The sequence below is a fragment of the Amblyomma mixtum genome, chromosome 6 (assembly GCF_055824585.1).
Source record: "Amblyomma mixtum isolate Tamu chromosome 6, ASM5582458v1, whole genome shotgun sequence".
Lineage (NCBI taxonomy): Eukaryota > Metazoa > Arthropoda > Arachnida > Ixodida > Ixodidae > Amblyomma > Amblyomma mixtum.
In genome coordinates, this window is record NC_143017.1 from 7,857,738 (window position 1) to 7,979,633 (window position 121,896).

The 121,896-nt window shown below is 48.2% G+C and overlaps 2 long non-coding RNA genes across 4 annotated transcripts; one reads left to right on the plus strand and one right to left on the minus strand.

The window, feature by feature from the left end:
- Positions 1–43,456: 43,456 nt before the first annotated feature.
- On the minus strand, positions 43,457–106,316 carry LOC149338152 (uncharacterized). 3 transcript variants are annotated; one of them, XR_016283390.1, is made up of 5 exons: positions 106,015–106,316; positions 90,426–90,570; positions 89,484–89,519; positions 54,771–54,844; positions 43,457–43,667 (listed from the first exon to the last, which is right to left on the minus strand). It is a non-coding gene; the product is annotated as an uncharacterized LOC149338152 (long non-coding RNA). The 3 variants fall into 3 exon arrangements; XR_016283389.1 differs by lacking the exon at positions 89,484–89,519 and having other exon boundaries at positions 106,015–106,302; XR_016283388.1 differs by lacking the exons at positions 54,771–54,844; positions 89,484–89,519 and having other exon boundaries at positions 106,015–106,277.
- A 1,721-nt stretch (positions 106,317–108,037) lies between these two features.
- On the plus strand, positions 108,038–119,013 carry LOC149338153 (uncharacterized). The gene is made up of 4 exons (XR_016283405.1): positions 108,038–108,353; positions 108,798–108,852; positions 109,831–109,886; positions 116,316–119,013. It is a non-coding gene; the product is annotated as an uncharacterized LOC149338153 (long non-coding RNA).
- Positions 119,014–121,896: the final 2,883 nt, after the last annotated feature.

Below are 121,896 nucleotides of genomic sequence, written 5' to 3' on the forward strand. Positions count from 1 at the left end.
CTTTCTGCCACTGCGGCGTAACTGCCACCCCGTTTTCCCGACTTAACGGGTTTTCCTTAAGCAGCACCCAACGCAGCAGTAATGACCCTGTGACCATGTATCTATAGGGTTATTCGTTTTCGGGTTTTATATTTTCTGAAATTGGGGGCGTAAAAATCAGGCGTTATTTTTCGGCTTGATAATAGGGGAGAAATCGGGTTTTTTATGGAATATCTCCGAAATTCGGGTTTGATCGGGTTAAATTTGCAACCTAATAATTTCTTCCATTTGCTCTAACCGGCGGGTAACAATTAGGGCTATATTTTGGGCTCCTTTCAAAAAAGTATTGCAAAATTTGGCGTTTCTTTGGTAATTAATTATAAGTCACAGTGAGAGGCAACGGTCAGTTTTGAGAAAATAAGCATTTTATTCACGAGGGCTGGTCATCGACGTTCTACACGTCCTTATTAACATACATAATCATCTGCATCCGCAACATATCGGTTTCCATCCGAGACCTGTCTGGTCTCTGCAGGTACCTTAGCTGAGAGAACGTTCGCTCAACGTCACAGCTGTCATTAGCTAGGCACAACAATGACAACGCTGCATTTGCTAGCCTTGGGTAAGGCACAGTTGCGTCGTTCCAATAGTCCATCACTTCAACACCTTCATTTGTGGGGCTTGCTTCCAGCAAGTACTGGTTAAACTCCTCGCGATGCGAGCCTACATCGTCCATCACGGAAATAAAGAGGTCGGTAGTCATCAAACTCAGACTCAGCAGCCGCTTCTGGAACGGATCGAGTACGGCTCCCAGTTTCCACAATGTCAACTGGTTTTCTTCTTTGTCTGAGACTGGAGGCACAGCAATTCCGTGGGCACAATTCTTTCAGAAATCGGGAAAAATCGGGTTTTACCTGATATTTTAGGAACACGTTCGGGGCGCAAAAATCGGGTAAAATCGGGTTTTACCCGAAAACGAACAACCCTATGTATGTACCACCGCCAGGGAGACCTGAGTCAAACTCAGCCACCTCGCACGGAGGCGAGAGGCTGTCAATCATCCGCGCTTCGCTCTTTCTTGACGGCGCCGGTGGCACCGCTGCAAGTGTTCGCTTTTGGGCGTCTCGTTGGACAAAAAAATGGTATCCCCCTGGCCGGCTTCCTGAAGTGTCATCAGCTGACAGCTGCGTTTGATTTACTGCGCGTCCAGTTGTGGGTGAGGAGGTGGCCTGAGGAAAGGACACTTTCGGGAGATTTATCCCACTGACCCAGCTGAGGAAGACGATGGAGAGGAGAGCGCCGTTAATGATTACCCGACTCTCCGCAAGCTAGTAAAGCCAGCCTATTGAGTGTAGTTGGCTTCATCCAAAGGCGGTGGCCAAGACGGAGTCCCTGTGATTGGACGAAAAGGTCGGGAAGACAACGGGAGGGACTGTTTAAAGCGTCCGACATGTTCATCGCTGAGCGATTCCCTGAGACTCTTCTCAGTTTTTACTCTGTTTGTTGATGTTTGTAACTCATGTTGTAAAAATGTTTCTAACTTATCTTTTAAATACGTGAATACAATTTTTCCCCTCATTTCTCCTACTCACCGTCTCCGGCCGACGTTCATTTCTCCATCGCACAGCGGCGGTGTTCCTGGACCCGATGCCTGGTGAAACACGCTACTAGCACGGCAAAACGTAACACCCGCGTTATCTCCAGATAATCCGATGTTTGAGCTGGAGCATCCCATCCTGCCTATAAAGTTTTGGTTAGAATCCAAGAATGGTGTGGGAGTGTAGCTCTTTCTCTTGCATACACTAGTTGAGGCGGGTCTGTAGGAGGCCATAATGAGAAAATGCGTGAAGCAGGCAGCTGGACTACGCATCCACACAAGAACTGAGAAAGTGTTAGGCCTCAGTCTTCATGACGCCCTAAGCGAGATTCCAGAAGGGGTCTCCAACACGCAGTATGAGCGCATATCGGCTACGCAAACTTGCAGACACTAGCTTGAACATACGAGCGACGAGGCGGATCAACAACTGTCCTTCCCAAACATTTACGAGAACTTCTGCTCATACCACCGATTTCTCGGAACATGCACCCAGACTTCCACCGAGAACATCGTGCTGATGGAGCAAACTCGTTAGCCAAACGTTTTCTTAATATCTCTGTAGTATATTAGGAATCTTCAGCTGATTCCTCTGCTGACAAGATGCTAGTGGTGGTCACCACAGAAAATGGTACACACATAACTGTGTCTACTATACGCACTCATCGCACACAGCTTGGAGCACAAACAACCGCTGCTCTAGCCATTGCGGCATCCTCGCAAGAAACCGTTATCAATGCCTGAAAATTGGTGGCACGCAACAACACGTTTGGAAGAGTCTCCACGCAAGCAGCATGCAAAATTCTCGGCCCACACTGCGCTTACGTCTAATCGGGACGACTGCTCATGCCTCCCTTGGTTGTATCGAGCATCGTAACCTAACCCGAGAACTGTCTCGCCGAGCTACTTCGTGCCCACCCGCCTTATAGTCCGGCAAGGACGAGTGGTTTCCTTACACAGAAATCTTGCAGCACCAAGGGCTTGCAAGAATCAGATTCCTCCCGTCAGATAACACGTTTTCCAACGATAGGTAAAAGCGAGCTTAATCAAACCAACACCTATCCTAATTCTCACCTGTGAAGCTTCTATTAGGTAGAGCTCTACTCAGACAAATGCACAAATTGTGAGTGCAAAGCCGATCTAAATAATTTGATCTCAAACTCGTCGCAGTCCTTACCCACGAGTAACATCATTACAGACTTTCATCATCTGGAGGCTGTAAAGGTCAGCCACGACTCGGGGACAAATAACAAGTTCCTCCATTTGGCTGAAGACGCTGCCGCTGTACGAGGAATAGCCGCCGTCGTTTAAGCCAGGGCGGCTTCGGGTCGCTCCTCTGTATACGCTGGTAATAATGTTTTGCCGCTACCATCTGCAGCAGGCATGCATGATGAATACAAACAGCGTATCACACTGCAGGAAGTAAATACTGTTTTATCCTGCGGTGAAAAGGCAGCACCACGCTCAGACAATGCGCATTACGCAATCCTTGCCCACCTTTGTAAAGGGGGATTAGAAGCACTGTTCAATTTCTGTAATAATATACAGGTAACTGGAGATGTACTTGGTGAGGGCAAGACGATGTCATGGCGGCTTTTCTGAAACACGGACAACCACAATCAAGTCCTAGAAGTTATGGACAGATAGCTGTCATCAGCTGTACATCAAAATCATTACAAAGTGTTGTGAGCTTAATACTGACCGTTGTACATAAATCCAGGAGTCGTTTAGACATGCATCAATGCAGACTGAAAAAGACCTGTTCAAAGAGTGACAACCTAAAAACACCATCGTGGAGGCGTTCATCCACAAGCTGAGGTATACTGGGTCTTTTTTGACCTGTAGAAGGGCTATGATACCTCGCGGAAGTTCGGTATCCAACGTTACCTCGCAGACCTAGGTGGTATCCGCGGCAGGATGCTGAATTGTTTGAACGAGTTTTCGCCTAAAAGCACATTCTTAGTGCGCCTAGCAGCAACTCGTTACCATCACTTTCCCCCAAGAGAAAGGCGTACCCCACAAGTGCATTCTAAGCCCGACACTAAATTGTGAAAATGAATTCCTTAGCTAAAATAGCCCCCAGTTTCATAATCTCTTTGGTTCATGCAGATGTAATGCAAATGGCATGCACTTCCTCCAGCATGTCTACATATGAGAGACAATTGCATAGGACATTAAATAAACTGACTGCTGGGGCAGGAAGAAAAGGTTTCAATCTTTCTCCACAGAAAACAATAGCTGCTTTTTCACCGATCTACAAATCGGTCGTTCTCTATAACTGAAACAAACCTCACTACTAAATAAACAAGATAACAAATTTTTAGCCGCAACTTTCTTGCCAAAGAACTCCCTTTCAACAGACAAAAGCAGCTGTAAAAATAAAACTTCTCAAGCCCTCAATGTCCTTAAAGTGTCATCACAAACATGGTGGGTTACTAATAGACCATGACTTTTAAAATTGTATAGCTCTCTAGTGGGCTCTAAGCTAGACACGGGTGCGTATATGTGCTTCTTAGAGATTGTCCTACTTGATAGCATTAGAGTCTGTCCATAATATTTGTCTACACCTATTACCTGGAGCACAAAAACATTCCCGGAAGCCAGCCTTTACCATAAAGCTGATCAACCGTCTCCAGAGAATCGAAGGGTTGCACTTAAGTACATATACAGTCTAAAAATATGATACCTACAGAAACATCTGTGCGATCACATTTTCACCTAGCGTACGTCGAAAAGATTATTCAAGAACAAACCACATTTCAGCAGGCTTCTAGGGCTGCGCTTTGAAGAATAATGAGGACAGTTAGCATGACTAGATGCCCTACTAACTGCACAACGATATGAATATTCGCCACCATCGTACAGCCTCCGTTCAGTATGTGCCTTCAGACTGACTTAATTACACAAAAAGCAAAGCGGCGCATTAGCACATACTACAAGACTCCTTTTCACTGCAGAAAAATAGCACACCTACACTGCATTTACTACTGATACTTCAAAAACAAACGTGTTCGAAGCTCAGTAGTTAATGCGAAATTGATTTACTGATACGAATGCCAAATTTTCATCAATTTTTGCTGCTAGGAATGTGCAGTCGTCTTGGCCGCAGAACAAATAGAGACAAGATCAAACGGCATGATCTGCACGTATTCTCCGAGTATGTTCACAACAATAAATTTCAGAAATCAGCATACAAAAACATGATAAATTCTGCTGAGTCTCTAGCAATCTCGAAATTGTGAGTAATGATAAAGTAGATGGAGGAGCTGCACAAGCCCGAATTCATCATTTAAAACGAGGTAACGTACAGCGCAGAAATCGCTTGAAGTTACTGGTCAGTAATGCCGGCAAGGTCAACGTGCATGGAATGACCTGCTAAACAATAAATGTCATTCTGTAAAGCCCCGTTTAGATTATTGAAATCACGTAAACATGAAAAAAGTTTTACAGGCGGTATTTCTTAACTTCCACGCATTGCACACACACACACCTGACACAAATCTTTTCATCGAGAAAAATAGGCAAACGTCATTTTTGGTGTGATGGTGAACTGGCATTTAATCACATTTTAATTTCGTGTATAAAACATGAAGAACCACAAAAATTACCACAGTCTGGAATGAATACATCCCATTAGGCACCATCTTGTGTTTACGTGGCCATTTACTTTTTGATTTTTCAAGTATTTGGGTTTCTTAAGCGTGTATCTGAAAAACCTTAAAAAGCTAATAGCAAGGCACTGGCTTTTTTAGAGAAATTCAAACTGCAGAAGCTGTCAAAACATGGTGTTTTGAAATGATTTGAACATCCTGGGCATCTTCTTCACGACAAAGACGCATAAAGATATGTCTCCATTTAGAGCTATTGTTACAGAAAGATGAAGCTGGCAGGCCCAAGTCAGCAAGTTCCTTAAAACTAATTTGAGACATTTGAGCCTGAGGATACTTTAAAGATCGCTGGGTCTGACTTCTTGATGACCGCGTTGAATTATGGTGTGTCAGGTGCGAATTGTGCGTTGTCTGCCGATGTAGAAGAGCTGTTTTACTCGTTCCCTAAGAAGAACATTTCTGCACAGTAAGAGAATTGGTTGACGTTGACCGCGTGGTAGGTTTCCAGAACACTTGTGGTGGGTTGCCTGAATCATTATGGAGCTGGTGTGTATTTATCTTGATTCTACCTTTGTTTTCTTTGGCGAGAAATTGCATGTATATAACAGAGATTAGGGCAGCGGTAGGACTCTACAGAATCCGTTGCGAGCATTTTTTCCACGTTTGGTTCAGTGCGCAAAGTCACTATGGACAGCCTGTAGAGGCTAAAAAACTATTTCAAGGCAAAACATGTTTCTCTCTATAACCTCTCCACGCAATGTTCTTACAATGCTCGCGGTCGCGCGCATGTTTGTCGGGACCAGAAGCATTGGGTTACAATTCCATTGTTTTGTTGTAAACAGCCTTTTCTTTCGGGCGGTCATGAACCCAGTTTTCGAGCGAGTTAGATTATCAATGTAGAAAGTAAAACTAATTTATCTCTTCGTTCATGACAGTAGACCGTTATCGTTTACGTAACTTCGTTTATTGCAAGAAACAAGAAACAATCACACTGTTCATTAGGAGAGGGGCAAGAGCTCGAGAAGTTACATGCTCATCGTAGGGGCTCCCCGATCGTTCTGCCCTTTTCCAATGCCCCTCTAGACGGAACAGCTCTCCGCCCGTCTCAACCTTTGGCCCCTCTCCCCTCGGGTTCCCAGGGTCCCGCCGCCCGAGGGGAGCCGCCGCCGGCCATAAACAAGCGAGAGGTGTCTGGTTTTCGTCTCGGGAGGCGGGCTGAAGAGAATTACATACAAAAGACACACAGGGTAAACATGAAAAGAAAACGTAGTTTCAACACTGCCCCGCCGAATGAGCTTGCTCATTCTACGTTTCCGAAAACTCTAATAGGTACAGTAACTGAACAGGGCGTCGCAAAGTCCTCCCCTGCGGCATCCTGACCTCACAAGAACGAACCCTGCCATCTCGCCCAGGAAGCACGGCAGCGATGACTCCAGTTTTCCAGAGCAGTCGCGGTTGATTCTCTCGAACCAAAACAACCTCTCCGACTCGGGGAGTCACAGCTCTGGGTCGTTTAGGTGCAAAGGCCGAGCGTAGTTGCCCCAAGTATTCTCGCTGCCATGTCTGCCAGAAAAGATTTAGCATTCGCCCTCTCTTCTTCCAGAGCACCCGGAGAGAAGAGGCGGACGCTTCGATAGCTCGTGTTTCAGGCGAAGGAAGAGCAGTCAAGCGTCTTCCCGTCAGGAAACTGGATGGCTTGAGCGGAGCACCGTCTTTAGGGTCCTCATATGTGTACGTGAGGGGCCTAGAATTTATAACTGCTTCCACCTCAGCCTGGATTGTTGACAGCTCAATGGGGTCTAGGCACTGGCCTCCGATCGTTTTTCTCAGCGCGTTTTTCACGCTACGGGCCAGCCTATCCTAGAATCCGCCCCACCACGGTGTGCGCTCCGCTATAAATATCCATTCTATACCAGAATTCGCAAAATGGTTCTGAGTTTAAGGGTGCCGCAGGAGCTTCCACAAAATGCCCATGTCTTTTGACGCTCGTTTAAACGAAAGAGCGTTGTCGGAGTAAATAGTTCGGCACAAGCCTCGGCGAGAATCAAAACGACGGAAAGCTCGTTGGAATCATTCTGTGCTGATGTCTGCAACAAGTTCAAAATGCACGGCCCGCGTCACAGCCCACGTAAAGAGCACGATGTACGACTTTACGGTCCGACTTGTCTCCTTCACCATGAGGGGACCGGAAAAGTCGAGGCCGACGACCTGTAACGGTTCCGCTTAGGACGTCCGGTCAGGGGGAAGCAGCCCTGTTGCTGCGTCGAATTGCGAGACACTGTGCCGCTTACACACCACACACGATCTCGCAACACTTTTCACAAGTTGACGCCCCCGCACAGTCCAGTACTTGTCTCGTAGCTCCACAAGTGTGTCTCTTGCGCCTGCGTGAAGCATCTGTCGATGGCCTTGGTGCACCAGCAGCATTGTGTAGCGATGATGCTTGGGGAACACAATCGGGTGTCGCTTTTCGAGTGTCGTCTCTGTGGAGCAGATTCGACCTTCAATCCTCAGTAGGCCGTTTTCGTCTGTCCACAGCGCGAATTCTTTAAAGGTTGAGTCGTTTTGGATGCGGCTGCCTTTCTTTGTGCCTTCCAGTCCCGCAGAAAATGCTGACTGCTGAACTCTTCTGAGCTAAAAATTTTCTGCATGCCCGATTTCTTCTGCAGTCAAAGGGCCCGAGTTCCTGTCAGCAGATCGCAGATTTCTCACGAACCGGAAAATCCAACCTGTTACTCGATTCACTCTAGATACAGAGCTGAATTCTTTCAGATCCAGCAGCTCTTCTTCTTTATCGCAGGTGGAGTTTAAGACATCGACCTCCTTTTTCTGCTCAAATTCTTCAACAGTGAAGTCGCCTTGTTGGGGTTCAACCGGCCATGCCTCAGCTGACCCTCTTATCCACTGCGGCCCGTTACACCATAGCTCAGTTCCGCAGAAAATGCTGACTCCTGAACTCTTCTCAGCCAAAATTTTTCCGCAGTTGAGTGCTTGTCAATCCCCTAGTCATGAGGTCAGCCGGATTCGATTTCCCGGGGCAAAATCGCCACGTCGCTGTCTCGGTGTTTTGTTGGATTTCCGTGACGCGGTTCCCCAAGAATTTCTTCCACCGTGCTGCGTTTCCTCTAATCCAGCTCAGCGTGATCACCGAGTCGGTCCAGAGGAAAACCTCGTCAACTTCATATCAAGATTGGACCTTACGAACTGGTAGAGTCTCGACGCGAGTAAGGCTGCTAAGAGTTCTAGCGTTGCTAGGGGGACGATTTCAAAGGGGCCGACACGGCATTTGGACAGCACGAAGACAGAAGTTGTGTCTTCTTTGGAATTCTCGGTGCAGAGGTAGACCACGGCGCCGTAAGCCTTCGGGCTAACATCTGCGAACACGTGCAGGGTTCGACTCTGTGGGTGCCCTTCGGCGTTGGCGTCCTACCTTCTTGGGATGGTGACCTCGTGCAGCAGACGTAATTGTTCGCACCACTTGATCCACTGCCCCAGGAGATGGTCTGGAAGTGGCTGATCCCACGCGATATTTTCCTTCCAAATCTCCTGAAACAGCCTTTTCGCTCTCACTGTATACCGCGATAGAACTCCCAGTGGGTCGTAGAGCCGCGCGGTCGTCTGTAGGACGAATCGCTTGGTATTCTTTTTCGCCTTTGAAAATTCAATGACCGAGTCTGGAGAAAATGTCAGTTGGTCTTCCCTTGGTTTCAAATTAAAACCTAGCACTTTCAGCAAATTGGCCGGTTGTCCAAAGGGCATTTCATCGGGGACCTCCTGACAAAACAGTTCATTCATCTTTGTGCTGTTCGAACTCCATTTGTGCAGGCGCATTGAAGCAGACCGAAAGATACGACTTGCTTCATCGTATATCTTCGCTCCTTCCTCATCGTACTGTGCGCCGCAAAGTGGGGCGTCTACATAAATGCAGCTTTTTAATACCTCTGTCGTTACTGGGAATTCATCTTTCATTGTTTCAAGGTGGTGCTGAAGCGTTGCAGCGAGCAGAAACGGGCTCGATGTGGTTCCGAAGGGTATTCTGGTCATTCTGAAGCCTCCGACCTCTGGCAATGGTCTGCCTTCCACGGGACTCTCGGCGAACCACAAGAACCTCAGCGCATCGCGGTCCTCTGGCGTTACACTTATTTGAAGGAAGGCCTTCTCGACATCAGCGACGAGCGCGACTTAATGTCGACGAAAGTTTAGCAGCAACCGAAAGAGGTCAGGGTTTAAATTCGGCCCACACTCGAGGTTGTCGTTGAGGGATTTTGCCTGCGCACTGTGGGATGAGGCATCAAAAACTATCCTCAGTTTGGTAGTCGTGCTACTTTGCCGCAATACAGATTGATGGGGCATGTAGTACACTCTCTGAGAGTCGTCGCAGTGTGTGTCTGTTTCCCTCTCTGCTATGCCTTCGTCAATTAGACGCCGCATTTCGGAGTCGTAATCTGTCATGAGACTCGGGGTCTTGCTTAAACCGCCTCGTTAAATGCCGAAGGCGATTCTCTGCTACGCCGCGGTTGTCAGACATTTCCACATCGTCTTTCCAAGGAATCTTTACTTCATAGCGATCGTTGATCTTCTTGATACTTTTAGTAAAATCTTCCAGGGATTGGGAGCCTGAATTTGTGGTCGATGCGTCTGACACACCGGTGTTTTCCAACTCCCAGAACATCTTGAGAATCGGAGGGGTTTCTCGATCAGCCACGTTCGTTCTCATGACAATAGCATGTGCGCAAACTGTCTCTTGACATTTGGACAGTACTTGGCCCTGAACTGCTCACCCAAATACCGTCTCGACAGAAGTCAGTCTGTTGGGCAGCTTTCTCACCTTCGCAGCCAATCAGCACATCAATTGGTGTGCCGTCGTTAAGAGTTGAATCATCACCAAAGGAAGCATCAGATCTTGAAGTTTTTCTCTGATCAATTCGTCGGGGCAGGGGATAACCTGTTCACACATGGAAGGTGTTTCCGGGGTTGGATTTTATACTGCGCTTTTGGGTCGTTTCGTCGGAGAAGGCACACTTCAACTCGCCTCAATGTGCGTCTGGTCTGTCCTCCTCGAAATACTCCCACCGACAGTAACTGTGTCCCGAGCAATTTGCACCCGAGTTTTCTGGAGCAGTCTTCTGTTATGAAGGTTCTCTGACTGACGCTATCAAGGAGAACTCGAGACACCTTTCTTGCTTTAGTCCCCTTGTTCAAGGCTGCAACGATAGGCATTAGGACTGTGCGGTGAGTGAGGTCCTGTCCTGCTCCTGAGGCATGCAGACTCACTGGCTGTACCCCTTCGTTGGCCGACCGTGCGTTCTCGGCATCGTTCACAGCAGGGTCGCACATCGCTGTAGCATGTATGCGTTTGCATCTCTTGCAATTGACCTTAACCATGCATTGCCTTGAACGATGTCCATGCTTCGTGCAACTAAAGCGTCCGCCTTTCGCTCTGAGAATTGTCTTCCTCTCGTTTACTGTCACCTTCGACTCGCACTCTTGACTTTCATGTCTTTTTGAGTCGGAAAACACGCATTGCATGCACTTGGCTGCACCATGCAGGGCTGAAGCCGAAGTAGGGTGAGCGTTCCCTCGATGCGTTCGTGTCTTGCGCCCATCAAAATGAGACGCAGGCTTACCATGTGCGTCACCGGGCCTGTCTTCCAGCGTCATTTCGCGGCTCTCAAGCTCGAATCCGAAGAATCTGAGCAGGGAATGAAGCGGCGTCAACTGTGAGGTGTCCGACGACGACGTCGTTGACCCCGAATCGTCCACCACCGCAGACGACGCTTCCTCTTGGGTCTCAGAGTGTGAACGATGGTAGCCCAAGATCAATTCCTTCGGGAGAGGGCGGAGAAGGACCGGATACAGCATCCCCTGGTAGCCATCTTCCTCAATACCCAGCGTCTTCAGCCCCCGCATGTGAACCTGTATCTTAACGTAAAGCCCTCTCAAAGCTCGCACAGTCCTTGCAGAGAACACAGGTTTTACATCGATTAGGCACTGCATATGATCCTGAATCAACGCTTCCGGATTTCCAAATCGTTGTCGCAAGATGTCGACCGCGTCGCTGTAGCAACCACCTGATGCCTGCAGTCCGCCAATTGCTGTCAAGGCCTCTCCGGTCAGCAGCGTCTTAGAGTAATCCAAGTGGTCGATGTTAGAGAGTTCCGTGTTTTTGAGGACTACCACTTCAAATTGTTCCCAAATAGCTGCCAGTTTTCTCGTTTGCCGTCGAATTTCACTAGTTCCAGCTTCGGTAATTTAATCCTTTGAGCCACGGAAGCACTACCAACGGTAGCCTGAATCCGGGTTTCCTGATTTCTGCTTCCTTGTTCGGTTTGCTCTTTCTTGAGTTTCAGTCGGCAAATGCAGGTAGCCATTTTGTCACTGTACTCGATGGCCTGCTCGAATTCAGCCTCCGCTTCATCTTCTGTGATGTTTGGCTCGAGTGCTGCGTCTACATCGTAAAGCTGTTGTTTGACCAAATGTAGGCGTTCAAGAAGCACGCTCACCTTTTCGATGGTGGGTCTTCCTTGGCAGCCGAGATGTCGTCCGTTTCTTTGGTCAGTCGGGTCGCTTGGCTTCTGACGGCCTTCCTCTTTCTTTTTTAGAACATCCATGTTGCTGTCGTTAGTACGCTGAGTCGTTGGGTCCGCTCGATGCTCCTGAGTAATCCGTTCCCCAAGTTTCGGCACCGAAAATTCTTGTAGAAACAAACTGATTTAGCTCTTCGTAGATGGCAGTAGACCGTTATCGTTTATGTAACTTCGTTTATTGCAAGAAACAACTGTTCGTTAGGAGGTGGGCAAGAGCTCGAGAAATTACATGCTCATCGTAGGGGCTCCCCGATCGCTCTGCCCTTTTCCAGTGCCCCTCTAGACGGAACAGCTCTCCGCCCGTCTCAACCTTTGGCCCTTCTCCCGTCGGGTTCCCAGAGTCCCGCCACCCGAGGGGAGCCGCCGCCGGCCATAAACGAGCGAGAGGTGTCTGGTTTTCGTCTCGGGAGGCGGGCTTAAGAGAATGACATACAAAAGACACACAGGGTAAACATGAAAAGAAAACGTACTTTCAACAATCAAACCGGCAATTTGAGGACCGCTTCAAGGGCAGGCGATTCCGGAGAGACGGGACTCCTAGTCTTGAGTGCCCCTTCTCTAACCTGCAAGTGATGAAGCACCAAGAGAGATAAGATTGAGATTAAGACAGCGGCAAAACTCTACAGAATCCGTCGCGAGCATTTTTTTCACGTTTGGTTCCATGGGCACAGTGATTATGGATGGTCTGTACAAGTACGAAATCATTTCAGGGCAAAACATGGTTGTCTCTATAGCCCCTCCACGCCATGTTCTTCCCATGCTCGGGGTCGCGCCCATGTTGCTCGGGACCAGTATCATTCGGGCGAACAATGCCAGTTTGTCGATAAAGGCCCTCGATTTCGGGCGGCCATTGGCCCAGTTTTCGAGCGGGTGAGATTTCCCGACAGGTATTACGAGGGGCGCTTCAAGGACAACCGATTCCGGTGAGACGGGATACCTAGCCTCGAGTGTCCCTTGTCTAAGCTGTAAGTGATGAAGCACCAAGAGAGATATAACTGAGATTAAGAGAGCGGCGAAACTCTACAGAATCCGTCGCGAGGATTTTTTGCACGTTTGGTTCTGTGGGCACAGTGATTATGGACGGTGTGTATAGGATACGAAATTGTTTCAGGGCAATACGTGATTGTGTCTATGACTTCTCCACGCAATGTTCTTCCCATGCTCGGGGTCACACGCATGTTGGCTGGGACCAGAACGATTGGGTTACAATTCCACTGTTTTGTTCTGTATAGCCCTTACTTTCGGGCGGTCATGGGCCCAGTTTTGGAGCGAGTTAGATTCCCCAACCGGCAATTTGACGACCGCTTCAAGGGCAGCCGATTCTGGAGAGCCGGGTCTCCTAGCCTTGAGTGCCCTTTCTCTAACCTGCAAGTGATGAAGCACCACGAGAGATATAACTGTGATTAAGACAGCGGCCGATCTCTACAGAATCCGTTGCGATCGTTTTTCCACGTTTGGTTCCATGGGCACAGTGATTATGGACGGTCTGTATAAGGTCCGAAATTATTTCGGGGAAAAACATGGTTGTCTCTATAACCCCTCCAGGCCATGTTCTTCCATGCTCGGGGTCGCGCGCATGTTTGTCGGGACAAGAACCATTGGGGTGAACAATTCCATTGTTTTGTCCTAAAAAGTCCTTTATTTGGGGCGGTCATGGTCCCAGTTTTCGAGCGAGTTATATTCCCCGGCAGGTATTTTGAGGAGCGCATCAAGGGCATCCGATTCCGGAGAGACAGGATTCCAAGCCTCGAGTTTCCCTTCGCTAACCTGCAAGTGAAAAAGGGCCAAGATATATATACAAAGATTAGGACAGCGGCGAAACTCTACAGAATCCACCGCGAGCATTTTTTTCACAGTGTCCGCCTTCTTAAGGAAATGTACGTTGATGAGAGAAGCCGTGCGTACTTTGTGCTTCTGGAACCGATTCTTCCTGATTTGAGAAGTGTAAACAAGCTGTTTCAAGGGCCTCGAGGACGTTGATTCACTAGGAATCTTTGAAGAGCTGCATAGACTCTTCAAGCGGCTTCTGTTCATGATCCTGAAACCGTGTGTGCTACAAGAGTGTAACGACTGTAGACTTTATGATCTCGACTAACAAACCTCCAATCCTTTTACTTTGGCCTGGACGACTCTGAATTGGCGAGCAGTTTTTAGACCACGTCCGTGGAATTAACCTCAACGCCGAGGAACAGCAGTCCTTGAAACGGGGAAGCCTTGCTTTCATTAAAGCTTGCTCGTCCGACTTGCAGAAGCGCCTCGCGAACTCTTCGTCGCTGCTGCGAAAACTTAGAGCTATCAGTCCTCAGTCAGTTCTAGGCCCGTATGCCATGCAGGTATTGAAACTTTTTCCGCGCGATCTATTCTCTTGCCCCGAACACCGCATTGAGGAGCAAGTCAGGTACCTGCGTCAGGTTGAGAGTGTCAATGCAGACTTGCCTGCCATACAGTTCTGGAGTACAGTTCACAAGTATCGGGACTAATCGGGTCAGAATCCCTTGAGAGACATCGCACAAGGTGTTACGATGCTGCTCGTCCCCACCCTGTCGAACGCAGAGGTAGAACACGTGTTTTCTGTTGCGACACTGACAAACCTTGACCTGTTATCACGAAGTTTCTTTGCCGCTTCAAATTGAGCGATGCCGCGTTCGGCGGGCATTCGTAGTTCAACGATTGACAAGCACGTTTGTTGCTCACGCCGCCGTCGATTGAATCAGTTCTTATGCGGGCGCAAGTCAGCACAAATAAAGAGGTTCGTTTGAAAATTTTGTTGCTTCCTTCCTGACCGCTGGACCGCCGTCACTACAACGTGGCATCTGGTGGAGGTGCTGGGTACTGATCCCAGTACTTCTCCGGTAGCTCTGACGTCATCCGGGGCGAAGTTCAACAGGCCTTGGGTGTGCCGCCGACCACCAACGCAGCCTCTAGAACCCCCAGCCATGATTTATGCCGCAGCAGTGCGCCGTCCTGCACCTCGACGACGGGGCCCAAGCCCCTATCGCCCTTAGCCAGCTGTGCTGGACCGCCACCCTCTCCCCTCAGCCCGCCCGTCCTACGAGCGTCTCACACGGCCGAGGAAATGGGACGAGTGGAGAACTCCCGACCAGCGCCGACCACTACGCTTCCACTGCGGCGAAGCCGGCCACATTCTCCGGCACTGCCCATACAGGAGAATGGGCATCCGAGGGTTCTCTTACGACGCCCCATGACCTCGACCTGGCCAGAGACCAGCCGAAATCGAGTTTTTCATTGAGAAGAATACTCATCGCCGAGCCGCCTATCAAGTTCCCCGTCGCCATCGTCACCACGCTTAGTATCTCCTAGCCGAGGCTACGCCATGCGTGGACGCTCCCCCAGCCCACGAAGGATAAACTGAATAAAGCAGCCCCTGGAGGTGAGGTTCCTCCTGAGCGCAAGAACAAAGATGCTCCAAAGACGAAAACGCAAGACCATGCCTCAAATATGATGACAACACCGACGACGACGCGGCCAGACTTGAAGCTTTTACCACCGCCCATAGAAGTAACGTCGGAGTACGCCCACCGCAGCCTTACTACTCGACGAAGCCGAGATCGTACACCGAAGACGTGCAATACGAAGACGCGAACAAGTGACCTTGAAGTAACGGTCGACGGTCACGACGTTACTGCCTTTGGTCGACACAGGAGCAGACTACTGCGTCATGAGCGGGCCACTCGCTGTCCTACTCACGAAAGTGACAGCAACTTGGAATGGCGCGCTGATTCGCACGGCAGGCGGTAACCTTATTACGCCGTCAGGACGCTGCACCGCGAGAGTTACAGTAAATGGGCGAACCTATGCTACAACCATCTTCATCCTACAGAAATGCTCGCGAGACGATTTTGAGAATGGAATTCCTGAATGAACATCGGGAGATAATCGACCTTCGATCTAAGTCGATCAAGCTTTCCACGGACAAAGCCATATCTGCTGCCTCGAGAGCGACTCATCACATTGCCTGAAACATCCTCGATGAAGCATTGAGCGTGCCGCCCCGATCAAGTGTCGTCGCCTGCATAAAGCATAGGTAATGGAGACATCGAAACTGCCGAATACGTCGTCCAGGGGAACACCCAGTTACTCCTGGATCGAGGACTGGGCATCCCAAGGGGAGTCGCCAAAATCTGGAATGGCCAAGCCCCGGTGCTGCTAACTGACTTCACCGAAGACTACCGGCATCTGAACAAAGGCACGGCAATTGCTTTTCTCGACGAGCTGGCAGACATCAGACATATTTGCCCTCCCTGACCAACCCGTAGAATCATCTCACCAAGGCCAGCAACCCGCATTTGATATCAACCCAGCTTTACCCCGGAGCAGACAAGAACAAACACGCAGTCTTCTTCAAGGGTACTGCGATTGTTTCTCATCAGCATCGAATTTGCGACGAACCCGGCTTGCCAAGCACCGCATTGTAAAAAACGAACACGCCCGACCACTGCGGCAGTGCCCCTACCGCGTATCGCCGCTAGAACGCCAAGCTATCCGCAAGAAGGTAGAGGAAATTCTGCGTGACGACGTCATCCAGCCATCGAGGAGACCCTGGGCAGCACCAGTCGTCCTAGTGATAAAGAGGGACGGCACCCTTCGCTTCTGCGTCAATTAGAGCCGCCTGAACCCCAGGTGGTCGAAATTTCCGGAGTCCTTCACTACGGCGTCCCTCATAGCCTGAGTTGCTTCGGGACGTTAAACCCCAACAAACCAAACCAACAAATCAAAACCAGCATTACCAAGAAGGATGTCTACCCCCTTCCCCGCATCGATTACACATTGGATAGGCTGTGCAATGCTAAGTACTTCTCATCGATGGACCTGAAGAGCGGCTACTGGCAAACTGAAGTCGACGAAAGAGATCGCGAAAAGACTACGTTCATCGCACCAGACGGACTCTTCGAGTTCAAGGTGATGCCATTCGGCCTCTGCTCTGCCCCAGCGACGTTACAGCGAGTAATGAATACGGTGCTCGCAGGTTTGAAGTGGCAAATTTTTATAGTCTACTTAGATGAGGTAGTTGTCTGCTCCTCAAGCTTTGAAGACCACCTCACAAGGCTTCAGATAGTGCTGGAAACAATCAAGTCTTAAGCGCTAGCACTGAAACCAAAGAAATATCACTTCGCCTACGAGGAGCTGCTGTTCCATGGTCACGTCTTAAGCAAGGATGGAGTTCGCCCAGACCCCCGAAGACGGCTGCGATCGCAGAGCTTCCACAGCTTAATGACAAGAAAGCTATACACAGACTCCTTGGATTGTGCGCTTATTACTGGCGATTCGTCAAAAAGTTTTCGCGCATCGCTGAACCTTTGACCCAACTTACCAAGGCTGACGTGCCTTTTAATTGGGAAACGCCGCAAGTGGAAGCTTTCAAAGAGCTGAAGCGCCCCTCACAGTGCCCTCCTGTGCTCGGACATTTTGATGAAAACGCCAAAACTGAAATAATACAGATGCAAGCAGTGTGGGCTTAGGGGCGGTCCTCGTTCAAAAAAAGAGGGTAAACAGGAGAAAGTTATCGCGTATGCTAGCCGTTCACTGTCGAAAGTCGAAGCCAACTATTCGACGGCCGAAAAAAAATGCCTCCTGGTTATTTGGGCCACGTCGAAATTTCGACCCTACTTGTACGGACGACCATTAAAGGTTTTGAGCGATCACCATGCTCTGTGCTGGCTAGCCGCCTTGAAAGATCCCTCCGGCTGCCTTGCCCGTTGGAGCAAACAGGTGCGAGCGGCACCGAGAACACAGTCAGAACTTTGTTGTCGTCTTTGTCTCCTCCCACTCGTTCCATCCCTCTTCGTCGACTAGCTTCAGGACCCTCGGCTGCTGAAACACCATCTCGGCGTTAGGGTGACGACGTTTAGCGTTGTGTTAAGGTTTAAGGTGGAAGAGGTAGACGATGTCGGTGGTGGGGCCATAGAAGGATGGCTAGGACGCAAGGCGAGCAATTTAATAGTTCACGTCGGTGACACGGCGCACCACACAGTACGCCATCACGCGAGCTTTGCCTACCAGCTGCGCTAATGATGTCGCCGATTTTCTTCTACAAGACGCCACTCTTACCGTGGCGCTCGTCGTCAACTGCTCACCGACCACAGTCGTTATTTTCTGTCCAGAGTAGTTCATTACATTCTTGGTTCGTGTGCCACGCAGCACCAGCTGGTGACATCTAACCATCCACAAACCAACGGGCTTACGGAAAGGTTCAACCGCACGCTCACCGACATGTGAGCCTTGTACGTCTCGCGAGACCACGGAGATTAGGACGCAGCCTTGCCTTATGTGACGTTTGCGTATAACATGACAGAACAGGCTATTCCCCTTTCTACCTTTTGTTTGGTAGGCACCCCACTTTGCCTTTGGACGCACTCATACGGATTTCTTCAGTCCCCACCACTGCTTACGCTCGGGACGCCTTCGCCCAGGCCGCGCTGGCCTCTGAAGCAAGTCCGCCTACGGCCGCCGTCACCGGGCAGTCGAATATAACTCAAGATCACTCGTCCTTCTCTGGACGCCGTCTCGCAGTGTCGGTCTCTCTGAGAAGCTTCTTTCTCACTACCATGGGCCCCACCGTGTGGTGCGCCCTGTCACCGACGTGAACTATGAACTTGCTCCCCTTGCGGCCTCGCCATCGTCCTCTCGCCCCACCACCGACATCGTCCACGTCTGCCGCCTCGAACCTTATCACGACGCTCATACGACGCCACACTGATGCTGAGACGCCGGTTCAGCAGCCGCGGTTCCTGAAGCGGGTAGACGACGAAGACAATGAGCGATGCAACAAGTGGGAGGAGACGAAGACGACAAACAAGTTCTGGCTGTGTTCTCGGTGCCGCTCGCAGCTGTTCCCTTCTATCTGTAAATATCTGTAAATACATTCTTCCCCGCAAAAATATTTTTCTTGGTGGCTTTGGCAGGCGTACTGCTCAAACAAACTAGAACAATCTTTTCCGCCAAAGTAAACCAGCTCACTTAACAGTTTATTCCTCAAAGCACCATCATGAACTACAGTAGTGCTCCTTGGTAAAGCCATCATATTAAGCGCTTGTCTAATGAAAAGAAGAGACATTATGGCGTTGCTAAGCTTTCCCTCACTAGACAACGTTGGGCTTCGTACTCGATTGCATCCAAGGCATATGTGCAGGCAATTTAAGAGGCAAGGAAGCACTTTCATCCACAGATTCTTCCGTCTATGCTCACAACAAATATCAAATTTCTGGCGCGTTAATTATCCCCCGAGGCAAAATATCTTCTTAACAGACACCTGCGCAGACCCTATTCCTTCAGACCTTGTTTTTTTCAATTATTAACAATTCTTTTTATTTTTATTTTTATTTACAAAATACTGCAGACCCTATAGATGGGTCCAAGCAGGAGGGGCAAAAGCACAAAAAAAAAGAGACGCGGCAGATTACATAGCACAAAACACACATAACAGTAATGGAACATAGTAAAGAACACGAAAAAAAAACACAAAAAAGTCAGCAATTATCCATAAGTAATTTTCTTAATGGCATCTATGCTGTTTACAACCTCAGGCGGGAGTTCATTCCATTGAGTTATTGTGTGAGGAAAAAATGAGTATTTAAAAGCATTGATTCTAGCGCTGTAAGGTGTTATTGATTCCGTGTGACGATGTCGTGTTAGTCGCGTTGTGATCGGTTTAAGAAATAAATCTGGGCTCATGGAGAGTTTGTTATTTTTGAGTAGGAAAATAAATTTCAATCGTTGAATTTTTCTTCGTGTTTGCAATGTCTGTATGTTGTTTTGTGCCATAAGAGTGGTTGGAGAGTCAGTAGAACAATATTTATTAAAGATGAATCTAAGACACTTTCGCTGGATCATTTCCAGTGCCTCAATGTTATGTTTTGTGTAAGGGTCCCAGACGGTGCATGCGTACTCAAGTTTCGGTCTGATGATGGATGTGTAGGCTAGAAGCTTTGCACTAGAAGGGGCACCTTTTAATCTATGCCTAAGAAAGCAATGTTTCCGAAAGGATGACGTACATATGTTGGTTACATGTTTGTTCCAGCTAAGTTTATTGGTTATAGTAACACCTAAGTATTTGTATTCGTTAACTTCCTCAAGCGGATGATTTGGAAGGGCATACGGAAATCATAGGCTACTTTGTTTATTTGTCACTTTCACAAAGACTGTTTTGTCATTGTTGAGCTCCATATCCCATCGACTGCACCATGAGTGAATGTTGTGAAGGTTAGAATTAAGGATGACCTGGTCTTCGTAGGATCTGACTTCATGAAATAAAACACAATCATCGGCAAAAAGCCTGATCTGCACTGGTTCACTAATTACATCCACAATGTCACTGATGTAGACCAAAAACAGTAATGGTCCAAGCACACTTCCTTTGCCTAGAAATACTCTGTTATATTTATGCGCGCATACCTACAACTCAAAATCACCCGTATGCAATTATGTCGCAAGTATTACTCCATACCTTTGGTGTCATTAAACGTATTAATAACCTCAGTCTCCATTCCGCTCCACGTTGTGAACGTATTCATGCTAAGTTTATGAAAAACACTTCAGCCTATGTTTCCATTATGCTGACTATAATTTTTCAACATCATATCAGCCGTGTTTCGCACCGAAAAAGTGGAAAATTGAGAAGGTGACACCAGTCTACAAGTCGGGTAGCAGAACATCTCCCCTCAACTATCGTGCAATCTCCCTGACTTGCACGTGTTTCAAAATGTTCGAACATATCATTTTACAAAACGTGTTAGTTTTCTTGAATCAAACGCCTTATTCTCATCGGCACAACATGGTTTTCGGAAATTACATTCGTGCGAGACTGAAATAGTATGCTTTACACATGCATTACGCCATATTCTTGAGCAATCACCTGTAGCTGAGTGCATATTCCAAGATTTTTGTAAACCTTTCGACAAAGTATGGAAGAGATACCTATTATTAAAACTAAATAACCTTAATATTGACCCTAATCTACTGAAATGTACTGAATGCTTTCTCCTTAATCGCTCACAGTTTGTTACAGCTGATGGTTTTAATTCCTGCTTTAGGGTAGTGCATTCAGGCATTCAAAGAGGCAAAGGGCCTCTTTTTTTTTTAATCTACATCAATGATCTTCTGCCTGTTGCTAACTCTCATATCTTCCTTTTCGCGAATAATTGTGTTTATTTTCGAGAATAACCGATAATAACAACTGGTGTCTACTTCAGTCTGAGCTCACCACTGCCGTTAACTGGTGAGAGAGTTGTTTAATGCAACAAAATATTAACAAATGCAAGATTATGTGTGCTTCAAAAATCTACTTCTCTGATTTCGTATTACATTTATTACATTTCTTTAGAGTCTAAGACCAAATAAATATCTTGCGGTTTTTATCATTGCTAGCCTAAGCTGGTCGCTTCGTAACAAGCACGTAATCCACAACGCTTATCGAATGCTTCGATTCTTACATCAAAATCTTTCCAACGTTCCTTCTTTGAAACTTTTGCTGTATAAAATACTAATTCTCTTTAAACTGCAGTACGCAAGTTCAGTCTGGGATCCTACTTATGAGAGTCATAATACTGCTGTTCAGAAGTTCTAAATAAGTTTGCATGTTTCAGCCACACCAAATAAAACCACTCTGCTAGCATACCTGCCACGAAATCTGTTGTTTTTCTTCCATTGCTGTCGCTTCGCCGAAAGGTGCCTCCTATCGCACTGTTTCACAAGTTGCATCATCATCTTGTACTGCGCGGTCGCCTTATCCCACAGCCACTTTGTGTATCCCATCGTAATGACCATCCGCATCAAGTCGGTTTAGATTCTTGTTGCGCCAAATATTTTTCTCGGTCTTTCTTGCCGTGTACCTCGCGCGAGTAGAGGCACCTTCCCGTAGATATTGCCGGCATCAATAATCAGGAGATGTTCCGCGAAGCTACAGCTAGCAATGTATATTGAGCTTTTAGTTAAATTTGTATCTCTGCTGTATTTTTATCATCTTACTGTTGTGTTTTTGCTACTCCTCCTCTGTAATGCCTCTGGGCCGGAGAGGTAAGATAAATATATTCAACACGTCACCATACCGAACAGAGATTGCTTGATTGTTTGAACTGTAAGAGGGGGTTGTGGCTCAGCAGTACCTTGATCGACTTCCAACGTCCAGCAAATGTCCAGGCAAACGTTCGGGCTGCGAGCGAGCTTCACGCCTCTGAATCGTCGTCGTCTTTCACTCACACAGCTCCCCACAGTGAGCGAGCGCGGCTGCTACACTACAATTACCTCCCGACGAAAAAGGAGGCATCCTGCCGACTTAGGCAGCACACACGGTAGGCGGATCGTAGTAAGGCTTGAGACGGTCGATGTGCACTGTTTCACGGCCGCGACGGCGCGCATCTTGGGGCGGCGAAAGCGGTTCAGTCATGTAGTTAACAGGAGAGGTCTGGCAGACGACATGGTACGGGCCTTGGTACTTTGAAATCAGTTTCGTGGAGAGACCGGGACTGGTTGAAGGAACCCAAAGCCACACGAGCGAGTCTGGGGTATAAGATGGAGGCGGACTGGTAGGGGCGCGAAGGTGCTTCTGGCGGTTCTGATCCTGCGTTGTAAGAGATCGGGCAAGCTGGCGGCATTCCTCAGCATAGGTCGCCGCTTGAGAAAGGGTAAGAGACTCGGAAGCATCAGGGCGATACGGAAGCACAGTATCCATGGTACAGGTAGGTTCGCGGCCGTAAAGGAGAAAGAAGGGAGAGAAGCCAGTTGTGCTCTGTGTAGCAGTGTTGTAAGCATATGTCACGAATGGGAGAATGCGGTCCCAATTTGAGTGGTCAGAGGCAACATACATGGCGATCATGTCGCTCAATGTGCGATTGAAATGTTCAGTAATGCCATTTGTTTGAGGGTGGTAGGCAGTAGTAGAGCGGTGAACAATGCGGCATTGGCGAAGCAGGGCTTCGACTGTGTCTGAGAGGAAAACAAGGCCGCGGTCGCTCAGAAGTTCCTTAGGGGAACCATGGCGTAGAACGAGGTGATGCAAGATGAACGACGTAACGTCGTCTGCAGACGCGGATGGTAAGGATGAGGTTTCGACGTAACGGGTAAGGTGATCGACTGCCACTATGACCCAGCGGTGTCCAGCCGGAGTGGTGGGAAGGGGCCCGTAGAGATCGATGCCAACGCGGTCGAATGGGCGCGTGGGGCAAGGCAAAGGCTGCATCGGAGCAATGGAACGGCGAGAAGGGACTTTACGACGCTGGCATTCCGGGCAGGAGCGAACATACTGTCGGACAAAACGGTACATTCCCCGCCAGTAGAAGCGGAGTCGAAGGCGCGTGTAGGTCTTCACCACACCGGCGTGAGCACACTGGGGGTCGCCGTGGAAAAAGGCGCATATGTCGGAACGGAGGTGCCGAGAAATGACAAGGAGCCATTTGCGCCCGTCCGAAAGGTAGTTGCGGCGGTAAAGTAGGCCGTCCCGTACGGCAAAGTGGCGGACTTGTCGACGGAGAGTGCGGGTCGCAGGTCGCTGAGATGGTGAAGACAGGAGAGCGACGAGGGAAGCGACCCAGGGGTCCTGATGTTGTTCAAATGGCATGTCGGCAATATCAAGAGAAGAGGCATCAGTGGTGGCGAAAGATGTGGAGTCTAAGTCACAAGGTAGCGGGGAGCGCGATAGTGCGTCGGCATCAGAGTGCTTACGGCCAGATCGATAGATTACTTCAATGTCGTACTCTTGTAAGCGCAACGCCCAACGAGCAAGACGTCTTGAGGGGTCTTTGAGGGACGAGAGCCAGCAGAGGGCATGGTGGTCGGTAACAACAGAGAATGGGCGACCGTAAAGGTAAGGTCGGAACTTTCCAATAGCCCAAATTATTGCCAAGCATTCCTTTTCTGTTACGGAATAATTCCGCTCAGCCTTTGTCAACGTGCGGCTGGCATACGCAACAACATGGTCGGCGAAGCCGGGCTTCCGCTGTGCCAGAACGGCTTCGAGGCCCACGCCGCTGGCGTCAGTGTGAATTGTAGTGGGCAGGCTGGGGTCGAAATGGCGGAGGATCGGCGGGGACACAAGGAGGGGGCGAAGCGTGGTGAACGTCGCATCACAGTCTGATGTCCAAGACGAGAGGTTGGCGTCGCCGGCAAGCAGATCGGTCAGAGGAGAGAGGATGGAAGCGAAATTGCGCACGAAGCGGCGAAAATAAGAACACAGCCCGATGAAGCTACGCAGCTCTTTCAGGGATGTGGGTCGAGGGAACTCGGCGACTGCGCGCAGCTTTGCAGGATTATTTATTTATTTATTTATAAATAAATAAATAATCGTCTCCAAAGAAGGACGCCTTCTTTGGAGACGACGTGGCCCAAGATGGTAAGCCGCCGGGCTCCGAAGCAGCACTTCTTCAAATTCAGTTGCAAGCCGGCGTCGGTCAAACATTGCAGGACACGCTCGAGGCGGACCAGGTGGGACGAAAAGTCTGGAGAAAAGACTACGATATCGTCCAGGTAACAGAGGCACGTGTGCCACTTGAGTCCGCTGAGAACTGTGTCCATCATGCGCTCGAATGTGGCCGGCGCATTGCACAAGCCGAACGGCATGACGTTAAATTCGTAGAGGCCATCGGGCGTAACAAAGGCCGTCTTTGGCCGGTCAGCAGCATCCATGGGTACCTGCCAGTATCCGGAGCGGAGGTCCAGTGAAGAAAAGAATTCCGCGCCTTGCAGACAGCCGAGGGCATCATCAATACGGGGAAGTGGATACACATCCTTTCGCGTAATCTTGTTGAGGCGACGGTAATCAACGCAAAAGCGGATGGATCCGTCCTTCTTCCTCACGAGAACAACGGGGGAGGCCCAGGGGCTTTGAGAAGGCTGGATGACACCGCGCTGAAGCATGTCGTTCACTTCTTTGGTAATGACGGTGCGCTCAGGGGCCGACACGCGATATGGGCGCTGTGCAAAGGGGCATGCGTGCCGGTGTCGATGCTGTGTGTGACGACGGATGTGCGGCCAAGAGAGGTGTGTGGGAAGTCGAAGGACGGGCGGAAACGTTCAATTAACTCGACGAGCTTTGCACGTTGGTGTGGCGAAAGGCTGGCATCGATAGATCGGGAAAAAACAGAAACGGTGTCTTGGTTTGGCGCAGCAGGATGCGAATCAATGGCATCTATTTGGACAGGGGCAGGTTCTTCGGAGACGGAGTATGGGAGAGCATGGTCGACTGATTCGACATGTCCCAGGCATTCGCCACGGAGAAGCGTTGACGGGCAAGAAAAGGGGTTCGTAACGTAAATTGCGCTTTGGCCATCGCAGATAGTGAGAAGAGCGAACGGAAGGAGGAAACAGTGGCGACGGGCAGCAGCAACAGTCGGAGTAAAGAGAACAGTTGAATCGGGAACGCAGAAGCAAGAGAGGGGAACCAGGGCGGCAGAGAAGGCAGGGATGTCAGTGTCTTTTGCGACCAGCATTTTACTAGGTCGGGGAGAGGTGTCACACGGCTGGGTGGCACAGAGCGGAGACAGTTCAATGCTGGCACGGGCACAGTCGATGATCGCATGATGAAAGGTTAGAAAGTCATAGCCCAGAATGACATCGTGAGAACAGCGGGACAGCACGAAAAACTCGGCGATATACACAACATCCCGGATAATAACGCGAGCTGTGCATGACGCTAGAGGTTGAATGCGGTGTGAGCTTGCAGTGCGGAGGCAAAAGTTCGAAACAGGCGTCGTCACTTTACGGAGTCTTCGGCAAAGGGCGGCGCTAATAACGGATACAGCAGCGCCCGTGTCTACAAGGGCGAGAACGGCGACACCATCAATAAACACTTAAATAACATTTGCGGGAGACGACGAAGGACTTGGAGAGTTCGATAGAATCCTAGTTCTTGCCTCCGGAACTGCGGCTGTTAGTTTTCCTCTGGACGGGAAGGTGAGCGTCGGCGCATGGGAGAGAGAGATCGGCGACGCGGAGAGGGCGACCGGCGTGAAGAGTAGGAAGAGCGGTCAACAGGGAACGAGTCCGCAGGGGTGCCGGAGGAAACGGGTGGTGAAGGAGGCATAGGGTAGTAGCGGTATGGGCCTGCCCCGTCTCGGAAACTCGGATCGTGTTGGCGACAAAGCCGTGCGACGTGGCCCGGCAAGCCACAGGCATAACATATGGGGCGGTTGTCGTGTGTGCGCCATGGGTTCATGACGGCGCGGCGTGGTGGCAGACGACGACGAATAGGGGCCAGCGGAGGTGGCAGCGGCGCGACAGGTGGATGGGAAACATAGGCGTCGTGGTCGGGTGGCAACCTCGGCATATGTGAGAGGGGCAGACACAGGTGGGAGCCGAGGGCTGGAGGGCAAAGCGTCGGCGACCTGCTCTTGGATGACGCGTCGAAATGTGGGATCAAGGGATGGCGCAGAGTCGCCAGACACAGGTAGGAGGGACAGTTGGCGGGCCGCCTCTTCCCGTATAGAGCCCTTGATCTCGGGAAGCAGCGAGGCCGGGTCAGAATCTAAACTGCAGACAGCCGGCGCAGGAAGTGACGCGTCGTGCACGCCGGAACGACGAGTAGAAGTTCTCTGCTTCCTGAGGACGTCATAGCTCTGGCATAGCTGTATGACATCCACCACTGTTTGTGGATTCCTTGCCAGCAACATCTGGAACGCGTCGTCGGAGATACCCTTCATGATGTTATTAATTTTGTCGGACTCCGGCATGGATGGGTTGACGCGCTTTCACAGGTCGAGGACGTCTTCTATATAACTTGTGAAGGTTTCGGTGGTGGACTGAGCGCGGGAGTGGAGGCGTTGCTCGGCGCGCAATTTGCGCACAGCCGGGCGGCCAAATACCTCCGAGAAACTGGTCTTGAAGGACGACCAGGTCGGCAAGTCGGCCTCATGATTTCTGAACGACAAGTTGGCTACGTCGGTGAGATAGAACAGGACATTACCAAGTTTGGTGGCATCGTCTCACTTGTTGTGGGCGCTGACGCGCTCGTAGGACGACAGCCAGTCGTCGACATCCTGGTCGTCGGCACCGCTGAAGACGCTGGGATCGCGCTACCGGAGCCCGCCAGAACAGAAGATGGTAGGCGAAGGGATGGGGGTTGTCTGGCTGGTGACTTCGGGCATAACGGACGGCGAAGGTAAGGTGCGGCTACGGAGCTCCAGGATGTGAGGGGGAACGTACAGCAGCCTCCACCAAATGTAAGAGGGGGTTGTGGCTCAGCAGTACCTTGGTCGACTTCCAACGTCCAGCAAATGTCCAGGTAAACGTTCGGGCTGCGAGCGAGCTTCACGCCTCTGAATCGTCGTCGTCTTTCACTCACACAGCTCCCCACAGTGAGCGAGCGCGGCTGCTACACTACAGAACTAACATATGAGTGGCAGGCTGCATGGGAAGATCAGGTAAACAACAAGCTGTGTTCTGTAAAGACATTTTAAGAGAATGGATATGACGTAGCCATCAACAACCTTTTGCACAAGTTATTTTGTGTCGCGTACGCGTATGTAGTGGACGCGTGTTTTACTAATTACAGTTTACTAATTATACAAGATAAATGTGTGAAAGATAGGGTGGTGAACTCACAATAAGGCACATTTTATTCCCGTGTATAAAGCATGAACGAAGAAAAAACATTCGAAAACATTTTGCAACAAATACATCCGATTACAGCCAGTGTTGCTTGTAGCTGTTCAAGCAATCTACGGCTTTTCATGCATTTTTATATTTCTCCCGGTAGTCGGAGTTTAAAGAAACTATAGGCATCACAAGCTTCACCTTCAATGCAAGACACTCTAACCAAGTGTTTGGCTCATCATGGCATTGTGGTTTAGCACAACTAAGCCGAATATAATCTTCGAATGTGTGGGCCGATAGTCATCGTGCATGCAGAATAACTAGTACAGCTGGCTGAGTGAATCTGTTTTCTGCAGTGGCAGGTACAAAGGCATCATCGCTACACAGTAGAAGCTGAACTTAATTTTTATTGATATGCGCTGGCAGAGTATTTCAGCTGATTAGAGGAAATCTTGTAGGCATATTTTCTGACACTGACTTTTTTACAGTTTGCAGACAACACCCATACTCTGGGCGATTAAACAATCGTATATCAAAAGCAGGGCGTCGCTTAAGTAGATTTCCTTTCATTTCCAGCTTAATTTTATTCACAGTTTTTCTACCGAAGGATTACGCTTGAGCAGTACTTTTCGCCTCCCAGGTACATCTCATGAACACATTTTAGAAGCATATATGGGCTTTAACTGAGCAAGACGATCGTAATGCTCAAACAATAAATGGTACTCTCACAGACTATCGTTGCGGACTGCGCTGTAGAAGTAGGCGGTAGGATGATTCAACAGGATACTGGCAAGGAAACTCAGGAGGAGAAATATCTGATCAGGAGACGCCAATGGATCAAAGGGTCTAACCCTATAGATAGAATAGAACTGGAAGAGCAATCAAAGTTAATAACTAGGCGCAAGGTAGCCGATAAAAGCCAGTTTAACATGGAAACACTCGAGCATATATCAAAAAGTATGTAGCCTAAAAGCGCTGAAGGGGAAACTAAGCACGGAATAAACCAGATGCAGGTGTTAAGAGATGACGAGGGCAAAGTGATTAGAAATATGGGTAAGATAGTGAAGAAAGCCGAATAGTTCTTCGCAACTATGTATAGCAGCAGAAATAATCAGGCCGCCGCGGTGGCTCAGTGGCTATGGTGCTCGGCTGCTGGCCCAAAAGACGCGGGTTCGATCCCGGCCGCGGCGGCTGGAATTTCTTTGGAGGAGAAATTCTAGAGGCCCGTGTACTGTGCGATGTCAGTGCACGTTAAAGAACCCCAGGTGGTCGAAATTTCCGGAGCCCTTCACTACGGCGTCTCTCATAGCCTTAGTCGCTTTGGGACGTTAAACACCATAAACCAAACCAAACCAGAAATAATCAGGACGTTAATGAGAGGCAGTAAGCCACTTGAATAGGACATCCTGCCTGTACGGAACGAAATAGTAGAAAAACTTTAGGGGCTGTTGGAAAGACGAAACCCGCAGATAAGGTTCAAGAAAACAAACACGAAGGAGAGATTGTGCTAGAAAAGCTGCCTTCTTATGTACGCAACGCCTTATGAACTGGCGCGTACAAGAAGCTTTCAAGAGCGCTCAAATCGTATCAATTAATCGAAAGGAGACGTTAAGCACATGAAAAATTACATACTGATCATATTACCGTTCATTGCCTACAAGACAATTACTAAGGTACTCGATAATAAAGTCGGTACAGGCATTCAGACAACCAAAAGATGTTTGTAGACTGGTTTTGTTGTAGATAAGCTACGCATTTTCGGGCACACCATGTGCATCTCACCGGTCTAATTATTTTAGAAGTGTTCCCGTTCAGGGTTAAAGGGACCCTGAAAAGCTGTTTGCCAAGGTTAGCAAAAGCCCACGAGAGATCGGTTTTCCATCACTTGTCGCCGCACCGCAAAAATTGTTAAGCGAACTCCATCAACACCGAAGATATCACCGATTAAAAATGATGTTCCTCCTCTCCCCCACATACTACCCTCAACTCATACACGCGGGGCTCGCTCCGAAAAAGAAAAGACGGGCCGATGCTCCGCCCATGCATACGTCAAGCAATGGCGCTCTGCTTGTTTACTTCCGGTGGTCGCAGACACATGTGCGAAAAGTGAGTGCGATTCACTGCGGTGCGCTGTTGCGAACGGCGTCGCAACGTCCGATCGCAGCTCGTCGCCTGCGTGCAACTTGCTAGATGTCAACGACGAGCCGCGCGCGGCAGACGCAATGACGGGAAGCGGGAGCCAAATCGAGCGCGGAGAGCGGCAGCGTCGTGATGACGTGCAGCGCGCTCCTCAGGGCGCTCGGGGCCGAGCCACGCCGGGCCGGCCTGTCAGCCTTGATGCCGGCCGCCGGCGAGTGAAAAACGCACTAGTATTGTTTGTTCACGTTTATTCCGCCGTGCGAAAGGGTCTTGTAATACAGGAGCTTGGAACAAGTATTACGATGCCGAAAAAACATTCGATTCCTTGGCAAAAGAAAGAAAACGATCTTTTTATTCCTGCCTTCAATGCTACGTAATAACCCCAAAAAATTCTGGAAACTTATTAACCCCACTTATTCCAAGCCCTTGTCTCTGCTCGGCCATGATGGAACCACTGTACCAGACCAGGACGCTGCCCGAGTTTTGAATTCAACATTCTGCTCTGTGTTTACGCGTGAACCCGATACCACCTTACCAGTTTTTCCGTGTTTTGATCACCCTTTAATGCCTGACTTAATATTTGAACCTCGCGGAATCCTGAAACTAATTGAATCACTCAAACTTACTTCTTCTGCTGGTGTGGATGGAATTAATGCCAAAATATTAGTTAATACCAAGCACATCTCAAGTATCACTCTAGCTCATATCTTCCAACAGTCCTTTCTTCAAGCACTGTTCCACAGGATTGGAAGGTAGGCAAGGTCATTCCAGTCCCGAAAAAAGGCCCTTCACAGTCACCCAGTAATTATCGTCCTATATCTCTCACTTGCGTTTGTTCTAAACTAATGGAACATGTAATTCACTCGCATGTCGTAAACTTCCTATTATCTAATAATTTCTTTCATCCCAACCAACATGGGTTTCGTAAGGGTCGCTCTTGTGACACTCAGCTAGCATTATTCATTGATGATCTTAGTTCTAGCCTCAATAATAACATTCCCGTTGATGCCATATTTTTAGACTTTGAAAAGGCTTTTGACAAGGTTCCCCACAAACGGCTATTTTTAAAACTTTCGTGTCTTAACCTTGATATGCGCATATATGAATGGATATGTGATTTCTTAACTAACCGCCAGCAGTTTGTGTATGCTAACAATACCGCCTCTTCCAGGTCTCCCGTACTTTCAGGTGTGCCTCAGGGTACTGTCCTTGGTCCTCTACTCTTTCTAATATATATAAATGACATTGCTTCAAACATCTCATCTTCCATTCGCCTATTTGCCGACGATTGCATTATTCACCGTCCTATTAACCATCAAGCCGATGCTTATGCTCTCCAAACTGACCTTTCACACATAGAAACTTGGTGCAAAACATGGTTAATGTCCTTGAATGTGAAAAAAACTTCGTTAATTTCTTTTCATCGGCGACGCACTTACCCAACTCCTTGCTACGTCTTTTGCGGTTCCGTTATTTCTCCGACATCAACATGTAAGTACCTGGGAATTAACATATCGCATGATCTTTCTTGGTCCACCCATATCACTGCCATTACTAATGAAGCTAATCGTGTCCTGTCTTACTAAGACGTAATTTGTCAGTAGCTTCTTCGTCTATTAAAACTCTCGCCTACATAACGTTGGTTCGTCCCAAGCTGGAATATCCATGCGCAGTTTAGGACCCTCACATTTCTTATCAAACTAAAGCACTTGAATCAGTGCAAAACCGTGCAGCTAGATTCATCCATTCAGACTACTCTTATCATTCTAGTGTGACTGCCATGAAGTCAAGAGCTAACCTGCCTGACCTCGAGCTGCGACGCAAAATCTGCCGACTAATCCTTTTCCACAAGTTTTATCATTCATCCCTTGCAGATCTAAAACCAGCTCATCACGTGTCTCCTCGCACCAGTCACAGCAAAGCCGTTTATCCCCCCCGCGCACGCTCCACTGCGCACCTTCATTCCTTCTTTTCCCAGACTGCAGTAGACTGGAATGGCCTGCCTGCCGATGCCGCACTGCACACCAGCCCCGTCCATTTTAAAAAAGCCATTGAAAATGTTCTGTTTTAAACCCCATGTCATTCATTTCAGATTCATTTTTTGTATTGTTTCCCCTCATGTAATACCCCTATTCAGGGGCATTTGAGGTGTACAAGAAATAAATAAATAAATAGCAAGCCCTGGGATAGATGCATGTCAAAAATGCATCACTTCTGACGGTCGTTGGCCAATACCGAGCTGATCGTAAAAGTGATGAATGCGATACTAGCAAATTTCATCCCATAGCTGCTTTGGTGCTGCTGCGGCGCTTCGCCTGCCGCCTGCTAGCTCCGTTGCTAAAGGCGTCGTGGAAATCGAATATATATTCTATTATGGGACGAGTTCGCAGTAAAGCGATGTGAAGAGTAGGCCTTTTGATATAGCGCAAGCGACTTCCGAAGCGCCGTCAACCGCGGCTTCGATGCGAAACCATTAGGTCTAGCGACGACTAGGGCAGCCTGGGACCAGCGCACAGTTCATCGCCCGGCGTTGCCGCAGTCGGTGCCGTTGCCGAAAGTTCCACTTTTGAACAGACATGTTGTCGTTGCTGGAATCTAGGAAGAATCATCTCTGGTAGAACTGCTGTTTTGTATTTCCTTGTGCGAACGTCAAGTACGCCGAAGATGCCGGCCGGCCAATCGGCCTGGATCACGTCTGCCGGCGTCATAAAAAATAAGCTAAGGAGTGTTCTTGACGTAAATAATAAGCCCTAGGCCAAGAAATGTGAAAAATGTGCAATTTTTGAGGATCGCTGACCAATACTCAGCTGCTCGGAGCAGCGTGACGATGGTCTTGCGCGAATTTTGACCGAAAATTGTTTCGATTCGCGTATGATACGAGGTGAAAATTTTTACATGCTAAAATTTGTAAAAAGAACTCATATTATACGCGGGTTTTTACGGTACTTTGTTAGGAACTGCAGCCACAGACAATAGGCGAGCTGCAGCAGAGCACCAAGAGAGAAACCTCATTTCAGACATTCGGACTGGTGCCCAAGGAAAGCCTCTGATGCCCCTTATGCGCATGCTCGATTGGGAGAGGCAGTAAGAGGTGCTGAAGCTGCTGTGTTACAGGGCAGGCTTGTTCAACCAAAGAGTAATGTGAACGCTTTAGGGCATCATACATCAGCCGTCTTGTGTGCGAATACTTTTAGATGCTGTGCACGTTGAACAGGTAGCCCCTGTGGAGGCAGGAATGCGGCATACTGCACTTTACACAAAATGAGAACATTTCCAACACGGCCTTTTTATGTAGTAGTTATTAAGAAATGTTAGGGTAAGTAACAAATGTTTTATTCTGAGCACGTACACAAAATCATGACTGCCGTTCCAAGCAATCAGGATGGTACATGCTCCCATGATCAAGCATATGTCACTGCCTGTATCATGTAGGTAAGCCGAGCGCGACGCATGCCGGCGTTCTAGGTAAGCAGACGCGTGGTCGCGTTCTCTGTCTGCGGCGCACATGCTCGGAAGTGCTGTGCCCTATCCTCTTGCGGGTATAAAATGAGCAAGAACAAAGGCCACACTGACATTCTTGTGCAGAACTGGTCCCACGTGTTAATCTGCCGGCACAACTAAAGATACACTGCCCAGTTCCGCACACTGCTAGCTCCGACACAACAGCCCCCTGTAGTTGGATGAGTGCTCTTCCCACAGGTCTATTCTCCTGGGGGTCGATGAACCCGGGTAGCATGGCCGGAGACCGGTGATGGGACGAGGAGGATGGGAGACTGGGTTTAAAGGTAACGAAAATCTTTATACACTTATTTACATTATTTACATAGAGCGACTGAGAAAGACTCTCAGTGGAAGGGGAACGTCTTCGTCAACCGTAGTCGACTGGAGCTAGCAGGCTTCTCTCGGCCACACTCACAGCCGAGTTAAATATGGTTCGGATTCCCCAGACCCCTGGCTGGGGAATAATGTTCGAAGAGCACTGTCCAGTCAGATGGACCGAAGTAGAGGCTGGTGTTACCACCCACGGCCGGGCAGGTGCGGGTTTTTCCACTCTCTCGCAGCTGGGTCGATGGGAAGGGGGAGGTGCTGACTCATCCAGCCCGGCTGGAAAGGAATCTCCCGCAGTCTTCCAGCAGGTGAATGAACTTGCCTCCCCGCCTGTTGTCCAGAACCCGAGTCGGGAACACAGAAGTCTTCAATTAACCGCCAGCGTGACTGGCGCCGCCACGTCGCCTCCGCATCCGCTGTGGTTGCTCGGACAGTACCCCCTGGGCATCTCCTGCCTTCGTCGCCGCTGCCACAGTCACCTGCACTCCGCTAGGAATTTCGCTCGGAGGGCGGCATTCCAAGCACCCACTTCACCACCGCCGTCACGAGGTTGTCGGCCTCGTCGACTGTTCACGGTAGCTGCTTGATCGGGCCCACGTGGTCAGAAGTACGGTCACGACAGCTCGTCCGCCGCCAGGTAGAGGCCTCGAAAGGGGTTACAGCTCCTCACTGTCCTCTGAAGAGGCCGCATCAGCCAGGCAGGTCCTCTGTTTCCTGGGTGATCCAAGGGTCGGTGTCTGCAGGCCAAGGGTCTCAGGTAGAGCATTAGTGGTCAAATCTGCACAATGCCCCCACCCCGGCAAGGCAAGAGCACCACCCTTCTCCCGAGTCGTGCCAGGCAAAACAAAGAACAAGGCCTCAAGCTGTGCTGCTCAATTAACTCCCCTTTTAGAGCGCAGCTCTTTGGCGTCCGTTCCTGGGTTTCGCGTCGTCGTCGGCGTCGGCCTCGTAACCAGCTCCGCCCCCAATGTCACGCTTTTCAATTGGTCGAAATGCTCGTGACGTCACAGTGCGCGAATTTCAAATGGGGCCAATTGTACTTTGGCTAGTAACCATGCAACCAATCAAAGGGATCGTATAGTGATGCTGCAACTAAGTTGGACTGAGTTTAGTTAATTGCTTAATTAATCAATTAGCCTAATTAATATAGAGGAGAATGAAGAGGTCAGAAGAAAAGAAAAGAAAGACGCGCGCCGCAGCGACAACAGCGTCCGCGGAAGGAGACGCTGCTGAAAAAAACAGATAAGTACGAAGCCGCGTTCCCTCCACCACCTCCCCACTCCTTCCCCACTCAGTAAGACGTTGCTCGTTTCATATACGTTGTGTCGAACATCCTAGACAGTTCCAACAATTGACAGGTTAATGACAGAACACGATGGATAGAAATACAATAATATAAATATGAAATAGCCTAATTAACCTTTCTAGTTAGACCGCATAAATCAATAAAACCGAGAACGAAATTGGTCGAGTTGGGGAATCGAACCAGGATCTCCGGAGTGCGATACAAGCACGCTAGCCACTCCGTAATGCCAGCTGAATGGTTTGGAATGAACAAAGGCGCGTCTATAGCTAATACGGCGTCTTCGTTCACTCCCATCTTCCCCCTTTCCCTTACGGCGAGGTGCAGGTGTCCACCCAGATATGCGAGAGAGATACATTTCCTTTCCTCAAAAAATAAATTTACCGTCCAGCAAGGCGTACAGCCGAATTGGCGATGGCGTTCTGTGGACTCCCTGGCAGCGTTGCAAGACGCTGTCGCGTTCCACTCTTACAGGCGAAGCTTAACATGTTAACCACACATCAGTAACACACGCAGACAGCCAATGGACGCGTCATTCGCTGGCAGCACTTGATTCATCATTCACAACCACATTCTTAACGTACGCTCCCTTGCCGCACATGCCAAGGACGTACACCACGATCACATTCTGCGCCATTCCTCTGTACTTTGCTTTGCTGAAACCTGGATGGATCCCGAAGAGCCTCTCGAAATCATAGATTTCCTATACTGCTGTGGTGCTCGCAGAGACCACAACAGAGCGGCGGGAGTCGCTATCTACTTGCGCACAGGTCTCTCTGCAATACCAGTCGAAATGTTTGCCACGTCACATGAAGTTGGCGAACTGTGCGCCGCAAAGTTGCCCAACGGCTTGCTGGTAGTAGCTGCCTACTTCGCCCCTACCGCACTCACGAAAGACGTCGGGCACTTCCTGCAACTCGCATTAACCGTCCATCGATCCACACCGATGTTAGTAGTGGGGGACTTTAATGTTGACATAAAGACAAGCAGCAATTTCCTAACACTTATGCGGGAGAACATCCCGTTCCTCTCGCTCGTAACGCGTCCCACGGCTGTGACAACCTCGCGAGGCACTTGTATAGATCTCGTCTTTGAGAATCAAGCATTGCTGTACCAAGTCGAACATATATCAGTCTATTTCTTTGCCTCAATCTATCGAAAAGGTGAAACAGCTTATTTGCTGCGCTCAAATTTCGCATTAGGAACTAACGTAATCGTCGGTAATTTTTGGCTCCCCCCCCCCCCCCCTCAGGCGGTCCGGTTGGGTGAGCTGCGGACGTGACCTATGCGGGCGATTTAATGCCACCGCATTTTTTCAATTTTGAATCAGGTTTTTGTGCTGGAAGAAATTACAGCTGCCGTTGCCATCCACAGACCGACGGCCTCGATAGATCAGACGAGAAGACAGTAGAGCTCACTACTGCTCACGTAATCTCAAGCGCTAATCTATACATAACACACAACATACATAACCTGCACACTGCAACTCTCCATTACAAAACCTCCAATGCTGTCATATCAAAAAAACCTCTTTTACGCAGAGAATTAACAAGCTTCTTTAAGCTACATCATTACGGCCAGAAAACACGAAGTACAAAATCCTACACAGGCATAAAAGCTCAAACTTCGTTTGCGTCTTTCTACCGTACACGAATAAAAAAAAAACAGTAACTTCAAGAAAGAAGTATTCCAAGAATACACCTACTTCAGTCGCGCCCGGCGAGGTCGGGCTGCTGTTCTACCAGCTACGGTTTACAAAAAGCTGCGGGGCTGATTAGTTCCGTCCCTTTGCGACTGGCATGCAAAGCCCGGGCAGCGCTGAAAAAGCTTTACACGAGAGGGGCGCTTCCCCCTGTCCCGGTTCCCTGCATGTCTCGTCTCTGTCTGACCCGCGCGCGCTCTACGGCGTCCTTTTGTCTGGCGGCCGCGCGCTTCTTTCTTCAGCCAGCAGCAGGTGTCACATGTCTCATGACAACCCTTGCTGCGGTCCAACAATGGAGCAAGTGGTTTACATCCAGACTGCGCACGCCTAGTTACCTTGGCTTTAATGCGACGCATATGAACTCTTGAGCGCCGCGGTTGCAATTTTGCAGTTACAAGGTTGGCCGGTCCTCAAACTCGCGGGCTTTATGACCCGTACCTTTTTCATTTCAGCGCAACCGTTCACCTTAGTTTTCCTTGCGCGCCGACGCTTTCTCGAGGCCACCCTAGCGCATCTGTGTCGGGCGTTTCCGGTTATCGCGGCGCCGTCGCGTGTTAAGCTGCCGGCACTCGCCGCAGCATCAATTCTCAAAGGCTCATTGTTTCCGCCATTTTTCTCGCGCAGCAAAGCCACTTGCGCTTTGCTCAGAGTGTCAGGCGACGGCTCATCCGAACAACCGCTCGCTCCCGTGATATCCGCTGAACACGATGGTTCGCTCTCCTGCGGTATGCACCTAGCCGCTGCGATATCGCTTACACTGAGCTGCTCTTTGTCGGGTGTTCGGTCGCGTGCGGAATTTTCCTCGCGTAGGGAAACTACCTGAGCCCTAGTGTCAGTGCTAGGTAACGACCTCTCTGAAAATTCGCACGCCTCACTGATTTTGTCTGAGCTCGGTGCTTCACTGTCTGGCGTTCTGTCGCTGGCCGCTGCGATTCTGTCGTCATCTACCTTCAAAGGACCTTTCTCTGGTGTCTCACCAGCTGTATTCGGATGACATTTTTCGCAGCCTATCTGACCCTGAGCTGGCTTTGCTTCGTCCTTCCCTTTCAAATCGGCATGGCTCTGAGGGTCCGATATTGCCCTGTGGCACATTTCTTTGTCTCCAGCGAGCTCAAACAAATCCTCGCTAGTGCCTTTGTTATGAGTTTCGGTGCTGCAATCCTTTTCCTCTGCCTTTAAATCGACAGATCCTGCCGCTGTTTCTGCTGAACTCTCCGCGCTTGAACCTGCCCTGTCTTCTGAGCAACTATTTTGTGCGCAGCTGACCAAGCGGGGCTCGTTGGCTGGTCGCTGGCGCACTGATGGGAGCGCTGCCATCACTTCAGCCTTCAGACTCGGTCTCTACACGAATTCCCAAGTATCGGAAGAGGGCACTTTTCGCTTTGTCGTAGTTGTCGGCATCCTCATCGGACAGCCGCGCTAATACGGCGGCGACATCACAAGGGAGGATAGCCAGCAACATCATTGACCATTCGCCCTGATCTAGCTCCTCTTCCATACATATCTGTTCAAAACTCGCGAGGAAAGTTCTGAAGCTCTCGCCTCTTCGAAAAGTCCTCAACCGATCTCGGGCCCTTCACCATATGAGAAGTCTTCGCTTTTCTCGCTCCGCTTTTGCTGCTCCTGCCTGAACTTCAGCTAGCTTCACCTCTAGTTGCTTCATTTCTCGCGCCACTTCATCTTTCCTCTTTCGTTCCGCTAATTCCAATTCCTCTTTTCTTCTTTGTTTCTGCAATTCCTCTAACTCCTCTTTTCGTTTTCGTTCTTGCAATTCCAGTTCCTCTTTTCTCTTTCGTTCCGCGAGATGCTCTTTTCTTTTCTGTTCCTCCAACTCTTCTTTTCGTTTTCGTTCCTCTAATTCCAGTTCCTCCCAGTGCTCCACTATCTCCTCATCCTCAAAACCGTGGGCCTCTATCGCACTGACAACCTGAAATTTCTTCATATTTTCCCCACAATGGATCCCTAATTCCCCACATAATGAGATCAGGTCCATCTTACGCAGCTTTCGCCAGTCCATGACCGCCCTTAAATGCTCGGTAACAATGTGATTGCAAGTCTCTCAAGGATGTTGGTGCAGCGCAAGGTTCAAATCCGAACAGGCTACTGCAACCAACTTACACTACCAGGAAGAGCAGCACAAATGCTAAGCCTGGCAATACTCAAGGAGAGAAGGCAGTACACTCACCAAAACCGGAGCACGAACACCACGCAGACGATTCCACCGCTGCCAACCAGTTGTTGCGACCCGGGTAGCATGGCCGGAGACCGGTGATGGGACGAGGAGGATGGGAGACTGGGTTTAAAGGTAACGAAAATCTTTATACACTTATTTACATTATTTACATAGAGCGACTGAGAAAGACTCTCAGTGGAAGGGGAACGTCTTCGTCAACCGTAGTCGACTGGAGCTAGCAGGCTTCTCTCGGCCACACTCACAGCCGAGTTAAATATGGTTCGGATTCCCCAGACCCCTGGCTGGGGAATAATGTTCGAAGAGCACTGTCCAGTCAGATGGACCGAAGTAGAGGCTGGTGTTACCACCCACGGCCGGGCAGGTGCGGGTTTTTCCACTCTCTCGCAGCTGGGTCGATGGGAAGGGGGAGGTGCTGACTCATCCAGCCCGGCTGGAATCTCCCGCAGTCTTCCAGCAGGTGAATGAACTTGCCTCCCCGCCTGTTGTCCAGAACCCGAGTCGGAAACACAGAAGTCTTCAATTAACCGCCAGCGTGACTGGCGCCGCCACGTCGCCTCCGCATCCGCTGTGGTTGCTCGGACAGTACCCCCTGGGCATCTCCTGCCTTCGTCGCCGCTGCCACAGTCACCTGCACTCCGCTAGGAATTTCGCTCGGAGGGCGGCATTCCAAGCACCCACTTCACCACCGCCGTCGCGAGGTTGTCGGCCTCGTCGACTGTTCACGGTAGCTGCTTGATCGGGCCCACGTGGTCAGAAGTACGGTGACGACAGGGTCGATGAGCCCGGTATATTCGCTCCCTGGTTAACAGCTTTGATTGTCTCGGTGAAGTTGCTGCTGCAGGTTCTAGTTACCATCCTGGCAACAGGCACCGGCATGGGTTTAACTTCAATCCTCGTCACCAGGTTTCTAACTTTTCGAATATTATCTTCCTTGCAAACAGTTTATTAATCTTGAATAGTTAGTTATAAACCGTAAGCTGCCATGATTATACCACGACGAAAATAGTGACGATGGGAGCTACCAATACTCTGTGTTTTGCTCAGAAAAAAGGAAGTACACAAGCTGCAGCAACTGTATGCAAACATTCTGCTGAACCCTTGTATGAATTCAGCGACCCACCTAAAACCTTTACGCCATGCTTATGACCAGCAGAAATCCACCCGTGAGGCGGGATTGTGACTGGTGAGAAGAGTAGACGAAGCTGTTGATCAAGTGCAGTGATAAAACCGGTAGCTGTCAGCTAGAGTTCTCACAGCCGTGGATGAACCTAGTAGGAAACAAGTGGTAGCCTTCAACATCTGCTACCGTGAAAAAGAACAAAAAACACAAGGCTGCCGGCTAACAGGTGTTCACACACTTTAATAGGAATTAAATGTTACAATAACAACTATGACAAAATTCAGCTAATACTGACAGCGATGCATGCAGTCGCAGGAAATACAAAATAGCATGTGCTAACTGGTTCCTTTCATAATTAGCGCCACTAACAGACCCGTTTCTCTTCGGGTAACGTCCCACCGAAATTTAAGTTTTTGTTCTCACTTTAGAACAATGCAGTCCATATCCGAAGAAAGTGCAATTGGTCAACTTCGGATATCTATACAAACACGCAATCGCAGAACGAGCGTGCTATGCGTGTTTATGGACGGAAACGCCATTAACAACCGAGATGTTTTCATCCTTACGCAACCGTTCCGCTGCCCTGCTCGTGTTCAATTTGCACGCGATAGTACGCACTACTTTTCGGCATCGAACAGAGCCACTCTTTTTTTCCTTCAAGAGTTGTCAGTTTTGATCGGTTTAGATCTCGTGTGTAGTGCTGTACTGCTGACCAGTCCTCCAGATAGCCTCCCATCATGTCGAGCCAGAAAAGAATCTTCGGGTCATCCGGTTCACCACGCTTCTCTGAGCAGTTCGACAGCACATGGCAGCGGTTTCTTGAAGCCCAGAAATTCCTCCAGTGTCTTCAGCGCGGCGACCTCCTGATCAGACATCGCGTCGATGGACGTCCGAGACAAACTTGCATGGACAAGAATGACACTGTGTCATTCTTGTCCATGGTAAAGGTAACAACTGTGATACGAGCAAATTTCTGGCCACAACCGCGCCTTGCAGCTGCCGCTGGCCCTACGTTGGGGTCCGGCTCGCCTGGCGCCCGCTCGCTTCGCTGCTGAAGGCGCCGCGGAAAGTGACCATACTATTACTTTATTGTGAGATGATGCTGTTGACTGCAAAGCGATGTGTAGAGTGAGCCTTTTATTATAGCTCAGGCGACTTCTGAAGCGCCGGCCGCTGTGGCTTCGACGCGAAACGAGCTGTAGGCCTAGCGACGACCACGGCAGCCAGGCAGCAGCAGAGCTCGTCGCTCGGAGAGCCCACGAGCGATGCCGTTGCCGAAAGCTCCCAACATAAGCAGGCATGCTTTGTCGCTGCTCGAGTATAGCTAGCAGTCTTTCTAACGACGATCGGTGCGGCGCGCCGGCGAAGTTTTCGCACATATGTGTCTCCTGCTCGCTGCTCGAACGGCGTGGATCCGGACCTCGAAGCGCGGCTGCGTGCAGCCACCGCTGAGATGGGCTTCGAGCCTTTCAGTACACGCCATACCGAGACCCACAGGGCGACGACAGCAGCGATATATGGAATACTAGTACACTATAGCAGCGACTCGTCGGCGCAGCTGGGAAGCTCGCAAAGGCGGGCGCCAAGATTTAACAAGAACATGTGCTTTTGTGAGCAGACGGATTTCCTTCTTTACCGGAAGTACCACATTAATTTCAAGAAATCTGCTGGATTCTTACCTCTGTATACGTGTGTTTTAAAAATAATAAGCAATCAATAAAATAGTATTTCAAGGAGCATCAGTGCTGTTTCAAATGAAATATTGCAAAAATTACGCGTGACGTCATTTAGCAGAGCCAATGATAAGGGTCGCCCAGTCCATGGCCAAGGCTGCCCAGTGTACGTCGTGGTAGGGGCGGGTAAAAACGAGCGGTGAGGTGTCGCGTTAATCGGCTGTGAGCGGCAAGTTTGAAAAATTGTTTGTAAATTATTGGTTCCAAGCACAGCTTTCTGAATCAGACTAGAATACTCGCAGAGACCACCTCTACAGAGTTGTTATAATAAAATATGATTGAAGAAACCATTTCAGGGTCCCTTTAACACGAGTGCGCGTTTTCCGTTAATAAACAGACGCCAGGCTGTCGTCTCAAGTCTGCTAAATAAGGTAAATGTTGTGGCAAAAATGTGGGCCAGCGTGTTATGAGAGTGCCATTCTCTCGGAAGCGGGAAACTTACCTCCTTTCCAATGGCCATGCCACCTGACTTCTGTCGTTTGAGCAGCGGTGCCCTCCGTTTCTAGCCCCATAGTATACGGTAGCGCGTGCATGGAGGATGCAAGACCCTAATTCCAGAGATATTAACCCATATCAAGTGGTTTTTGTTCACATATTGCTGGTATTCGATAAGCTGAGACATTTTAAATAATAAGGAAAAATTTTGCTGGTTTCATCATCCGACTACCAACGTTTCTGCAGGGTTCGATTCAGAGCATCATTGGGTACCGGTCGGTTTTTTCATCGAAGCATATTTTCGGTGGCCTTGCTCTTGGTGCTTCAAACGATGGCTATTTGCCATTACATTTGGCGCGACCCCACACTCAAGAAATAAGCCTCTTTGCCATTTGCGTAATAGAATACACCGCCTTCCTTGCAAACCGGTGAAAAAGGCTCCAGTTTGTCTTATTATGTAAAAGCAGTCGAATATATCTGACACCCTCTTAACCAAGAAGTTTCATGCTTACCTCAGGGCGAGAAAACGTACTCCGGAGTTCGATATTTAGAGGATGGAGCAAGCAGTTTCGAGAGGGAAATGACGGTTATGGTGGAAGAAAGTGGGGATGAGTAAGTACCCGCAAGCGTGCTTAGTTTGCAGCATATAATTTGACACTGCAGGAAAAACGCCTGTTCTCCGGAAGCTAAATAGTACTGCATCGATAACGATCCCAACCCATTTTTGCTCGCCATAGACTGAACACAACTGCCAAGGCGGGTTCAATGACACTGTAAATAGCAATAAAAAATACGAAGGTTCTCGATTACATCAAAAACAAACTTTTCCCCACGTTCCCTAACCTTACTGCAGGTGAGAGGCTCCAAACGAAAAATTCAGAGCAGCAAAAAATGCTACGTTATAGAGGACGGACGCAGTATCTGTTTCAAGCACTTATGAAACGTTTTTTGTTCCGAATCGTTTTTTGTTCTTGTTTTTGTCTGAACTAAGAATTGAATTACTCGAATTATGCTTGCAATAGTTCTTATCTCCTGATTAATTTGCTGAAGGGGAAATTTTCCCCGGTCAGAAAGCGAGATCAGCAACCAGAATTTATTAGCATTTCGCCTGCAATTCACTGCACTACCGCGGCAAGAATTCTATACCGTAACTTTCTTCTCAGCAGGCGAGTGTTGCAAACACCAACTGTCAGGCCTGTTCTCCAGTTAAGCCATAACATTTTCCTTGGACTCTACCACAGCAATTGCCAGCCACACTTGACCGCCATGCTGAGGGACAGTCGCCAATCTGAGTGCCACTGTAACCGAGCCGGCAAGGCCACCATTTTCTGGTCACATGACTTAGTTCTTTGGAAGCCCTTGCATTGCGATGCAGGCCCTATAAAACAGATCATATCACGTCTCTAATATTACCACAACCAAATATGAAAAACTTTCGGCACGGTACCCTAAGTGTTGTGATGAATATTTCGGTAAAATTACTTGCCTCCTCTGGAGTTGAGAAGAACTGGACTAGAAAGATATACTTTTTTTATCTCATTCGCCAGCAAAATGGCAGAAAAACTTACTTGATCGAATAGTTTTCAGCGAGAAGTTCGTTCTCCTGGCCACCTTGCTCACCAGTCGGATTTCTTGTAAGCAATTCATGTAGGTGAATAACCCAGCCATGAATGCAACAGTGTACATGCGTGTGATAGGCTGCACTCGAAAACCTTTATTTGTCGGGGACCAGTACAACTGGTGTGATCAATTCCGTTTTTTTGTCTTTAAAGCAGTTTATTTTCGGCGCTCATGGGCCCAGCTTTCGACGGCGTCTGGTTCTCCGGCCGGCAGCCTGGGAAGGGCTTCAATGGGAGGCGAGTCGGGAAGGATGCGACGTTAAGCCTCGAGTGCCCCTTCTACAACCTGCAAGTGAAAATGCGCCATGATAGACATAACAGAGATTCGGGCAGCGGCGAAACTACAAAATCCGTAGCGCACATTTTTTCTGCGTATCGTTCCGTGGGCATAGGAACTGTGGACGGCCTGTATAGGCTACGAACGTATTCAGGGCAAAACATGGTTGTGCCTATGACCACTCGACGCGATGTTCTTTCCATTCTCGGGGTCGCGCGCAAACTGAACCGTGTCTGAAAATTATGCCAGCTAACACCAAGCTATGTTGACCCATCATCATGCGCTCTTTAAATTTTCAAATATACATGGAAATTACCACAGCAAACGCGTAGGTATTTTATTGTCGTGGCATGCCGTCCTCTGTGCCACCGTGTTGTCAGTACCGGAAGCCCGTTCACGAGACGCTGCTTCATCTACATTACGGCCGCCATTTAAATATGTCGTGCCTGAATCTTCGGGGCCATGGCACACAGGCAACGAAAGCAGAGGAAGGGCAGATGCGATTGACAGAAAAAAAAGGTGCTTCCTGCGGATGCGCGTCCTCTAAAAGGTTACGCATTTAATAGTGAACAGTACTCGTTCTATTCTGCTACTGATATTGCCATGCAATACGGCTGAAAGCGATAGCAGAGCAATATAGTTGAAAAATCTCAATCGCACCGCCTTCACTCTGCTTTTCTTTTCGGTTAATGCGCAATGTCGATGCCATATATAATGCTAGGACGGAAATATTAACCTCAATCAAAACGTTTAGCTTTCCTTCAGGTTTATTAAGTGTCGGTTTTGTTTATGGGAACCTCAAAGCGACTGAGGATCGCAGGGACGCTCTATTAAAATACTTCGCCAGACGCACAAAAGCTCCTGGGTGGAGTGGGCACGAACTGTACCTATTACACCGAGTAGCTGTTTTTTTCTAATTCAGGTGCAAAAGATCGACTTTCTTTCATGTACCCCTAGTAGCACGCTTTGTTGCCTCAGTGTGGCCACAACGTTACCTTCTAACATTGCCTTAACGTGGCTAGCGTCCTCTTTTTGCCACGTTAACGCAACATACATAAGACAACGTTGAGACAATATTGCTCCAATGTTACACCAACTTTCAGTCAATGTTAAAGCAACTTCTGGAGACAATATTAATGCAACATTGCTACAACATTTTCTTAATGTTGATACAACTTTTTATTCGCACACATGCAACATTCCCACGACAATGTTACTACAATATTGCTGCAATGCTGTCATAATGTTTCAGAAACATTTAGACAGCATTCTAAATTACTGAAATATTTCAGCGACCAATAATGGCTGCTGCTCCATAAAGTGATCTCTTGAAAGACTAAACTGTGTACAATGGCATCATCATACCAGAATGGTTACAGCAGCTTAAGGTTACAAGAATGAGCAATTGAGCATTACTCCTTGCTACACAGTAATGCGGTGCTTGCTATAGAATACAAATACAAGACTGCACTGCACAACACATTGTATTTCCATACTTTCCAGACCGCTTGCTCTAAATAAATCCTTAAATGTTACATTCATTAGCTCTCTACCAGTGCTCCTATCGTTTAGATGCAACAAGATTCCATGACATGGTTATTCCGACAATTAGACTGATTTATTTAAATAGACAGAAATATAATTTCGAAAAAGGAAGCAGACTTATAATACACTCAACAATACAGCTTGAAAAATGCAACACGAGGGCTTACATTTTCACGGATATGATTTATTTATTTACTTCATAAAGAATTTTGCAACAAATCTAAAAAAACATGTGAGCTACTCGGGAACAAGAACCAGAGCTAATGTTTTAAACAGTTACTAGGCACATTACCATAGCATGAAAACGTGCACACACCTCTCAACTGGCATGTTATAAATACAAAACACTTGAGTAAACTATTTACACAACAATAGCACACCTTGAAAACATGCACCACCTGGACTTTGTATTTCCCAAATATAACACATTCATTTTGTGCACAAAATTGCAACAAATAAACAAAGTAGCAGTTCAACCTAGTTGGCCATTCAGAAACAAGGAGCAGAGGTATTATGAACAGCAGAGTTAGTTGTTGGGCTGTTTAACATCACTGATTTAAGTGCATAGTTTTCCAACCCTACGGAACACACACACACAGATACATGAGCCGCCGCGGTGGTTCAGTGGTTATGGTGCTCGCTGCTGGCCTGTTAAGACACGGGTTCTATCCTGGCCGCGGTGGTTGCATTTCGATGGAGGCAAAATGCTAGAGGCCCATAAATGCAATCTGCATGCAAGAGATCTAAAGAATGAAGACAGGTTCCAAACTTGTCAAGCACTGCAGTGATTGTACAGAGATTTTCAAGTGCGAAGATCCTTAGCAGAAGCAGACCACAAACCACATGTGAAGCGACAGAGACGCATCATATTAAAAAAGCTGGTTCACAATGTGCGAGCAATACTTCAATTGTATCATATAATGCAGATATGAAGTTTCTTTCATAGTTTTTATGATAAAGGCTGGTCTGAGGGCATTTAAGCAGTGTCTGTGCCGTTAAATAACCAGTTGTCAGTGAGCGCTGTGTTTTATCCTTCTTCCCAACTTCAGTAAAACGGCAAGTTGGTACATACTTGAAGAAAACAGCGCAGCAACAAGCACAAGAGAGAAGATGGGACAGGTCCTGACCAGCAACTGAAGGTTTATTGAAAAGGAACGCATAAAATATACTCACTTTACAACCAAGAGCGCACATGAGCTGCGCAAACAACACCGATAAGCTATCAACTTCAGTCATGGTGGTCAAGATTCAACAGTTCACAGTCATGAACGACTGTCCGTCCTTGTTCATGATTGTGAACTATTGTATCCTGACCACCATGACTGAAGTTGACAGGTTATCAGTGTTATTCGCGCAGTTTATGCGCACTCTTGGTTGTGAAGAGAGTATGTTTTATGCGTTCCTTTTCAATAAACCTTCACTTGCTAGTCAGCACCTGTCTCATCTTCTCTCTTGTCCCTGTTGCTGCGTTGTTTTCTTCAAGTATCCTTCTTCCCTTCTTTGGTCATGCACCGTTGCACTGGAAAACTACAAATTTAAAGTACTGTCAACATTTGCCTGAACAATTTAGCACGTCTAAAATATGCTTGTCTTCTGGTAGCCTCCAGCTGCTCACGATGATGGTCTCTTCTAATTCATGATGTCACAAGCGAAGCTGCATCCCTGCAAAAAAAAGAACAAAAAATTTCTTAATATAAGCATACACGTCTAATAACAAATCTTCTACACTCCTCAAGGAACACAGACATTGGACAGCTCTGTTTAAAGAACTTATGTCCAGTCACTTGGCTCAAACCAAAATAGTGAAAAAAAAAATGCCCTTCCCTGGCACCGCGAGCATATTTTAACAGCCTGAGCAACAAATTGTTCTGAAAGTGGCTAAAAAATGCATTCATTACATAAAGGAGATCGACTATTCATGCCACCTAAAATTCCTCCAAAGCAAGCAAATAATTTATAAACAAAAATTCCCATTCCCGCACCTCACAGCGATTGCCAGTGCTGCTGTCTCGCTTGAATCTTGCCTTACAAGCGGACATACTGATGTCATCCATGGGGACGACCATTCAATTGCTTAAAACCACAAGGGCGTTTGTAGATGAAGGCGTAGCCGGCTGGAGGTGGTTGCACATCACTCCCTTTGTCTTCCCTCAATTGTGCCATGGCGGGTGGCCAACAAAGTAAACCAAGCGAAGAGGGCAGGCCCAGCCTATAGTCTTTTTCAGTCTCACTGCTGTGCACAATTTGAAAGGCAAAGTTGCTAACGGCCGATTCTTCCTGGGCTACATAAGCTAGATCACAAACTGATGATGGGTGCAGGGGTCAAGTGGATGCAGCTAGCACAGGAAAGGACTAATTTGGGGAATATGGGAGAGGCTGTTGCCCTGCAGTGGGTATAGTCTGGCTGACGATGATGAAGGATGATTGAACACCAATGAATATTTCACTTTTCTTACCTTTGGCGCAAATCGCTGCACAGTCCCATAAATGTTGGTTATAAGGGTATACATCTGATTGGGAATGAGAGGGCAAAGACTAGTATAATGCAGCAGCGTCAGTTTCGAGTGAAAGAACAAATTCTGGTTCCTTGCTTAAAATGCCGCTGGATTTATACTATCTTCCAGTAGAATGCATGAGAACTGGTGTAATGCCCTCGCACAAAGTGCAGACGTTAAGGAACATGCACATGTTCTTCCAGAGAACGAAACATTCCAAAGTAGTGGTAATGACCATCGGTCATCACTGCTGGATCAGTATGCCTCTGCGTCTTTAGTAATTTTCTAGCATCCGTGGGTAACTCTGGATGGTATGGCTTCAGCACTTTAAGCAGGGAATGCAGGTGAGAAGCAGGCTATTAATTGCCCACTCGCGCAAGTCGTGCTCTAGACATTGAGTAGCGGCACCAGACTCAAGTGTCATCCTATCTTCATAAACCACCAACTCCTTATTGTCAGAAATCCGCGACAACTCCTATGTTGCCCTTTCTATGTCAGAGATGCTGCTAGCGGTGCTAAAATCCGACAAGTGAACTGCGGCTTTCAACTGCGTCCTCGCCTGGCGCTGATAAAGAGGATAAAATAATATTATGCGATCAAAAGGCATCTTGATACTGTTCCGCTCATGTTGCGTACAATCTGCTGCCATGACCATTATCAAGCCTAACAACAGAAAAACAGTTTTCTAGTTCGTCGTGAACAACCTCTGCTGTTCTTCGGCGTCGTTGCTGAATGGACACTTCGCTTACCGAACACTTCATTCTCTTCATGATACAACGAATGTAACACTTTATCAAACTATCACGAAGAACCAACACAACTCACAGCACAACAATGGAAGTCTAGAAATCACTCACCATTGAGGTCATCCTCTGGGCAAGCCTTTGTTGTTTCAGCTGAATTCCAGTGAAACCACAACGAAACACAGCAGCGCGGGCACGGCGACCGCAAGAAAAACTGTACTAGAAGAACAAAAAACGTGAATATCTTGCCACGACTGCCGCTGACACGCAACGCAGGTTCTCCGATGAGCGCGCATCGCAGGATTGGCTCTCGGCGCGGCCGCGGTTTGGATTTGGATTTGTGATAGTGATCTCCATGGCCATTAGACTGCGGGGCGTCAGTGAAACCAGAACTAAATTTCTTCGGCAGTTTTAATTTTTTCTGCATGTTTAATTGAAAAACAAAGTACTTCCAGCTCATTAAAATATTTTAGATAGAAATATATCTTTCTACATTAGTGTCACAGAGTGCAAGTACACTTGGACTGCTCACCATTTGCACATGCAAACAAACTTGCCCTCGAAGTAAAAATTAATAAATAAATAAATTAATACTGTCATGGTGAGTAGAAGTGATCTGGTACCGGCTTTTCTATTTGGGCTTCAGAAATAGCCCGAGAGGGCAGAGAATTAACCTATAGCATGAATGTTATATCAATGTCATCGTATGTGATTCAACATTTATTCATCATTTGACAATATTGCTGCAATGTAAAAAGACCACTTTAGGGCAACGTTATCAGCATGTTGCTTAGTAACATTGCAGCAACATTATCTAATGTTGAAGAATGTTAGCACAACATAGTACAACATTGGCAATGTTGTTGCAACATTGCAGTAACATACTGTGCTACTAGGGGTACCACCTGTATATTCCTTAGATGGGCCGTTCTGAAAACTAGCTTCACCGTCTGTACAGTTCATCGCGCGTGTGCGCACGTGTGGCGTTAACGGAAAGTGTGAACAGATAGTGTTGACAGAAAGTTTGGACAGAAAGTGCGGGCACTTACCCGAGCTCACGCGAGTTACTCGTAAGCTCGGGTAAGTCCGGAGCAGCGTCGCGCCAGCTCCGCAAGAGGTTGCGCGGTTTCATGACCAACGCGTACTAAGCTACACAACCGCACAAACGGCCAATGGACTAGCGCAAACAGGAGTACACAATGCTTTCGCATTCGGAGTACGTCAGGAGACGCAAGTGCCGTCGGAGACGTTTTTGCAACGACGGCTGCTCTATGACACGGCTGTGCGCTGGCGTGCTCTTGATGTGCAGCAGGGTTTTTCTCGCGAATTTTTTCGGAGCTTCAGCAAGGATGTCGAATACGGCCCAGTGAACTTTTTCCGCTCCGCCGGATTGAAGCAATCAGCATGACGACACGCAAACCAAGATATTCGCATTTTCGCTTTTCGTGCTTAGCAGGGGGCGCACAGCTGGCACGCCGCGCCGGGCTCTCTCGAAGCTTCGCGAATACCGCACACTGCAGTTCGTTTCCTCCATGTAGTAGCGGGCTAGAGTGTTTCCGTGGTCCTGCAGATAGTGGGCATAATTTCGGCGGTAACGCTTCAAATCAAGTCGGTTTCATTCAACTGGCTTTGCCTTCCCATGTTTCAGTGTAGCCGTGCCAATAGGGAATGCGGTAAAAAGTGACCTCACTGGTGGAAATTGTGAATTTTCGGGAGCCTCTCAAATCAGGCCGCCGTCACGTATCGATGCAACATTTCTATCAGTGTGCAATCTACCGAATGGTCTGGGTTGATGCGAAGTGCGGCAGCGATCTGATTGAGGCTTCCACCTCGCCTGGACACATCGACAATCATTGCTCAGTCTCCCACGGACTCTGGTCTGTAGTTCCCTCTCGAGACAATTTTCTAGGCCGACCTCGCTTCATGACGTGTTCCATCTCAGTCGATTGTAGAGTATTCTGTTTTACCGTTGTCCGAACGGTCCAAAGCTAGAAGTTTCTGAAGGAAACCGCAACAATGGGCCCGACGTTGTGCACTGATTTCTGCACATCGGTTTCCCTGGAAATGCATGTAATAAATTTGTACGCCCCTTCATTTGCGCTAATTTTCAGGTGATAGCTTCGAGTACAATCTTGTTTCAATACGCTATCTCTCTCATCGTGTTTCTGCATAACCAGAAAGCTGTTGTTGCTTGACTCCCGACGTGTGCAAGTGAGCGAAAAGGAATGAAGACAAAAGAACCCGAAGTAGTTAGCAGAACGGAAGCTTTGGCAAGTTTTTAGTCCATTGAACACTAGAGGGTGGTTTGAAATAGGAATGAAGGATGACAAATGAGGACGACCAGCTACTTCTGTCCCTGCTCTGAATCGCGCTCTACTCCGGAGTAGTTAGAAGACGGCCGTAATATCGTCTGCTCACAATTCTTAGAATACTGTTTATGGAAAACACTGGCTAGTGTGCTCACCGACAGCGTCGGAGGGCTACAGGCTTCAATCACTGCCGCGGATCGACGGCCGCGGCGCAAGCGGCAGCGCTCGTCGTCGCCGCAGTGTCCCCCTGCTAGCCAACCCCACGCTCTAAGGGACACCAAGAGCTTCGTGCCCATAGACGCGTCGCAGCCGCCGGCGTCGCCGCACCTACTCCAGCCACATTTCCCGCTTACCTGCAGCCCGGCATCCGCGTCGCAGACTGCTTCTCAAGCTGACGACTCAGACATCGATCTTACAGCATCCCCGGTAGGCGACACTCCATCCCCGGAAATCGGCTGGAGCACCATCGGTGCCAGCCGTAAGCCTGCTTCTGCCACCCAATCCCGCCCCAAGCTCATCACAGTGGGCATCCAACTTCCCCGTGGTACCCTCACTCAAAAGCTGCCTCTCTGCGACGTGCTCGCCGCAGTCATCTCCGCTGCACCACGCTCCTCGAAGACCAGTGCAGACATCACACTTCAGGCTAAGTCAGCCCAAAGCCTTGTGTTTTTAAAAACTCATTCTACTCATTGCCCACCTACTACTTTCTATCACGCATCTTCAGCTTCACGGTAAGCCTATCAGCGTCACAACATATGCCCCCCCATCCTCCCATCTCATGCCTCAGTGTCATCCATAACGTCGGTGGCCACTACACCCCTGATGACCTCATGCATGACCTCGAATCTTTCAAAGCAGATACGCTAGCTGCTCGCATCATGGGCACCACTCAATCGGCGCTCATAACTTTTGCTGCTACCTTCATCCCCCACTTTGTATATTTTAAACGCGTTGCCTTCCGGTGCCGTCCTCATAAGCTCAAGCCTCCCACCTGCACCCGTTGTCTCACTCTAGGACACCGCGCCCACCAATGCCCCCAGCACAGTGTTCCGGCCAAGTGCCGTCGCTGTGCTGCTCCTCTACCCGCCGACCTTTCCGCTAATGTAGGTAGCCAGCCCTGGTGCGCTCATTGCCAGGTAAACACCAACCCCTCCCTCGACCCCACTTGCCCCTTCCTCCTCGTTAAACAAAGCGAGTGTGCCACAGCTGCATACCTCTGAAGGGTAGCTTTGCGCCGGGCCACTCAACCTACCACCCCCACGTCCTCTAATAATGTCTCCTCCTCTAATCATGAACCTCCATGAGCTCCGGTCTTGTCACCACCAGGCTCCTATGCCGCCAAAGTTCAAGGATTCTCGGTGCCAGCGTCCCTCTGTTCCACTACACCACCCTCTTCATCCTTGACTGACGAGAGCCGCTCATTCGACCTCTGGCTCGCAATGCTGGAACGCCAGCAGCGAGAGCAGCAGCGCATTTCCCACGATCTAAAACAGCAGATCCATGCCTTGACTCAAATTCTCCAGGCAACCACCTCCTCTCTTACCTTCCAGCTTACCAAGGTAAATGAGCACATTGCCAAGTTCACCACTCCCTCCTCCACCACCCTGGTCGCTCCTTTGGCTGATCTTGTCGAAACAACCACACAGGCGCACCACACTCGCTTGGTTCAGCTAGAGACTTCGGTTCTCCAGATTCTCACCACCCTCGCAAGCACAATCCAAGCAATCGGAATCCTTCACTTCTATGCTCCACTCCGGGCATGAGTCAACCCGGCCTAAAAGAAGGAACGCGTCCCCTCACGAGCATCTACCTCTGCATTAGCATAATGGCGTTTGGCGAGGACCTCGACATTGTGCAATGGAACTGTCCAAATCTTGCCATAATAAGACCCCCCTCCACCAGTGTCTTCTCATCGTCCCCTCCCTGCCCCATTTTCTCCTTCTCCAGGAGACTCGTACAGCCCATAGTGTCCCAGGCTACCGCGCCTACCATGCCACTACGGCCACACCACTTGCGTCTATTTATGCATACAGCGATCTGCTCGTCGAGCCGCTTGACATCCCATCCACCCTCCTTAAATATTTAGTTGGTGCGGTCTATTACCGACCTCCTTCAAGCATCTCACTTCCACTTTTGTCTTTCTACAACCCCCCTGTCACTTCTTTATTCTCTGCTCTGGGCAAGTTCCTCCACTCTCGTCCTTCTACCTCCCATCTCCTTTTTGGTGGTGACTTTAATGCCCGTCACCCACTCTGGGGCTACCCCCAAACCATAACACCAGGCCGCTTCCTCCATTGTCTGGCCCAGGAACGCCACCTCACCCTTCTTAATACTCCTGGCTCCCCCACTTGAGCGGGCACTGCCTCACAGCACCCCAGACACCTGACCTCACTTTTTCACTGTCACTTTCCTTTCACTTGCAGGTGACAGCCGCAACTCTTCTCAGTGACCAATTTCTCATCCATATTACCACCACTCTTTCCCACATCCCTCGATGTCACCCGGTTATTCACACTGACTGGCGCACCTTTGGCACTAATCTCGCCTCCGACTCCTTTCAATCCTACGACAACTTGACGTCGCGCATCTCTGCAGCGCTCACGTCCAGTAGCCGTCGCGTTCGCTCTCGTCACCCAATCCCAGATCCTTACCTTCTCCGTTTATGGCGTCGCCGTAAACGTCTTCAACGCTCCTTTCACTCCCAACCCCACAATGCCCAACTTTCCTCCCGGATCGAATGTGTCCGGGACGAGATCGTTGCCCATTGCGCATCCCTCGAGCACTCTATTTCGAGAACTCTTTGTGATGGCCTTGACTCTGCATTGCACTCGCGATGCACATGGTTTCTCTTTAAATCCCTCCTTGGGACTAAGCCTGCCCTTGCTCCCACTCTAGCTAAAGCCCTCACTCCGAAGACTCATTCCGATGTTTTTGATCAGCTCGCCTCTCTGCCGCCCCCTCTGACACCCAGCTATCCGGTGTACTCGCGCGGAACCCAACTCCGATCTGGACCCCCCCTTTACTCTCTGGGAGCTCGAATCGGCTCTGTCTGCTAATGCTACACGCTCGGCATCCGGTGAGGAAGCCAATACATACACCACACTTCGTAACATTCCTGACTGCGCCAAAGAAATCCTTCTTCAAACCCACAATGACGCTTGGGACAGCGGCTGCCTGCCGAGCTCCTGGACCTCGTCCCTCATTTCTATGACTCCAAAGCCGGGCAAACCTCCCTCACCTCCGCCCAATCTCCCTGATGTTGTGTGTTGGTAAGACCCTTGAGCGAGAGGCTCTGACTCGCTTCTCTAATTTTCTTGACTCGAAGGCATTCTTCCCCCATTCTCTCATCGGCTTCCGACGCCACGTCTGTGCACAGGACATGTTTCTGATTCTCAAGCACACCTTCCTGTCACCTACTCCTACTCAAGTTCACGCACTCGTGACCGTCGATGTTCTAAAGGCCTTCGACGTTGTTTACCACGACTACATCCTTTCTCAACTCGCCTCCTTGGGCTGAGGCTCCCGCATATCCATTCATTCTTCTCTAAATGTGTGGCTCGCTTTCGAGTAGACACCCATCTGTCTGACCCATACCACCTCACCCGTGGCACTCCTAAAGGTGCTGTTCTCTCTCCTACCCTTTTAAATCTCGCTATGGCCCCTCTCACCTCACAGCTGGCTGAAATTCCCGGCCTCCGTCATACATTATACGCCGATGACATAACTCTCTGGTGTACGTCTGGCTCTCCCGGTCACGTACAAGACACCCTGCAACGTGGCCTAGATTTCATCGACTCCTTTCTCACCACCGCTCGCCTTTCTCCTGCTCCTGAGAAATCCCAGCTCCTTCTCAACCATTCCTCCTACCAGCGCTCACACAACCACTTCGTCTCTCTCCATCTTTCTGGCTCTCCCATTCCTGTCCTCACGCACTGCAAAGTTATTGGCTTCCCTTAGCATACGGCCAAGAATGTGCAAGCCCTCCACCGCGCTGTCACAACCTGCCACTCGGGAACTCACCTCCTGCGGCGCGTGGTCACTCGACGCTCAGGTCTCCACGAGGCTCATGCGTACCAAGTTGACCAGCGCTGGCCCTGAAAAAGATCTTGTACTTTGCATCCTACGCTTCCTTCATTCAGACTCAACTTAACGCTCTCGAGACTGCCCTTGTGGGCCTCTACAAGGCAGCTCTCAACCTCCCTATCACTAACTTTACCGCTAAGCTCTTTGCAACAGGCCTCTTCCATCCTCTCCGTTCTCTTCTTACTCTCCATCGTGACTCACAGCTTGCCCAGCTTTCCCTTACCCGTCAGGGTCAGTGGTTATTGGCTCAAGCGGTTATCTCGCCCATTCTAATCTCTTTATTCACATTTAGTAAAGCTGAGATCTCCATTCACCTCTCCTATTCCCACCCCGGCTCCCAATCTTCGTGTTCTCCCCCTCCCGACCAACATGTCCCCCGTCCTGGACGCCGGCTGTCGTCATGCGGCCTACACGGATGCCTCCTTCGTGGCTGCTCGAGGTTCCTGCGGCTATGCCCTGTGCCATCCCCACCTCCCCGCCCCTGGAACCCACACCAGCGGGCCGTATCTGCGCCCTCCGGACGCATTGTGCTCCAGGTCCTCGCCATTGCGCATGCCTTCCATGCATTTGCCCTCCTTCCCTCTCTTCAAGAGTACACAGTCTATACAGACTCACAAGCTGCTTACACTACATACAGAAACGCACCCTAACCCCTTCTCTTCAACAGGAGGTCGAACGAGTGGTTTTCGCACTTCAGCCTTCCATCGTTTTCCTCCGTTGGGTCCCCGGACATTTAGGGATTGACGACAATGAGCTTGCCCATCAGCTTGCCCGCGACACACTTTTCCGGGCGCCGTTGATCCCCTGGCCCAAGCCCCGGAGGACGGTGGAAGACTCCCCCTTCGCCGCACTATAAAAGAGGTCTACCTCGAGCTCCGCCTCGACAAACGCCTTTACCCTCCCTCTCATCCATCACTGACGGTAGCGGAGGCTCGCCTTCTTCGGCACATCCAAATGAATGCAGTCATTGCCCCATCCCGCCTCTTTCTCTATCGCTATCGATCGCACTCTTCCTGTGCCAACTGCCCCTGTATCTATGAGGATCTGGCCCATTGCCTCTTCTATTGCCCGGCTGCTCGGCAGTCGGGTTCCTACTCCCCACCTTCTCCATCTATCACCACCTGGCTCAACTGACTTGGCGCTGAAGGGGAGGAAGAACAGCGACTTTTGGTCGCCCAGGCGGTCGACATGCTCGGCCTGTAAATTATGGTCGAAGAAAGGTCTTCTACTACTACTACTACTACTACTATTTTTACTTTATTAAGAGTCATAGTTCACAGTAAAACGTACAGTGAAAAGAGTAGCACCTCATAGCTAGCCAGTTTCGAAGAGCTCCCAGCTCCCGCATCGAAGTGAAACCTGCTAGGCTTAGCGACGAATAGGGCAGCCAGGGAGAGAGCGAAGTTCGTCGCCAGGCGTGCTCGCGGGCAGCACCATTGCTGAAAGCTCGGCTGTCTAACAGATTGGCTCAGCAGCTTGCGACTTGCACTCACAAGGCTGGCAAATCGAGCACTTAGCGGCGGGCCTACAACTCAGCGCACGTTTGCAGTACAGGTGAACTTTTATCCCACATATGCTTGGGATACCGGCTGTGCTGCAGCCACGTTAAAACTCGTCCTCGACGCCATCGTCACCGTTCGTGGCGTACTGGCTGAGAACTTCAGTTCGAGTACGCGCTAAGGTAAGCTGCTCGTTTTTCCCGGAACAATTTGAACTCAAAAACACAGCTGCTTCTATCGGTTCCCGTGTGGGCTCTTGCTCGCGAAAGTACAATAGAACAGGATGCGGCGAGTGCGAGCTGCTGCTGCATATGGGCTAAAATGTGACGCAAATATAAAGGTAGTTTCGTAGCGCAGTTGATATCAAAGTAATCCGCTGGTACGGGTCACAACTGGTTTCATGTAGATCTCCATCGAGCATGCCAGTGTCGCGCAAATTATGGCATCGCAGCTGCTTTCCGTCCTACTGCTCGCATCCAACATATCAGCGATATGCACCAGCTTGAGATACGGCGCATTTCTTCGCCTTATTTGTCGCAATTCTTTTAGCTGGCATCAAACGAAATTGCCTTCCGTCAACAGCGCCATCTGCGTCGTCATCTGCTAGGACATTCGCGGCACCCTAAGTGTGGGTGATGGGATCACAGTTTCTACAAACGACAGGCCAGCAAAAGTATCTAAAACGCTTTTGTATTCGCAGTTAATAATAACATAAACTTAAAAGCGCCATGACAGTTCAATTGACGCATCACTATTTACATTATTTCGCATTTCGTGGCATTGTTTGAGTGCTCGTGCGGCGGACATGTATGAAGAACAGAAGTGTGTTTTGGAAGCCAACGACGAGAATTACGCCCTGTCAACATCGGTGAGTTTGAACGGGCAAAGCCGTGAAGAGAGGCAGCGCTACGACATCTTGTCATCTGGAGAGGCAACAAAGAATACTGCACGGTTTCGTGAAGCCTGGATAAGCCGCATGACCGGCGAGTGCCGTCTACGCTTCGCCACTCCTGATCACTATTCACACGCGTTATTAGTATGCGGCTATAGAGGAATGGCAGTGAAAGCAATCTGCGCCTCGGCCATAATGCGTTGGCAGAAAAGAATTCGGGTGTATAGCCTGCGGGACAAGTGTTTTTCCATAGTCTCTGCCTGTCTTTAGTACTCAGGTTCCTTGGCAAATAAAAATGCCACCAGATATCACAACAGAATTATGCGGTCGCTTGCTAGGGCTGCGAAAATCTACAGACGGTGTCTACTATATTCAAATGGCATGGATTTGTACTACGTACGAGACAACGATGAGCGAGCTGTGCAGCGGTACAGAGCGCTCTCGCTAGACCAGCTGCGAACAGACAAGGGAACTGAGAACAGTCGATTTTGCTCGCGGCTGGAACCCATCGGATGGATTTGTGTTATCTGGAAGGTGACGATGAGCGGCAGTGCTGCACGACGAAGCACTCGCGCTAGGCCAGCGGCGAACAGACAACGGTCGATTTTGCTCCGTGTTGGTACTCATCAGACTAGTGCTTGCACCTAATTATTCGTAATAAAATTTTTTTCGTGAACAATGATCACATGTGAAAGGCTGGTGCATATTACTTGCCTAGTGATTTGTAAACTTTTTATCTGTGTTGCCCCAGTAGAACAAAATTTCAGACAGTAGGCGTCGATGCTACCAGTCCTTCAGAGAACTGAGTATTGATGGGCATGCAACTGCACACTTATTTGGGATTTTAAGCTTTTTTTGCTGTATGCCTCGATTGTACGGCCCGCTTTCAAGTCGTTCGCCATTGGTGACGGTTTGTTATTAATTTTCACTTTCTCTTATCTATTGTTGTCTAACTGCCATCAGCTGTGCTGCCGGCGATTCTCCGCCCTGGGAACTATTCCCAGGCACGGGACCCTACCCACACACCATCCTGATTCACACTCACCAGTGTTATTCGGTATTTTTGTCCCTTGCCCCTACTTGCATTGCCACAGACAAATTGTTCACACTTTTTGTTTGTGGGCACCTTTGTTAAATGCACTACCAATTTTCGTGCCATGCTAAGCTGTGACGCGAGATATGGGGCTTTTTGCTGATGAATGCAGGCCTTTTCCGTTCTCTCCTCTCATTTATGCGAAGCAGACTGTTCTCTACGTTCAATTCAAGAATACCTTCGATGCTGGTGCAGGGCACCCTAATAGTAATTAGCTGAATCCTGTGCACGCTGCATCCGAATCGTTCTCTTCTTTTCATCATGCATAAAAATATTGGTATTCCAGCCAGCTCATCTTTCAATGTGGTTATGGCAGTCATGTAAATGTACTCAAAGAATGTATATGGGTGCATCACACACAATCTGTTAATTTCTTTTGTCATGGACCATCTCATTGCTTTTTTGTTTCTATATTAATACCTTATTTTAGTTTCTGAAGCAGTAGACAATTTCTGCTCTTGTCATTCATCACACTGTTGCGGCCACTGACAACAGTTGCCCTGGACATATGTATTTGCTCTCATGCATATATGCCCTCTATGCCGTCTCTCATAGCCTCAGTCGCTTTGGGACGTTAAACCCCAATACACCAAGGGCCAAAATATTTGTTTATTTCTCTAAAAACATTGTGTTCTACCCCGCTGCTTTAATCTTATTTCTGGTGCATAGACCAAAATGTCACTGAGTATTGTAGCATGAAGAGGAAACTGGGTCTGTCCAATGTTTTAGGGGTCCTAAAACATTGGAGCAACACAGCTCTCACTTCTAGTTATTGATGACTTTACTCTCGCCCTACCATAAGCTTGCCGTCCAGGTTAGTTAGTTATATGGGGTTTTTTGGCACATAAGCAACTATGGCTATCATGCGCCAAACACAAGGTTACATGATGTTATGTTAAGTGTATAGAAGTTACATTATATTAAATTTAAAACATTGGCTTTCTTTAGAAACTTACAAACAAGTGAAAACTTGACGAGTGTTTGCTCGCCTAAAAGTAATGCGGGATGAAACGGAATGTGTTCATTGTAAAATACCGTAAAAATTTTCTTTCGAAGTTCTTCGAGATGCGAACAAGAGATTAAAATGTGATTCACTGTGAGCTCCTCACCACACATTTCACACTCAGGTTTGTCTTTTTTTGTTAATAAGAAGTTATGGGTGATGTGTGTGTGGCCTATGCGTAAACGACATAAAATTACTTCGATAAAACGTTCTTTATGACGGCATGATCTCCATTCTTTCAAAATAGGCTTTACAGTATGCAGCTTGTTGTTTCTTTCATTTTCCCAAGAAGCTTGCCATTTGGCTCTTAGTTTGCTATGCACTAACTTCATATAATCCCTCGGAGGCAAACCCACATGTTTCACCTCCATGGCTCTGGCTTGTGCAGCACACGTGTCGGCTCTCTCATTATCCCTAATGCCAACGTGACTAGGAACCCAGCAGAATTTTATAACATGTTTTCGTGTTGTGACCTTTACTATATTGTGTATGATGCTTCCAATCAGTGGCTCTGTGGCATTTTTGGAGTTTAATGCTGTAAGGATGCTCAGTGAATCTGTATAAATGATGCTCTTTTTGATGTTTTCATTTGTTATTTTCTGTACCGCAACACTAATAGCATAACACTCCGCGGTGAAAACTGTAGCACATGAGGGCAGTCGTACTGCATTTTCATTTTTTCCTTTTATTACTGCACTTCCTACATGAGCATGAGTTTTTGACCCGTCAGTATAAAATGCAGTGTAATTTCTGTATTTTTCTTGTAGTGCTAGATATTCTTGTATTATATGGTCGTGTGGCGTACAGGTTTTACTGAAGCGTGTTAGTGTGACGTCACACACTGTGGGGAGAGTGTACCACGGTGGTAGCGCTTCGTGTCTTGGGGCAATATTTTTGATTTCATTTAGTATGTTCAGGGTTTGACATTTTTCTTCGAAGCGCAAGAGCAACGGCTTAATTGCATGGGGCTTGTTGTTGAAGAGCATTCGGGATGGGCATTTCGTGACAATTGGGTAACAGAGATGTTTGGGCTGTGAAAGGATTTTGAGGATGTATGTACAAGTTAGTGCAGTTCTTCGATCTTCTAAGGAAGGTTCATTCGTTTCCACATACAGACTTGCTATTGGTGAAGTTCTGTAAGCACCTGAAGACAACCTTAAACCAATATTGTGGATAGGATCCAGTCGTTTTATGTAGGATGGTCTTGCTGAGCCATATACGATGGACCCATAGTCTAACTTAGAGCGAACCAGAGAACGGTATATATGTAACAGGCATGCCCTATCAGACCCCCAGCGTTTTCTTGACAGTAGTTTCAGTACATTGAGGGCCTGGGAAACTTTTTTCTTTAGGCTGTTTATATGTGGCAAGAAACTGAGCTTTTTATCGAAAGTTACCCCTAGAAATTTATGCTCTTGTTTGACAGGTAATCGGGTCTGGTTTAGATATAGTGTGGGGTCGGCCTGTAGGCCTCGTCTCAAAGAGAACAGAACCGCTACTGTTTTCTGAGGAGAAAATCTAAATCCGTTTCTATCTGCCCAGGTGGCCAGTTTATTTAGTGTTATTTGTATCTGTCGCTCACAGGTAGGTATGCTGGAAGACGTGCATGCTATTTGGAGGTCATCTACGTAAACTGAGTACATTATGGATTTTGGGATTACTTTTCCTACGGAGTTCATTTTGATGATGAATAAGGTCGTGCTGAGGATGCACCCCTGGGGTACGCCAGTTTCTTGTATAAAAGTGTTGGAGAAGGTTGCGCCTAGGCGGCTCGGAACGTGCGGTTGGTTAGGAAGTCGTTCAAACAGCTCAGCATCCTGCCGCGGATACCTAGGTCCGCTAGGTCACGGAGGATACCGAACCTCCACGTGGTATCGTAAGCCTTCTCCAGGTCGAAGAAGACCCCGATACAGTGTTGCTTGTGGATGAACGCTTCCCGGACTGTGTTCTCAAAGCGAACAAGGTGATCAGTTGTGGAACATGCCTTTTTAAACCCGCATTGGTGTATATCTAAAAGTTGCCGGGACTGAAGTGTGAAGGTTAGTCTGATGTTTAGAATGCTTTCGAATGATTTTGCTATACAGCTAGTGAGTGCTATTGGCCTGTAACTGGTGGGACTAGTTGGTGGTTTGCCAGGTTTTAGAAAAGGTACTATGATTGCTTCTCTCCATGCTTGGGGGATTTCTCCACTCATCCATATTTTATTGAAAAATTTTAGGAGAGCCTCTATGGCAGTCTCAGAGAGGTGAGCAAGCATGGCATAATGTATATTGTCTGGGCCTGGTGCTGTCTTTTTACCGGATGTTAGTACTGTGTTTAGTTCCTGCATTGTAATAAGCTGATTGTAGTCTTCATGTATGCATGTTCTGAAGGGAAGTTTTTGTTTTTCTACTATTGTTTTGTGCTTTTGAAAGGAGTGTGTGTAGTTGGCTGAGCTTGATACTGTAGCAAAATGCGCACCCAATATGTTGGCCTGCTCTTCTAATGTTGTTTGAGTACCGGGTGTTGTTAGCATTGGAAATGTGAAAGGAGTAAAATTTTCAGTGAATTTCCGCACCTGCTCCCACATTTTTTTGGATGTTAATGAGCTGTTTATCGAGGATGTGTACTGTTGCCATGATGCCCTTTCTGCGTTGCGTCTGATGTATCGTGCTTTTGCTCTTGCTTTTTAAAGTTTATGAGATGATCATGCGTTGGATATCTCCGAAAAATGCCCCAGGATTTGTTTTGTTTCTTTTTTGCATCTTTACATTCTTTTGTGTGCCAGTATTTGTGATTTTGTTTTACTATTCCAGAGGATTGAGGAATAGCTAAATGTGCGGCAGCTGAGATACAATTCGTGAATTTTTCATTTATCTCATTGATGTCAACATTTTCTAAAACTATTTTCTCTAATGTAGCTTGTGCTGTAAAAAGTTGCCAGTCAGCTAAATTTAGCTTCCAACACCGTGGTTTTGTGGGAATAACTGTTAGCCAGGATGAAAGACTTATTACGACAGGGAGATGATCACTTCCATATGGATTGTCTAAAACACTCCAGTTAAAATCGTTAAAAACAGACGGTGAACTAAAAGACAAATCTAAAACACTCATTTTCCCCGAGGTTGGGGAGCAGTATGTAGGCTTATTAGAGTTGAGTAAACAGACGTCATTGCATAAAATAAAATCCTCTACGAGATGGCCTCTAGCGTCAGTTTTTTCACTTCCCCAAAAATGTGAATGTGCATTAAAATCTCCAACTACCAGGTATGGCTCTGGTAGCTGCTCTAAAAGATCCTCTAAGTCATGTAGTGTTAAATTAAAGTGCGGATCGATATATAGTGAGCACACTGTGATGGTTTTATGGGCAACCAGAGTGGCTGCGACAGCTTCAAGTCTTGTTTTTAGTTTAAGCTCTCGAGCCGGGACGCCGTTTTTAACTATGATGGCTACGCCTCCGAATAGTCGGCTCGCCTGTTCCCGATCGCGGCGGAAAACAGTGTAATTCTTTAGAAAGTTATTTTTTTGGGGACCTAAATTTGTTTCTTGTAGACATAAGGCGACAGGAGCATGTGCTCCTAGTATGTATTTTATGTCACTGTAATTGTGTAAAAGTCCTCTACAATTCCATTGTATTATGAAAGCCATCTTATTTTTGTGTTTGTATCGGGTGAAAAACTAGATCAAGTTTTTGATGGCCCCGTGACTCGGGGCCTGTCTTTTTTTGATCGATCCAGAGAGCTCCGCCGACCGTCCGACGTGGACGGCGCGGGGCTGCCCGGGGTCGTGTCCATCGCCTCTGCGGAGGCGCTGGATGACCGTGCAGAAGGCACGTTCACGTTAGAGTTTGACCTCGACCTGTGGGAAGAGGTCTTGAGGCCCGCCGACCCGGGGGTCTGCGCAGCCTGACTTGGAGTTGGCAGAGTAGCGTGAGCTACTCCACCAGACGGCGCGGATGGCCCCGCCCCAGGCTCACTACGTGTGACCGGGACAGGTGCCGAAGCCTGGTGTGGTGCGCCGCGCCCACGCACCACATCGGCGAAGTTTTGTTTTGTTGTGAAGGAGAATGAGTTGGTGAGTGCAAAACGCCTTCTCGCTTCTTTAAATGAAATGTTTTCCTTTGTCTTTATGGTGATTATCTCCTTTTCTTTTTTCCAGGACGGACACGCCCTGGAGTATGCTGCATGGTCACCTTCACAGTTTGCGCAGTGCGGGGCTGCGTCACATTGATCAGAATGATCCTTCGAGGCGCATTTCGCGCACGTTTTCCGGCCGCGGCAACTTTGTGAGCCGTGACCGAACCGTTGGCAGTTGAAACATCGGCGAGGGTTGGGAATGTATGGTCTTACGTTAACTTTCAGATAACCTACTTCGACTGTGTCGGGCAGTGTGCTGGTGTTGAACGTCAGGATCATGTGTTTTGTGTCTATTTCCTTATTATCCTTCCGGATCTTGATTCTGTGAACATCTATCACGTCTTGGTCACTCAGACCTTCGAGCATCTCTTTTTCAGTGATGTGGACAAAGTCATTTTCGGATATAACGCCTCGGACGGTGTTCAGAGACGGTGTGACGTCACGGAGACAGGAATATCCCCAACAGATACAATGTTTACGAGTTTTGAGTGTTGGACGTTGTCACGCAGTTCGAGCGGTAAGTCACCGCTAGCCATTTTAGATACCTTGTAGCCAATGCCCAAGGCTTCTGTCAAACACTTTGACACTAGGAAGGGGGACAGGATTCTAGCTTGCTTATCTTGTACTTCACTATGGATCACATGGTACTTAGGAAAACTGACTTTTCTTTTTTGAAAAAACTCTTCTGCTTCGTTCCGCCCTCTTTTGAGAGGGCGATCTAGTTTGGAAAAAGGGGGAGCCATAAAAATTCTAGTTTTTCGGTCATGGTGCCAGCCACCCACCATGGAGCCCAACAAGGGGACGGGACAGGAACTTGCGAGCAAGTCCTGCCCACGCCAGCTGTACACCTTAACTATAACCTAATATGACTCAACTCAGGGTAGTTGGTCACACACGGTTAACCCTCGCCGCCAGGAAAAAGAGGGAAAAACAAAGAAAAGAGGAGGAGACAGGAGAGTTGTAAGAAAGGGATAGGAAAGTGAAAGATAGAGGGGAGGATAGGAAAAGGCGACTGCCGATTTCCCCCGGTCGGGTCAAGCCGGAGGTGCCGTCTACAGGAAGCTGGGGCCAAAGTGGTGTGTTGCCTCCGCCGAGGGGCCTTAAGGGTCCAAACGCTCGGCATCGGCTCAACCACCAGGATCCCCTTTTCCCCGGACACGGCGATGCCACGCACGGCTAAGCGCGGATGCTCGGGTCCGTGGTGACGCATTGTTCACCATCATCCCCCTGTGGGGATGTCCCTGCGGATGCTCGGGTTAACCCCGTGGTGTCGCCACTCACCAACGTCTGCATGCTGCAGACGCCTCCCTGCGGGGACCGTCCAGGTTAGATCAATGGGTAGAGTGATTGCTCCGGTGAAGCGGTCCGCCCCCTTCAGGTAAACATAGCTGGCAGTTAACACATTGGATGCAATAGAAATGTGGCCTTGAGGCCTCACAATGACCGTCATGCCAATAAAACAGAAAGTGGTAGTGTTCCCGTGTTTGAGAGCTTTGCTCTTTAAAAGTGCAGCAGACTGCCACTCAAAGTTGTGAAAAATTGTGCCTCCTGTTCCGCATGCGCAGTCCACGGCACTGGTGCCATTTTCCCTGGCCACTGGCATTCAGTCACACGATGTGCACCCCACTCCTCGAGTCGATTTTGCTAGTCGTGTGGATCTGCCATTAAAATCGGTGAAGGAAAATGCTGCCCCAGTTGATCTGCAGTTAACCCTGTGCTTTGCGAGCTGCTATCACCCTTTCTCCACAGATGTCCTGATTTCATTTAGCCATCTGACTGCCAACCATTGATGCATTCACTTCCTTTTGGAATCCACCCAGTTTTTAGTGTGGTATTGTTTATCTCTTCTCTGCATCTATTGTTTATTACTTCTCTGTTCATCTCTTCTCAGCCTAACCAGCTGTGATCTTGCTGTTGTTTAAAGGGGTAGAGGCACAAAACTTGACCACTAGCAATTTTAATTTCTTTACTTCCCATAAGCAGATACATTCTAGCAAGTTTCAGTGACCGGTGCTGAGTGGAACATATGATTCTAAATCAGCCCTTCTGGATTGGAGCATCATCGAAATCACCTGTCAACACCCAGTGCGTGCTGACGATGTAGGCGGGAACTGGTGGGATAGTTGGCAGAACCTGTTAGCATTGCACCCCTCTGTCACGCTCGGACATCCTCTGTGGTCAGTCTAGACCGACTAAAGCAGCACTAAAGATGGCCAGGTGTTCAGTGGTGTGAAAGGCTTTCTGCCGAGTGACACTGACGAGATATTGGGCAGCTGCCCAGCCAGGCCTTGGCAGACAGCTGGCATGCGAAAACCTGCCACCGATGAGACAACAAACTGAGTAGCCTCTCTCTGCTTGATCCGTATATCGACACTCATGAGGGATAAACACCACATCCTTAAAGTGTAGTCGTTGCCAGTCTCCTTCTGTGACGTGAAGGCTTATTGGGTGTGTTTTGTGATGATGATTGCAGAAAGTGAATTCTTATATCCTAGCGTATGAATCTAGTCACAAGGGCAGTTTTGGCAGCAGTGGCCTGAAGTCAAGGATTGGTTACTTTGCAGAACGCACCTACAGTGAATGGGAGGTGACGATGCTGGATGAGGAGACCCTCTCTGCCTGGCAGTGGGTTGATTTGGGAAACGCAGACTTGTGAAGCTTAGTAAATTTGATTTTGTGTTAATGATTGCCATAGTTTGAGCGGTGAGGAATTGCAATTCACGACTGAGGACGTAAACACTTGGTGTAGAAGTGAAGAGAGCTAAAGGAATATCCAACAATCTGAAAAGGCAGTGATAGGCAGTGAGGTACTGGAAGGGATAACGTAGTACATCTGAGCCAGGTCATGCACAGGTGTAGAGCATTTGAGAGAAGTGGTTGGGAGAATATGAATGGGGGTTACACCCTAGGCCGGCATGCAGAAGTCACGAACAGCACCTTGCAGTATGGTGAAAAAGAAACCCTTTCATTTTCTTTGCCTCTGCAAAGCTGTCAGGCAAAGTGTTGTACACTACAAAAGGCTTAAAAGTGAGAACAGTGTAGTGAACCACTGACAGAAAAATCGTGGGGTTAATGCTAAGAGGTGGGGAGAGCCGCGTGGGTTGGTAAAAAATGCGAATTAAAATCTCAGCTTAAATCATGAATGGACATGGGCCGGGCATGCTTTTCTAAAAGCCGAGTGCCCTTTCGGGTAGTGGAGTGGGCACTGAAAGGAGGCCCTTCTTGCCTACTTTAGTGGACATATTGCTTTCTTCTAGGTCCCTTAGCCTGCCATAAGCAGCATATGCTGTTAAGGAATTTTATGTCTGATTAGATGGCATTGAGAGACTAGAAAAAACCCTTCTCATCAATGCGCACTCTCTCTGAAGTGAACTTTGTCAGCCCCGTTAGCCACCCCTTTGATGCATGTCACCCCAAATGGGAGCCGTCGCGGTGGCTGAGTGGTTACGGTGCTCGGCTGCTGATCCCAAAGACGCAGGTTCGATTCTAGCCATGACAGTCGCATTACGATAGAGCCAAAATGCTAGAGACCCAGGTAATGTGCGATGGCAGCACACTTAAAGAACGTCGGAGTCGAATTATCCAGAGTCCTTCAGTACGGCGTCCCGCGTACCCTGCGCTGCTTCGCGATGTTAAGCCCCACAAAACCAAGCAAAATTGATGGCTACATCACTTCTGAAAATATGTTTCGATGTATAATTATTTTCTAAACCTTATTTTTTTTGTGCCTCTTCCCTTTATTCGACAAAAGCATTTGTTGGGCAAGTTGGTGTTTTTGATGATCCATAACTACAGCGCAAACGACAGGACAGAGATGAAGAAGGGACACCACACAGCGCTGACTCACAACTAAAGTTTATTGGATGCCAGAAGGTATAAATACCTCCCTGGCGGCCAGAAAGAATGCAGTCCACACTTACATGCGTGACTGACATAATAGTGTACCAGTCATATGCCGCCAAGCAAATCACATGCGCGAGAATACAATATAAGCAGTGACAGAATACAATATAATCAGTGAGCAAGCACTTGTCAATATTCGCAATCAAGGTATCTTCTTTCTTTTTCTGACAACGCGACAGATGAAGCACTGATGCATTCTTCCGAGAGCCTACCTATTAAGTGAGCTTCAATGATCTCCCTTGCTAACGAGTCACGGTTCTTTTCTAACACTGCACTTTCCTGATAGTTTGGCGCACAGACGTAGGTGTCATCGTCATCTTCATTGCCTTTGCAGTGCCTGCAATGTTTCGCCACGTGGCCAGAGATAGCGACACGGGAGACATTATACTCATGCTCTCCGAGTCTTTCGTTTAAACATCGGCCGGTTTGGCCGATGTATCGCTTACCACAAGACAGTGGCAGCGAATATATCACCCCTTCCTGGCAAGGCACAAACTGTTTTGCGTGCTTTATCGGGCACTTGCGCGATTCTTTAATCTCTGAATTGACATTCTTAATCAGGCTGGACAGTCGTTTGGGCGCCGAAAAGACGACATCAACGCCTGCATGTTTTCCGATTCTTTTCAGATTGTGCGACACTTTGTGAAGATATGGCAGCACAACAATCTTCCTTTTCTTCGTCTCTTTCGTACATTTACTATTTCCTTTTGATTTTAACTTTTCCAGTAGTTTTCCTGCCACGGAAACTAATAATTCAGACGGGTAGCCTGCCTTTGCCAGGCGGTCTACTTGGTTGCTGAAGCTATGCTTCAACCTGTGTTCACAGGATTTGTTGACTGTGTTGCTAAAAACGGTATGTACAATTGCTCTCTTCACCAGCTTGGAGTGAGCTGATGAAAACGGCAAGATGGGCTTAACAGCACGGGGCTCATAAGCCCAACAAACATGAGATGGAGTGAAATGAAGCGAAAGATCTAAAAACCTAATAAAATCATTCAATGGTACTTCGTGTGTTAAAACCAATGGTGTGAGGCATTCTGAGAACACCGAAAGGACGTCAGGGAATTGCTGCTCGAAACCGAGGTTGTCACAATCTAAAAACACAAGGTAGTCATCAACAAATCTAAAAATGCTACAAACTCTGGAACCTTCAAAGCGCTCTTTCATGCTTCTGTCTCGTGCTGCTAGGAACACGTCACTAAGGAAAGGCGCTAGACATGAACCAATACAGATCCCCTCTTTCTGAATAAAAACTTCGCCATTCCATTCCGCAAAAGTTGAGCCAAGATACAGTGACAACAATTCAAGGAACCCAGTAGTGGAAATTCCGCTCTCATTCTGAAATACAACAGCACCATAATCATCAATCAGATCGTTAACAGAAGACAAAATTTCTGCTTGAGGAATGGTGTAATAAAGGTCCTTTACATCGATGGAAAAACCACAAAGCTTCTTACTGCAGTTACTTTCTAGGAACGCGATAACATCTTTCGAACTTTTTACTCTAAAAGGGTCGTCAATTGATAAAAAAGTCGTCAATTGATAAAAAGTGCAGTGTTAGAAAAGAACCGTGACTCGTTAGCAAGGGAGATCATTGAAGCTCACTTAATAGGTAGGCTCTCGGAAGAATGCATCAGTGCTTCATCTGTCGCGTTGTCAGAAAAAGAAAGAAGATACCTTGATTGCGAATATTGACAAGTGCTTGCTCACTGATTATATTGTATTCTGTCACTGCTTATATTGTATTCTCGCGCATGTGATTTGCTTGGCGGCATATGACTGGTACACTGTTATGTCAGTCACGCATGTAAGTGTGGACTGCATTCTTTCTGGCCGCCAGGGAGGTATTTATACCTTCTGGCATCCAATAAACTTTAGTTGTGAGTCAGCGCTGTGTGGTGTCCCTTCTTCATCTCTGTCCTGTCGTTTGCGCTGTAGTTATGGATCATCAAAAACACCAACTCGCCCAACAAATGCTTTTGTCGAACTTCATTTCTCGTACAAAGGGCCTTTCTGTATGTGATATTGACCCTCTTCGCTGTGTACTAGTCGTTGCTGCCGCATCCTGCATCGCAAGAACGCTCGGTTTTTGTATTCGCAAGAAAGTGCTGCCGCCCGAAGTCTTGGGTCTACTGGGTGGCGTCCAGCCCTCTGCCGGTCATGGAAGAAGATTTTGCAAACTACTCAGAGCGGAATGGCAGCAACGGGTGCGAATGTACAAGGAACATCTCAAGCTTCGGGTGCAGTTCTTGGAGGAACCTGCCCACTCAAAGAACCAATGGCGTCAGCTGTCACGGAGCATAGACCTTACCACCGAGTTCCTATGGCAGCAAACGCTTCCCGGCCTTCGTGCGCTGCTGCCGAAGAAGAGTGTATCAACAAGACAACAGATCCACACCATTGAAAGCATCCCCTTTCCTGGGTACGTCAGGCAAGTCCTGGGGCTGGGACCGAAGTTTGCTGTGGAGCCCAAGAAATCAAGACCGGAACTTTTAGCCATGGTAAAGCAAGTTTCCAAGCAGGCCGACAGAGCTGAGGTGAACCGTTGCATTTCGGAAGGTGTGGACATGTTAACGAGGTACAGGGCATCGGGGACGAAGCTACCTCTGCATAAGACGGTTAGTTGGCTGAAAGAGAACTCGTTCTCTCTGCTACTTTCTGATAAGGACGGAGGTTTTGTTGTCTTGGACAGGAACGTTTATTTGTCGAAAGCATCGGAAGCTGTTCTTGCGATGTTTGAAAAACGCAGTGATGTGTCCGCCTCAAAAGTTAAGAGCAAGGCGAAGAAACTTGCTAATAGGCTGGAATTAACTAGGCTATCAAGTAAGATCGACCGCAGCTCAGGAAAGTGGTTGCAAATGTTTTTCACTGCGAAAACACATAAACTAGAGTGGCCGTTTCGTGTAATTGTCTCGGAAATTGGAACATGGCAGCAGCATGTAGCTAAGTTCCTGCAGAAAAAACTGAATCTTTTATCAATTGACGACCCTTTTAGAGTAAAAAGTTCGAAAGATGTTATCGCGTTCCTAGAAAGTAACTGCAGTAAGAAGCTTTGTGGTTTTTCCGTCGATGTAAAGGACCTTTATTACACCATTCCTCAAGCAGAAATTTTGTCTTCTGTTAACGATCTGATTGATGAATATGGTGCTGTTGTATTTCAGAATGAGAGCGGAATTTCCACTACTGGGTTCCTTGAATTGTTGTCACTGTATCGGCTCAACTTTTGCGGAATGGAATGGCGAAGTTTTTATTCAGAAAGAGGGGATCTGTATTGGTTCATGTCTAGCGCCTTTCCTTAGTGACGTGTTCCTAGCAGCACGAGACAGAAGCATGAAAGAGCGCTTTGAAGGTTCCAGAGTTTGTAGCATTTTTAGATTTGTTGATGACTACCTTGTGTTTTTAGATTGTGACAACCTCGGTTTCGAGCAGCAATTCCCTGACGTCCTTTCGGTGTTCTCAGAATGCCTCACACCATTGGTTTTAACACACGAAGTACCATTGAATGATTTTATTAGGTTTTTAGATCTTTCGCTTCATTTCACTCCATCTCATGTTTGTTGGGCTTATGAGCCCCGTGCTGTTAAGCCCATCTTGCCGTTTTCATCAGCTCACTCCAAGCTGGTGAAGAGAGCAATTGTACATACCGTTTTTAGCAACACAGTCAACAAATCCTGTGAACACAGGTTGAAGCATAGCTTCAGCAACCAAGTAGACCGCCTGGCAAAGGCAGGCTACCCGTCTGAATTATTAGTTTCCGTGGCAGGAAAACTACTGGAAAAGTTAAAATCAAAAGGAAATAGTAAATGTACGAAAGAAACGAAGAAAAGGAAGATTGTTGTGCTGCCATATCTTCACAAAGTGTCGCACAATCTGAAAAGAATCGGAAAACATGCAGGCGTTGATGTCGTCTTTTCGGCGCCCAAACGACTGTCCAGCCTGATTAAGAATGTCAATTCAGAGATTAAAGAATCGCGCAAGTGCCCGATAAAGCACGCAAAACAGTTCGTGCCTTGCCAGGAAGGGGTGATATATTCGCTGCCACTGTCTTGTGGTAAGCGATACATCGGCCAAACCGGCCGATGTTTAAACGAAAGACTCGGAGAGCATGAGTATAATGTCTCCCGTGTCGCTATCTCTGGCCACGTGGCGAAACATTGCAGGCACTGCAAAGGCAATGAAGATGACGATGACACCTACGTCTGTGCGCCAAACTATCAGGAAAGTGCAGTGTTAGAAAAGAACCGTGACTCGTTAGCAAGGGAGATCATTGAAGCTCACTTAATAGGTAGGCTCTCGGAAGAATGCATCAGTGCTTCATCTGTCGCGTTGTCAGAAAAAGAAAGGAGATACCTTGATTGCGAATATTGACAAGTGCTTGCTCACTGATTATATTGTATTCTGTCACTGCTTATATTGTATTCTCGCGCATGTGATTTGCTTGGCGGCATATGACTGGTACACTATTATGTCAGTCACGCATGTAAGTGTGGACTGCATTCTTTCTGGCCGCCAGGGAGGTATTTATACCTTCTGGCATCCAATAAACTTTAGTTGTGAGTCAGCGCTGTGTGGTGTCCCTTCTTCATCTCTGTCCTGTCGTTTGCGCTGTAGTTATGGATCCCTTTATTCTTTCTCTCGTATGTCCTTGCCCAAGCTGAGTAGCCGGTAGTGTTTTTAAAAGCCAGCAAAATATTGTTTTTCATTTCATTACAGAACTTTCTGTCTCTCTCTATTGCTTTGCTAGTTGCACCTGTGTATAGTATTATGCACAAATATTTGAAGCTATGAGAGCTATGACCTGGCTAGTAAGTTCTGTATTGAACTACTCTGACATTACTTATTGCCCTATCTATGCAGACTCCTTTTGTAATCTGCTACCTGGCGTAGAAGTACTGTAACCTGCAGTGGTAAATATCATTTCAAGGCAAAATTCTGTTATGTGCATAGATTGGGAGAGTTCATGTACATATGAAGCTCATAAGCTTGCATTTGTTTCCACAACCTTCACTATGAGGCACTGATTAACTGGAATTTTCTGCAAATCTTCACTGCAATTACTTTTCCCTAATGTCCCCCTTATGCAATGTCCCAGACGGGATCTTTAGGGGTAAAATAAATGATGATGATGATGATATTCAGGTATTGGTTTACATAAGTTGGGCTTAAGCGAAAATCTACTGCGCTCAAATGAGTTTATGACAGCTTGTCTTTATCAACCAAAGTATTTGCAGATATCTGGATATTTTTAGCTGGCAAAGATAAAGCAAGGATGGCAGGGTTTTGTAATGCCCATGGGGCATTCATGCAGAGTTCAGTGTGCTTGCAACTTCTTTCTTTTCATGCAACATAAAGAGTCTTCCCTTAGCACTCATGTTTGAAACAAAATGCTGAGCATTTCACCAGTTTAAAAATGAATGCCATTTTGCTGCTGCACAAAATGATAGCTGGCTGCAGCTGTCGTTGTGGCATCGAAAATTCACTAGGCCATATCTACACCCCTGCGTCACGCTACAAGCCACTTCCATGCCACACAAACCTCTTGAAAGTACAAAATCCAGCCGTTTCGCCCTGGAGGGTATTGTACTAAAGCGAAAATAATACAAGCAACAGCTGATGATCTGCTAGGGCAACAGGATTTCAAGAGTTCGAGAAGGGCAGTGGGAGTCCAAGCCTGGTGGAGTAGTGAAATTTGACTAGTAGCGGGCAGGGATCCTGCAGTTTGTGGAGGACACGGGCAAAATGGTGGACTTATAGAAGAATTTTTTAACAGCCAAAGAAGACGCATACACAAGAGATAACTGCACAGGACTAGGGCTTTTAACAGCCCCTGTCCTGTGTGATTCTCTCTTGTATATGCGTCTTCTTTGGCTGGTAAAAAAATTCTTCCATAAGTCTCGGATTTGCCTGTGTCCCCCCCCAAACTGCAGGATCCCTGTGAACCCAGAGAACCACAAAGGACAAGGGCTTTTACCAGCGCTTATCCTGTGTGGTTCTCCTGTGTAGTTCTCGGTGAACTCAATGCCAAGCATAAACTGTGGGGCCCCGCACCCTCCGAATCGTGGGGCTTCAAACACGTCCACTTTGCACTGGGTCACCACCTGACCGTTTTAAATGATCCTACTTCCACACCCCCCCCTATAACCATTACGCAGAGTCGTGGATTGATGTCACGCTTGTTTCCCTGTCCCTGCTCAGCTCCGAATACACATGGACTATCTCGGACGCCAAATCTCTGTCCGAGCACTCTTATATTGAGGTGGCGATTGGTCATCCTTACCCGAAGCAGCACTGCCTCACGGTTGCATCGCGCGCTCACCTGCAGCAGTGTTCTCGCAAGGGACACATGGTTTCCCCACGTTGCTGGCGCAGACCTGCGCTCCTCCGACGCACTGGAGACCGTGGTCAACCGGTTCCACGACAAAACTACCAGGCTGATTGAGCGCAAGCACACGGTCGTGAGTGCTCCGGCACCGAAGCCATGGCGGTCCCCTGAGCTCGTCGTCGAGGGGCGCCTCGTTCGAGCCTTGCGCTTCCAGCGTTGCTCAGACCCATTCAGACCCATCTTGGGAACGCTGGCTCCATGCCGCCGGAGCAGACGTGTTCACATTGGCTCTGTCACTGCTAACCAATTACGCAGTGCTAATTGCCTCGAAACAAAGTTTTCCTTGCACCAATGTGTCCGTGAAGGCGAGCGGCATCGACCGATACTAGCTGACCCTAGAGGTGCGTTTTTCTTTGCCAAATTTTGTGACTTTTTCTACCGCTGCCGTGTGATAGAGTGCTAGGCCTAAGCTTGTCCCGCGGACGCTAGGCCCAGCACCGTCGCACCGATCGCCGCCTGCCGCACTCCTCGGCGGCGGCCGAGATGGAGGCGTCCGTTACGACGAGGGAGGCGTCCGCTACGTCTACAATGATCGTGGACAACCAAATGTGCGTTCAAGTTCAACCGTACTCATCGGCGGCGTCCGAGATGGAGGCGTCCGTTACGACGAGGGAGGCGTCCGCTACGTCTACAATGATCGTGGACAACCAAATGTGCGTTCAAGTTCAAGGCAAAGAGATATCACCAGAGGAATACCACAACGACGCCGGATGGACGCTCGCGGGGGAACGCATGTCGAGGCTGCGCCAGCGTACCCCCGACGGCGGCAAGCCTGACGGACCCGGCGGGAGTCAAACAAGCCCGAAATCGAAATTCCACAAGAACGTCAGAGCCTCGGCCATCAAGGCAGCACGCATGCCAGCCATGCCACTGGAAGAGAGCAAGATAGTCGTTAGACCCAGAGGGGGACTGGACATCGCCAAGACCGGCACCACCACCGTCGCTGCGGCCATACTCGCCGCGGCCAAGATCACGAGCGAGGAAAGCGCCGCGGACACCATCTGCCCCAACACGCAACAGAACATCATGGTCGTCAGTACACCGAACGAAGACAACGCGGCTAGGCACGCTAAAATACAGGAAATCTATATTCAAGACAACTCCTACGAAGTCAGCGCATATCGCACGGCTCCTCACGACACCGTAAAGGGCGTCATCAGAGGCATCCCCATCGATGCGAGCGCCGACGAGATAGATAGGAACATCGTCAACGAGAGAAACCCGCTAGCAGTGGGCGCAAAGAGGATCGGCAGCACGGCCACCGCGATCGTGGTGTTCCAGGGACCCAAGGTACCGAACTTCGTCCGATACGGAGTCACCCTGATACCGTGCCGCCTCTACAGGAAACAGATCGACGTTTGCAAGCAGTGCGGCCGAGTGGGACACCGAAAGGACGTGTGCCCGACCCCCAATATCAAGACGTGCCTGGCCTGCGGACTCGCCAACCCCAAAGAAGACCATCGCTGTACCCCTAAATGTAAGCTGTGCGGGGACGAACACCCGACCGGAGACCGAACATGCAAGGCGAAATACAAGATCCCCTACGCAGTGCGCAAGCGACAATGGGAGCGCCGACAGGCCGAACGCCAGCTGCTGTCGGAGAGCGATTTCCCGCCACTCGACAAGCCGCCAGCTGCGGGAAAGTCAAGGACTCCATCAGAGAACCGCGCGCCAAATTCCAGAGACAGCAGCTGCAAGAGAAGCCTCAGTAGGAAAAGGTCACCATCACGTGAGCGAGTCAGCTGGGCTGACGCAGCTAAAGGGAACAATATAAGGAACGCGCATAAAATCACCGAAGCCACGAAGAAAGACGATATAAACAAGATGCGAGAAGCCAACGAGACATTAAGACAAGAGAACGCGGCGCTGCGCACGACCATCAACAGCCTCACGAGAGAGATCGCCGAGATCCGTAAGTTGCTGCTATGCAACAACGAGCCTCCACAGAGACTCACGCCAAGCACAAGCACGACCGACGAAACAACCATGAACACCCAGGAGACAGCCGTAGAGGAACCGGCACCTAAGAAGCGAGCCGTCGAGGCCACGCGCAAGCAAACAGAGAACAATCGAATCGACAACCCCGAGGCCAAATTCGAAGCGACGTTCACCAAACTCGAACAATTAATCACGGCGAACATCGCAGCAGTGACAGCAATGAAACAATGGAGACCTATCAAGCCGAGAACACGAACAGATTCGCCTACATTGAAAGGACCCTACAGCCGATCGATAGTGAGCCACTCGACGTTTGCGCCCCTCTTCGCGCAACATCCACCCAACCAGGGAACCGCGTACACACCAACGCAACCATGGCTGCCAACGCAACAACAGCAGCAGCCGTAACAGCGTGGCAGTGGAACTGTCGCGGCCTCGGAGAGAAGAAGGCAGTCATCCAACAGCACATCGCATATGCCGCGCGCAAACCAGACGTGATCCTATTACAAGAAACACTCACCGACGCACCGTCCCTGCCCGGCTACAGAGTGCACAAGGGCCAGCCCGACGGGAGAGGCCTGTGCACCCTGGTCAGGAAAGGACTCACGTTCGTTGAGCACGAGCTGCAAAGCAATATCAAGATCGAGCACACACTCACCGAAATCATCCCGGGCAAGAAGAGAAAAGGAAGCATTTTTCTGCTCAACATATACAGCAACCCATCGCAGAGAAAACAGAGATTCAAAACAATACTACACAGAGCCAGCACCGCGGCAGGCCGCAACACGCTAATCGTCTGCGGCGACTTCAACGCGATGAACCCAGCCTGGGGCTACAACAAGTACACAGCAAAGGGCCGCGACCTGTACCAAGACGCCATGGAACTCGACTTCACCCTCATCACGGACCCGGCGCACCCGACGAGAATCGGAAACTCTGTGTCCCGGGACACCACTCCGGACCTCACGTTCGTCAAGAACAACGTCCGGGGAGCGATCACCTGGCGAAACACGGGAACCGACCTCGGCAGCGACCACACCATCGTGGAAATCAGCATACCGGAACACAACGACACCAGCATCAAAACACACACATGGGTAGACTGGGATGCCTTCCGAGACGCCAGAAGCCAGAAGACAGACGCTGACGGCGAGATCGAAGACATAGAGACGTGGACGGCCGAAATCACCAAGAGCGTACGCGACGCGACCAAAGAAATTGAAACGGACGCTGCGATTGATAAAGTAGACAGCCGGCTAGCGCATCTCATCGAAGCCAAGCAGTCAATACTCAGTCGCTGGAAGAACCAACGGCTCAACCGCAGACTCAGAAAGAAGGTGGCGGAGGTCAACCGAGCGATCGAGGAGCACTGCCGCGCTCTATGCACGCAACAGTGGATCGAGATCTGCAACGCGGCAGACGGGCAGATGCATAGCGGGAAGACGTGGAACCTGCTGCGGCATCTGCTCGACGAAACTAAGACCAAGACGCACCAAAGGGACAGACTCGCCAAGCTCATACATCGGGCTGTCTCGGTACAGGGCGCCGATGCAGTCACCAGGCGCATCAATGACAAATACCTGCCCACTACGCCCACCGAACAACACGCGCCGTACGGCGGCCTACCCAACGCGAAGCTCGATCGTGACATCGACGTCGAGGAGGTCCGCGCGGCCTTGCACGCCCTCAACAGCCGGTCGGCAGCTGGCCCGGACCTCGTCACGAACAAGGCGCTCAAGAACCTCGACGACAGCTCGATTGAGAACCTCGCAAAATACTTCAACAAGTGCTGGAGGGCGGCCGCGCTACCAAAGCAGTGGAAGACAGCCAAGACTATCCTGATACCCAAGCCGGGGAAGCCACCGGACACGGACAACCTTCGGCCCATCTCCCTCACGTCCTGCGTGGGCAAGGTGCTGGAGCACGTCCTGCTCAACAGGTGGCAAGACTACCTGGAACGAGAAGGGCTGTATCCGGCCACGGTGATCGGCTTTAGACAGCACCTCAGCACGCAGGACGCGATGCTGCAGCTCAAATACCAAATCATAGACAATGGCGGCAGCGCCCGCGACAACAAGGCAATCCTGGGTCTCGACCTAAAGAGCGCCTTTGATAATGTGAAACACTCGGCGATTCTGTCCCAAGTCTCTAAGCTCAACATGGGCGAAAGATCCTACAACTACATCAAGGACTTCCTCACGGACAGGACCGCCCAGCTACGAGCAGGCGACCTACAAACGCAAGAGAAGAAGCTCGGGAGCACCGGCAGACCGCAGGGATCGGTCATTTCGCCGATGCTGTTCAACCTGGTAATGATCGGAGTGGCCGAGAAGCTCGCGGACATCGAAGACGTCAGGCACACCATCAACGCGGACGATATCACACTGTGGGTGACCGGCGGCAGCGACGCCCACATCGAGGGCGCTCTGCAAGCCGCCGTCGACGCGATAGAAGACCACCTGGAAGGCACCGGCTTGAGATGTTCGCCGAGCAAATCGGAGCTCCTCATACTCCCACCTACCAACAATGGCAGATGCAAGACCAGACAACGCGAATGCGAAAAAATCAGAATCGTAACCAAATCCGGCAACGTGATCCCCGAGGTCAGCAAAATCAGGATCCTAGGCATGGTCATCGAAAAGCATGGAAGAAACGGCGAAACCATCGCCCGTCTCACGGCAAAAGCGGCCAACGCTATGCGACTCCTCAAAAGAGTCACTTCCCGGAAGGCTGGCATGAGAGAGGAGAGCCTAATCAGGCTCGTCCAATCCTTCGTCATCAGCCACGTCGCGTACGTTGCAGCCTACCATAGATGGCTGCAACACGAACGCAACAAAATTAATGTAATCATCAGGAGAGCATACAAGGCGGCGCTGGGCCTGTTCGAGTCCACGAGCACTACCCGCCTCTTACAACTCGGGATCCACAACACGCTCGAAGAAATAGCCGAAGCGCAACGGACCTCTCAACTGGAGCGGCTGTCCACGACCAAAGCCGGGAGGAAGATACTGGACGACCTGGGAATAGGACACTCGAACGATGCGGAGACAAAGCTCCCCGTCCCCGAAGAGGTCCGACGCCAGACCAGAATCGACCCCATACCCAAGAACATGAACCCCGAGTATAACAAGGAAAGAAGAGCGGCGAGGGCCAAGGCTCTCATCGACCTGCACGCCAACGACGAGCAGGCGCGGTACGTGGACGCGGCCGAATACCAACGGAACGCCTTCGCAGCGGTCGTCATAGAGGCGTCGACCGGCGCCACGAGGATGGCAGCGAGCGTGAGAGGCGCCGGAGCGGAACAAGCGGAGGAGGTGGCCATCGCCCTGGCCATCGCCGACGCAGACTGCTACACGGTGCTGAGTGACTCGAGACAGGCGGTGCGAAACTTCGCCAAAGGCCAAGTCTGCAGGGAGGCCGAGCGCGTACTACGAGCGACTAAACTGCAAGACAGAAGAGTAAGAATCAAGTGGTTTCCGGCGCACGCGGGCGACGCGTCGGAGCGAGCGCTAACCAACCGCGCCCCGGCAACACACCGTCCGACGTGGTTCGGAGCCAAGGACCGCATGACCGACTGCAGCGAAATCACGAAGGCCTACCGCCTGGCTCGCAGGACTCTCCCACCTCCGCACCCGAGGCTGAGTCGAGCGGAGGCGGTACTACTGAGACAGCTCCAGACCGGATCGCTACCGAGCCCGGGACTGATGCATCGCATGTACCCCGAGACCTACCCGACCGATACGTGTAGAGTCTGCCGGAGGGAGCCGGCAGATCAGACGCACATCTTGTGGGACTGCATCAGAAATCCAAAGGAAGCAAGATCAGGAACAATCCCGCCGCGGCTGGAGGCAGCAGCGAAGAGCAACGACCATGACCAACAGCTATGGGCCGTCCAGCAGGTCCTCGGGGCGCTCGAAAGGCAGGGACACAGCGAGCCGGCAACGGCGAGCGGAGACCCGCGCCGAGTAACGGCAGCCTCGTAGACGACGTAGGCCCTCGTCGGGACGCGCGAGCGCCCAACTGCAGGCACAAATAAAGTTTACTCCAATCCAATCCAATCAGACCCATCTTTGCGCCCCGTCTATCGCACCGCATTTCAGGCGGCACTTGCCTGTTACCATCGCAGCATTAGGGAGGCCAAGGACTTGCGCTAGGCCTGTTACGATGCGACTCGCAAAAACCTTTTTGGTGCACTCTTTCAGAAGGCATTCGCCAAACTGAGCGCCCCCGTATTCCGACCACCTCAGGACACAAAAGGGGCCGTCTGACAACTTCTGTCGTCAAGTCAGCGGCACTTTTGCTCTGGAGACAGGTCGCCTTTGAAAATTCTTTAATGGATTCACCATTACACGCGTCTATCCTTGCATCGGTCGCGTCGACTTACAGCCCTTCTGTACCACCGAACGTCCCGTTCTCGCGTAACGAGCTTCAGTTGCTCGTGAACGCCCTCGGTACGGGCACGACTCCCGGCCTGGATAGGTTGACTGCGCCCTTGGCTACCGGCCTCTGGCATGCCCACCCGTCTTTCTTTCCCTTTCTTTTCTACGGTGCCGTCCGTTTCGGCTACTTTCCTTCCGCGTGGAGCAGGGGCAGATCATCTTCCTTCCTAAGCCAAACCGTCCCTCTTCCCTCACTACTTCCTACCGGCCAGTAGTGATGAGCTCAGTCCTCGGTAAATTATTAGAACGCCTACTTCACAGTCGTCTTTATTATTTCTTGCACGCCAGTGGCCATCTCCACCCCAACCAGTTTGTCTTTACCCATTCGCGCAGCGCAGTGCAAGCCCTGGCCTCGTTGCGAACGGCTCTGAACAATCTGCGCATGTCCGCAAGCTCGTGGTTCTCATATCACTTGATTTTCAGGGTGCGTTTGATAGCGTTAGGTACCCCCTAGGCCTTTGCTTCTTTCGGTGTCGCGGTCTGCCTGCCAACCCCTCTATCACTTCTCAGCGCAGGGTAGTCGGTAGTCAACTGTACGCGCACTAGTGAGTAGGTGTCTGCCAAGCCTACCGCACGGCAGCCTTCAGGGATTCCCTGTTTCACCGCTTTTGTGGAACATAATAATCGCAGACCATCTAGAGTGTCCAATGCCTCCTGGCGTAGTAGTACAGGCGCATGCCGACGATACCATTGTGCTGGTTCCGGCCCGCGAACGCCACGAGCTGAAGCAGTTGTGTTCCCACATCCTTGACAGAATAGCCTGTTGGGCCTCGCAATCACGGGGCCCGCGAATCTTGTGGACAAAAACATTTTGTATGCTGTTTTCCCATGGTGTGGGCAGAATGGAAAAGCGTAATTCCACCGTATGCTTCTCGGGTTGCCCCTTAAGTTTCAAACAGAACTCAAAACTTTAGGCGTTGTCTTCGACAGCCACCTCACTTTTCGACCTCACTCTAACTTCCTCCGCATCAAGGCAGAGATCCTCACTTTGCGTCTTGCCTCATTTCTAGCATTCCACCGTTCCCTCCATCCCTCTGCTCTAAGTAGGCTTTATTTCCTGGCAATACAACCCGCTCTTACTTTCGCCGCACCAGCTTGGTGGTCTCAGCGTCAGTTTCCGCCTTCGGGAGAAGGCTGTATCTGTGCAGCGTGTCCCTCTTCTCGCTACCACAGGGGCATTCCACACAACACGCACGGCTGCACTTCAGGTACTCCACTGTGTGGAGTACAACCTTCTAAACAGTGTAGATCTCGTCGCCTCTGGATGTCACACTTATCTACCTTCTGATATCTTGCCCCGCTTTGGTCCCTCGTGCGACCATCCCTCTGTGGCCTCCTCGTTCTCCTTCAGCCGTCTTCTCCCGTCTCAATTTTTCTCTTCGTCTTCCCTTCCCAGTCTTCATATATTCACGGACGGTACCTCTACGTCTCACTCTGCGGGTGCTGCTTATGTCGCATTCTCGTCTTCTGGCACGCTGCGGAACGTAGGCCGGTTTCGTCTCGAGACAGCCTCTAGTGCCTTCTGCGCAGAGGCTGTTGCGTTTCACGAGGATTGTTGTTATGCCCGGCGCACGTCCTCTCCTTTACCCTTGCATGCCTACTATGCCTTTCTCTCCTTCAGGCTCTTCACTCTCCACGAACGACTTATGCGTCTGAGACATCAAGCGCACCCTTGCCGCCGTTTCTCTTCCCCGTCCCGTCTTCGTGTATCATGTCCCCGCCCATTGTGGTGTCTGGGGCAACGAGCTCGCCGAATGGGTCGCCTCACTGGCGTCGGTGCGTGGCCTCCTGTGGTCGTCCTGGCTCTCGCCCTTGTCATTGCGCACCCGCATGCGTACCACCGTACTCAGGCTCTGGTCATACACCTGGACCGCGGAACATGCTGACACCTTCCCGGCTGTTTTTGTCCCCTACATCAACTGTCTCCCGCTCTCTTTCCCTCCAACCCGGTCCCTCTCCTAACTGGCCACGGCCTCTTTCCCTGGTACTTCCATCGCTTTGCACTCCTTCCTTCGCCTTCCTGTCCATGCGGAGCATCTGTGGGGGATGTCCTCCCTTACCTGCGCGACTGTCCTCTCACCGCGGACATAGCAGCGCAGCTCCTCGGCTGTCCACACTTTCTTTTCCTTCACGACTTCCCGCCTTTGTTGTCTTCCCCTCAGTCTCGTGCTTTGCTTATTCGCGTTGCCGTTCGCGTTTCTCCTTTCCTTTCACCTGTCTCTCGTCTTTATTCTCGCCCGGACGGCTCGTAGGCCTCCCTGCCATATATAGCCTGCCATATACCCTCCCTGCTGAGTAATGACATGCTCAGAATTGTTTATTTCTCAATTTTTCAAAGCCAGTTATCATATTGCATTGAATCATGGGCCCCACCTACCGATCTTATTGGGAACCACTTAGGGTCTTGCAAAAAAGGGCAATTCGATTAATTTCACATTCAGGATACAACACCCACACTGCTCCTCTTTTTAAACAGATGGATATACTGCCACTACAATCATTACTTGAATACAGGACTGTCTTGACAATACACACATGCCTTAAAGGCAATTACCCGTTACACTCATCGCTATTCTGTATCCCACCACTATGCACTCGCAACGCAACTCACAGAAATTTCCTTCTTCCGAAAACAAAAAATGTCTATGGAGAAAGAAGGATGGCCCATGTTGGTATTAAGCTGTGGAACAAGCTTCCAAGTGAACTCAAACATTCTAAAACCTTTCCTGTGTCACTGAAGAAATATTATAAACAATGAGTGAAGCCAGCGTTTTTTCTTTTCATGTATTTTTGTGTTTTTATGTGTTTGTAAAAAAGGCTTGGTGCTCTGAATATTGTTGCTCCATGTACCCATTTATGTCTTTCTAATTTCATGAGCTTTTATATGCATGTAATTAATTTTTGTTCAGCCTGCAATTTCCTTTGAAACTGAATTGCATGGATGCCAACTAGCTTTTAGCAAGGGATCCAGATGTTTTCACAAGCATGCTTTGTATGAATGTTGGGAAATAAAATTGAATAAATCAATCAAGGGCGGCCCCTGCCTCATGGGCATGTGGATCTTGCTAGTTGCTCGCCTTGCATGCACACGCGATTTTGTTTTGATTGCTTTTCATCTTTTTCCACATGTCTATTTTTGTTCTTTTTGTTTGCTTTCAATTTGTATTTTATTATTTTTTCTTTCTTTTAGCTGCTATATTTTCCAATTTTCATTGTTTACTTATTGTTCCTTTCACACGTTCTATTCCTTTGCTTCTGTGCCTGCCTTTTTGTCATTTATCTCGGTTCACCCTTTCTTTACGTACCCCTTCTCCTTTCTTAATAAGCACTGTTTTTTTCCCTCGCTTTCTTTTCTTGCCTATCCTACAGATCCCCGCACCTTCCCTCCTCCTGGCCACCTGCGAGCACGTCGGAAGATTTTGGCCACGCTGGACCCAACCATGTTTCATTTTCATTTCTTCCTCGTAAATTCTTCGTCCTCCTGGAGCGTCTTGACCTAAACATCTGTTGCACGGCCACAATTTACGACTTTTGATTTCTTCTAATTGGTTTTTCTTAAATTTTCTCTTGGGCGTTGGCCCCTTTTATCTTCAATTGGTTCGCCTACGGAAACGTCTGGTTGGGTGCGGGCTTCCTCTCGCATTTTTGTTTTGGGAGTTTTACAGTAAAGGGCAAACGCAGTCGAACCCAGCATAGTAACAGCCCAAGCAGCAATAAAGCATGTATTTTGCGCTACTGGGTTTCGAACCCATGGCAGCGTTGGCCGATCATCTCCGGACGTCATTCCAAGATAGCACTGCGCTACCGCCCCACACGGTCAGGCCTGGTTTTAAACTCCCACACACTTTCGCTCTGTGCATGGCACATCGTTGTCTTCGTCACCTAATTCTACAACTGAGCCAACATTGTCAGAGCAAAACAATGAGGACACTAGGCAAACCGATTGCTTCCACATGTTTAATCAGCCTAAGTAAAAAATACCCCTTTTTTCAGTTTGCTGGAGAATGATATTGCAACCGGTCATTCTGCGTTCTTTTTTAGGCGTTACTCTTTATATGCAGTTTGACCCCCGAGTTGCTTAGCATCATAATGTATTGGAAATACGAATACGACACGAAATCCACAAACTTTTATCTGGAGTTTTTGTGATTCGGTTTCTAAAGATATGACTGGTAAAAATGAGGATTATACTCCTGGATAGATCCTATCTCGCTGCCTGACACCCAATTTGTAGTTGTCTTTTTCTGTGGAGGACTACGGTTCACTGCAACCACTAAAAGTATTGTGAAATATCTTTATATTCGCCTGCTTTGCATGCTGGGGAGGCAGAACCTGCACGACTGATTTAAGAACTGCCTTCATGACTACTGAACTTTGGACTGTGAAAAATGCTTGCTTTTCACCCATGAGGCCTATATTTAGGTGTTGTCTAAATTCTACTTGTGTCGGCAATACTTTATGCAAGCTGTAAATGTGATCTATTGAGGAGTCACCTTTAAGAAACCCAGCGTGGTCCTTTGGTAGGATGATGTCTGAGGTTAGTTTAATTTGATGTGTTACTACTGGCGATAGTGCAGTTACTACTGCTGATAATGGAATTTAGGCTGCTCTTTTCTTACTTTTTATTATTTTTAACACCATATATCTTGATGATTGAAACGCTATAAAGAATTTTCAATTTCAGCAGGTGTTTGTCATTAGGTGCTGATTGCATAGGGAGGAAAATTTGGTTTTCCAACCGAATGTCTCCAGCGCCCATCAAAATTTATGGTGTCATACGATTCTCAGCTGCCGCTTTTTCCACTTGCAGTTCATATAGTGTTGTCTTTACTTCCCCTTTCGTTGCCTTACACTGTCCCATTCCTCAACTCCACTGGTGTCATCATCCTAAATTATTTCTGCCATTGAAGATAACTTTCTAGTATCTTCCTTCAGCTAGAGCCATCCGATCCAAAGTGAAAAATGACACTGCCCTCATTGTCTTCAGCGCGGAAAGCATGACTGGAGCTAATTGTTAGTTAATTGTGCAGAAACTCGCGCCGCACAGTAAGGAGCAGTAGGAATGCACGAACAAATAACGACTAACAGGATTAATTTGTTTCTTCTCCTGTTCTGCACGTTTTCTGGCTTAAGTAGCCAGCCTGGTCCAATTTTTGGTGCACTTATTAGGGTGTACCTCAGATATCAACCAATCATTATTTTTCTCCGTCACCATTACGCTACATTCCTTGGTATCTGCTTCATCCTAACTCTCCATAAAGTTTTCCTTTCGTCTTCTTTGCCCTCGACCGACCCTCAAGAGTATGGCACAAAAACTGAGTCGTTCCTAACATCCTGGAACACATTCAAGGAGGAGATATTGAAAACAATCCCCAGCGTCGTACTCACAGATAGAGCTACTACTTCATTTCTCGCATATGGTAGCCGAATGAAAATGACTGCTGGTTTATTGCGTACAGTAGCCGAATGAAACAATCAAAATATATGCCTGAGAAATGGAATGTTTCTTCCGGCGCAGTGAGCCTGGGATGACAGAGGTAGAGAAAAATATCAGAGCCGATATTCAGTAACTCTTCGCCGGCCGTGTATGTACCCGCCAAAAGCAGTTAGCGAATTGATTTGAAGGTGAGTTAGCACAGAGACGAATTTCGATGCCCGAAAACATTGCCGAAATCTGCATGACCCACCCGGGCTCGGCTTCTGTGAGCAAACAGAGCTTGCAGCAGGATAATGTGAAGCTGATCGCGTAGAGCTTAGGTGACTTTTTCCACTGACTGCAGCTAAAGGTAGCAGCGCAAAGGGACCTCATTCGTGACAAAGTCCACAGAAGCATTGGAGGTTGCCCATGCAATGAATCCATACCAAGAGCCCCAAGTCATGGCATACACACCGCCACGATTCGAAACCCAATTCCCTCCCTCCAGTTCAGCAATCAATGGGAGACCGCCAGATGCCAGACTGCCGCACCACCCTACCAACGATGAAGCCAAACGAGGTGAGACGCTTGGGGAGCTTCCAACAACCGTCTACTGTACCTTCACTGCGGTGGGGCCGGACATGTCCTTGGAATTCACGCATACAGGGAGATCGGACTACTTGGCAAGAAGATTGTATCCCAGGCTGAACGACGACTGGTGCACGCAAGGACACATGAGTGCCATGACATCCTGAGGTGGAGGGAGCTGGACTTGTTCTTCTTGCGCCGACAGCTTGAGCATCGACTCGCGGATATGTTGGACTCACTGGAGGCATTCGCCGTAAGTGTTTCCTCCAGCACAGCAGAAAAACAGGAGTCATCTCACAAAGCGAAACGCTGCAAGCTGCGAAAGGAGAAAGATAACGCAAGTGGACCGCCTGGTGACGTCTCCAACTTTGGCACCAGCCTATCACCGAGATTGCTGTCTGCAAAAGAGAACTTCTGCCTTGGCGAAAGGCCACGGCTTCAACACCACGTCAACGAGGCCACCCCTCGCACAACTAGTGGCAGCTGTGGAGGATGGTATCAATCACGCATGCTGAACCTTCAGCCCGCAAAGAAGTTTGGCAAAAGACTATCGGGGTTCTGTCCAAGATTCTCGGTCGCCAGCCGCAGAACCTCTCGCAAGGAGAAATGGCAGCTCTCAGAGACCTTCGGAGCGACCAAAACATCGTCATCCTCCCGGCAGACAATGGAAGTGCAACGGTGGTTCTCGACCGACCAGATTACGTAGAAAAAGTGAAAACACTGGACGCTGCAGCTTACGAAAAATTAAGAAAGGATCCAACTTTGCAACTTCAGACCAGAATGAACTAACTTTTAGCATCCACCTTCAAACAGCATCCGGAATCAAAACGCCTCTACTTGCACTTCATCTGCTGGAACGGCTGAGCACTGGCCTTTTACGGACAGCCAAAAATTCACAAACCTGGCATTCTGCTGCGCCCCATCGCCAACTTCACCACTTAGGGCACTCTTGGCCTACCTCCGCCGAGTCCTATCGCCCCTGACAGGCAACACATCAACGCATGTACGCAACTCCAGCCACTTCGTCGAACGCCTTTCCCATCTACAACTGGAAGCGGACGAGTGCATGGTTTCAATCGACGTGGTCTCGCTCTGGTGTTCCTTTGCTCTTTGCCATTTCCACAGCGAAGCAAGCCCTCGAAGTGGACGCTGACCTAGGCACCAGTACGAGCCTGAACCCAGAAGAACTCTGCCGCCTTTTGGAGTCTTGCCTGAGCAGCACAGCTTTTTCCTTCAAGCGAGAATTTTATAAGCTGACCAGCGGCACTGCCATGGGCGCCGCGATCTCAGTCACTGCTGCCAACCAGACGATGGAGGCCATCGAAGAGGAGGCACTGATGTCGTTTCAAGAAAAACCAAAAGTTTTTATTCGTTACATTGACGACTGCTTCTGCACTCTGAAGACATCGCAGGTCGAAAATTCCCTGGCACACCTCAACTCAGTCGAGCTTTCTGTTCAGTTCACAATGGAATGAGAAGTGAACAACACATTGCCATTCCTGGACGTCTCCATAAGAAGAAAAGGGGCAAATCTAGGTTTCGGTGTCTATGGAAAGCAACCCATACCGGCCGCTACCTAAATTTTAAATTCCAACCACCCTACTAGCCACAAGGAATCCGTCGCCTCCTCCATTCTGAGGAGATCAAAGGCAATCTGCTCCTCCGAAGCAGAAAATAAAGTATAAGAGGCCACCGTTTTCACTAACCTACAGAAGAATGGCTACACACGTGGCTTCACTCAACGCGTTGGTAGCCGTCAGGCTCGGACGACAGGGGCAACAGCCAACAGTGAAACAACGAAACGCGCGAGCGTGGTTCTTCCACACATGAGGGGAACCTGCGAAGCACTTGCACTCATTATGGAAAAAAATAGAATCTACGTTGCTCAGAAACCTGTTTCGACAGTAAGCCGCTTCTTACCACGACCGAAAGACCGCGCCCTCAGAGAAAAACAACCGGGTGTCGTTTACAAAATCCCATGCTCCAAGTGCCCGGCTTCATACGTCGGTGAAACAAAAAACCTCATTGAAAAAATAAGGCAACACAAAAATTCAGGGGGCACTTTGTTGACCTAAAGTGCGGTGAGGCTAAAGCCTTAAGCGCAGTGTTGCTGCTTGCGTCACTGATGCGTTGTTAAGATATTAAGCTTCGCCTGTATGAGTGGAACGTGACAGCGTCTTGCAACGCTGCCAGGGAGTCCACAGAACGCCATCGCCCGTTTGGTTTTACGCCTTGCTCGTCGGTAAATTGGTTTTTGAGGAAAGGGAATGTATCTGTCTCTCATGCCTCGGTGGACACCTGAACCTCGCGTACCGGGAAGGGAGGAAGATGGGAGTGAACGAAGACACCATATTCACCAAACGAGCCTTTGTTTATTCCAAACCATCGAGCTGGCATGGCGTAGGGGATAGCATGCTCGTCTCGCACTCTGGAGACCGGGGTTCGATTCCAGAGCTCGACCAGTTTCCTACTTGGTTTTATTTATCTGACCTGACTAGAAATGTTAATTAGGCTAATTAGGTAATTAAGCAATTAACTCAACTCATTCCCAATTACTTGGAGCATCACTAAATGATCCCTGTAATTGGTTGCATGCTTACTGGCCAAAGTACAATTGGCCCCGTTTGAAATTCGCGCGCTGTGACGTAACGACCATTTCGACCAATTGAAAAGCGTGACATTTCTGTCGACAACTTCTGCTTACAACGATGAGGCATTAAAGGCTTCTGCCTTAAAAATGGCATCCGGCTGATGAATTCGGAATCTAACCCCCTCGCCAAACAATGCGAGTCCGGCGACCACCCAATAGCCTTCGAGGAGGTGAGCGTCTTGGCCGTGGAGCCAAATCTGTTCAAGAGGTGACATGTAGAGTCATGGCACATCCGGCTCACAAAGGCGGCGATGAATAGGACTCCAGGAACGCTCCCCTCTGCGTGCGTTAGTGGACTGCACCGCGTGCTAACAAACAGAGAGCGAAGGCAGCACCCCGCTGCTGCTGGCACACTTTAGTCACCCCTGAAGAAGTGGCGTCCGTTTTCTCCCAACTACCTCAAGAACCCAAACAGACGGACTTCCATCGAAGATGTTTTCGTTTATCTAATAAGAGTCATTTCACTCGAGCACTGCATGCTTTTTAAACACAGATTTTGGCGCTTTGAAACCGGTAAATCATGCATAGATTTTGAGAACTCACAAGTACCCAAAACCCATATTCGCATCGTTTTTTTCTTCCCTGCCTACACTGGTTCCTCAAATATTTGTGGAACTGGTAAATCACAACTTCGAGGCCACATTTTTCGTCTGTTTTATATTACATTCATTTTCTTCTATTATCATGTGGTCCTCAAAATAAAAACGACAAGTGAGAACACAATCTACATACACATTCTGTGGGGTGCCCCATTGTCCAGTGTTCTTCCTGCATTTACGAAAAGAAATATAGCTTGCTGCAGGCGTGTGTCCACAGACCGAATGTAAACAGCTAGTGGATATGGCATGAACAGTCCTTTACTCTCTTGTCATGGAAGGTAGATTTTTATGTTCTCCCACATGTTTGTCAGCCAAATGAACAGAAAACTTTTTTCCGAAGCTGCGGTGTTTGAGTGGTCAGTGAGAAACTAATGACTTACTCTTCAGATGCATGCAGCACAGTGCAGTGGTACGCGTATGCCCCAACTTTTTCTCGTAACATTAGAGAGCTGAAAATTTTGAATATTTTATAAGAAACTAATGACTATGCCACCTTTAATAGGGTGCGTGGCTTGCTCACATTTTATCCCTCAAAACACAAGGCACTGCCCATTTGCACTACGCAAGCTGCCAGTGCAAGTTAAAAGTTTCCCAGGCGGGGGAATCTAAGTCTTATATTGTGGTGCCTGCTGCAGTTCCCTTTCTTTCATTTCCGCCTTCATTCCTTCAGTCACGGGGCAGCAGTGGATTCCACGGTGAACAACACAGCTGCTCTCGGTTTCTTTTTCCATTAAATTTTTATTCAGTTCACTCAACATGCTCAGATCACATTTTTCATTCTATTAATAATTTACACTATATACGTTACGCTTTCTTTCCTCTTAACATCGCACGTTCAAGTTCGTCCGACGCAACTCTTGCACCCTTCATTTGTTTTGGCTTGCCAAGACCCAGATGTGTGTGAATCAAACATACGCGCTACTGCACATACTCGGCAGTTAGTGCTGCCACCTCAAAGAGTGTGGAAGAAATATAATTACTTTAGCATAGGGCTCTTCAAGCTATGAGCTCTATATGCCTTTAAAATAAGCAGCAACAGAACCACTGGAATTTGGAAAATAAGAGCTTCGCTTACCGGCTCGCAGCATTAATAAGCGAAAGCTGATTGGTGCTGTGGGTGAGAGGTCCTGAAATGCAGTCCGGTCATGGACTTTCGAAGGCGAATGTCCGGTTGGGCCTCTGATAAGCCAGTTCTCGTGTCTCGAAGGCGACTTCCTGCACTGTAAGAAGTGTGTGTGAAATGACGAGTATTTTTACAGAAATTTGCAGTTGTCATACTGAGAATATCTGTTTTGCGCCTTTAACAGAAACACGTTCACGAAAAAAAAAAGTGATTTCCTGTTTTTGGAGCCGCAACACCTCCATCTCACCGAACGTTGGTCACATGAGCACCGCCGTTACACAAAAAAGTGATCGGAAAAGCCTTTGCCACCTTTCATCAGTCACATTACATATTTTAATCGTCAAAAAGTTTCTATGCACAATATTAGCGCGCAGAATGAGAAGGGGTCCTACTTGCTGCGGTCCTGCATTCATCCATTCACAGCATGGACGTGATGAGTGGTGAGCTAGGATAATACCGGCGTGCTGTGTCCGTGATTTTCACCGATCAGACCGTTCGCACACAAGGTGAGTGGTGCACGGGTAGCTTTAGTTACCACTACAGGTCTCGACTAGCAGTCTCCCCAACGAGCGTCCTAATGCACTTGCAAAGAGTCAAGAGCACGCCTGCCTTTCCGTGGAGAGCAAAATGCTATTCTTTGGAAATAGCGTGCCCACCACAGTCGCTTTACCGCCGATGCGTCACTGCTGCTTTTTGTCATCTTTTGGAAGCACTGTTGCGGGCTTGTACTGCTGTCGAAAAGGGCAGTGAAGATGAATCGCCAGGGGACATTGGAAAATCTTGAGTAGACGGGTAGCTTTAGTTATACACATTGCTTGCTCATAGATATTTGGCCAGGGCAGCACAGGACCTGGGAGAAAGGTTTTGCTGAAGAGTGCATAATGTGCATGCAATGCCAGTAACCCTTCTGCGACCATGTAACCATCCATTGTTTATGGATAGATTGGAATATGTCATCATGCAGATTTGAGGAATTTGACGCCGTAGATGGTACTTCACAGAAATTGTCAGCATTTTTTCGCTATTAGTAGGAGGATATGCTACAGCTACGATTCGGACTTTCTGGCTTATATATATATATATGGGCGTGTTACGGTAGTCAAGGTCCCATGGCCATTTTTTGTTTTCATTTAAATTTTAACATGTGATGGGCAAATATGTCTACACAAACAAATGAACCTTGGTTTTGCAAGTAACATTGTAGTCTTCCTGAGAAAAATGCGCACATCACAAGAGGTGGAGGATCATTTTTCACATTTCGGAAAGTTGCGAGTTTGAGGCCCTCCTCCGTAATTTATGTCACGCATGAGTATTTTCTCAGTTAATCTTAGCACCTTAACTGTACTCTTGACTAACATTAGATACCACTTTATTTGTTCCCTTCTTCTTCAGGGGAAAAAATCGTGAACTTCGCTCAAGAAACTATGTGCTGCAAAAAAGGCGCTTTTCAGCACAACCGTTACCCAAGATGCGTTGAGATTTCACTGCTTAATCTTCTTCTCAGTATTTCCTAGTTGCTTTTCCTCATTTCAGGTGAATTTCGTAATTCTGGACTAGCAGTTTTTTCTCTATAGTGCGTAAAAATTGACAAAAAAAGAGGCAAGTTTGCAGTGGATTTGAAAAATAAACATCTTTGACTTTCGTAAAATTTCTCAGAACACTCCTTAGTACGTCGTAAGTATAACATACTAATATGGTTTGTAGTATATTGTTTGAGATTGAAAATAAATACAAAATCGAGTTCATGTTTTCAGCCCTTAGTATAGCGTAGTATTCGGTTTTAGGAAGCTCAAGCATGAGAACAGGGATATAGTACTGGACCTAAGAGGCTAAATTTGAAACGATGCCCGAGTTCATAGGTGTAATTTCATAGTGTGTACTTTCCTATAATGTACGATTTAAAGGTCCTACTTGCTTTGCATATTCTTTTAACGCAGTGACTTATATGACTCGGCACATTATAGCACGTGCTTCTAGGACCAACTTGTTTCATAGTTTCATGGCTTTTAACGTCCCAAAGCAACTCAGGCCATGGGAGGTGCACTGAAGGGCTCTGGAAATTTTGACCACCTGTGGTCCTTTAATGTGCACTTACATCACACAGTACACGGGCGCCTTGCGTTTGCTTCCATCGGAACACGGCCGCCGTGGCCGGGATCGAACCCGCGTCTTTCGGGTCAGCAGCCGAGTGCTGTAACCACTGGGCGACAACAGCGGGGTGAACTTGTGTTTATTGGGAGTTTACACAGGAGTTCAATGTGCACGTCGCCACTCAAACGAAGCCTTTATTGAGCTACCTCTGGTACAGAAAAGAGCCGCGCTTGGCATAAGAAGCCACGAGGCATTAGAAGCCACATAATGCCTCGCGAGATCCCAGATTTGATAGCAGCACGCGTCCTTTCAATAATGTTCGTGGTTGCTGACAGTGCTGCCATGCACCCTCACTGTGATTGATGTGCGGGTCACCATTCCTCAGGCAACGAGACGTGTTATTCAAAAAGCGAAGAAGCTGGTGCATGCAAAAGGCGTATGGTCAACGAAGAAGAGATTCTCAAGATATAAACGAAAGCATGGTGACATCAACGCGGTTTTGGAGTATTACATTATGGATACACTCGATCGCTCCAGACAAATTCTGAACACTACATATGCAGCAAGCATGGAGAAGGAAGGTAAGAAGGAATTGGTACCTAACTGCCTCATGATCCGGTCCTTGCGAGAAGCTTACCGCCTTTGCCAGTTAGCTCACCCTGGCTGCCATGTTCGCCCCATAGCATTTCATATCCCTGTGCCTTGAGTGGCGGAAATGCTCGCTGCAGTGCTGCTGTGCTGGGTTGTTCCGCCCAAGCTGCTGTTCTCCCTCAGCTTTGCCCACAATCTTGTGTTCCCCAGCCATGCGCTGCACTGTGCCTGTGTTGGTCCCACTTGTGGGGTCAACTGAGATATCCCCACAGTGAGCAAATTCTTCATCTAGCTGCATCAGCCTCTAGTTAGAAATATGCCTTTTCTGTGTCTGAACATGCAGAAAATATTGGACAGCCTAGCATATTTCACGGTAACAATGAGTAGTTCCCTTACGAACGCATTCAGTCAAACCATCGTAACTTTTCCCTGAACACAGTTGCACCTTGTATCAATTGGGCCAATACTACATGTTTTCTGCTCTTTACCTTGTGCTGCTTAATCGGTGTTGGGATAGGAAAAATGATGAGGATTTATATATTTGTCCAACGTCTGGTGCTTTTCATTGCTGTACTTGGTGGAAACACATTTGTCTTGTAATCTAAGCCAGTTTTTAATACTCTGTGCTTTAAAATGAAGATTTGAAATATGAACACACTTAGTGGAGACGACGTATGCTCAGAAGAATAAACGCTATGTTAACCACCTGTGTTAGAGAAATGGAACAGAAAAAGCAGAGATAGCTTCACAAGTCGCAGTGAAGCTGGACTTTCTTCAAGAAAGTCTGTGGGTAAAGGTACGCTGGATGGACCCGGTGCATTTCCTCCCCTTGGTACGTCGGACAGGCCCAGAGCATTTTTTTTTTCCAAATACATTCGGCAAATCTGACAGCGTTTTTCAAAGTCCAGCGGTCTGCTCGATCTACTCTCACTGTGCTCCTGTGATTTCTGTCAGGATTAGTTATACCTTGGGCACAAGAATGTTTACTCACTGCCCGGAATGGGCCAACTGGTGTTTGGCGCACATACTCTCAGAGCTCCGTGCAATGAACTGCTTGTTCGCATGACGAACACCATGTTGTCCGGTTTCACCGTTCACCACACATCATTTGGTTAGGGTGTGTGAACTGCAAATTTATTGCCGGCTATTTCCAAGCAACATGGTGCACATGTGTGCTTTTCTGCCGTGTGCCAAAGCCCGCTTCGTGAACTTGAGGGCTGGTGTACTTGCGACGATCCACTGTGCCTCAGTCGAAGCCGCATGCGGGATCGGTGCTCCACATACACGTGCGGTGTGTGGCAGAGGGGGGCCCACTGGCTCACGCCAAGCTCGAACCACTCAATATGTGCAAACTTCCGCCTGAAAGACTTTCCTCGTATTCCCCTCAGAATTGTCAATGTTGGCCTGGAAGTGGTCTGTACATGCTTCCTGCTTTGCGGTTGCTCCTCCACAATGTTCTTGTGTATGGTGGTGGAGTATGTACTTGCGTCACCTATGTCAATGCTGTAAACAAATTCGCCATACTATTGCTTTTACTATACTATTCGCCATAATATAAATATCTACAAGATGAATATTATATCTGGTGATAAAAAAACAGCTAGCATTATATTTCTTATGTAATACGGATAGGTGCATCTAGGGATATGCGTGCTGTGCAGAACTCTCGATCTAGCAAGCATCCTGCTGTGCTTCAGTGCTGGTGATAACTTGCTTAAATTATGAGTGTGTTGCCAGCAGCAATGGTGCCCTGGCTGGCAGCATCCACCACCGTGTCGGACGTGACTTTAGCCATGGGCCGGCAGCTGCATCCGCCGTGCACTCAGTGAGAATGAACTGTCTCTCATCTTTAGGCACATGAGCGAAGAAAAAAGGCGGAAATTAGAAACGCGGAGCTCGGCTTGTGTGGGATACATTGCGCTGTGGGAAGGGCGAAAGAAGAAAAAGATGGAAAAAATTCTTTTTACACTATATGATGTATGCAGATGCCTGCAGAGGTGCAGTAAAGAGGGAAGTGTGCTAGGTATGCGTCCACTGTCTCATAAACAACGGCCGAGGGCAGATCTCTGAATGGCGTGCAACTGTTCATTTCCAGCAGTGTGTAGCTGTCATGTCGGTGTCCTTGCCCGGAGTGAAGGACCCCATATTTAACTAAGCAATGAGTGATGACAGTCACCAAACAGCGCGTTGCCAGTAGCTTTCCTAGTCTGTGTGCAGAGCTGTTTACGGTAGCAGAAAAGTCCCTGAAAACACACAGTGATTCACCAGCACCACTTCAAGATGTGTCCCAGCCTCTGTACTTTCTTAATTTTCTCCTTTCAGTAAGTGTAACCTCTGCAACACTGCAACATTGCCAGGTAATTTTGGCAGTGTCGCGTTGCCTCAGGGACGACTTTACCACACCTTGTGTGAGCCCACGCTGAGGCCCATACTTGCAAAGCCTCTCATTATTTTCTTCTGTTTATATTACCTTTTTTTACATTGCAATTTTTTTTTGGTATTTTTCAGAGGGAAGCCCAATTGTAAAGCAAAATTGTACTTGACAGTACATTACCACAAGCTGTGCCCTTAGATGGCTGTAGCCTGAGGGGATACCGCAAACCAATAACGGCAACCGGAAGTCGCCACCACAATGCCATTGAAGGTCACAGGCCACCAACTTTGTTTGCAAGTGGATAGTATGGTTTAAAATTTAGAAAAGCAAAGAGGCCTGCCACTGAAAGACGAGTTTAGTTACATGAACTGAAAATGCTGACACCTTCAGCTACTCTTCTAAAAGTGCATGCTTGAGCAAAGCATAGATATTATATGTCTGATTAAAATTTCTTCAAAGAAACCAACCAGTGCAAGGGGGCATAAATACAATGGGCATCAAAGCGACACAAGTAGCATAGTTACTCAAAGAAAAGTGGCAGCAACAAGATCAAAGGAATTAAAGGACAGATGAGGTGCTTGTTTGGTAAGAAACAGTCGCATAGAGTGAGCCCCCGACTTATCCAAGCGAGTCAATTGTTGCTGTTGCAGGGCCCCAGAAGCACTTGCACTTGCGTTACGGGGAAAAAAATGAACAATACTCATTAGATGGAGCAGCATGACGCACTTTCCACCAAGGTATCTTTGCCACCATAGTACACATTCCTTTTCCAGTACTCATGAAACTGCTATCCAAGAAGGGAGGCATCAGAGGCAAAAAAGCACTCTCTTCAGTCATTTCATTTTCTGTGAAATGCTTGCTCACATTCTTCACCATTACGTCAAGTATTTTATTCTAAATTGTTTTGCTGCTATAGTGATCTGCCACATCTGGCACACACCCAAAATGCTCCTTCATGACTATCGTATTCACCAAGAAGCTCAGCTAATCGCAGAAAGTTTTCATTGTTTACAGTAGAAAGCTAGAGCAACACTTTCTGTTGGGCAAAGAACTGCGCAGAAGGCGGCAACGTGGATGCTGCACTGCCAACTTTTACCTCTGAAGAAACGGGGACAGTTATTTGTACACCTTCCCAGCTGTCGGATACACGACGAAAAAAGCTAGGCAAGGTCCATTTGATATGAAAGCTTGTATCACAGAATACCAAAATAAGACAAAAACAGCATGACAAGGAGATTTTTTTTTTTTTTTGAGGGAATGGGCCAGCAAGAATTTCCGCAGCTGTGTCTATGACGCAGTTAAAAACCAAAGGTTGCGAAGAGTGGCCAACAAGAAACACCAACAACCACGATGAAAACAAGTGAAAAAATAAGACACGCTCTTGAAGGTTACAAGTGATAGAAGAGATAAGGAGCTCAGAGGGCAGCAAGTTCAGGCCAGAAGCTAAAAAGTTAAAAGGGATAAAAGTTGACAATGAGGTAAAAGACGAAGTGTAAAACCAGGAGCAAGTGGTGAAGGCAAAAAATAAAAAAATACTGCTGAAGGCCCAGGATACACATGATGAGACAAGTGTTGTGTAGCTAAAACCAGGCATTTGCTAGCAGATAGGCTAGTTTTTTTTTCTAATAATGAGTAATGCTGCCGTCTTGGCATTCACTGTCGGAACTGTAAAAAATTTTGCAACGTTCATCCGAATTTGAAAGAATGGAAGTAACGGCAAAGAACAAAAACACACTGGCTTGTGAAATCAGCAAAGCAGGCAAGATACTACTGGCAATGAAGGACCAGTGCACACCTTCAGTCTCATTATTTGAAAAAGTGATAAGCCTATTTGTCACGCAATGCCAGATTCTAGATATGCGACACTTGTCTCACCATGTGCACCCTCGGCCATCAGTCGTATTTTTTAATTTTTTGCCTTTAACAGTTGCTTCTGGTTTTACATTTGGTCTTTGACCTCATTTTCACTTGTGTGACTTTAATCTTTTTAAAGCCTTTTGACCTGTTATTCATTGGCCTGTGACGTTTTTATCTCCTTTATTGGTTTTAGCTTTCAAGACCATAACACTTGTACCATAACACTTGTACACTTGTTTCCTCCCTGGTTTCTTCCATGTTCCTTGTTGGCCATTCTTCACTAACTTTGCTTTTCTGCTGTGTCCTAGAAACAGCTGTGCAGATCCTTGCTGGCTTATTCCCTCTCTTTTTTCAGACTAAAAAAAAATCCACTTGTCACATTGTTTCGGGGTATCTCCTGATATGGTTTCATCTTTGTTCGCCATGTGTGCTGACAGGAAACTGTATAAAAGTTGATCATTCACTGCTTCAGTCCATGTGGTCCTCCTTCTGTGTAGCCTGTTGTCATTTTTTTTTTTGCCCTGGTTCCTCAGAGATTGCAAAAAGCCAGTCTGAACAGCCATGAAATACCACATATGCTTTTTGTCTTGATCAGGTGCTCTAAGACATTCTCGAAGAGTTTCTTCGCTTGTGCCATGATGAGTTCATGCTCCTTGTCCATGCATTTGCTATGCTTCATTCTTAGACTTGCCTCTGTGCAAGCTTGATATGGTGCGAAACGATTTGTCAAATATTCGAGGCTTCCAAGAGTATGTGCCATGTGCCTCCAGTCATTTTCTCCCGTTGCCGCTGGTGATTACATGGGATCCCTGTCAAAGGGCTTGCAGCAGAAACAGAATACCCTGACTTAATATGTTAAATATACAGCGTCCACTGAAGACTTTGTTGTTTTTGAGGTGTCTTTGAGAAACCTTGTTTAGGATATATGGTATTGCTCACCAGGAAGAAATTAGGAGAAATTGATTAAAAGGAAAGGATTCCAGCTGGAAAACATTAAAGAAGAGAGCCATGTTGAACCTCATTTCTTAGATGAAAAATATCCAAGGAATACGTGGTTATAAGTACCCCCCTCCCCAGTTGCACCCATGAATCTGCCCCTGCATTGAAGTCACTCAAATGTCCTGAATGGTTGTAATATTGGGTCACGGATGGGACCGGCCAGACTGTGTTATTGTAGTGTTCGTGGTCAGAGTCAACATGCGTTACGTTGGTGTACATATCCGTGAAGCAGCAGAGAAGTGGTATCCAGTTCTGCTTTAGTTTCCTAGGACCATGGGTACACTCCACCTGTCCCACTTTTCGTGCAATCTCTCCTCTCTGGGTCGCTGTGTTTGACGATACTGGCTTTCCCAGAGCATTGCCACTTCTTTCGAAACCACTATTTAGCTCATGACGCTGATGTTTTCATCTTCCCTGCTCCACTCTTAATAGTGCCTACAAAAAAGCCAGCATAGCAAAATTTTGATAGCTTTAAACTGGGTGACAGCAGAATTCCACCCTCTCCGTTCGATGACGCTCCACGTCACACCTGCGGTAACTCAGGACGTTCTACGTCCGCCGCTTATGAACGCGGGTGGCGCTGATGAACACTCTCAAGGTTAGGTTACTTGTAAACATAAATACCCCCGAAAGCAGAAGGTTTGACAGCCGTCGTCGTAGCTCAGAGGTAGAGCACCGGACGCGTAATTCGGAGGTCGTGGGTTCGGATCCCACCGGCGCATGCGGTTGTTTTTTCTTCTGCTTTTCTAATTAATTAGCTTTAAGCGATAACATATTCTGTAATATTCTAAATTGATCAACACCACAAAATAAATAAATTTAAAAAAAATCCCCTGTGCCCTTGGCTTCTGTCTTATTGTTAGTTAGTTATATGGGGTTTTATGGCGCATAAGCAACTATGGCTATCATGCGCCAAACACAAGGTTACATGATGTTATATTGTCACTGACACTGGTGGAGGTGCGACCGATGCTCCCTACTCCTGAGGACGACTCGACGCGCCCGCCTCTTGTGACCACCCCCGTCCATCGTGCCAGCCGGAGGATCCGAGGCCTGTCCCCCGAGGCCCTCCCTGTTGTCAGCGCGCCTTCAACTACCATTCCACTCATGGCGACGCCACTGCCCGCCCTGCCTACGACCGTCCCTGCAGCCAGCCCCACCTATCTCACCCTTCAGACTCCACGCGCGCCTAAGCCCTTCCACGGTGACCTGTTTGAAGATGCCGAAGACTGGTTGGCTCACTACGAACGGGTCGCGACCTTTAACTGCTGGGACGACGCTACAAAGCTGCGTAACGTGTACTTCAGCCTTGAAGACTCCGCACGAACGTGGTTCGAAAACCATGAGACTACTTTTTCTACGTGGCCGGACTTTCGACGTCAGCTCCTGAGTACATACGCCAACAGCGACCGCCGGGAGAGCGCAGCGCGTACACTGTCCTCTCGAATTCAGCTTCCCAATGAGGGTGTTGCCATGTACGTCGAGGATGTGACGCGTCTTTGCCATCGCGCCGATCCGGCCATGCCTGAAGAAAAAAAGCTGCGGCACCTGATGCGCGGCGTAAAAGAACAGCTCTTTTCCGGCCTCGTGCGGAACCCGCCCAACACCGTCGCGGAGTTTCTGGCCGACGCCGTGCACATGGAGAAATTGCTGCAGCAGAGATCCCATCAGTACGACCGGCAACTGCGTCAAACTTCGACTCTATCAACGTTGGACCGGTTCGACCATGAACCCAGGCCGAATCCGGACTCCCTTCGCGAACTCATCCGTTCCGTGGTCCGCGAGGAGCTGCAGCACCTTCAAGCCACCTTTGCCCCTCGCGTCGATTCCGTCACCAGCGTCATCCGCGAGGAAGTCCGGCAGGCACTCAGGGCACAAGACGCTGCAGCTGTGCCGGCGCCGCAACTGACCCCATACGATCCCGCGTCGTACCCGACTCCTGTCCAGCCAGTCACGTACGCGGACGTCGTGCGCCGCGCGGCCCCCCCTCCTGGGCCTTCGCCTTACACCGCACCATTGGTCGCGGTGCACTCTACCCAGCACCTCCACCAGTGTCACGACCAGAAGAGCCGCGAAGGTAGGCGTCGGCAAGAACCCAAGACTGGGAGCCTTCTTTTAATTATAGAGCCAGCTTCCACGACACCAAAACAGAACAAGCGCGCCGCGAGAGGCCACCGCCGCTTCGTCGTCGTCTTCGATTCAGCGCGGAGGCCGCGCGGCGCGTTAGGCGCGTGGCAATATTAAGTGTATAGATGTTATATTATATTAGATTTAAAACATTAGCTTTCTTTAGAAACTTACAAACAAGCGAAAACTCGACGAGTGTTTGCTTGCCTAAAAACGATGCGGGATGAAATGGAATGTGTTCATTGTAAAATACAGTAAAAAATTTTTTCTAAGTTTTTCAAGATGTGAACAAGAAATTAAAATATGATTAACTGTGAGCTCCTCACAGTTAATCACAGATACCTAGGTCCGCTAGGTCACGGAGGATACCGTAAGCCTTTTCCAGGTCGAAGAAGACACCGATACAGTGTTGGTTGTGGATGGGCGCTTCCCGGACTGTGTTCTCAAAGCGAACTAGGTGATCGGTTGTGGAACATGTCTTTTTAAACCCGCATTGGTGTATATCTAAATGTTACCGGGACTGAAATATGAAGGTTAGTCTGATGTTTAGAATGCTTTCGAAAGATTTCGCTATACAGCTAGTGAGTGCTATTGGCCTGTAACTGGTGGGACTAGTTGGTGGTTTGCCAGGTTTTAGGAAGGGTACTATGATTGCTTCTTTCCATGCTTGGGGGATTTCTCCACTCATCCATATTTTATTGAAAAATTTTAGGAGAGCCTCTATGGCAGTCTCAGAGAGGTGGGCAAGCATGGCATAATGTATATTGTCTAGGCCTGGTGCTGTCTTTTTACCAGATGTTAGTACTGTGTTTAGTTCCTGCATTGTAATAAGCTGATTGTAGTCTTCATGTACGCATGTTCCAAAGGGAAGTTTTTGTTTTTCTACTATTGTTTTGTGCTTTTGAAATGTGTGTGTGTGTAGTTGGATGAGCTTGAAACTGTGCAAAAATGCTCACCCAATATGTTGGCCTGGTCCTCTAATGTTGTTTGAGTACCGGGTGTTGTTAGCATTGGAAATGTAAAAGAAGTAAAATTTCCTGTGAATTTCCGCACCTGCTCCCACATTTGTTTTGATGTCGTTGAGCTGTTTATAGAGGAGACATAAGCTTGCCATGATGCCTTCTCCGGACTGCGACGGATATAGCGAGCTTTTGCTCTCGCCTTTTTAAAGTTTATGAAATTTCCATGCGTTGGATATCTCCGAAAAATGCCCCAGGCTTTGTTTTGTTTCTTTTTTGCCTCTTTACATTCTTTTGTGTACCAGTATTTGTGATTTTGATTTACTATTCCACAGGATTGAGGAATAGCTAAATGTGTGGCAGCTAAGATAGAATTCCTGAATTTTTCACTCATCTCATTGATGTCAAGATTTTCGAAAACTATTTTCTCTAATGTGGCTTCTGCTCTAAAAAGTTGCCAGTCGGCTAAAGGAAGCTTCCAACATCGCGGTTTTGTTGGGATGAGTTGTGGTGTGGATATTAAACTGATTATTATGAGGAGGTGATCACTACCATGTGGACGGTCAATAACATCCCATTTAAAATCGCTAAAAACAGAGGGGAGGCAAAAGACAAATCCAGTGGATTGGGAGCAGAATGTGGTTTTACCGGAATTTAAAAGGCAAATATTATTGCTCAGAATAAAATCCCTTATAATCTGACCTCGCCTGTCCATTTTTTCACTCCCCCAGAAGGATGAATGTGCGTTAAAATCGCCAACTACCAGATACGGCTCTGGTAGCTGCTCTACAAGATCTTCTAGTTCTTGTATTGTTACTGCTATGTGAGGATCAAGATATATACAACAGACTGTTATTTTTTTGTGTGTGAGCAATGTGGCAGCTACAGCTTCGAATTTAGTTTTTAGTCTAAGTTCAGGAGGTGGGACATCATTTTTTACCATGACGGCAACGCCACCTGAGAGCCGGCTTGCCATCTCTCGGTCGCGGCGGAAGACTTTACGTTTTTTGAGTATCTTTGAGCGTTTGGGACCCAAGTTAGTTTCTTATACACACAAGGCCACAGGTGAGAATGTGGCTAAGATATCATTTAAGTTATTAAATAATCCCCTACAATTCCAGTGCATTAGGAATGCCATTATGATATTTTTGGGGATGTATTTTGGAAACTTGGGTACCTACTTCTGTAGGGCCAGTTATTGGGATTTTTCTCTTTTTGCGGTCACGAGAGCTCTGCCGCCACTGCGGAGGAGGCGAGCTCGGAGTTGCGTCCATCGCCTCACTGGAGGCTCTGGAGCGCCGTGGAGAACCCACGGTTGCAATGAGTGGAGGCCTCTCCCGACTGGGAGAAGCCTTGCAGGCGGCCGACCCAAAGGCCGGCGAGCCCTTTTTCGAGAGTGGCAGGGCAGCATTCGCTGCGTCTGCCCGGGGCGCGGATGGCCCTCCCTCAGGCTCACTGCGTGTGGCCTGGGCAGGTGCCGAAGCCTGGTCTGATGCCCCGTCCCGTCGCACCACATCGGCGAAATTTGTTTTTGCTGTGAACAAAAACGTTCCTTGGGCTTGTGCAAATCTTTTACGTGCTTCCTGGAATGTTATGTTTTCTTTGGTTTTGATTTTTATTACCTCTTTTCTTTCTTCCAGGATGGGCATGACCTGGAATACGCGGGGTGGTCCCCTTCACAGTTAGCGCACTTTGGCACTGTGTTGTAAAATTGCACTTACTGTAAAATGAACCATCAGGTCAGTACTCTACACACTTTCCTATCAGCGGGGCAACAAAAAATGGGAACGCGTACAAAACTCGTCACATAAACGGTTAGTTAAAGTGGACAGTTGTCAAGAGTTTTTAATGCCTCATACTGTCATGCCCAAGACGTGTCCGCATTTCGGATGCATGCCTAAAACTAAAACCGAGAAGGAAATTGGTCGAGTAGGGGAATCGAACCAAGGTCTCCGAAGTGCGAGCCGAGCACGCTAACCACTCCGCCATGCCAGCTCGATGGTTTGGAATGAACAAACACACGTCTAGCTAATACGGCGTCTTCGTTCACTGCCATCTTCCTCCCTTCCTGTTATGGCAATGGTCAGGTGTCCACCGAGATATGAGACAGATACATTGGCTCTTTCCTCGTTGGCGCTGCATAACCCTCCTCGCAGCGCCGGCCCTCCTCCTCCGGCGCTGTTCCTCGTATTGTTCCTCCCGCCCGCTGTTCCTCCTGTTCCTCGTATCGTGGTGTGTCCCTCGTATTCTCCCCTTTTCGTTTGTCTACTCGATGCTTCTATCGCACTGATCTGTGCACCTTGTTTGAATTATTCGTAATGGCGACTTGAGTTTTCTTATAACGTTTGCACTCCTTACTTTGCACCAGAGGAAAATATGTGTGCAGTTGACCTACTGCTTGCCACTGTCCTAAGAGGAATGAATCCAGCTCTGAAAAAGTCTACAGAGAGAATACTGATTGTGCATCTAGTTTGTTTAATTCGCGCTGCATGCGCTCAGAACATAAGCTAATTTCTTGCCTTTTCCCTCGAATGCCGAATACAACACTTATCCAGCAATTGCTGAGCGTGGTAACAGTTTCGCGCTATCAGGGTAAGTTCAACGCGGGGAAACCCAAGTCGCCGCTGCGAATAATTCAAACGAGGTGCACAGATCAGTGCACTAGAAACATCCAGTAAATAAACAAAAATGGGACAATACGACGAACACACTCTTAGAGCGGAGAAGGAGGGGCGCCGCTGCGAGGAGGGTTATGCAACGCAAACGAGGAAAGAGCCGATACATTTCCTTTAAACCAATTTACCATCGAGCCAAGCGTAGAGCTGAATGGGCGATGGCGTTCTGTGGACTCCCTGGCAGTGTTGCAAGACTCTGTCTCATTCCACTCTTAGAGGCGAAGCTGAAGATCTTAACCACACATCAGTGACACAAGCAGCAACACTGCGCTTAAGGCTTTCGCCTCACCGCACTTTAGGCCAACAAAGTGCCCCCTTGAATTTTTTTTTATTGCAAAAGCAATACTACTCGCACTTTCAAGCCTTCGCGTGACCCGGCTGCAGTTATGTTTGACCTTTAGCGGAGTGAATATGGGCGACCAACTCGCTCCTTCAGAGAGCCCGGCTGCAGTTACGCCACGCCGCGGACCTGTGGCGCGACGCACACCTGTGGCGCTACTGCCGCTGTGACGTCATACGTCATAAATATAGAAGGTCTGACTCCCCAACACAGCTCATGAAAGACAATAGCATTCCGTTGCTTCGTACACGCAGAAAACTTAACCGTATTTCTTTCCTTCATAAAATTATCTCAGGTAAGCTTAACATTTCTCCCCCTTCATTCATCAAGCATTCCACTGCTCGAAGGACACGCCATACTAGGGAGCACTCCTTACAGCCTCTTTTCGCTAAAACAAACTCATTTAAGCACAGTTTCTTCCCTCAAACAATAGCAGACTGGAACGCACTCCCTGAATCGATTTTTAACTCTCCTGACGTAGAACAGGCGCTAAAAACATTTTTGCTTCAGTAAAAAGGAAGTGACTCTCCTGTATTCAATTTTAAGCATGTATTTCTCTTTGTCGTTGCTATGTTCATCTTTTAAGTTCCATTTTTGCTGTGTGTCACATGAAATGTTGTAATTGTGTTGTAATTTGTGTTTTCTTATGCCCCTCCTGCTTGCGCCAACGCTGGCCTGCAGTATTTTGAAATAAATAAATAAAAAAATACCAGCTGTAGATTGTTTTCTTTCTCTCAGTCGCAACAACATCAAAAACAAAATATAAAACAAATTACCGGAGACGCTTTGAGTCGTCGCGCAGCGGCGGCCGGTAGCCAGGCGTGACCTGTAGACGCGGCGGACTGCGTTCCAAGACGCTTTCAGTCGCCGCGCAGCGGCGGCCGGTAGCCACGCGTGACCTGTAGACGCGGCGCACTGCGTTCCATAACGCTTTGAGTCGTCGCGCAGCGGCGGCCGGTAGCCACGCGTGACCTGTAGACGCGGCGCACTGCGTTCCAGGACGCTTTGAGTCGTCGCGCAGCGGCGGCCGGTAGCCACGCGTGACCTGTAGACGCGGCGCACTGCGTTCCATAACGCTTTGAGTCGTCGCGCAGCGGCGGCCGGTAGCCACGCGTGACCTGTAGACGCGGCGCACTGCGTTCCAGGACGCTTTCAGTCGTCGCGCAGCGGCGGCCGGTAGCCACGCGTGACCTGTAGACGCGGCGCACTGCGTTCCATGACGCTTTGAGTCGTCGCGCAGCGGCGGCCGGTGCCACGCGTGACCTGTAGACGCGGCGCACTGCGTTCCTTCAGTTGGAGGCGCTGCGCTTTTGCTTTCGCAACCTACCAGGTTAAACAAAGCTAAGCCCCCGCCATTTTTTTTTTCGGGCGCATGCACAAGCTGGTAATCATGCGTCTTTTACACGACCAAGAGTTACATTGGGGCTAGGCTGACAAAAGATATAAAAGCATACTCAGCGCATATTCTTTCCTGTCTAGGTGCACTGTGCTTTTGAGTAGAACTCAGGATGAAACAGATGACTCTCACCTATAAGGCTTTTGTGTCCAACGCAACAGCGGCGTAAGGAAAGGGATCCTGCCACACGCGAGGCAAAGGAAAGGTAGGGGTACCAGCTCGCTGCTGCCACGGCTGCCACCATGGCTGCCACGCACAAAAGTACGTCATAGCCACGTGACAAGTTGCATAAAATCGGCATAAACTTGTAGAATACTCAATTATAGCTTAAATGCTTACTTATAATAATAAAATTGTTAGTTTTTGCTTTTATATTTAGTTGAAACGTTTTTGAAGTGCATGGGTTGAGTCCATAGAGTTAATATAACCAACTCTAGACGGAAAACTGCCCATCGAGCCCATGCGTTCCAGTGGGCAACGTTGCATCACACAACGCCATGCACAAGGCAACCTGCAATAGCCAGGCGGCGCCGCTGTCGCGCTGCTTACAGCGCCGCCACCGTATGTTTTTTTGGTACTGGGTAGGCGGTCGTTCTTTTCGGCGTGCATGCCCAGTACGAATTTGAAAATGTCGGTTGTTTTATATTGCGGATTCAAGCCTACTGATGCCATCGGTGTGTATTTTCGGCGACCGGAGCTCTAAAAAGGATGTCGCCTTTACGAGAGCAACCATGTGCACTCAGTGAAGGAAACGGACGGCGCTGAAATTTCGGCGAAGTGTCAGTCTCAGCGGGGCAAACACGTGTACGACGTTCAACTTGTGCATGTACAGTGCATGTGTAAGCAACCGTCTCGTCGCTTTGCATTGGTAACTGATATGGAAAATAGATTTTGAAAAACATAAAGGGACAAAGTTTAGATGCACGGAACCCGTGAATATGTGAATTTTTCCCGTAGCGTGTAATCGAAAGCACAGTAAACAGTGATGGGTGTACAGAAAGAATTGCATCTATCGAGCCCAGACTGAACGTCCAAGCAACCACACAGTGAGCCTCTTTATGACTCCCGCGGTATCCAGGTGTTTACAGCTGAATTCATGTTGTTAATAATGTTAGGGCAGTTTCATGCATGACCTTGCTTGTCGGGAGATAACCGGGATGCGTTTCAATGGTACTCTTTTCACCACGGACAAAGTGCTTTGAACATAATTTTGTGTTGTCATTTGGGCTGCAGTTGAAGTCTTCACCACTCAAATATAATGCAACCAAATTTGTATGACACACAGCACTGCAAAATCAATTCACCCCTTAGGCAAAGCATGTAAATCTGCGCGAGACGGGAAATTAATCACCTGCGACTCACCCCGCGAGGCGTGCTGCCTTTAATTCATGGTACCTCGACACGTACGCGCTAACGTTGAGCGCACGTACTTGAGTACCAGTATAGGACAAAACCGCGACCAAGAGCCCTGCTTTCGAACGCGACGAATCCTGATTTGAAGACCGTTGTTCTGACAGAACCAGAAAAACGGCTTCTTAACGCGAGAGCGCGACCGCAATTCGACGATACCAAGCAAGAGAACTACTAGCGGCGAAATTAATGAACGCTCAATATTATAGCTTCATTCAGCAGCTCCACATTTATACTTTTTTTCTCCTCTTAGCTTCACGTGAATTATAACACCAGTGCAACTTCCTTGACACGACGCACTGCGACGATCCACTTCAGTCGCCGGGTTGACCCGTACGGCCTTGCAGGGAAACGAAACAGCTTCACGTCTCCGTTCCCTTCTCGGGTATGACAGTCCTTCACGCAACAGTATTTCCGGTTGGTTTTTTTTCCGAGTGCGACCGACATCCATGGCGTAGGATGGCCGAGGTAAAGCTTCCAGAAAATCCGCAAAGCTGCACAACCTCGCTGTTTGGGGAAGCGGAGCCGGTCGGGCCGCGCCGAGCTGCCTACTCAGTGCTTGTCTCTTCGGCCGCGAGACGGCGCCACATGTACCTGCAAACAGTAAACAAAAAAAATAATAAATAAAGAAAAGCTGAGCATGGTGGCAATTGCCACCACCCCGTTTCAAAGGGGGCGCTCCTATCCATCCATCCATCCATAGAGTTTCTTAGTAAGAAACATCGAGAGAACAAACTCCGCAGAACTGCGCATGCGCGCCCAGAGAGTAGGTGGAAAGGAGGACGGTTGGCGGATGTGACGCCGGAGGGTTTTTCGGTTTTCTGTTTTTGCGGCATGTAACTCTCAAACCCAGACGTCTAAAATTATACCGAGGCCGAGGATGGCGCGCGTTTCAGAGAACGGGCGAACTCGTGTTTGCTCCAGCGCCTCGTTGCGCTATCTGCGCTTTCGTTTCTCTCTCGTGAATCGGCCCGCTGCTGTTTTGGTAGATGCGAGCTCGGTGAATTTTGCTCTCAGTTCATGGTTTGGGCAGTCCTACCTTCAACCTTTTCCAGACTGAGGTGAGTGCTGTCAAAATAATTCATTCTGCACGCGCGATGTTGTTTCGTACTTGCCCGCCAACTAGATAAAAGTGTTCGTCGTCGCTCTGTCATCGCCTTGTGGCTTGTTGAAAGAGCTGCTGCACGACTGCGCAAGTGTGTGACGGTCTCGATGATTAATGCGGCGTCTTCTGATGTAAATTTCGCGACATCGTGCGGGTGAAGGCGCGCGAGGAGACCGCGGAGTGGCGTCGTTAGAGGTCGTTTTTTCGCGCTTGAAAGGACAGCTGTTGCATGTTTGCTACTGTGCACCTATCGATAGTCGGTTGCCTCTAACGAAGGTTTGTCTTTTTCAAGATTCATCTCCTTCGCTCATGGCCTCTGTACATTTTGGCCGCAGCTGTTATTTCTGTGTGTGCCAGCGTAAACGCGCTGGACTGTGGGATTTTACTGCCTTCCTCGCAGCTTCAGCAGATGGGGTACGTGACTTGCGCTATCAAAGCGTCGGGATTCCCGACAGGTAGGTGGCGTTTACCTGTGCTGACCAGTTGTATGTTTTGCTTCCTTTTTCACGCGGTGCTGCAATGCAGGAGATCAGCTTCTTTGTGATACTTCCGAAGAGCGAAAGAAGGGGTTGCTGGCCAGTTTAAATATGAGCTGGCTCAGTGTGAAAAAAAAACTGGCGTACCTCGGAGTGCCACGAACCTTCTGTACAGCATGAGACTGCAGCAATGCATTCATTGTGCTTATCCGCTCAGGCCCGTCACTGCCAAGTAACTCATGTGTAAGGCGACGGATGCCGCAAGGAATACGTGACTTCATTAGCCTTCAGCTAGCACTAGGTCGATGCCCATGGAAATATTTATCGTTTTACAACCGAAATAACTGCATTGGTATAATTCTTTGCGTTTGTTTAAACATTTGGGATGCCTGTCCCTACCATAGTTTCCCAACACTTGTTCTGTGTGCTCCAATGCATTCGAGGAAGCTATGGGAAAGATTTCCAGAAAACAATTAATGCATTCATAAGTAACAGGCAGTGCGTGCCTTTAAGCCGCTGCCAAGGGCACTGAGAGGGTATTCAGACAAACCAAAGATGACGCTGAGCCAGCATGTCTTTTGGAGGAGAGCTAGCAGCCGCTGTGTGGACTTCACGTGGCTGTCAAGGGACAAGGCAGCAGCTACTAAAACCACTTTCCAGCGCAGTTCCATGCAAGCAGCATGTGCAGCACTTACCGTATCAGTGAATCCACTACACTGTTTCGTTTGTTGTAATTAATTGTTTTGGAAATGCACATGTAGTGCATTTACGAAACAATTAATTCGTGTGTGTATCAACCAGCAGCTACCAATGTCGTTACTTTGTTTTTCTGCTGCAGCAGGAGCCCTCACTTGCTTTACTCAATTCTGGGAGTGAGTTTGTTGAATTCATCTGTGCAAACTGGCCGTGTTTGTAGCATTACTCTGATCTGCAGCGTGCGCCTTTCCTTATTTGCAGATCCTTCCACCAGCTGGATTCTACCTTGACCTCATTACCACAGTGAGCTGAGATGGGTATGGCGTAATGCATACTTCGCTGTTTCCACAGGTTCAGAGCGTGCTCCTGGTTAAGTTTTAAAAAGTTTGAATTTTTGAAAGCATGCCCGCAATGTATTTACTTTTATTGTGGAGTGTGTATTTTGGCACCTCTGCATATTACGGTACACTGTTTGAAAAGTTATTCTGAGCACTTTCGGCTACATGGTTTGCAGAGGGAGAAGTTGGGGAAACACCAATGTGCGTGTGCAGTTCCTTGCCAGGTTCACAATGAATTTAAGATTTAGGCCTGCGCAAATCTGCACTGGATTCATAAGCATATAGTGTGCCATTAAAACAAGCTAGACTCGGACTCCTTTCAATGCGGGGGTTTTGAAAATGGGCTCCTTGGAGTACTTTTTTGGTTCCCGAGATCAGTCTCCTTTCTCTGCCCTCTTCCCTTTGCCCACTTTATTTTGGGGCTGATTAATAGTATGGCTACTGATAGCAGGATATTTCACTGTTCATCCAGTTGTTACAAATAGCATTTGGGTATTTTTGTGCATGTCGGGTAGGAAGGTGTGAAGTCGGGACACAGGGTTCCGCAGAAACTTGAGGACCCTTGTACCACAGGCATGACCCTTGTTCAGTATGAGCACTTTTACAACTGATGGGTGCCTACAGAAGTGACAATCTTTTTTTCTTTTCCTGCGGCCCTGCTCGCGTTTATGACCTGTGTTATCGAGTCAAACACTGGCCCGGATAAGAAAGAAATGTTAATGCGGTATGTGGCTGGACTAAGTAACATGAGATCCTCTATTTATAATGTTCTCATCAAACAAGGGAAAGCGAAAGGGAAAAACAAAAAATCTTGTTTGAGCAAATTTCTGGGCCAAAGTCTCACTAATGGCACATAACACATTGAAAACATGTAAACAATTAAAAAGAAAATGTTGTATGTCGGCAGAAAAAGCGAATTTGATCTTACCTGAAGTGTAACAGCATAAAGTGACATTCATCACGACATACTGTACAATGACAATGGCGATTGCCTACCGTTGCCACTGCCACTGGTACACCCGTGTGAAGCGAAACTAGGCAGCAGAGCGGCGCATTCAGCAGTGTTGCTTGGTTGTGGCTGCTTCAGTGACCTGGTGTTATCAGACACCTGCACTAGTACACTGCACAGTGGTGCCTAATTACATTTCTGAGGTGCTATAAAATGTAATAAGTGAGAGGTGCAGCCTATACCCCCTTCAATTTTCCACAGCTCCTACCAAACTTTCAGTGAATTGTGTATGCATGTTGGCAGCTTGTTTGCTTAAACCATGCTGAAAACACAAACTCTTCTTGCAAAATATGCATCATTGCTGGGCTTGCCGAAGTGAATTGTGGATGCAGCTACAGAGAACAGTGAACTATTGTCTTTATTAAATGCTGGAATCCATGCCTTTTGATCCAAAGGGGTTCGGGAATGGCGAATGACCCGACAAACAACGCAGGTTCAACAAAAAAGGTGCCTTTACTATGGAAACGTAAAACAAAGCACAACATAAACGCCCTCGCCTGCGCGAGTTCGAAAAATGAAGCGCCTAGGCTAGGCAATAGTAACCCGTTCGAATAGGCATAAAGAAATTGGACATAAGCGCCCGAGCACACACTTATGTATGACGCAATCGGGCAAGCACTCCTGCTGTCAGTAGTCCTTTCCCCGCGAAAGAGCCCCTGACCTTCCCTTTTTAAAACCAGGGCTATGGCCGCCTCTGTGCCTGTTCCGCATCTCTGCCTTTCTCGTGCCGCTTGATGCAACGCGGCTATTTTTAGTGCACTCTATACGTAAGAAGGCGAATGCGTCATCGTGCATCCGACAGGGGGCACGCTCCCGACTGCTGGAGCCCATGACTGGCGCACACGCGTGCGCTAGCGCAAGCAGGTGTGATAAAAACTAGTCACATTTGTACCCGCAACACCTTTTTCTGTTGGCTACTTTGACGAGCCATTTTTTTCGGGTAATGGGCGATAGATAGATACAGAGAGGGCGGAAAGGCACGAATGTTAACCCACATCCTACAAGTTCTACAAGCGTTTTCGGGCCATTTGCAGGGAGAGTTTGTTTATCAGATGTTCAACATTGACCCGCCTCAGAATCTCCGTCTCCATGCAAGGGATAAAATTAGCTTGAAGGTTGATTTTTTTCAATTGCGCCTGCATGCCAGAGTACTTGCCAGCCATGTTGCTTGCATTGTTGCCAGTTGAAGAGGTGAGATAGGTAGTCCTCACCTTAATTAAAATAGACCTGGCTGGTATCACCACAGACCCAGCAGAGCCTGTTGAAGTCACTGAGCCATCTGTGTAGACATGTATGCGGTGTGTACGGTTAAAATGCAAATGATCCAGTGTCATTTGTTTGAGAGCAGGCAATGATACACCAGACTTCTTAGTAATTCCCGGAATAGAGAGGTGTACCCGAGGTTCATAGACTCCATATGGGTGAGCATGGTCTTGAAGCATGAGTGAACTGCGAAGGAAGGTAGGCACGATGAGCTTGAATTACTTTTGCCAATGCAGTATGTGGTCTGAGTACAGGAAGAGCTGCCAGATGATGACTCGGAACACACGTGTGGTGCCGAATGTGTGTTCTCATGGTTTCAACAGCAATGTATGAAGTAACAGGATGCCCCCCAGCAACAAAAATTGTGCCTGCTGTTGAGGCACATTTAGGTAGTCCAAGGCAGATTTGTAGAGCTCGCGCTTGAACAATATTAAGTGTCTGAATGTTTGCCTTTCTAACATTGCTTAAAATGGGAAAGGTATGCCGCATATATCCCAGGGACAGCGAACGGTATAGTAGAAGCATCGAGTGCACAGATGTGCCCCAGGGCTTTCCCCCGAGGAAGGAGAGAATATGAACAATCGCTGTCAGTCTCTTTCGCATGAGGTAGAGATGGGGACTCCACGAGAGGTTCCTATCGATAATAGTGCCAACAAAGCGGTGACTTCTCTCATAGGGAATGGCCTTGCCATTAATATATATGGGGTAACTTGTCATTTTTTTTTTCGTGTGAATGCCACGAGGGAACATTTCTCTGTCAAAATATTTAGGCCCTGCTGACGAAGGTATAACGTCAGTATCGTTGCCGCCTTTTGCAGTCTCGCATGAGCTTAGGGATGGGTCACGCTTGATGCCCAAATACAGATATCATCGGCATATATAGAGATCTGAACAGATTGTGGCAATGAGTCAACCAGGCTGATGAGAGCAAGGTTGAAAAGTATTGGGCTCAGCACTCCACCCTGTGGGACTCCGCGTGAATTTAGATGCAAAGAGATTGGTCCGTCTTGAGTCTGAACAAAACACGACCTCTCGACCAAATAGCTGCGTATCCAGCTGAACATGAGGCCTCAAATCTCAGCAGTTTCTAATGCATCCAAAATGGCCTGTGTTACGTTGTTGTAGGCGCCCTTTATGTCCAAGAACAGCGCCACGGTCAATCTTTTCAAATTTTTTTGGTGCTGGATGGATGTTACAAGGTCAGCCATATTGTCGATGTAAGAGCGGCCACGTCAAAACCCAGACATAAATCCAGGGTAGATTTGGTATCGCTCCAGGTACCATTCCGCATGTGTTAACAACATTCTTTCCACGATTCTCCTGACACTGCTGGAGAGTGCAGTTGGGCGGCATGCTGAAATGTCGAGTGGTGATTTTCCCGGTTTAAGGAGTGGAACAAGATGACTGGGCGATGGGCGAAGTTTCCTACAAACCTAGAACCTGAGTGACAGTGGCTCAGCGGCCCTCAGCTCATTGCTGCAAATCATCACCTCATGCAGTTAGCGCTTTACGATAGAGTTGATGAACTTGAGAATAGGACTCCAAGAAAGAACTTGGTGGCGCGTAGTTACACGTTGGCTTCTCAGTTAAAAGCAGAAAAAGTTTATAACAGTAAGCCAAATAGATTTTTCAAATTATACTTTAATTGACAAAGGTCACATCAGAATATTGACATGGATGCCACAGGTAGGCATCCATTGGGTATCCTTTACACGGAATCCCGAGAGAGAGGGAAATGCAAAAGCCACAGGTGTGTTGAGACGACGGGAATGTTGGACTGAACAGCACCATTGCACATCTTGACACAGTGCATCACGACCTCAAACACACAGGTAGCCAGTGCCAGAGATGTACATAATGTGTTACAGGTAATTGATTACCTGTAATTTTGTAATTAGAAGTAATTACAGTGGCCGCAACTGGCGAAGGTTAGGATCAATTGGAGAGACATGGGAGAGGCCTTTGCCCTGCAGTGGGCGTAGTCAGGCTGATGATGATGAACCTTTAGTATGCAAGACACGCAATTTGGCAATGGTTTTGTTAGAAATGGCATAGCATTTTATGGGTAAAGTTTTGTTCAGCAGTTACAGTTGTTTGTAGTACTCCCAATGTTGGAAACAATGAATGGTGAGTGCAGTAGCAATTGCACACTGACAAAACTAAGGAATCAGAAACTGAGCTTGGCAATCAGTGTTAACCTGCCTCTCTGCATTTGAAAGCCAGCACACTCACGTATGTCTTGCTGAAGAGTTTTAGCACACTGACAGACTGACACTGACTGACTGTGACTGACAGATGCAAAACACAGTGGCACTTTAACTGTGGCCACATACAGGGTGATTTTTTTTAACCTTTACAGATTTTTTTTTCTTCAAAAAACTGAGATTTTTGGTGCAGTCTGTTGAGCTACATTAGTACAGTAAGGCGGATATTAGATACCTCATATGGATCAAGAATTAGACGATCAGTTAACCTAGATGAACTATTTAAGTTTTCATTTTAGGGGGCAAAGTTCTACAGCGAAATTGCTGGCCTTCAACATCGAAGGTGAGTCCTGTTTTTAAATTTTCTTAATATGCGATATCATTCGAAATATCGTCAAAAACGTGCATTTGAAAGCTTGTTGAGCTGATTTTCGCACACTAATTATAGAATGCAGTCACTGCACCTGGCATCGCCGAAATCAACTTCTTCTACATCATCAAATGCTCCAATTGCACCTGCTGTTTCTGACACGTAAGGAGTGTGGGGGAAGGCTTGTTATAAATATCCAATGCAGGAATGCAAACTCGGCTAGCTTTCAAATGCATACTTTTGGTGGTCGATATTTTGAACCACACTGGTAATTAATAAAAATTCAGGGGGCACCTTGACTGTCTAAAGTGGGTAGAGGCGGAAGCGGTTTCCGCACCACCTTCGCTGTTTCTGTGGCACCGGTGGCGTCACATATAATTGAGTACTAATTACTAAGTGATGACAAATCACTAATTAATGGTTAATTACTTATTAATGCCTGAATACTAATTAACTGCTAATTATTGAGGCTTAAACTTCGCCTTTAGGAGTGGAACGCGACAGCGCGTTGTAGCGCTGCCAGGGAGTCCACGGAACACCACCCGTTCAGCGCGATGCCTTGCGCTTTGAACGCAACGCTTTTTGAGGAAAGGAAATGGCGCAGTAATTCTCTGTCATCTCGGTGGACACCTGAACCACAGCGTAGAGGAAGGGAGGAAGTGGGAGTGAAAGAAGATAGATAAAGATGGCCCGTAATGAAGAAAATGAAAATTGTTTTTGAGGAAAGGAAATTACGCAGTAACTGTCTCACAAAATTCAGGGGGGCACTTTTTTGACCTAAAGTGTGGTCACTGATGCCCCTAAGAGTGGAACGCGACAGCGTCTTGCAACGCTGCCAAGGAGTCCATAGAACGCCATCGCCCATTCGGTTCTACGCCTCGCTCGTCAGTAAATTGGCTTTTGAGGAAAGGAAATGTATCTGTCTCTCATTTGTCTGTGGACACCTAAACCTCGCGGGAAGGGAATGGAGGAGGATGAGAGTGAGTGAAGACACCGTATTCACTAGACGCGCCTTTGTTCATTCCAAACCATCGAGCAGGCATGGCGGAGTGGGTAGCATGCTCGTCTCTCACGCCGAAGACCGGGGTTCGATTCCTGAGCTCGACCAATTTCTTAATCGGTTTTATTTATTTATATGGCCTGACTAGTAAAGCTAATCAGGCTAATTGGGTAATTAAGCAATTAACTAAGCTCAGTCCCACTTACTTGTAGCATCACTATACGATCCCTTCAATTGGTTGCATGGTTACTAGCCAAAGTACAATTGGCCCGGTTTGAAATTCGCGCACTATGACGTCACGACCGTTTCCACCAATTGAAAAGCGTGACATTTTCTGTCGACAACTGCTGCTTACAACGATGAGACATTAAAGGCTTCCGCCTTAAAATTTAAAAAATGCAGCTTACCTTCGATGCTGCCTGCCATCAATTTTGCAATATAACCTTGCCTTTTGCTATAAAAAATTAGTTGATTTTAGTTAATTCTGTTAATTTTAGTTAAGTCTGTGGAGATGAATCACAGACACAAGTCATTGTTGGGTCTCCACAAATTTATTTGGCAGGACCCACTCAGCCAGGCAGAAACGGGACAGCGTGCCGCCGGCATCCAGTTGAGCAGCCCTGAAATCCAGTCTGCGCGTGCTTGGCAGGCGTGCTGGGGCTGTCGCCATCTTCTGCGGCCGGACCAAGATGGCACGCTATAGGGCCCCCCCCCCCCCCCCCCTGAGCAAAGTGTGAATGGCGAAAAGCGGATACTCTTGGCGCAAATCGTACGCGACGAGGAATGGCACGGTCGGGTGAGGATGCAGCTGCACAGTTGGCGATGACGTCGGTGTCAAGGTGAGCAGGTTCGAGGCGGTCAACTGAGATTGTGTCCTCTCGGCCGTTGATGAGCTGAAGAAAGTGCTTAGAAGCACACCGGAGCACCTGAACGTACCATCGTATGGTGGCCGCAAGGGTGGGCGTACAGCGTCGTGGCGAACAAAGATGTGAGTGCACTGCTGAAGGTCTGGGAGGGACATGGACACGACGGAATACTGGCACTGATATGGTGGAACGACAGTGCTCATAGCGCTGCGTAGACGGTATGCGTAATCTCAGATGTCAGCAGGCATGGGTGGTGAGGTCTAGAAGAATTCTCTAGGAACACGGAGAGTAGTGCCAAACGTTAGCTCTGCTGCACAGGTAGAAGAGTCACTGCGAAGTGCAGTGTGGGAACCAAGCAGGAGTAGGGGTAGGCACTTGATCCATGGCAAAGGAAAAGCGGATGCCATAACTGAAGCCTTCAACTTCCGGTGAAAATGCTCAATGACACCATTCGAAATTAGGTGGTAAGAGGTCGTCTTGATGTGATTGACGCCGGGGAGCTGAGTTAGGTTGGCAAGTAATGTGGAGTTGCACTGACAGCCACGATCAGTTGTAATGGTGGAAGGGACACCGTAGCTGCTTACCCAGAGTGTGATGAGTGCTGTTCTGATCGACTCCGCGGTTATGTCCAGAAGGGGCATCGCTTCAGGCCATCTCGTGAACCTGTCAGTGCAGGTTAACGGGTAGCGGTGGTTCCCGCAGGGAGGAAGGGGACCGACAATATCAACGTGCAGGTGGCTGAAGCGGGGAGGCGGGAAGGTGCCAAGCGGAGTCGCAGTGTGTCAATGCACTTTGCTTTGCTGACAGCTGAGCCGTGTGCGCGAGCACCAGTGAACGTCGATGTTGATGCAAGGCCAGACATAACGAGCCGTGACAAGGCGCTGTGTTGCGCGGATGCCAGGATGGGCCAAAGAATGGGGGCATCAAAGACAGTTTGTCGGTATGGTGGAGGCACGTAGGGTCGAGGGCGACCTATCGATGTATCACGTCAGGGTCACCAAATTTGTGGAGATGAATCGCAGACACAAGTCGTTGTCGGGTCTCCACAAATATATCTGGCAGGACCCACTCATCCAGGCGGGAATGGGACAGCGCCTCCGGCATCCAGTTGAGCAGCCACGAAATCTAGTCTGCGCGTGCTTGGCAGGTGTGCTGGGACTGTCATCGTCTTCTGTAGCCGAACCGCGATAGCATGCTATAAATTCATAGGAGGCACATAATGTCTGCCTTGCTGTACAATCCAACTCAACAGGCCACATTGATGTATCTCTCATGCTTTTCAAAATAAAATTGTGCAAGAGTTAAAAAAAATCAACTGTATATCACATTTTACTGAGATATCGTCACATGGTTTTGCACTGTTTTTGGTCTTTGAGGAAAGGAAATGTCTCGTATCCTGGTGGGCACCCGAACAGCACTGCAAGGGAAGGGATCAAGGTGAGAGTGGAAGAAGAAAGAGAGAAAGAGGTGCCGTAGTGGAGGGCTCCGGAATAAATTCGATCACCTAGGAATCTTCAACGTGCACTGACATCGCACATGGGCGTCTGCGTTTCACCTCCAACAAAGTGCGACTACCACGGCCGGGTTTGAGCCCGGAAACCCCGGCTCAGTAGCCGAGCGCCAAACCACTGAGCCAGATACACCAATAATGGCACAGTTTTGCTCTGCGGAATGTTGCTTCAGCTTGATTTATGCAATTTCCAGTGGTAAATAAAAATTATTCTGATTCCACGGGTATTATATGCTTGGATCTGCCAATATGAGGCAAGGTAATTTTGTTTCCTACTTAACCTAGTAGGGTGTTTTGTTCAGTTAGTCCTTTTAAGTCCGTAGGCAGTCATTGTCCATGCATGCAGCTTATCTCATTAAGCGTTGATGACAGACAACTGATTGTGGGTCCCAATAATGACAGGTTAGGCAAGCCATTGTGCAGATCCGAAGCAGCGTCTGTGTCCCTACCTCAGAAGCACTGGTTGCACAAGCTTTACATGGGTGCCACTTTCGGTGCTGTGTGCATGCCACTGTCCAGTTTCAAACAAGGAACTGCTGACAACTGTTCAAGGTTTAGGGACACCAAAATTTTCATAGTGCATTTTTGCATTTCAATGATGTGTAAGACATTAGCAAACATAAATCACCATGTGAAATTCACCTGCGCTCAGTAGTGAACTTATATACAGGTGTCAGGCTTTTCGGTTTTTATTTTCTAAAATTTGGCTGATTTTTTTTGGCGCTTATTTCGGAATTAATTTTTTTCAGCAACATAATATGGTAATCTTGTGTGGTAAAAAGTCGCCTAGAATTTCTTTTAACCTTTTTTCAGCCAGAGGATTTGATTTACTAGTAATCAGCACAAAAATGGCACAAAAAATTTACAGCTGCACTTATAGGAAGAAATGCCATCACCTATAAAAAAGAAATGGAAGGAACTAACTGTAAGTCATAAATACAAGTGCAATTTGACTTGCAAAAGCTAGGTTGTCATGCTGATGTTGGGTTTCTGCACTGAATGGAGAGAGAGGTTGGGTCTGCATGTTGACAGCGACGGAACTGCTGCTTAACCATCGAGGTAGCTGGAATATCATACTTTTTCGTGGCACTTGTGTATGGCTTCGCATGAGTGTCCCTACATACAGTGGAGGAGCCCACTCAACTAAGCAACTGCACTAAGTGGGTGATGGCAGTTAACAACATGCAGCAGTTTATTTGCAACCTGTCTACAAATCAACCAAGGCGGTTGCTATCATGCAAATTTAACAATCAGGAATGTTGGGCCAGAGCTCCCTTCTCACACAACTCCATCAGCCTGACCAACCTAACTAGTGCAGAGCGCAGTGGCTCCTCTCTTTTGGACTGACGTCAGCACCCTGTCTTGGCCCTGCCTGCTCTCTCCGTCACTCCACCAAAAGCAGGGTCGAGTCTCCCCTTTTGGCACCAGAAAGCCACCTTACCTGTAGCACGCTGATGCCCACGAGCACCTTGTGCATTCCACGAAGCCATTTAAGTACAGTTACAGCACAGACCACACACTCGAAACGATAGCAGCAACTGAATGGGAGCCACCATGCAGCTAGGTCTGAGCGCACGACTCTGCCCGCGCTCACTTCTTCACTGTTAGTCTCTGGAACATGTGCTCCTCATCACGCGGTGTGGTGCTGAAGTGCCACATTTCATGCCCCTTTCCAAACCTGAGGAGTCTGTGTGTTGACTGCGCCTTGTAGGAAGGAAGACCTTCCAAGGCCTTGACTTTTCATAGACCGCCGTTCCTGCAGTTTACAGCGTTTGTTTTCAAACAAGCCCACTCATATGGCACAAGGTAGGAGAAGGGAGAGAGGGCCTCACAATAAGCCCCAAGGAAATAGCTGAAGAAAACATTGAGCTAGTGGATTCGGGTGTTGGCTGTTTTATGGCCCTCTGCACTATAGCCCATCAATTTGACTGCTTGAAGCCTCCCAGTTTGCAGAGGTGTGCAGACTAGCAGAGTAATACCTTAGAACGCATGACTGCGCTACTTAATCTTAATTTTCTTCTTTGCCCTAGTGCGTGTAACGTGTCTATTAAATAAAGAATACTGACTATCCTTTTTCACTTATAACCAAATTTTGAAAACTGAATTCGGTGTACTTTATTTTTGCCTAACCTTATTATTGGATTAATTCTTCGATGCAGTTTTGGTTTCAGCAGTTGAAAAGATGGTTGTGGCATCACAAGTAAGCATCCGATCATGCGAGGCATACACAGTCTGAACTATAATAGCTGTTTGTTCACGTGCTGCCTTTCTGGCTTCTGGAGCAGTTTAGTGCCAGTGTTTCAATGCATTCAAGCTACAGAGCAGTGGTTATACTGTCGCTTCTGTATGCCTTACATGACCTTGTACTTGCTAGTGATATGGCAACTGAAACTACAATGGAAAAAAAAAATTAAATTACAAATTATTTATTGAGTACTGATGAACTCCACGCGATGATCAATGTTTACTAGTGTTTCGTACTTTATTCCAGGGCAAAAGCACACGCTGAAAAATTTGGTGCCTCTACTCCTTTATCTCATGTCACCGCACTAGTCGGTGACCAATCTGGCGTACACTGTGTAGCATTCTCCTTGTCCCTCATCTTTCATGAGTAGCAGAAAAAATGCATTTCAAGAGTGTTGACAAATATCTCGAGAATGGTAAAGATCGTGTAAGGCAGCCAAGTTAACCTCGTCTGTACCTACCATTGCAGCCTAGGCCTCAAAACCAGTAACTGTAACGTGCACTAACCAATTTTAGTTCATTAGGACATCTGGTTCCTGACCTTTTTGGTGTTTATTAAGCAAAAAAATATTACAGTGAAGATGAGAGCTTCACAGCAGCTTTTTGTTTCTCTCCAGAAAAATACGGCATATGGTTTCTTAAATTAAACTTGGCAATACATACATGTGTTCCTGGCAAATGTGCCATCACACAGGAAGAGGCAGAGAGACCAACATCGATGACTAGCATGCAGACTGGTGATTCTTTGGTGGGATGATTGTCCACAAAGATTTGAATATAGCTGTATTCTGAAGCAGTTTTGAGGACAGAAAGGGTCGAGATTGTCAGCCATACTTTATTTAAGCACAATTTAGAACATTTCTGGTGACAGGCACACATCTTCATGAGAAGGCCTAAAAGGTGCGTAATTGACCACAATGATTGCAAAAGCTTCGGTAACCATCCGGTATTTTTCAACAGCCATACGCCAGACAACTCGCGCAACATGATGAAAAAAACTGGATATGGCTGTCCACTAACAGCACTGTTAAAAATACACTTGACAGAATTCATAGCAATACCACGGCCATGCTAAAATAGAATACATTAGCTGAAAGTGGACACCGCATAACCACTGCCCATGAGGACATAAGCAAGAAATTTTTCTTTGGCATGAGAGCAGCGGCAATGATAAGGTAGCCTTCACAGCAGTAACACTGGAGCTATGGTGATAACTGGAAAGTATGAATCGCAATGGTTGGTTTTGTGCAGATTCAAATTCAGATGCTAGTGATCTACCACAGACTTATGGTACATACTCCAATTTAGACAGAACGAGTGAAGTAATTTTACTGAGCTAGAGGAAAGGTAGAATTCAGATGCAGATACAGACACCCTAACGTACGGTTAGCATTGTTAGCAGTAAATTCAAAATGCAATTTCTAAGAGGTGAGAAGTTATATGCACACTAAAGTATTAGTACAAAGACAGTTTCCAAGGTAGTATTGCAAAGTTTAAAAGTGGCTGTTACAACGCCACATTAA